The sequence below is a fragment of the Chiloscyllium plagiosum genome, unplaced genomic scaffold, assembly GCF_037043375.1.
Source record: "Chiloscyllium plagiosum isolate Xiang-an unplaced genomic scaffold, Cpla_swu_hap1 HiC_scaffold_156, whole genome shotgun sequence".
Classification (NCBI taxonomy): Eukaryota; Metazoa; Chordata; class Chondrichthyes; order Orectolobiformes; family Hemiscylliidae; genus Chiloscyllium; species Chiloscyllium plagiosum.
The window spans coordinates 86,163-230,341 of NW_028270295.1; the positions used below are offsets into that span (position 1 = coordinate 86,163).

The 144,179-nt window shown below is 44.9% G+C and overlaps 2 long non-coding RNA genes across 7 annotated transcripts in view; one reads left to right on the plus strand and one right to left on the minus strand.

Annotated features, from left to right (window-relative positions):
* Positions 1-38,038: 38,038 nt before the first annotated feature.
* LOC148133964 (uncharacterized) lies at positions 38,039-90,390 on the minus strand. 4 transcript variants are annotated; one of them, XR_015755988.1, is made up of 4 exons: positions 90,290-90,390; positions 68,050-68,184; positions 50,510-50,613; positions 38,039-39,412 (listed from the first exon to the last, which is right to left on the minus strand). It is a non-coding gene; the product is annotated as an uncharacterized LOC148133964 (long non-coding RNA). The 4 variants fall into 4 exon arrangements; XR_015755986.1 differs by lacking the exon at positions 90,290-90,390 and adding an exon at positions 89,217-89,331; XR_015755989.1 differs by lacking the exon at positions 90,290-90,390 and adding an exon at positions 81,672-82,065.
* A 9,388-nt stretch (positions 90,391-99,778) lies between these two features.
* Positions 99,779-144,179, plus strand: part of LOC148133965 (uncharacterized) — a 72,231-nt gene continuing 27,830 nt past the window's right edge. For 2 of the 3 annotated variants that reach the window (XR_015755991.1, XR_015755992.1), the window contains exons 1-9: positions 108,515-108,581; positions 109,203-109,309; positions 112,018-112,100; positions 114,188-114,287; positions 115,264-115,350; positions 119,063-119,185; positions 132,861-132,969; positions 137,967-138,073; positions 143,863-144,179. The exon at positions 143,863-144,179 is cut by the window's right edge and continues 252 nt beyond it. This is a non-coding gene — a long non-coding RNA (uncharacterized LOC148133965). Of the gene's footprint in view, positions 99,907-101,026; positions 101,125-101,239; positions 101,340-108,514; positions 108,582-109,202; positions 109,310-112,017; positions 112,101-114,187; positions 114,288-115,263; positions 115,351-119,062; positions 119,186-132,860; positions 132,970-137,966; positions 138,074-143,862 lie in introns of those variants that run through there. The other variant, XR_015755990.1, reaches the window with a different exon arrangement.

Here is a 144,179-nt window from a genome sequence, read left to right on the forward strand (position 1 = left end):
CAGACAGGAAAGGGATGCTTAGTTACAATCACATCAACAGCGCCCATTCTTAATTGTGCAGCAAGCTCGAGGGGCTGAATGGCCACCTGCTGCTTTTGCTTCATGTGTTGTTCACTCACTCAACCCCACAATGCTGTTACAGAAGGTGAGGAAGATCGCATTCAGCCATTCAGGATCGATTTAATGAGACATGAGGAGACCTTTCTGCCCCTCTAAGGATTTACAAAGGAATAGGATGAAGCTCTTCAGCCATTTTAGTACATTACCCAGCACAAGAGGAGGTCACACCTACTTTCTAGGTTGCTAAACAGGAACAGGGGAGTTCTGGGTAACTACCAGAAAATAGATAGTCGGGAGAAATGTTTATTTTCGGTTTGGAAATCTTTAACTTGGTGAAGTACCTCAGAGATCAGAGCAATATCAAAAGCTATGCAGAATCTGTCAATAATTTGCGTGTGGGAACTGATTGGATGGAGCTCAATTGGCTCAACCACAAAGATAGTCATTCGATAAGATGTCAAATGGAGGCAGAGCGTCTGTAATGTGATATAGACAGGGAAGGTTAATGTGCAAATCTTCAGCAGAAATAGGATAACAAGGGTTACTGACGTTTGTGCTGTGGCAGAAGGGTAAAACAACAGTAAACTAATTAAAAGAAGAGAGATCACAAAACTGAGTTGTACAAAGGCATTTGTTCACCCTGGTACATACATCACACGGGGTTAGTATGCAGATGCAGCAAGTAGTTAGGAAGGTATATTGAATGATTGCTTCATGCAAAGGCTATCAGGAAGCTTTACTGCATCTGTACAGGGGATCTTTGAGTCAACATCTGATGTATTGTGGGCTGTGATTTCATAAACTCAAAAATAAATATACTCAATCGCTTTAGAAGATTTGCAAAGATGTTTCACTGTACTTGGAAAGAAGGCATACTGCACGGAAACAGACCCTTCGGTGCACCATGTCCATGCTGACCAGGTGCCCTAAATTAATCAAGTTCCATTTGGCAACACTTCGCCCATATCCCATAAAACCTTCGTGTTCACTCAAATGGCTTCATTCAAATGGCTTTAAATACTGTAGCTGTCCCAGCCTCCAACGTTTCCTCTGGAAGTTCATTCCATACACTCTGTGAAAAGTTACAATTTTGTCCCTTGTAAATCTTTCTCCACACACCTTCAATCTATGTGCTCTAGTTTTTGGACTGCCCTAAACAAAAGAAAATACACACAATGTGGTGAAGATTATTTGAAATCAAAGGATTACAAAGTCTACAAATTCCAGCACGGATAACTAATAACAGCAAGTGGGAGGAGAGGGTGAAATATAATATTACGCTTCTTAATCATGTAAAAAAATATGGAAAGCGATTTTTAGATATATAACAAGGTCGACAGGGAGTAAAAAACAGACAAAGGACTGCTGGAAAATGAGGCTTGAGTAGTTATGGGAAGCAATGGAATGGCAGAGGAATTGAATAGATACCTTACATCAGTCTTCACGTTGGAAGACACCAGCAAAATGCCAGAACGTCAAGACAGTCAGGGTATAGAGGTGAGCATACTGACCTCAATAAGGAGAAGGTGCTAGGGAAGGTGAAGTTGAATCAATCAGTGAGAGCAGTTGGACAACAGCTCGTAATGCTAAAGTGATATCGAAGGTAATTGTGGAGGCATTGCTGGTGATCTTTCAGGAAATCTTGGAGTGAGGGAGGACTGGTAAATGTAACCTCCCTGTTTAAGGAGAGAGGGACACAGAAGACAGGAAATTATAGAAGGACTTATTGGATCTTGGGGTTTATGCATAGATGTGTGCAGTATAAGAACAAGGAAGTTGTGAAGTATATTGGATATGGTGTGATTAAGCTACAGCATAAAAACAGTTATGTTAACAATGACTTGCGAATATCAAAGGTGAAAGTATGGTTAAAACAAAGGAAATCAGTTCGAAGCAGACAGGAGCATTAGTGACAAAAAGACTATTTCCTAGATCCTGCAGTGAGAATGTTGAGATAAGCTTGTCAGTAAACAGACAACAAGGAATGCATAAAATGCACAATAAAATTTGTTGCTGGTAAGGTCTCAACGTGCTACTATGTAGTCAATACATATGAAGCTGAAAAAGCAAAGCAAGTGAGACAGCAGCCTAGGAAGAGGAAAGTCACCGTTTCAGGCTGAAATACTTCATCAGGATTGGGGTGGGAAAGGGGTGCCGGGAAGAAAATAGATGGAGGGCCGTGGGGCTGGAGGAAGGGTAGGTGGAATGGCGATAGGGGAATGCAGGCAGGGAATTATTGTGATTGGTCAGTGGGAAGAGTGCAACAGATATACGAATTGGAAGATGGACAGCTTTGGTCAGGTCAGGGAAGGGGACATGGGTAAGGCTGTGGGTAGAGAAATTTGATGCCAGTGAAATCAATATTGAGACCATTGATCTGTAAGTTCTCCAGCTGAAATATCAAGTTGTGTTCCCTAGTTTCTGTTCGGCTTCACTCTGCAAGTGGTGGAGGCCAAAGATGGACCTGTTCCTGGATGAGCAAGGGGAGGGGAGTGATCGAAATGGATGGCAACTAGAATGCTGAGTTTGTTAAAGCGTGCAGAGAGCAGATGCTCCATGAATATGTCCCTGAATCTCCCTTTTGCCTCCACAACATAGAGGAGACCACGTTGGGAGTTGGAGACGAGCTCGGTGGGTCAGGATCAGGTTCTGTGTGAAATATTAGTGCTCTGCACGAAACAAACATCTCGACCATTCGGGTTATAATTCATTTTAATTTCGACTCCCACTCCCGGCGACATGCCCATCCTTAGCCTGTCCACTATCAGAGGAACACCACCTGAGAGTTTGCCTTTGAAGCTGATAGCCCAATGCCTCAATATTGACTGAAGCCGCCTCAATAGCCCTCCACCAACAGCCTTATTTCATGTCCCTTTTCCCTGACCAGTCACACCTGTATCTGCTCCATTCTTCCCACTGACCAATCACAGTAACCTCATACCTGCAAATGCCTACCAACGCCATACCTACCCGCCACCCTTCCATATCCCATCACTCCATTTCTGGGCTCCCCTCCCCCTCATCAGTCTTGACGAAAGGTCCTGGATCAAAATAGTGCCTTTGCTGTTCCTCTGATTCTGTCTGGTCTGCTGTGTTTACCCAGCTCCATGTTTATTAACTCTGGCCTCCCGCCCCTCTAGATTCACCTCTCTCCAAGCTGTGGAACTAGGAGGTCCACATATAAGAATAAATACAGTTGGACATTTGAAAAGATCGCGGACACATTCGTTATTTCATTACAAACAAATACACACATTCCAGATGAAGCAGCATTTCACTTGTACACTTTCAACCCAGTCTCCTGTCACTGCTGCTCACAATGCAGTCTCCTTTACATTGGGGAGACCAAACAGAAACTCTTTTGAAGACCACTCCCACACTGTCTGTGGGAATAACCCTAACCTTCTGATTGCTTCCCATTTCAATTATCTACCTTACTGTCGTGCTAATATTTCAGTCCTGGGCTGCTGTAATGCTCTAACTCAACCTCGAGTAACACCTCACTTTAGACCTTGGTACGTTCTATACTTAAGGAGTTTTTATTCAATTCCATATTGCACAGCCTGACCGCATTATGGCTGTTCTCCATTCTTCACACTTTCTTTCTCCTGATCTCCCAATGAACTTGTCCTGTTTGTGAATCGTTTGTCTTGCACTTAGTTAAGGAACCCATTCCCAAAGCCTTCACAATATAATTAATACTTATTTTACATTTGATTCCCTTTTACCAGAAATAAAAGTCAATTTGTCAGTGGCATTGTTTCTCCACACCATCTTGTTTCCCGTCACCCCTCCTCTACCTCGGCCAAGGGAGTTAAAAGCCCATTTTCCAATCCTTTAATGTTCTGAAGAGGAGTCACACTGGACTTGAAATGCTAACTGTGTTTCTCTCTCTCCGCAGATTTTCACCACGTTTCAAAGACATGTGTCAACGTGGCTCAAACGCCCTGTTCAACCTGGAGCACATATACCGGGAAGTGAAAGATAACACAAGGTGCACAATTTCCATGTCTCTGAAATGACGTAAATGTGGCATCACTGAAACTACAGAGTTCTTACTGTTAGTCAGGGAGAGAAACGAGGGACACGCTTTCACTCTAAACACAGAAGGTAGCACATACTGGAAAGGTAAGGATTCAGATGATTATTTTAAAGAGTGAAGGGCTATGAGACAAATTGTAAGTGTGACACCATGGAGAGACCCTCAGTAGAATGAAAATATAAAACTGGAAGTGTGCCACGTCAGAAACCAGAGTAGGCCATGGAGTACATGGCTGATCGGTGAGTGGGACTTGGTGTGAACTGGGGGCAGAACTAATTTGGAGATATTGCAGCTCAAACTGCGTGTTACATGTGATGCTGTAGACCACAACAGCAACAGAAGTAAAATTATATTCAACCATAATCTGTAACGTTTTGCCTGGGATTATCCCTCAGTCTACCATTACCAATAAGCGAAGCTATGCTTCAGCGACGAGTGTGGTGAACATGCCAGGGCAGAACTATATGTACCTAAAACTGATGGCAAACCATAAATCAAATACACTTGACTGTTTATATTCCAAACAGCAGAACTACCATCTGATAGGGAGAGCGGAATGATAGCAAGACCAACCGATCAGTTCGAAGCTCGACAGTCCTGCCAGATCCAGGCGTAAATGGATTAAACAACTCACTGCAGGACAGGACCCAACACATGTCCCCGTCCTTAATAATGGAACAGCCCTGCTCATCAGTGCAAAAGACAAACATGTAGTTATCAGCGACATACTCAGCCAGAAGTAATGAGTCAATGATCCAACTCACCTCGTCAGGATGCCCACAGAATTACAGATGGCAGTTTTCAAACAATCGATTCGCTCTATGTGACATGAAGAAACATCTGAAAACAGTCGATATGACAAAGGCAATGTACAACACGCCGTGTCCCTGGGAAAGCTGTTTCATTCCAGTTCCAACTCTGAAATCTATATGGCAATATGGAAAATTACTCAACTATAACAAGTCCCTTAAGAGGAGAATAATTACAGTATGACCAACATCACCCCCTCAATTCCATATTGACAGTCAAGTTGTTGGGAGTTCTTTTTGACAGAGTTGTCAAGCAGCACAGAAATAAACTGCTCAGTGTGGTCTGCGACAGGTTACTATGTGGAGATGGAAATATCACTGGATTTCTAATTCAGACCAGGCTAATGCTCTGGCAGCTGGTGGAAGTTAATAACAATTAATAAAATATCTAGATCTAAAATCTTGAGTCAGTAATAATGACCTTGAAGCCAATGTCAATTATAAACATGAATTTGCTTCCCCAATGTACTTTCAGGAAGTGAATCTCCCGAGTTTTCTTGGTCTGGCCTAAAAGTGACTCCAGACACACAGACATGCAATATACTCTTCAATGGTCTCTGAGATGGCCATACAAGACACTCAATTGTATCAAACCGCTCCGAATTCTTAAAGGATAAAACCGGTCAGAACACCCAGCATCAGCTTCTGCATCAGAAAAGGGAAAGACAGGCCTGTCAACACTGCAGAGACCTCCGTCCTAACATCTGAGCGCTTGTGACAACATTGGCAATGCTTATCTACAGACTACATAGAAACCTTTGGAATAGAGTACGTCATTCAACACATTGAGCTTCCCACGTTCTAATCATTGCTGAGAATCGCCTCAATGCATTTCTCCTACAGCAGACTGAGATATATTGCAATTAATCCCGCCAACCAAATGGTTGAAGTGTTTGCGAATTCAGACGTCATATAAAATTCAATATATCATAAATACTATTCCCGAAACCTCCTTTTCATCTGGGTTTTCAATTAGCTCTTCTGATCACATAATATCATTTTCAAAACAGCCTCACCTCTACCTCAGTACTCAACATACTGTTAAAGGAAACCATCTCAAATACGCTAATGAAATCCATGGAGACATTCAGCCCGTTGAGCGTATAAACCAGGAACTGAGCGAATCCATTCAGACACTCATGCCTATTACACAGCAATTGGAGCAGATCTTTTAATGATTTGTACCAGTTTCAGAGAAACACGGGAAAGGGAACGTAGAGGGTACAGAAAAGTTAGGAATTAAGATAATCATCTTCACTTGTCAATAAAAGGTTGTGAGCAAACTGTTGGGTATTAAGGGAAATTGTGAGACTCGATCATTAATAAATTAACAACAGCGGATTTTCAAAGTAAAACCAGAATACATCGGAATCAGCATTTTTAAGCATTTGTTTGCTCGAATTCTTTAAAGATGTGACATTCAATGTTAGACAATAGGTATCCCGGAGGAGTAAAGTACCTGCACTTTGAAAAGGCATTGATTAAACGCTGCACAAAATATTAAGCTGTAAAATAAGAGGTCATGGGTTTGGGAGAAGTCCATTCGCCTGGATAGAGGGCTGGTGAGCTAACAAAATTCAAAGAGATAGAATAGTTGTTTCGTTAGTAGTTAGCAACTTTTGGGGTTCCACAGAGTTCAGACCGCAGGATCTGACAATTTAACATCCACAGCCACATTTTTAGCTGACACTAAAACAAGTGGAAAAGTAGGTTGATGTAATGAAAATGTAGAATATTTACAAATGGGCATGAACAGTTCAGATGAATGTGCCAACATCTGGAAGCACAAACTTAACGAGGATATTCCCAAGAGGAATCCAACATGTTATGGAAATGGACAGTAACTTCAGAGTGCTTACTTGCAGAGGAATCTGCGTGTCCTTGTGCAGACCACAGAAAACTCACATGCAGGTACATCAGGGAATGGGAAAAGCAAGTGCATTTTCAGCATTTACTTAGAAAAGTATAGAGTATAAATAGAGGGAAGAATTACTGCAACTCTGCACAGTATTAGTGAGACAGTAACTGACGTACTGTCTTCAGATTTGCTGTCCTGATTGCAGAAGTGATGTTGTTTCAACGAAGGCAGTTCAGAACAAGTTCATTAGATTGATTCCAGAGATGAATTTGTCTTTTGAAGCAAGTTCGAACAGTTCAGGCCGATGCACTCCAGGTTTAGAAGAATGAGAGGAGACCTCATTGAGGCCTGAAGGATGTTAAAGGTGATTGACAATGTCGGTATGGAGTGGATATTTCCTCATCTGGGGCAAACTAGAACAAGAGATCATGGTTTTATGATTAGGCAGAGCAGATTTAAAACATGGTTGAGGAGAAGTAACTTCTCTCAAAGGGTTGTGCATCTGTGTAGTTCACTGCCCCAGCGTGCAGGGGATGCTGGGACGTTGAGTAAATTAAGGGATATGGAGAGCAGGCAGGGAAATGGAACTGAGGCGGCGATGACATCAGTCATGATTGTATTCAATGGCGGAACATGCTTGAGAGGCTAGATATTTCCTCTTTCTTATTCAGCCCTTCGAATGTGCTCCACAGGAACGGGGGAGGACTGGTTATCTATCAGGAAGCAGGCACTCTGGATAAATCAGTCTTAATAAGTTTGACAGAAAGTAACCAGTGGCGTCACACAGTGACCAGTGCTGAGTCCTTAACTGTTTACAATCGATATCAGTGATCAGGATGATAGAACAGATGTACTGCTACAAAGTTTACTGATGACACTCAGATAAGCAAGACATTAAATTATCAAGAGAATGTGGAGAATCTGCAAATTGATATGGACAGGTAAAGTCAATGAATAATACTTCCCAAAGTGGAATATAATGGAATGTATAACCTGCCAGCTTTTTCAGGGAGAATAGAAGGCAGCATGCTACTGAAATGGAGAAGGATTACTCAACATAGAGATACAGTGTGTTCTGGAGGGTTTACTCTAACCCATTCAGACATGAAAAGTGTTGCTCCATCTCCCTGATGGTCTGCTCCCTGATATTTCCAATGGTCCTATTGCTCTCAGTATACACGGGATATTTTGATGTGGTGGTTGGTTGGCGGTGGGGAGTGGTGAGGGGGAGGATGTTTTGAGCCGTATATCAAGGGCCGAGAGACTATCCTTTCTTTCCGAATGGAGACCCAAAGATGATGGGAATGGCTGACTGCTCCAGAATGAAGATGCAGTGGTACCTGTCAGGACAGTGAGTATTCACCAACAGGATGCCCTGTGCATGGGCACACTGTAATATTAATGGAGTGAGAGTTTCTTCATTTCCTCTAGATCTCCCCATTATCATGAGGAGCCCACAGAGCCATGTCCCTCATCGGGAATCCTGCTATACTGAGAAAACATGGATACACCTGGCAGCTCTCTGCTCAGAGAGAAAACATTCACCTCATCCACAATATATATCCTCCGTCACCAAATGGTGGCATTGATGTTGAGATTAGATGACCTACATGTGGAAACAGGCCCTTCGGTCCAACAAGTCCACACCGAACCGCTGAAGAGCAACCCACCCAGACCCAGTCCCCTACGTTTGCCCCTTCACCTAACACTACGGGCAATTTAGAACATAGATCGAACATAGAATATAGAACAGTACAGCACAGAACAGGCCCTTCAGCCCACGATGTTGTGCCTACCACTGTTCCTCATGTATGCACCCTCAAATCTCTGTGACAATATGCATGTCCAGGAGTCTCTTAAATGTCCCCAATGACCCTGCCTCCACAACTGCTGTTGGCAACGCATCCCATGCTCTCACAACTCTCTGTGTAAATAACACGCCTATGACATCCCCTCTACACTTTCCTCCAACTAGATATGACTCCTCGTGTTAGTCATTTCTGCCCTGGGAAATAGTCTCTGGCTATCGACTCCATCTATGCCTCTCATTATCTTGTATACCTCAATTAGGTCCACTCTTATCCTTCTTTTCTCCAATGAGAAAAGTCCGAGCTCAGTCAACCTCTCTTTATAACATAAGCCCTCCAGTCCAGGCAGCATCATGGTAAACCTCCTCTGAATCCTCTCCAAAGCATCCACATTTTTCTGATAATAGGGCGACCAGGACTTGACGCAGTATTCCAAGTGCAGTCTAACCAAAGTTTTATAGAGCTGCAACAAGATCTCATGACTCTTAAACTTAATACCCCTGTTAATGAAAGCCAAAACATCAAATGCTTTCTTAACAACCCTGGCCACTTGGGTGGCCATTTTAAGGGATCTATGTACCTGCACACCAACATCCCTCTGTTCCTCCACACTGCCAAGAATCCTATCCTTAATCCTGTACTCAAATTTCAAATGCGACCTTCCAAAATGCATCACCTCGCATTTATCCAGGTTGAATTCCATCGGCCTCCAGCCCATCTTTGCATCCTGTCAATGTCCCGCTGCAGCCTAGAACAGTCCTCTATACTATCAACGACACCTCCAACCTTTGTTTCATCAGCAAACTTGCTGACCCATCCTTCAATCCCCTCATCCAAGTCATTAATAAAAATTACAAACAATGAAGGCCCATACACAGAGTCCTGTGGAACACCACTCACCACAGACTTCCAGGCAGAATTATTTTCCTTCTACTACCACTCGTTATCTTCTGTTGGCCAGCCAATTCCGTATCCAGACAGCTATGTTCCCCTGAATCCCATTCCTCCTGACCTTCTAAATGAGCCTACCATGGGGAACTTTATCAAATGCCTTGCTGAAGTCCATATACATCACATACACAACTCGATCCTCATCAATGTTTCTAGTCACATCCGCAAAGAACTCGATAAGGTTTGTGAGGCATGACCTGCCCCTTACAAAGTCGTGTTGACTGCATTTAATCAAGCCATGCTCTTCCAGATGGTCATAAATCCTATCCCTCAGAATCCTTTCTAACACCTTGCAGACGACAGACGTGAGACTTACTGGTCTGTAATTGCTGGGGATTTCCCTGTTTATTTTCTTGAAGAGAGGAATTACATTTGCCTCTCTGTAGCCCTCAGGTACGACCCAGTGGAGAGCGAGGATGAAACGATCTTCTCAAGTGGCGAAACAATTGCATTTCTCGTTTCCCAAAGCAGCCGAGGACAAATCTGGTTCGGGCCTGGCGACTTGTCAATCTTAATGTTTGACAAAGTTTTCAGCACATCAGCTTCCTCTATCTCTATCCATTTCAGGATGCACACCTGCTGTTCAAAGGTTTCATTCACTACAAAGTTCGTTACTTTCGTAAAGACAGAAGCAAAAAAATTCATTTAGGGCTTCTCCTACCTCCTCAGACTCCACACACAAATTCCCTATGCTATCCCTGATCGACCCTACTCTTTCTTTGACCATTCTCTTATTTCTCACATAAGTGTAAAATGCCTTTGTGTTCTCCCTAATCCGTTCTGCCAAGCCTTTCTCGTGCCCCCTCCTGGCTCTCCTCAGACCATTTTTAAGGTCCTTCCTCGCCTGCCTGTAATTCTGTAGAGCTGGACTTGACCCTAGCTTCCTCCACCTTATGTAAGCTACCCTTTTCCTTTTGAAGATAAACTCCACCGCTCCTGTCATCCAAGATTCCTTTATCTTACCACTCCTTGCCTGTCTCAGAGGGGCATATTTATTCATCACTTGCAACAACTGTTCCTTAAACTGTCTCCACATGTCTATAGTGCCTTTACCATGGGGCAATTGCTCCAATCCATGTTTCCTAACTCATGTCTAATAGCATCATAGTTTCCTCTTCTCCAATTCAATATCCTCCCATTTTGCCTAATCCTCTCCTTCTCCATAGCTATGCAGAATGTGAGGCATTTGCGGTCACTGTCACCAAAATGCTCTCCCACCACAAGATCTGATACCTGCCCCGTCTTGTTTCCGAGCACTAAGTCTAGAATGGCCTCTCCTCTCATCGGCCTGTCAACGTACTGATTAGGAAGCCTTCCTGAACACACCTTACAAAAACAGCTCCATTCAAATCTTCTGCTTGAAGGAGGTTCCAATCAATATTGGGAAAGTTAAAGTCACCCGTTACAACAACCATACTACGTCCACACTTTTCCAAAATCTGCCGATCTATGCTTTCTTCCATCTCCCTGCTGTTATTGGGGAGGGGCTGTACTAAACCCCTAAAGAGGTGACTGGTCCTTGCTGTTCCTAATTTCCACCCATACTGACTCGGTAGCAGATCTTCCTAGACAATGGAAGGTTCTGTAGCTGTGGTACCCTGTCTAATTAGTAGTGCAACACCCCCTCCTCTCCCCCCCCATTGTTTTTAAATGCTCTAAACCCTGGAATATCCAACAACCATTCCTGCCCCTGAGAAACCCTTGTCTCTGTTATGGCCATAACATCATAGCCCCAGGTGCTGATCCATGCTCTAACTTCATCACTTTTTTTCCCGATGCTCCTTGCGTTAAAGCAAACACACTTTAACTGGTACCTTAGTTCCTTTCCAGGAAACCCCTTCCCACGAGCTGGTCTACCTCTTGCTATTGCCTCATCTGTATTATCTCTCACCGCCAGTATACATCTCAGGTTCCCACCCACCCCCTGCCATTCTAGTTTAAACCCTCTCGAACTACGCTAGCAAACCTTCCACGCAGGACAATGATTCCCTTTCAGTTCAGATGCGACCCGTCCTTCTTGTGCAGGTCCCACCTTCCCCAGAAGGCATCCCAATTATCAACGTATCTGAAGCCCTCACTCCTACACCAGCTGCGCAGCCACGTATTAAGCTGCGCCCGCAGATGATGTCAGGTGAATTTAGCGTGGCCAATTCACCTAACATGCACAGTTTTGAACTGTGGGAGGAAACCGAAGCACACGGAGTGAACCCACGCAGACAGGGGGAGAATGTGCAAACTCCACACAGGCGGGAATTGAACCCGTGTTTCTTGCGCTGTGAGGCAGCAGTGCTAACCTCTGTGCCACCGTGGTGCCAGGAGAGATGCATTTGTAACCCACTTCGGCGTGGAAAGTTCCTGATCATAGAAGCTGAATGAAACATTGACCCTAACAGTCACTGGCAGCACAGTCCTGCCCCTGGTGTTAAGCTGCAGATCGTGTTCAAGTAGGTGATACCGCTCTGTGACGAGCTCCGTGTTCAGTCAGGGTCCCCTCATACTCTGCTCCAGTGTTAGGTGTAGCTTGGCAAGCTGTTTCTGGAAAACCCGGGGTGGATCCAGCAGTTTCGTTTCCCCAGACACACTCACTCCGTGGTTTCAGAGCACTCCTCTCTGCAGCCTCTGCTCCATTTGGTGTTCATGTTCCAGACCCAGATGCTGTAACTACAGTCCCCGTGCTCCATCCGGAGTTGGATCACCAAATCCTCAGGTTTCATTGAATGTCTGAGGTAGCTCACAGCACAACCTCCAGAAAGCCATCCCCAGCAACGCCACTAAATTTTCAATAGCAGGAGACAATCGGAAGCCCCTCAGCCACAAGTGTTATGGACCTGACCAGACCTCTTCAAAATATTTGCAGTAGGCAGCCTAGATCCCAACTTTGCCTTATTTTAAATGTAGATGTTAACTGCGTGTTGCAGATGTGTTGCAATTGGTCAACCCACTCAACGTAAAACAAAATGCAATCCATTAAAACGCTCCAATTAAGACACAATCAAAGAGAAGAACAATTTGGGATAGCTTCTCTACTGGAACACCTATGCTACCATTAGATACAGTGCCTTCTATTAATTAACTGCGCTAATATAGGAACATCCCATAAACGCACCCCTTGGCAAAAAGGTAAATTCAAACACAGAATCTTATGTGCAGTTCTCAATCCAGGAGGAAGCAACTTTAAGTGAGTTTTCAGAGAGAATAGCAGCTGGGGATCATGCACTGAAACTTCAAACCCTTCTGGGATCCCAAGCAGCTTCTGAATGCTGCAGCAAAAACAAAACGAGAAAACCTGGCCACTACCCTTCCATTGTTTCCAATGCTTTAATAAAACCTAAACGCCTTCTCAATTATTTACTTAAGCTCTTTTCAGTTGACAGTTCGGCATCTCTGCCTTAAACACCTCTCTTAAAAAAAACAAGAGAAAATAACCTTTTTAAAGTGAAAAAAAACATAAGTACACACGATGGCATCATGTAAACCCTTTATTCTTATTGTTCCAGTAGACTGCAATACATATATATGACATTGACACTAAGTGTGCTAACATTCACAACTCTATTCTATTTCAGTCAGTTTACTTCTGCGACTGAACACCTCTGTTTTTCTTCATCTAAGTTTTGACAACTTGTCAGCAAGTACGGGCTCTCTTCCGGTCACCTGTATAACTTCCAAATTGAATGGCAACAATAATAACCTCTATTTGAAAGGACTGGAAGCATTCTCCCTAAATTTGTCCCAAATCGTTCGGGCGTTATGATCAGTATATATATTTGTCTCGACACGGTATTGGCAACTTAGATGCTGCAATGTTGTAACATCCACACCAAATTCAAGACCCCCTTCCCAATTGTGAAATATTTTACAATTGATGGCGTCACCGGACACTTCAAGCAAATTTACATAATGGAGCACTTCTCATCTCTAACATAGTCCTTCTCAATGACATATCTCCTCATGTCTCAGCTTAAAGGATTTACATATTCCTGTACGACTTAATGCTGTCACCTCTTGAAATGGTAATCCTGGCCTATGCCACTAAATCTTACACACACGTATATATTTTAAGATCTTGCACATTCTCCTCAATCCCTCCCAAAAGCCAAACTTTGATTTATGGACCAACTGATGATCATCAGCCATTTCAGATTCGAATCGTGCCATTTCAACTCTCCGCTCTTCCCCACGCATTCTCACGACTGCAGGAAGTGAGCTTTTGAACATCCAAAGTATGAGTCTGTCTAAGAGTGTCACAGTTTGCTCTGTTTTTAATACCCTGACTCACCTTTCAAAATTACATTGGTTAATCCTTTCAAAGTCAATGTACGTTTAACCAGGGACACAATTTGCATTCTATTTCACTGTCAGTGGGCTTTTGGCATAAGTTTATATGCCCTTCAAATGTCTTTCTTCACCTTCTCATACTCTCCAGATACCTCTTCCAATAGGGATAAAAATACCTCACTCGTAATACCGACCAGCTTTGTTTGGATTAACTAAACCCACTTGGTCATTGGTCAGTGCATCTGTTTAGCCACTTTCTCAAATGAAATTAAAAAGACTTCTACATTCTTTTCGTCAAATTTAGACAATGTCTGTACATATTTAAACAGATCCTCCTCAGGCCTTTGGTCACCATAGAGTTGTTCATTCTCACTATCCTCCTCATCCAGCGTACTAACTCCCTTCATCTCCACCCTGCCAAGTCGACTTTCCTCTCAAATTGCTAACGTTTGAAGTTGAAACTCTCTCTTTTTCTGCTTTTCTTCATTCCTTTTTTGTCTTTCTTCCTCTTCTTTTAATTCTACTTTAAATCATATTACAAACTGTCTCAATTCCTTTCTGTGTCCAAGCTGCTCCATCTGCAAATGAATTCTAGCCATTTCCAAAGTTTCTGATGATCTTTCCGCAAAACTTTAAATGTCAAGCTGCAGCTGCAATTATCTCCTTTTCTCACAGACAAACACAAACCAACTCCAGCTTGTCTGCCAATCCTAAACGCTTTGCCTTGCTCACCTTTTGTAAATCTCGACCTTCACTTTGTCCTCACCCAGAGAACTCTTAGTGACAGAAATAGCAATTACTACACAAAACATTGTACAAACCAACCGAATTCAACACCCACAACAAAAGATACTAACAACTACAAAATGCTGCCTTTGAGCCCAACAATCTCCCTGTGCACATTCTCCCCGTCCCTATGTGGGTTTTCTCCAGGTGCTCCAGTTTGCTCCCACAGTACAAATATATGTAATTTATGCGAAATGGCCATGTTAAATTGCCCGTAACGGTCAGTGATGTGTAGGTTATTTGCACTAGTCAGGGGTAAATATGGAGTAATAGGGGAGGGGAATGCGTCTGGGTAATTTACTCTTCGGAGGGTTGGTGTGAACCTGTTTGGCCAAATGGCCTGCTTCCACTCTGTAGGGAGTCTGATGCTGAACCCAATTTGGAATTATCGATTTTGAACTGGACAAGTGTTCCCACTTTGCTGTGGAAAAGACCAGACTGCCTTAAAATGCTTTAAGATGGTAGCCTGGACGCCAAACTTGTGTTAGGTTAGATTCCCAGTAGTATGGAAACAGGCCATACAGCCCAACAAGTCCGCACTGACACACCGAAGACGTAACCTTCAGCCCCTCTCCCCTACCCCATATTTACCCCTGACTAATGCACCTAACACTCTGAGCAATTTAGCATGGCCAATTCACCTGACCTAAACATCGATGGATTGTGGGAGGAAACCACAGAACCCAGAGGAAACCCACGCAGATACAGAGAGAATGTGCAAACTCCACACAGTCATCAGTGGGAATTGAACCTGGGTCCCTGGTGCTGTCGCCCCACTACCTTTTAGTAAAGGTAGATGTGAAATGTGTGCTCCAGGTGTAATGCGACGGGTATAACCACTCAACCTTAACCAAAACACAATTTATTTAAACAGCATCATAAAAACACATACAAAAAGAAGAGAGGTTTGGAATAACTGAACTATTGGAAATCTTAACAGAATATTAGATACAGTACTTTTCACTAATCAAGAGTTCCAATGTACTAACATCCCATTAACTCGTTCCTTGGCAAAAAGACACATCCAATCCAGGAGGAAACAGCATCAAGACAGATTTCAGAGATAACATAGCTAGGGATCATTTACTGAAGCATCCAACCCTTCTCCCATCCCAAGCATCTGGTGATGGTTACAGCTCAACAAACCTGGAAAGTCCGGTCTGTGAGAGCTGGCCATTGTTATCACTATTTATTAAAAAAAAACCCTAAAAGCCTCCTAAGTTATTTACTTCAGCCGATTGAAGTAGGAAGTTCGGCCTTTAAGGTCTCTGTTTAAATAAAAGGAGAAAATAAACATTATTTTTTAAAGTGAGAGCATTGTCAGAGATGTTAGACACCTGGTCTTTTACAATAATACTCAAGGGGATTCCTCGTGTTACTGACCACACAATCAGCTCAAAGGGACAAATACAGACATCAGACGTTCAGTGGGCAGGCACAGACCATCTTTCAAAGACATGAGTCAAAGTTGCTGTCACCCCTATCCAACATGGAGCACCACCTGGGACATACTGGAAAGTGAACAACCGACCGATACACACATACACCCCTTTTCAATATGGAACACCACATGGAAGTGAATAACAGGCTGACACACACTACCTACTCTTTCCCACCTCGCACCTTCCATCCGTGGAACACTACATGGCACGCACTGGGAAGTGAACAACAGCCTGACCCACACCATTTCATTGCTTCTGAGCTTCACAATGCTAGCACTCAACACACTAGAGAGTCAAAGCCCAAGGCTAGGGAAAGATACAGGGGGATAGATAGATTCACATTAAAGCCAGAAACAGACAATTAACTAACTGAGAGCGTGTTGTGGAACTATGGAGAAAAAGACTGGGTAGTGGAACTAACTGGAGAAATGATCACTTAGAGAACAAAATTACAAGAACGAGATTATTGAATAAAGGTATTTTCGGATCAACTGAAATGGATTGTTTACTCAAATTCTGAATCGGTTTCACGGAACACTTCAAACTACATACGCTGTGACAAGATGACAGGCCAACATGCAGAGCTGTGCAGACTATGCAACTGCATTGCTCAGTATACTGGATTATCTGTCCAGCATGAGGAGTATTGAAAACTATACTTAAAGGAAACCAGGTTAAAAATGAACGACTGGCAGGGATTTGGATAATCCTCAAGGAGGGACTGAGGGAAGTTTCATGGGCAGATGAGTAAAAGTACTTGAGAATAGTAAAATAAAAGGTTTGCCAGACACAATAGCCATATAGATCATCGTTCTCAGGAATGTCAGATGGATAGAAATTTGGTCTGAGTTTGAATCAGATTTTTTTCTGCAAATTTCAAACCGAGAGTGTCAACAGCAGATTGTTGTCATCATTAAATCTGTGTTACACAGCTCAAGGTTTAAACAGCAGATGGGTTAAGCCAGTGAATTACATTCTGGAACAGTGAATAGTTAAAATTAATAATGGTCAGGGCATGATGTCAGGAATCAGCTCATGGCTAAAGGGATGACCAATGTTGTGAATCGTCTAGTTTAAACACCACCTACAGGTTCGCTTCTAAGCCACTAACTACCCTGACTTGGAAATATACCGTTGTTTCTTCACAGTCGTTGGGTCAAAATCCTGGAATTCCCTCCCTACTAGCATTATGGGTCAAGCGACCGCAAGTGGACTCCAGCGATTCAAGAAGGTAGCTCACCTTTACCTTCTCAAGGGCAAATAGAGGGAGGCTATCAATGCTGGACAGCCAGTGACACCCAAGTCACAGAAATAAATGAATAAAAATATTGGCCAGGGATGAGATGGAGTCCCAGGAAGGAAACGGAGTTTGTAAACATAATAGAGGACAATGACCTCCACGCTACCAATATTTAATTAACAAGGACAGTGAGACAATGGTTCACATCTGAAAGTTAGTAGGTCAACAGAGAGACCCATGAGTAACACTGCCAGAAGCAAGGAGGGAGAACGTATTTGAACAAGTTCACTGATGCCGTTAGATGTGATCTGCAGAGTGAATATCTGGATTCAGAGTCTCACATGAACAATAATAGTGAAAAGAAGTGAAGATTATAAGAAAGAACAGTAATGCAGTTGTGACGAGTTTAAAGGAAAACATATCTGGACAGTGAGACTTACCAGGAACACCAACGATAGACAGGAATGGATAATAAAAATATTGAATAATGCGAAGAGCATAATAAATCTGCGAATGCAATGACAACCTATCATAATATGTAGAAAGCAACCAAACATAAAAGGATAAACTCCTGTCCATTGTTGTAACGTTCCAGTCCAATGTTCTCAGATTCTGATCCATTGTTGGAACATTCCAGTCTAATGTTCTCAGATTCTGATCTATAGTTGTAACATTCAAGTCTAACGTCCTCAGATAATTATCTCTCCTCCCCTTCTCTCTGCAGTTGCTGATCCCTGTTAGTGCTGTCGGTGATGTTTCCGCTCATATTCTGGCATAACACAATGAATGGAGCCCATTGATCATTAAAAGATGGAAACTCTCCACTGGGATAATTACAAAACTTGGTGACTGACATTAATCAAAGTGACGAAACAAACACGTTCAGTTAACCCTTTCTTTACATAACATTTCGCATTACAATAAAAGGGAATATTTATTCAATCTGAATGGAATGGATTAGGGTACTGATGAATGGCCTATAAATCTTGCAATTTATAAAAACGTTTTCATTGTATGTGTGAGTATTGCCAGAGCACTGTGAGGCTGTATATGTCCCACTCTGTTTACAAAGGAGAAAGGGACAGGGGTAAATTAACAGACAAGCTAACTAAGATGTCTGGTGGGGAAATTACTGGATGCATTAACTCAAGGGACAAAATTAGGATTGCAGATGTTGGAGATCAGAGTCGAGAATATGGTGCTGGAAAAGCACAGGCTGTCAAGCAGCATCGGAGGAGCATCGACATTTCTTGTGTAAGCTTTTCATCAGGAATTACGTTTGTGGCCCAATGGTTCTGAGAAATAAATGGGAAGGCGATGGTGCTGGGGGAAGGTAGCTGAGAATGTGATAGGTCGATGACGTTGGGGTAGGAGGTAAAATGTCGGAGAGGAAGGTGGAGTGGATGGGGAGAAGGAAGATGTACAGGTAGGGCAGGTCAGGGGGCGGTGCTGAATTGTTAGGTTGGATCTGGGATAAGGAGGTGGGAGGGAAAATGAGGAAACTGGTGAAATCCACATTGACCCCATGTGGCTGCAGGGTCCCAAGGCAGAAGATCAGTATTTCTTCCTCCAGGCATTGGATGGTTAAGGTTTGGCGGTGGAGGATGCCCAGGACCTGAATGTCTATGGCGGATTGGGGGGGGAGTAGTTAAAGTGTTCAGCCACGGGGTGGTGGGGTTTGTTGGTGCCGGTGTCCCAGAGGTATTCTCTGAAGTGCTCCACACATTGGCATCCTGTCTTCCCAATGTCGAGGAGACAACAGGAGCAACTGATACTGTAGGTGACTTTTTAAGTGCAGGTAAAACTTTGAAGGATGTGGATGGATCCTTTGGGGTCTCGGACAAAGGTTAGGGTTCTGGTTTTCCAATTCATGTGGTGGCAGTGGAAGGTGCCAGGAGTGAAGGCTGGGTTGCTGGGTGGTGTGTACCTGACAAAGGAGTCACGCTGGGAATGTTCTTTATGGAATACAGATCAGGGTGGGAAGGGAAATATGTCCATGGTAGTAGGGTCTGTTTGTATGTGGCGCAAATGGGGGAGGATACTGCGTTGTATCTGGACGTTTGGTGGGATGTAAGGTAAGGGACATGGTGTTCGTTTCCTGTTGAGTCTGGAATGGTGGGATTCGAAGTCGGAGGTGTGGGAAGTGGAGGAGATGCACTGGATGGCATCGTTGACTACGCGGAAGGGTAAATTGCTGTCTTTGAAGAAGGAGGCCATCTGGGATATATACTGGGTTCAAAGTGTGATGCAGGAAAAACACAGCGGGTCAGGCAGCATTCGAGGAGCTGGAATCTTCGAAGTTTTCACACCCTCGACTCGAATCTCTCGCATCTGCAATACTCACTTTCGCTAGTTGTAGTCACTTCTGAGATACTGCCTTTAATTCTGTTCACACTGCTGCAGGAAAGATGTGGTTAAACTTGAAAGCATGCAGAAAAGATTTCCAAGTTTATTGAAAGTGTTGTGCGGGGTGGTGGTGGCGAGTGATGTTGAGCCACATGGAGAGTATGAATGGCTTGGGGCTATGTTCCCTGGAGCGTTGGTTCTGAGGAGTGACCTTACTGAGGTTTATTGCAGTGAATTCTGATGCTCCAGGATGAGCTAGGCCAAGGCCAGGAAAATAGACAGAATATTTATTCCATTGAAACTGGACAATTACTCACGGGACAACACGTTGCTGAACTATGGAGTTAGACTGAAGAATGGGACTGGCTGGCGGAGTCAGGATTTGGAGGGTCCAATCACATGATTGAGAACAAAAATAAAGGCATTGCCATATCAACTGAAAGGATCAGTTATATCACATTCTCAATCTACATCACAGAACCAGACCAGACACAATAAACCCAGAGGAGATATCAGTTCAGCATGAAACACTGCGCAGACCAGTCTAGTGTACTGCTGAACACCACCCTGCAATCAGTCCAGAGGGGAACACTGTGCACATTATAGCAGTGCATTGATCTATAAACCCAGATAAGCTATGTGACCAAGGTGTGGAATTGTGTCCATCACCCTAGTACATTGCTCAGTAAAACTGTGTGAGACCACGGCCCAGTGAGGGGAAACTTGCAGCCCATGCTGAAAGTGACAGGATGTGCAGCTCCAATCCAATTACAGCTCCATATCTCCTTTGTGCCCTGACAAGGGGGTGCTGTGGGTGTGAGCATCACTGCCAGGAGAGATGGCGGGGAAATCAGTTAAAGTATCAACAAATGGGAGAGGTTTGGGGAATAGACAAAGTGAGCGAGATTGAGAGACAGTGTCATGGAAGGATGTGTGCATGGTTCCAGAATGCTGAAATGAAGAAATTTCTACCGTATCTTGCACCATGAGCCAATGTTCCCAGGAATGATGGGTGAACAGGATATTGGTGCGAGCATGGTCTGAGCTCACCACCCAGCTCAGTGCAGTATCTGCAATCTGAAGAAATGTCCAGCAATAAAGAACAAGCATCAGTAACCTTCCCCGCTCTATCAGGAACAACACAAATTCCCAGTTCGGCAAACAGAACCACAACAATCAGGATAAGGATCACCATATTCTCTCTGCTCCCGCAAATCCACTGTATATCTATTATTTGCGCCTACCCCCGAACAAGGCTCATGCTCCACCACTCTCACTACTGCATGCAGTATCTCTCTCTCTCTTTCTCTCTCTCTCTCTCTCTCGCTCCACTTTACCTCCAACACAAATAACACTGCATGGATAAAACACTGTCGACCGTCTCCACTTTGGACACCACCCCACCTGTACCAGACCATCAGCAAGGCCACCCATTCCCTCCCTCCCTTCCTCACTCGCTCCCATTCCAGGAGAAACAGCCTCGAATAGGACAGAAAGGGCCAAGCTGGGTGGTGGAGTTCCCGATATCCGAACCTTACCCACCCCATGTGGGGAGGACCATGGTATGAGCCGAGAGAGGCCCGGGACGCCTCGTGTGGTGACTCCACACTCGTGTGAAACATCCACGTCCAACCGACTGAGTAAAGAGCAATGTTCAGTGAAGGACAATTCTCACTTTAAACCCACTGGCAGTTCCGTTTCGCCCCGGCACAACATAGAAGCCGTGGCCCTGATGCCATCTCCCTTTCGTGTCGAGCTGGTGCAAATGGAATCCCCATAGTCTCAGTGGACAGGAGGGTGAGTCAAAACACACCGCCGCCACCACCTCCCAGGAAGGGAGCACTGAGGCTCCCTCCTACACCTCCTCCTGTGAACAGCTCAGATACTGAAACCAATCTGTGATATTTCGTGCTCTCCTCACTTGTCCTGACATCGTCAGTAAGATGTGCACATATTCACCCTCTGCTCCTACACCCCTTTATAATGGTCCAGAATTTTTTATATTGACTTTCCGAGTTATTCCTACCAAGGTGCATCACCTCACACTGCTCTAAATTGATCCTGATCTGCCATAAAACTGAAAACTACACCCATGTGTCACTGTACTGTTAGAGTTCCACACTGTCCGCACACACTTTATAATTCTTCCAGGTTTGGTATTTGCGAACATTGAAATTGTCATACAGTCACACTCCATACAGAAGTACTGACTCACTCACTATTGTGAGCAAGTACAATATTAACACACTCCCGAAGTACAGACTTAAATATTGACACACACCAGACAGAATAATTGAAATATTGACAAGTTCACCGTGGAGCAAGAGAAATACTGACAGACAGTCCATGTCTATATTCGTTTCTGTGCATTAGTGAGTATCTCTATGTCTCGGTATTAGTGTGTGCTTATCTGTGTGTATCAGTGTGAGGCGAGTCTGCAGTCTCTGTGGTGCTTAAAGTGCTTCAAGCCCCGACATGAGATCTGAGGAAGGGACCTTTCATTTCTGTCCACAGATGCTGTCAGAACTGCTGAGCTTTCTGCTCCTGCCAGTTTCTGCTGGCCTCCCCACACCACTGTACAAGTGGGGGTGGAGGGTAAAAATCATCAGGGACTCAGTTTGGGAGGGACAGAGGGAGGGCATCAGCTCACAGCACCATCAACACACACAGACACAGACGCATGCATACACATACACAGACACTGACACACGCACATACAGACACACAGACACACACAGGCAGACCCCCCCCACACACAGACATACAAGCACACACACACAAACACATACAGACACATATACTGACACGCACACACACACTGACACACACACACACACACACTCACAGAAACAGGCAACTACAGATGCAGACATACACACACATACACAGTGTCAGACACAGACACACACTCACAGGAGTAGGCACACACAGATGTAGACACACACACGCAGTCAAACACAGATACATATACAGATGCATACACACTCACAGAAACAGACACACACGCAGACACACATACAGCAGCACACAGACACAAACACACATACTGACAGAAATCTCACTCCCACACAGACACACGCACACACATCCAGATGCAGCGAGAGACAGAGACGCACAAAAGTGACTCCAGATACACAGACATGTGATAAACTCTTCAATGATCTCGAAAACGGTCAAGCAAGGCACACAAATATATCAAAGTACTCCGAGGTGTGGAAGCATAAAATCGACAGGAAACTCGATATTGGAAAAGGGAACGGGCAACACAGTCATAGAACATAAAACAATACAGAACAGAACAGGCCCTTCGGCCACGATGTTGTGCCGAACATTTGTCCTAGCTTAAGCACCCATCCATGTACCTATTCAATTGCCGCTTAAAGGTCACCAATGATTCTGACTCTGCCACTCCCACAGGCAGCGAATTCCATGCCCCCACCACTCTCTGGGTAAAGAACCCACCCCTGACATCTCCCCATACCTTCCACCCTTCACCTTAAATTTATGTCCGCTTGTAACACTCTGTTTCACGCAGGGAGAAGGTTTCTGACTGTCTACTCTATCTATTCCCCTGATCATCTTATAAAGCTTTATCAAGTCACCCTTCATCCTTCGCCGTTCCAATGAGAAAAGGCCTAGCACTCAAACTATTCTCGTACGACCTATTCTCCATTCCAGGCAACATCCTGATAAATCTTCCCTGCACTTTCTACAAAACTTCCACATCTTTCCTAAAGAGAGGCGACCGGAACTGCACACAGCACTCCAAATGTGGCCTAACCAAGGTCCTGTACAGCTGCTACATCACTTCACGACTCTTGAATACAATCCCTCTGCTAATGAACGCTAATACACCATAGGTCTCTTACAAGCTCTATCCACCTGAGTGGCAACTTTCAAAGATCTATGAACATAGACCCCAAGATCCCTCTGGTCCTCCACCTTACTAAGAACCCTACCGTTAACCCTGTATTCCACATTCTTATTTGTCTTTCCAAAACGGACAACCTCACACTTGACAGGGTTGAACTCTATGTGCCACTCCTCATCCCAGCTCTGCATCATATCTAAGTCCCTTTGCAGCCGACAACAGCCCTCCTAACTAACCACAACTCCACCAATCTTCGTATCATCTGCAAATTTACTGACTCAGCCTTCGACTCCCTCTTCCAAGTCATTAATAAAAATTACAAACAGCAGAGGACCAGAACTGATCCCTGCTGAACTCCACTTGTAACTGGACTCCAGGCTGAATATTTTCCATCTACAACCACTCTCTGACTTCGACCGGTTAGCCAGTTTTCTATCCAACTGGCCAGGTTTCCCTCTATCCCATGCCTCCTGACTTTCCGCATAAGCCAACCATAGGGAACCTTATCAAATGCCTTACTAAAATCTATGTATACTACATCCACTGCTCTACCCTCATCCACATGCTTATTCACGTCCTCAAAGAATTCAATAAGACTTGTAAGGCAAGACCTACCCTTCACAAATCCGTGCCGGCTGTCCCTAATCAAGCAGTGTCTTTCCAGATACTCATAAATCCTATCCCTCAGTACCCTTTCCATTACTTTGCCCACCACCGAAGTAAGACTAACTGGCCTGTAATTCCCGGGGTTATCCCTATTCCCTGTTTTGAACAGGGGCACAACATTCGCCACTCTCTAGTCCCCTGGTACCACCCTTGTTGACGGTGAAGACGAAATGATTATTGCCAACGGTTCTGCAATTTCCTCTCGTGCTTCCCACATAATCCTGGGATATATCCCGTCAGGACGGGGGACTTATCGATCCTCACGTTGTTCAAAATGTCCAACACATCTTCCTTCCTAACAAGTATCTTTTCTAGCTAGTCCGTTTCACAAACTCCTCTTCAACAATACGGTCCCTCTCATTTGTAAATATGACTGTTTGTCAACAGTCCTGTTGACACTGCAGAGATCTCCTTCCTAACATCTGAATGCATGTGATAGCTGTACTCCAACTGTCTCCTGATCCATTTAGTGTCCGGAAATCCTTTTTATATTTAATGCCCTGGCATCCTCAGGACGTTTTCCCTTATGTGGGAGAGAAAGCCCCACGTTCACCAGGTTCGGAGTACAGACATTTATTCTTATCTCAATGCAGAGTGATCTGCCCATGCCGAATACTCTGGTCCATTATTTTAGACGTCCCAGCCAGGAGAATTGCCATCCCTGCTTCCAACCTGTCTCGCCCTGTCAGAGTTTTATATACGTCACAGAAATCTTCACTCATTTTCCTTAAGCCCATAGAATACAGGTCCAATCACCCAAAACTCTGCTACCAAAACAAGCCTGTCATCCTAGAGATCAGTCTGGTCATCCTTCACTGTAATTCCTCAATGTCAGGTTTGTCTTTTATTAAGTAAGGAAACCAAAACTGCACACAATGCAGCACAATGTTTGAGATGGGATCTCACCAAGGCCCTGTACAATTGCTGTGAGATACCCTTACTCCTGTACTCAAAATTCCCTGAAATAAAGGTTGACACATCATTTATCTTCCTAACTGCTTACTGCTCCTACAATATTGCTTTCAGTGACTGGTGTACAAGGAGATATAATTTTTTTTCGATGTTACAGCTACCTACTTGGTGGGTCTGTGTACAGTGGGCGCGTGCCAATGCCATTCACAGTACTGACTTCTAGGTTCAGAACTCACTGCTCTGCATTGGAGGTCTGCAGAGAAGAAACAAAGAAAGAACATTAATCCCTTTAAAGATCAACATGTTTCAACTAATCTCTTTTCAAATGATAGTTTGCTGTTCTACTATACCCACAAAAGTACCTACCGTCACACCCAACCCATTATCCTCCATGTGCCATGCATTTGCCCATTCACTCCACTTGTCTCAACCACCTTGGAATTTTTTGTACATCCTCCTCACCCACTTACTTTCCAACCTCGTTTAGTGCTGTCGGCAGGTTGTGAAATATTGAATTGGAGTACCTGAACTAAACGTTTGACAAGCATTGGGAATCGCTGGGGCCCAAGACTCAATCCCTGCGACACTCAATCATCCTTGTACTTCAAAACACAATGTTTTATTCCTGTTAATTGTTTCCTGCTAGCTCTCCTATTCTAAAACCATTTTCATATTTTAACACGAATACTGTAACATTTGCCAGCGTCTTTACCAAGATCCTTCTGAAAATCCAAATGCATTGCATCCATTGCTTCTCCGTATGTATCAACCAGTCAGTTTCTTAAATATGATTTCCATTTCATGTTGAACCATTACATAAGAACTACGAGCATCAATAAGATCATGGCTGATCATTCCATAGCCTCAGCTCCACTTACCCGCACATTCACCATATCCCTTTGTTCCTTTACTGCAAAAAAAATTATCTGACATTGAAAGGCATTCAATGATAAAGCTTCAACTATTTCAGTGGGCCGGAATTCCACAGATTCACAACCTTCTTGGTCAAGAAGTTCCTTCTTAATTCAGTCCTAAATCTGCTCTAAATAATTTTGAGATTTTGTCCTCTTGTCCTATTCTCATCTTCTACTGGAAACATCCTCTCTATTTTTTTCTTATCTATTCCTCTCATAGTTATACCTGTTTCTACCAGATTATCCCTCATTCCTTAAAATTCCAATCAACATATAATTATAGTCTACTTAGTCTCTCCTCATAAGCCAACTTCCTCAACTCTGGCACCAACCTAGCGAACTCCTCTGCATCCACTGCAGTGCCATGACATACTTTCTCAAGTAGGGAGACCAAATCTGCACACAGTGTTACAGGTGTGACCTCCCAGCACCCTGTACAGCAGAACATAACGTTCCTGTGTTTAAACTCAATCCTATTTTCAATGAAGAACACAATTCCATTTGCCTTGTTAATTACCTGCTGCACCTGCAGAACAACCTCTGCGATTCATGCACAAGGACACCCAGCTCCCTCTGCACAGACGCATGCTGCATTTTTACCATTCAATTGATGGCTTTTCTTTTACTGTTATTCCCACCAAAATGGATGAAATCACATTTAGTATAATTGCACTCCTTCTGCCGGACCTTTGCCCACTCACAATTAACTATTTTTGTCGCTTTGTAAAGTTTATCAGTCCTCTGCACATTTGCTCTGCCACTCATTTCCGGATCATCTACAATCTTTGAGATATTACACATGGTCACCAACTCCAAATCGTCCGTCTCAGCTGTAAATAATTGCGGTTCCAGAGACACAGAATTAGTCACTGATCAGCAACCAGAAACTCACTCATTTATTCCCAATCTCTGCTTCCTGTTAGTTAACCAATCCTCTACCCATGTGAATATAGTACCCGTAATGCCACACATCTTTACCTTATGCAGCAGCTTTTATGGCGGCTCTGTATCGAGTGACTTTTTAAAATCTCCTTACACCAATTCTACTGGGTCCCCTTGGTCATAATGTCTTCATAGCTTTCCAGTAAATTGGTTAATTATGACCTTCCTTTCATGAACTGATGCTGTGCCTGTCAAATGGGACAATTTCTATCTAGATGCATTTCTATTTTTTCCTTGATTACAGCTTTAAGTATTTTCCCCAATATACTTGTTAGGCTAACTGGTCTGTAATTACCACTTTTTTCTACCCTTTCTAAATAGTGGCGTCTGATTTCCTGTTTTCTACCTTGCTGGAACTGTACCAGAGTCCAGTGAATTTAGAAAACAAATGTATTTGCTATTTCTTCGACCACCTCTGTTAGCACTCTGGGATGCATTCCATCAGGGCCACGCGACTTATCTAACTTTAGATCCATGAACTTGCCCAACACTACCTCTGTCATGGGAATGGCTGTTTCCAGATACTCACCGGTCTTCCTCTCTTTGACAATTCTGGCATCTTATTAGTGTCCTTCACTGTGAGACCAATTAAATATCGATTCAATTCCTCGGCCACTTCCTCACTAAATAACCCTTCTCGCCCTCTAAAGGACCAATTTTTACCTTAGCCATTCTTTTCACTTTATTTATTTTTAGAATCTTTTCATATCTGTCTCTACATTATGAGGTAGTTTGCTCTCGTAATCTATCTATCTTATAGAGGCATAGAGTCATAGAGATGTACAGCATTGAAACAGATCCTTCGATCCAACCAGTTCATGCCGACCAGATATCCCAACCCAATCTAGTCCCAACTGCCAGCACCCGGGCCCATATCCCTCCAAACCCTTCCTATTCATATACCCATCCAAATGCCTCTTCAATGTTTCAATTGTACCAGCCTCCACGACATCCTCTGGCAACTCACAGATACACGTACTTTTATGTTTCTTGACAGGTTTTTTTTTGTTGCTTTCTTTTAACCTTTATAACTTTCCCAAACGTCTAGTTTCCCACTGGTCTTTGCCATTATTTATTACATTTATTTATTTTGATAGCCTCCTGCATTTCATGAGACATCCATGGCAGATCGCTTTTCCTACAGTCCTTCCATTTCACTGTTATATGCTGTTTCTGCCCATTTGCAAAACAAAACTGCTTTGAAAGCCAACTACTGTTCATCAATGGTTCCACGTTAAAGTCTTTGCTTCCAGCCAACCTTAGCCTCTCCTCCCTCATCCTATTGGTGTCTAATCTGTTTCAGCTCAGGACCCTGGTCTTGTACTTTATCTTCTCACCTTCCATCTGTATTCTAAATTCAAACATACTTTCAGTCCCAATAATTTCTCCCAAAGCATTCATTTCTAATTTCATTCTTTTTCTCTCGAGACTTACGCTTTCCAGTCTTCCTGGCAAGATTTGATTTATTTGGTTTGTTTCCTTCTGTGAAGACAGAAATGAAGTATTTGCTTCATAGTTCCACTATTGCCCTGTTCTGTATTCTCTTTCCTCTGGGTTCAGGCTGTACCGAAGCTGTACTTGTTTTCTCTAAACTTTTCCATTGACAGTTCACCCTTAAAATTCTTGTTAATATTCTCTTCAGAACCCATCAATTCAAGTCCACACCATACAATCAGAGGAGCATAGTCTTTATACCGTCAGACATATAACATGGTCTACACTCATCCCACGCTCTCTACATGAGGCCTGTAGCTGGGAATGTTATGTAACTTCAAGAGCTCGTCCAAGTACTATTTAGCTGTTATGTGGTTATCATAACAGCTCCCCTCTCAGGAAGTATATTCCAGAACCCAACACCCTCTGGATGAAAAACGATCCTCAAATCCTGAGACCCTTCACTTGAAAAGTGTGTTTCCCTGGTTTTGCCCTTTTGATTAAAAGGAACAGCTGCTGTCTATCCACTCTGTCCATGTCCCTCGTAATCTTATCCTTCTGAATCACACACCCCTCAGTCTTCTCTGCTCCAAAGTAAACAAACCAAGCTTTTCCAGCTTCTCTCCAGAGGTGACATGCTCCAACCTAGGAAACATACTTGTGACTCTCCTCTGCACCCCGTCCAGTGGAACCACATCCTCCCTGTAATGTGGCTCCCAGAACTCCAAACAGTATTCTACCTTGGCCGAACTAAAGTCCTGTATAGCTCTCATAATTGATGTTCCGATGAGTAAAGTCTATTTACTATTCCCAATGCCTTCTTAACTCAACTATTACCCTGTCCAGTCACATTCAGGGATGTGTGGAGAAGCACACTCTGAGCTTCCTCGTGGGCTGACATTCATTGAGTACTCCCCTGTCTGATTCCTTCTCCCAAAACGCATCACCTCATATTTATCAGGGTTGCATTCCATCTGCTATTGATCTGCTCACCTGACCATTCCATCGCTATCTTCCTGTAACATAAGGCCTTCCACCTCACTGCCAACTACCCGGCCAATCATTGTGTGAAAGATACACTGATTTATCACACACACCCCACTGTCTCCACATTCACATCTGCATCATTTATGAATAACATAAATAATAAGGATTACAGCATTGATTCCTGGGCTACATCAGTGGTCACTGGTCTCCAGTCACACAAACATCCTTCTCCCACCACCCTCTTTCTCCTGCCTCTAAGACAATTTGAATATCATTTGTCTACTTACCCTTGATACCATGATATTGTACTTTCTTTATCAGTTTTGCACGTTAGGCTTTGTCAAAGGTGTTGCTCAAAAAGAAATCAGAAAAATGACCTCCTGGAAAAAAAATTAAAAATTTGTTCGGCATAACCACCCTCTCATAACTTCATGCTGCCGATCTCTGATCAAACATTACCTCTCTCAGTGAAGATCAATTGTCTCCTTCCCTGTTTGCCCAATAGTTTCCCTGACACTGATCTGATACTCACTGATCTATAGTTTCCTGGTCTACCTGCACCAACCTTTCCTGTAAAGGGTGCTCTCTATTACTCTGCCAATTCCCCTGTTACTAGGTTCTACTTAAACATTTGAGTCAGGGCATTTCCTCCCTTGTCTCCCATTGCAGCTATGATACAACTCTTCCAGACCTGGCGACTCGTCAAATTTTATACCAGCCAAAACAATCATTTCCTGCTCATATCTTATATCAATCTGCTCTAGAGCTTCCCAGTCCAGTCTTCTTGAAATATGTACCTGTCTCCTTCTTTTCCCAATTAAAAGATGTGAAGCTATCATGTCACAATCTAGCAATCTTCTCCAGCTTCAAACACAGATTGCTCCCTCGGTGTATAATGGGCCCTAACTATTCCCTGGTTATTCTACACTGCTGATGTCCTTGTGGAATATCTTGGGATTCTCGCTAATATTGCTCTCCCTTGTCAATGCCCATGTTCGTCACTCCACTTTGTGCGAGTTTTTTTAAGTTTAATTTCGATCACCTCTCATTCTCTGAACCTCTCTGGGACACAGACAGTGTTCCCTGATCAGACAATCTTGCCATCTGAAGCATTAATCTCGAGAATGTCCTTACAGACCTTACAGTGTTTGTATAAATAAAATACATTGCCTGTCTTTCATTAAATCATTTTAATGTACTTTTCAAATTCACTGAAGCCAACTTTATCCTCGCAACTTAATGGCTTGCATGACTCAGGCATGTACCATTAATATAAGAAAAAAAACTGTTTTTTATTAAGATGTCACTTAAATTCAAAATATTAAGGTCACTATTCCAAAAATCTCTTTTACAACAAAGTCTTCAATTAGCTGTTCTGATCACGCATCATCAATTCCAGAACAACCTGATCTCTAGCTCAGTGTACAATATATCGTTAAAGCAACCCATCTCATAGACTCTTTTGAAATCCATTTTCCCAGCATTAACATTCCCTTGGGTTAACACTCTTTAGATGCAATTTGAAGCTGCCCATTATTACTGCCGTACCCACAAAGTTATATATCTAATTTCCGGTTTTGGACCCTACACAACATTTTCACCACAATTTTGACTTTGATATATAACTATAATAAATGTTTGCTTCTCTTTGCTGTTTCTGAGCTCCCCGCACCAGATTCTGTGGAATCTGCGTGACATGGGCTCTGGCGAGGTTCTTGGAAGATTCAGGTGAGATGTTTGATGAGGCATATCTTAACATTGATATCATCTTGCCACACCTTACCTGTTCTTCTCAAGTGTCATTGTGACGTTATCACCAGATCTGCCGTTATGCTGGTGGAGTAGAGAGGACAACGACCTTTCAACAATGCTGTGTAATTCTCAGAGAGCTGAGACTGCTCTAACCTTTGTGGGAATCTTACAGCAGGCTGGTAAAGTGTTGCTGCTGCTGTACAGTGTCTTAGTGAGATCACATCTGGAGTAGTGCACACAGATGTAATCTCCTCACTGAGGAAAGGATAATTGAATTAAAATCAAAGATTGTTCCCACAACTGATTTCTGCAACAAAGGTGTTAATCATAAAATTCCTGCAGTGTGGAAGCAGGCCATTTGGCCCATCGACTCCACACTGAATCTCCGAAGACTATCCCATCCTATCCCCACCCAGTCTTTATAATCTGGCGTTTTCCAAGACTGATGCCCCTAGCCTCCACATCCCCGGACATTATGGGTAATTTAGCTTGGCCAATCCACCTAACTTGCGCATCTTGGGAGCAGTGGGAGGAAACTGGAGACTGAAATTGAACTGAGATCTCTGGTACAGTGAGGCAGCAGTGCTAACCACTGAGCCAACCAGTGTGGGCAACACAACTTTCCTAAATATTTCAGCCCTTGAAAAGTGACATTTGACCAGGAAGATTCCATAAGACCCTAAACCTGTCATTGATCAACAGGAGGTGGACATTGAGAACTTGAGCGGCTTGATCAGAAACAGGAGCAGGGCATGCAAGTCCATTTAGACAATAATGTCGAAACAACAGGAGGACATTCATCAAAGCGGGTGTGTAAAGCAGAAACAGAATGAGTCCAATCAGCCACTCATGCCTCTTACACAGCAATTCGAGCAGATCTTTTACAGCCTTATGCCTGTTACACAGGAATTGTGAAAGTGAACATAGAGGTTATCGAAAGGGAAGGACTGCGAATAATCCGCTTCACTGGGGAATGAAACGTAGTGAGAAAACTATTGGGATTGAAGACAAATTTTTAGAAACTGTTATGAAGGAATTAATAACAGGAGATTTCCAAAATCAAAACACAATCCAGCAGAGTCGACATAGTTATACACAGGAGAAATCATGCTTGAATGATTTGAGTAACTTTCATTAAATAAAACATAAAAAGCTAGTTGGATAATGGGGATCCTATAGATGTATTATATCTGGACTTCCAGACATTAGAGCATAACGAGCCTGGCAAAATATTAATATGGAAGACAAGGCCACATGGGGTTAGGAACAATTTACTTGCCAGGGGAGAGGATTAGCTGACCAGTAAAAACCATGATATGGAGTCGCTGCTTTTGGACTGGTTTGGACAAGGTCAAAAATCAAACGACACCAGGTTAGAGTCCAATGGGTTTATTTGGAAACACAAGGTTTCCTTGCGCTGCTCCTTTATCAGGTGTAAGAGAGAGGAAGTCCTTAAACACATAAGTTATAAGAGAAGATCAAAGGGTTGTACAACTTATGTACATGAATTGTACACACCTAAGATGGCTCTTAAATACTTAATCAGTTAGAATAGAGATTCAAATTTGATTAATTAATATGCAAATAGCAGAATTTATTTCAAGTCACTCCTGAAAATACCTTCAAGTAAATGAAGTAACACTTGCGGTCAGAGAATGTATTCTAAGCGTGAGACCTTGTTTGGACGCTGTCTGTGACTTGATCTGGAGTCAGACTGGTTTTATTTACAAAGTAGGAGTTTGTAAAATATCACATTGACTGACTATCTACAAATTCTATGTTTTTGGAATAAAATAAAATGCATCTGCAAATACAAATGACAAATGCAAATTCACCCCGCAGATTAATATGTGCATACATGTGTGTGTGCGTATGTAGGAGAGAGGGGTGTGTTTGTGTGAAGCGGGGAGAGAGGCACTCTATGTACGTGAGAGAGAGTGAGGAAGAGTGTGTGTGTGTGGGTGGGGGAGGGAGAGAGTGCTTGCATGTGACAGAATGGAGTGCACGTGTGTGCATGTGAGAGAGGGAGAGGGAGAGTGTGTGTGGAGCAGATAGGGAGAGTGTGCATCAGTGTATGTAACGGGGAGAGTGAGAGTATGTGCTTGTCCAGGCGAAAACACAGACAGATACAGCAAATCCCTTTCTCCCCTCACACTCACTGCGTGGTTCCAGACCTTCACTTCTGTTCAGCCTCTGCTCCATTTGTTGTTCATGTTGCACACCCAGATGCAGTAACTACAGTCCCCATGCTCCACCCAGAGTTGGGTCAGCAAATCCTAAGGTTTCCCTGAATGTCTGACGCAGCTCATAGCACAACCTCCAGCAAACCATCCCCAGCCACCCCACTAGCTTTTCAATAACAGGAGTCAATCAGAAGCCCCTCCGCTCCAAGTTAGATACCTGTTTCTTTATTCTCCAGAATTTTCCTCGTGTTACTGACTGCACGATCAACTGAGAGATACAAACAGGTGTTCCGTGACCAGGCTCATATCAAGTTTCAAACACGCGAGTCAAAGCTGCTGGAACACCCGTCCATGGAGAACCACATGGGACACATCGGGAAGAGAACAACAGCCTGAAACACACCTTTTCACTGTTTCTGAGCTTCACAATGCCAGAAATCGATACAGGACGGAGTCAAAAACTAAGGCCAGGGAAAGGTACAGAAAAAAATAACAAATCATTAATTAACTGATAACTTGCTGAAAATATGAATAAGGAGATGGAGGGATTGGAATAATTGGATAAATGAGACAACAGTTGGTCAATTCACAAGAATGCAACAAAGAATAAAGACATTTCCAGATATGCTGGAATGGTCCATTGCCTCAAATCCTGAATCTGCTTCGGAGAACCAGCCCAGACACTATAAACTGTGGTAAGGTAGCGGCTGGGAAGGAGAGCTGTGGAGGCTGTGCTAGAGGTATATTCCATAAACAGGCCTATCTGCACAACATGGGAGCAATGCAAACCTTTTCCAGGATATTGCAATTCTCTACCACCACCCTCTGCCTCCTACCTTTGAACTAGTTTTGCATCCAAATGAACCAACCTTGTTAAACAGATGACCACGCACAATGTAATTCAGCGCCTTACTGAAGTCCATATCGACAATGTACACCACTCTATCTTAATTAATCTTTTTAATCGCTTCTTGAAAAAAATCTGTCATAACAGTGATACACAACATTCCTTGAACAAAGTTATGTTGGCTGTCCCTAATCAGTCGTTACCTTTCAAAATGCGTGAAAATCCGATGACTCATAAGCCCTTCCAACAACTTACCCACCACTGACGTCAGGCTCACTAGCTTTTCCGTATTGCCCTTCTAAATCCTTTAAGTAGTGGCACCACGTTACCCAACCTCCAGTCTTCCGGCACTTTACCTGTGGCTATTGATGATAGCAAGGGGCCCAGCAATCACTTCCATATCTTCCCACAGAGTTCTAGCGTACATCCAATAAAAGCCAGGACATTTTCCACCCTTTGCATGTTTTAAGACCTCAAGCAGTTCCGCTGAAATGCAGACACTTTCCTAGATGTCACTACTTATTTCCCAAGTTCTCTAGCTTCCATATCCTCCTGTATATTCGTCCAGTGTCTCCCCCATTTCCTGTGGTTCTGCACATGGGCAGTCTTGCTGATCTTTAAGGATGTCCTATTCGCTCCACAGTTACTCTTTTGTACTTGACGTATTTGTAGAAATTCTTTGGATTCTCCTTAACTCTATTTACCAAAGTTATCACATGTCCCCTTTTTATGCTCCCAATTTCTCTCTTAAGTATACTCTTGTTGCCTTCAGAATCTTCTAGTGATTCACTTTAAATCATGAATTAAGAGGCTAATGATGACCATTCCGATTGTTGGAAAAATCCATCTGGTTCACTGACACCTTTTAAGGAAACAAACTGCCATCCTTACCTGGTCTGGCCTACAAGTGACTCCAGACCCACAGCAATGTGGTTAACTGCTAACTGCCCTCTGGGAAATTAGGAACGGGTAATAGATGCTTGCCTGGCCAGGGACGCCCTCATCGTGTGAATGAATTAAGAAAAAACCCTCAATTCCTGTTGTCTATACCTGACACATGCTTCCCTTTTATCTGTGACCAGAACCTCAACTTCTCTAACCCTCCAGCATTCCTTACACGTACCAGCCTTACCCTTCACCCTAACCGGGACATAATGTCTCTGTACTCCTGACATCTTATTTTTGAAGGCTTCTCACTTCTCAACTGAACCCCTTTCTCTGCGAATATCTGTCCCAGTCGTATTTGGAAAATTCTTAGTTAATATCATCAAAATTGGTTTTCAACAATGTAGAACTTGAAATTTTAGACCTGCTTCATCTCTTCCCATCTCTATTTTAAAACTGATAGTCTTATGATGACTTGCCATAAAGTGTTCCCCCACTGATACCTCAACCACCGCCTCCCCACTGCCTTATGTCCCAAGGGTAAGGTGACATTTAGCTCCTTCTCTGTGATGGAGAGCATTGGTCAAGCAGCTGCAGCGTTGTAACTAGGATTGGGGTCAACAGTGTCTTCGTCTCATTGGTTTCAATCTAAAAATAATTTGTCTCAGTGCCATTTTCATTGAGTGTGACGGAGGGATTGTCTGCACAAGTTTGAGCTAGTTTCCTGGTGCTATTTTATCGGACTCACCTCATTCGCTACCCATCCAACCCCATGGTATCCCTCTCCTTCAATACCAGCCCGATTCTCCCACCCATCAAGTTTGGAGGTACTCACCATCATCCGCATGCCCCTTGGTATTCCGTGATCCTTGACACAGGTGCCATCTTTAAAAGACCAATAGCACATGGTTGAGCTTTCTCAGGTTAGAGCTGCCCCGCACAATTTACCCTAAGCATGGCAGATAAGGGGCAATTATACCATGGTTTGACGAGAGGGGCACGGGGGTCCTGCTGGATAGTCTAGTACAGAGGGGGACCACCACCCAGCACGCAGCACATTCCCCCCTCTCTCTCTCTCTCACTCTCTTTCCCCTCTACTATAGCTCCTTAACTATTAGAGCCACATGGATACAACACTGTTGACTGACTCCCTCTGGACATGTCACCACCTTCCACGCCGCCCCCACCTACACTGTCTCCTATTCCAGGAGAAACAGCTCGGAATAGGATTGAAAGAGTGAAGCCGGGTGGTGAAGTGCCCGATATCCATCTCTACACCCCACCCCCACGCCCAATTTACCTGTGTGTCTGCATTTGACTCTGTGAGTATCTATACATAGGTGCAGGTCTGACAGTGTCTGTGGAGTTTAAAATGACACAATCTCTCCCTCACCTAGCCTCCCCATCCTACTTCAGTGACAGCGGCAGAGGGTGATAACCTTCGAAGGTTCAGTCTGGGTGGGAGAGAGGGCAGCAGCTCACATCACCATCCAAACTGACAGCACCTTCAACACATACACCTCCCCCCACCACAACACACACAAACAATGCTGGTAGCTGGAGGGTTGCAAATATGCTTGGGCCTGTTAGAATGGAAATGCTCACCCCTGAGTGAACCATTTTGTCAGGAGATGAGGTGAATTTATTTCTCATTCTGTGACTTGCAATGCTTAAAATTTATGCGAGAAATTATTGAAAAGTCCCGAAAAAGGCCCAGGGGTGTTGGTAATGACGCAGATACAACATTGGTTAGTATTAGACAAAACTGTTCTGTGCTTCCAATGATATTATTTGAAAAATCAAACGGCTGTGCAATTTGGAAGATTCACAGCAAAGGAATTTTATCTTCTCAGAGAGTTAAAAACAGTGTCACTGATGCAGTGGTGTGGGCAGGCCAGCAGAGGGAGGTATTATAAGAATCTAATCATAAAACTCAGTGGTTTGCACTGGTGCCTCACGGTGCCAGGCACCCAGGCTCGATTCCACCCTCGGGCGACTGTCTGTGTGGAGTTTCACATTCTCGCCGTGTTTGCCTGGGTTTCCACCGGGTGCTCTGGTTTCCACCCACAGTCCAACGATGTGGATATTAGGTGAATTGTCCATGCTAAATTGTCCATAGTGCCCAGGGATGTGTTAGTTAAGGGCGTTAATCAGGGGTAAACGTAGGATAGTAGGGAATTGTGTCAGTGTGGATGCGCTGGGCCAAAGGGCCTGTTTCCACACTGTAGCGATTCTGTGAACTCTATGAACAACAGGACAGACAGAGACCGAGGGGGAGGGAGGCTTTGTTTCCAATTTCAATCTATTTACTTCAAAAACAATGCATAACGATGCAGACAGACATACACACAAACTGAGATACTGACGCTAACGCACATAACACATGCACACAGAGATACGCACGTAGATATGGACATTTACATACATACAGATGGACATAACCCTACATACAGGCACACACTGTCTTTAATACAGAAACATGTTTTTTTTAATTAATTAGTTGTCAATGGTCAGTCGGAGAAGGCAGGGGAATGGGATTCAGAAATAATTTAGCAGCGATCAAATGCCGTGGCTGACAAGATGGGCTGAATGGTCTAATTCTGCTGCAGGGTTCATTGCTCATTTGATCTTGTGGTGCCTGGGATTGTCTTTCCACGAGGCCAGTGGAGGCTGAATTGGCTACGGATTTGATTTTGGAGAGTTAATAGGAATGTGGACAGGTTTGAGGGGCTGTGTGGTTGATATCTGTTCCTAATTGTCGACTCCTCATGTATCAAAAGGGTGGTGATTGGTTTGAGGAGAACACATGTTTAGAATAAGGGCATTCCCATTTCTGACTGAGACAGGGATGTTTGTTTCTCTTTCGGGTTGTGTGATCTGTAGTGTTCTCGTGCCCAAGGAGCAGTGAAGACTGGGTTACTGAAAACACTCAAGGTCGAGTTCCATAGATCTTTGATGAACAAGATAATCCATATTTATTAGGAACAAACAGGAAGGGGATGTTTAGTTACAATCACATCAATAATACACATTCTAAATGGTGCAGCAAGTGCGAGGGGCTGAATGGCCAGCTGTTGCTTCTAACCCATCTGTTGTTCTCTCAAGCGCTCCGTAATCTTACAGGGGTAAAGAAAGACCTCATTCAGCCAGTCAGCATAATTATAATGAGACAGGAGGAGACCATTCTGCCCTCTATGGATTTATGCAAGAATAGATTGAAGTCATTCAGCCCGCTAGGTACATTACACAGTGTAAGATGAGGCCATCCAACCTTTCCAGCCTTCTGCCCAGCAATAAGGGAAACCCAGTTAACTATGTGGGAATAAACATTCGGGATAGATGATTATTTTCAGGTTGTAAAGTTGTAACTTGGTGGAGTGTCTCAGGGATCAGAGTGAGATTATCAACTATTTAAAATCTAAACCAATGACTTGGATGAGAGGACTGATTGGCTTGGAGCTCAATTAGCTCATTCATCTAGATAGTCATTTAACTGGACATGGAGACTCTGCAATGGGGTACAGACATGAACAAATCTTTGGCAGAAAACAGTATAATGTCGGTATAGGGAAGTCAGTGTTGTGTTGAAAAGATAAAATAACAGTAACCTACTTAAATGGAGAAACATCAATGAACTCATTGGTATAGAGAGATGTGGACGTCCTGGTGCATGAGCCACATAAAGCTAGTCAGCAGATTCAGCAAGTGATTAGGAAAGTGTAGCGAATAATGCTGTTTCGTGCAAAGGCAATTGGGTATGATCATCGGTATGTTTTACTGTATGGATGGTACTATATCAGATTGAATATCTAGTCGGTGCAGATTAGCTGGACTGAAAGGTCTGTTTCCTTGCTGTATGAAGCTATGATTCCATCTGGCCTTCATTCTAGCAAAGAGTAAAGTGAAACATTTGTAAAAAGCTTCTAAACCAGTTGCATGTTTTTTCTTTCAGTTTAGGGTTTCATTACCACACACAAAATATCCGATGTAGTCTGAGCATTGCCTTATAAAGAAATTAGGCGGACACATATAAACATGCCTTCAAATTATAAATTACAAATCATTTCAAAATGGTGCAGATAACAGGGATGGAGTCGTGCAATCAGGGAAATGTTCAACCAGACCTGATATAGACCAGGTTGGTGTTCGGGTCACATTATTGCATGTTCCAGATCAGAGAGAGAGAAAAATGTAACCTGTCGAAGAAGCAAACAGCCATTGCTCCATCTCTACTTGTACTTCTCTACAGCAACATATGAGAGCTGAAAACCAATCAGCCATCTTCTACGCTCTTTGAGGGTTCCTGCTGAGGATTCATTGGGATCTCTCCACTGACTGCAGCAAAGGGAATTCAGCCAAATCCAACTGTTCCAGGAAGAAACCCCAGTGCTAGCAGCTTCTATAAGGCAGAATAACTTCAGACGCAGAATAACAATTGAAACATTTTCAGATTTGCTTTTGTCATGAAATTAAGTGTTGTTTGGACAATGCTCTTCCGATCTCAGATTCTGTACTGTTGCATTTTTTTCTCTTCTGCCTTCAGACGTGTGTGTGTGTGTGTGTGTGTGTGTGTTTGTGTGTTTCTATGTCTCAGATTTATAGAAAATAAATGTTGATGTACATATTGTCAATGTCAAAATTGTATATCATTTATGTATCCATTGCAATTCGAGTAACGATGCTTTGGTTTTAGATTAGACATTTTTAGATTAGACTGATCTGACTTGTTCCTAATGCTGAACCTGACCCAGTCTGAGATGGATATCATTTTCAATATCACACACTTACACTGATAATTTGTCGTGATCTCTAGAGGAGTGGGACTAGAAAAAGAAACAATGACTCTCTAAACTTGGTAGTTACAGGGATAAGGACGAATACTCAAAAGGCCATTTGTGTGCAAATTGTCGGTCCCACAGATTTGTGGTACCTGTGTGTTTGCATTTACTCAAAGATGTGTTAGTTAAATATTTGACAGAAAAGTGACTCAAAGATAATGATCTGCAGTTGGGAACGTGGGATTGGAACCGCAACCTGATCAGTCACAATCTTAGTTCCTGCTGGGGCAGGGACCCACACCTGTTTCTCAGTTCTAATTTGCCCCATTCTATTCAATCCCTCAACCTGCTACTCAAGAGCAGTTGGAGACCACTTGCTCCTACTACCTGGTGCACAGAAACCGAGGTGACCATTCAGCCCTTGAATACAGTCAGACATGATTTGGTGTGCATTGGAAAACGTTCTTGCGAAAAGAGTGGGTGTTACTGTGGAACAGTCCCCTCCTCTCTCTTTACAGATGTTCCCCTGGTTCCATTTATTGATCATGTTGTAGACCTAGATTCAAAGTGAATAATGCCCCCAAACCGTATCCAGATAGTGATCACAAAATCCTCTGGTCTCTTTGACTTCAACAATCCTTCGCAGCCCTTCCAGAAAAATAACAACGATGAAACTTCCAATAACAGAATACAAGAACATTAGTAGCAGGATATGTCATTTGGCTCCTACAGCCTGCCTTTCCCTTTAATAGGGTCATGGCTGATCTGCTCTCGGCCCCAAATCCCGCAGGGCCTAACGTGTCAAACGTCCATACATCCCTGTCATTCAAATATCTCAGTAATCTATATCCCCTACCTCTTTGGAAAAGGGACGTGCCGATGGTCACTCCCCTCTGTGAAGAGAAAACACATCGCACACATACAGCGTGACCTTTTGACATCAACTAAATATATGAACACTAGGAAAGAATGACTGGCCCTGATAACAAGGCAGTATTTGACTGATGATGGTATCAATGAACCTGAAGAAAATGGAACTTAATGGATATTAGGAGAAATCTCCCCACCAGTTCGAGTGATTCAGTACAAAGAAGATGGCTGTGGTTCTTGGACATCCACCACCTCAGTCCCGGGACATCTCTGCGGTTAATCCACAGCCCAAGCCTTCTCAGTTTCTCCTCAATGTCTTCCGCTCCCCCCCCATCATAAGCTCAGAAGTGGGGAAAGTCAATGGAGATCACACAATGTTCAGAATTATGTGTCGTCCCTCAGCACCTGTGTCCATATTCAGCAAGACCTGGGCATTATTCATGATTGTGCTGTTAAAAAGTCGGTAACATTCATGTAACAGTACTGCTGGACACTATGCATTACGACAGTAAAGGGAAGAGCTCATTCAGCACCTCAAGCTCGCTTCACAGAAATGTGAGGAGTTCATTCAGTCCATGAATACTACTGGATAATAATAGCCCATTTAATCCCTCCTGCCTATTACATAGGAAGAGAAGGAGCCCAGTCAAACACATTGAGCTGTTAAACAGGAACAAGGGATGGCCTAATCAGACCATTGAGCTTCTACACTGATACCAGGAGGTGGCCATTCTGCCCCTCAAGCCGCTTGTACAGAAATAGGAGGATGTTATAGATGCCCCAACATGACAAACCAATGAATAGGAGAGACTACACGGATACACTGCTCCATGTTGTTCCTCCTGGCTCCATTGCTAATAGTACACAATTGATACGTTTGGTGACGGTGACGAGAGAAGACAAATGTTTCATGTGAAGTCTCAAGGAAGCATCTTTCATCTCTGAGAAGGTAGACTGGTGTTCTCTATGGAGGGCAGAAGCTATTGGGAATGGCTAACTCTTTCAGAAGTAAGGCTTTGTAGCTTCTAACAGAGTTGTGAACAATGTGACGCTCAGTGCAGGGTCATACACCATTTGCACATTGAGGTGGTGATACTTCAGTGGTGTTACTTCAGTGGTGTTGGATGAGACTCAGCAATTGGGAAGTCTATTGAATCAGGAACTTCCTGAGTACCTACAGGACACAGAGAAATAGACAGAATGGAACATTAGACTGATGCAGTGAGGGTTACACATGGAGAATGGAAATGAGCCCCATAGATATCTGGAAAATCCCACTCCATCCCTGGCCTGTGCTGTTGCGTCTCTCTGGGGTTGAGAATTCTGTTGGCTCAGGATCTGGAGTAACTGCAAGAGTGGGAGGCACTGACAGAGGAAGCAATTATACCCACGCAGTGGGGGATACCACGTGGAGAGACACTGAGTGATATCAGCAGCATGCAGGGAGATGTCAGGATCATAGAGTCATGTTGGAAGAATGGGTTTAGCTTCATGATGCCCTGGTATCAGTGTTCAGGGATGAGCAACTACTGAGCAGGCGAAGTGATGGCCGAGTGGTATTACTGCTAGAGCATGTGTTCAAAAACTCAGCTAATATTCAGGGGAAGTGGGTTTGAATCCCATCATCAGAAATGGTGGAATTTGAAATCAATAATTTAAAAAATAGTAAATAACAATCCATAAATAAATATGAAACCATTGTTGATGTATAAAAAACCCAAACACTTGTCCTTTAGATAACGACATCTGCTCATCCTCGTGTGGTCTGCACGACATACCCCCAAGCAAAGTTTTTGCCTCTCAATTACCCTCTGAAATGGTCGAGCAAGTTACTCAGCTCGAAGGCAGCTAAGGCTGGGCATAAAATGCTGGTCAGCCAGAAACACCCACATCTCATACCTGGTTTAAAAATTAATCCATTAGGATGGTCCCACTGGAACCGTGCTGGGAGCAGTGTCCTGGCAATCATGTCGGTAGGTTTATGGACAGGGTTGTAAACTGACAGAGAGGATGCAGGGATAGGGTTCAGGTGAAAGGGGCTTTCCAAATGCAAAGAGAAAAGGTGAAGTATGGGAGTACCATGGGAATGTGACTGAAGACAAGCAGAAAGGAACAGGATGGGACAGAGTTTAATTAAAACTATACATCAGGAAATCGGCTTGTGACAGGAAATTGTGGGAAAGAGTAAATTATGGTTTTTTTAAGGAATGGATAATGTCTCTTCAATAAGATAGATGGATTTGTGACAACGAGATAAAAGATTTAGACACCAGAGAGACGTGGCTACAGGGCGATAAAAAGGTGGACAGAAATATTCAATGGATCACAACCTTGCAGAAACTCAGGTAAAATGGGTAACACTAACAATAATGGATAACAAAGGCATTACAGAGAAAGCATTTGACCTCAGATCATGAAGTAGAGTCAGTCTGAATGTAAATTATGGCTACTATTTACCAAGGACACAAGCAGCAGAACAGTTTTAGCCACCGAACAACATTCCATTGCTCATCACTGCATTAAACAGGAACTCATTGAAATTTTTTACCAAATACTGTGATAATTTTGGGAAACATCAATATTCACAAAGTGTGGGACAATCATACTGGAAGAGCGAAATTGGAAGAGGAGTTCAGAGAATTTTTTCGTTTTTTTTAATGACAGATTGTGCAACTGGCTAGGGACATAACTATCTCTTAGCGACCGTTGTGTGATGAAACTTAATGAATGAGTAATGTCACCTGGAGAGATCCTCCGGGAAATTGTGATAAAGTGCAGTTTAAAGAAATATAAAGTTTTAAAGTGAATTATAGGGAGGACAAGCTACAACTAGAAAGAAAAACAGCGAATTACATGGGTTTGAGAGGAGAACTGACCATGGTAAACAGGCTAAACAGACTGCAATATGTGCCTGTAAATGAACAGTGGAAAACATTTGAAGGAACAGTGTAAATCACTCAACAAAAGGACATTCCATTGAAACAGACCAAAACTCAGCAAGAAATTCCCACTGGCCCCTCATTCAGGACAAAATGTATCATACTAGATTATGAGGCTTAGAAGATCACCAAAAAGTACTTAAAATCCTGAAGTGAGAGTGTTTTAGGAGTAAGTGTTAAAGGGATTGCAAAGGGTCTGCTAGCAGGGGTTGGGCAGTGGGAAAGGGAATCAGTGTCAAGGTTTAATGTCACAATAGGAACAGGGAGAGGTGAAGGTGCCGGAGGTGGTAAGAGTGTTACAGAGAGTGGCCAGGGCCTGAACGGTGTTACAAAGCCTGTATGGATTGCTGCAGCTGGAGGGGTTTGCTGAGGTAGGGAGGGACATATGTACTTTTATTTATTCAGTCATGGGATGTGGGTGTCACTGCTAATTACCCAGAGGACTGCTCAGAGTTAGCCAGATTGCAATGGGTCTGGAGTCACATGTTAGTCAGACAAGGTTAGAATGTCATATGTTCTACACAAGAGGAGGTCAGTGAACCAGATGAGTTCTTCCCACTGATCAACAATGCTTTTATGGTGGTCTCACCAATGTCCACCACGACATGACATCCCAACTCCTACTCTCAGTGTTCTAACCAATGAAGGTAACCATGGCAAATGCCTGCCTCACCAGCCTGGCTACCTGTGACACCACTTTCAAAGAACTGTGGACCTGTATCCCTGGGTCACTGACTGATAACACTATCCAGGGCATGAATATTAACTGTACAAATCCCACCCTGGTTTGTATCACCAAAATGGCACACTTCACATTTATCTAATTAAACTCCATCTGCTATTCTTCAGCCCACTATCCCAGCAGTACTGTTCATCCTGTTGTATCTTATATAACGCTTTTCACTGTCCACATTACCAACAATTTCAGTGTCACCCAAAAAACTTACTTATCAGGAAACCAATATTCCCCTCCAAACCATTTTTCCAAATGACAAACAACAGTGGGCCCACTGCACTGGTGGTCACATGCCTCCAGTCAGAAAAACAACATGTCTTCCATCACCCTCTGTTTCCTCCCATCAAGCCCAATTTTCTGTCCAGTTGATTTGCTCCTCCATATCCTTTTACACAGATCTGGGTTTGTTAGCCAGTTTACCATACAGAACGTAAAACACAGAACAGTACAGCACAAGACCCTTCGGCCGTGATAATATGCCAATCTTTTATCCGACCGTACAATAAAAAAGTGGCAAATAGAGTTTAATTCAGATAAATCCGGGAGTCCTGCTGAACCAAGAGACCTTGGCATGCAGGTTCATAGCACCTTGAAAGTGGAGTCGCAGGTAGATAGGATAGTGAAGGTGGCGTTTGGTATGTTTTCCTTTATTGGCCTGAGTATTGAGTACAGGAGTTGGGAGGTCATGTTGCGACTGTACAGCATATTGGGTAGGCCAATGTTGTAATTCTGCATGCAATTTTGGTCTCCTTACTATCGGAAAGATGTTGGGAAACCTGAAAGGGTTCAGAAAAAAATTAAAAGGATGTTGCCAGGGTTGGAGAATTTGAGCTACAGGGAGAGGCTGAACAGCCTGGGGCTGTTTTCCCTGGAACATCAGAGACTGAAGGGTGACCTTATAGAAGTTTGCAAAATTATGAGGGGCATGGATAGGGTAAATAGACAAAGTCTTTTCCCTGGGGTTTGGAAGTCCAGAACTAGAGGGCATAGGTTTAGGATGAGAGGGAAAACATATGAAAGAGACCTAAGGGGCAACTTTTTCACGCAGAGGATGGAACGTGTATGGAATGAGCTGCCAGAGGAGGTGTCGGAAGCTGGTACAATTGCAACATTTAAGAGGTATTTGGATGGATATATTGAATAGGAGGGGTTTGAAGGGATATGGGCTGGGTGCTGGCAGGTGAGACTAAATTGGGTTGGGATATCTGGTCAGCATGGACAGGTTGAACCGAAGGGTCTGTTTCCATGTTGTACATCTCAATGACTCTAACTTCCATTCCCTTCATTTTATTATCATCCATGTGCCTAATGCATCTAATTTTACTGCCCCCACTGGCGGTGCATTCCACTCAGCCACCACTCTGTATGTTACGAATCTACCTCTGAAATCTCCCCTTAACTATCCTCTAATCACCCGAAAATTATAACCCCTTGTAATAGCTATTTGTGTCAGGGTAAAAAAAAATCTCTCTATTCACTCTATCTATGACTGTCACCACCTTGTTCACCTCTGCCAAGTCGCCCCTCACCCTTCTTCATGCCAATGAGAAAAGCCTTAGCTCCCTCAACCTTTCTTCATAAGACATGCTATCCAGTACAGTAGCATCCTGGTAAATCTCCTCTATAACCTCTCTAAAGCTTCCATATCCTTCCTGTAATGAAGGGACCAGAACTGAACACGATATTCCAAGTGGGGTCTAACCAGGACTCTATAGAGCTGCAGCATAACCTCACGGCTTTAAAATTCAATCCCCAAACTAATGACATCCCACACAATATATTCATTCTTAACAAGCCTATCAGCTTGGGTGGCAACTTTGAGGATCTAGGGACTTGGAACCCAAAATCCTTCTGTTCCTCCACACTGCCAAGAATTCTACCTTTAACCCTGCATTCTGTATTCACATTCAATCTTCAAAATGAATGACTTCACACTTTTCCCAGATTGAACTCCATCTGCCATTTCTCAGCCCAGCTCTGCATCCTCACAATGTCCTGTTGCAGCCTACAACAGCCCTCCACACTATCAGCCACTCTACCAACCGTTGTATCATTGGGAAACTTACTAACCGACTCTTGAACTCACACATCCAAGTCATTCATAAACTCACAAAGAGCAGAGGTCCTGGAACCTCTCCCTGCAGAAAACCACTGGTCACTAAGTGCCAAGATGAATTATTTCCATCTATCATCACCCACTATCTTCTGTGGGCCAGTAATCGTGTATCCAGACAGACAGGTTTCCCTGTACCCCATGCCTCCGTACTTTCTGAATGAGCCATAGATTTGTGAGGCATGACCTGCCCCTTACAAAGCCATGCTGACTATCTCTAATCAAACTACGGTTTCCCAATGAATAATAAATCCTGTCTCCCAGAGTCCTCTCCAATAATCTGCACACCACAGACATAAGACTGACAGGTGTGCAATTCCCAGGATTATCCCTATTCCCTTTCCTGAACAAGAGAATAATATTTTCCTGCCTCCAATCATCTGATCCGACTCTAGTGGACAGTGAGGATGCAAAGGTCGTCACCAGGGGCTCAGCAATCCATTCCCTCGGTTCCTGTAGTAATTTTGGACACATCCAGTCTGGTTCAGCGACTTGTCTATCCTTATCTTTTACAAAATTTGCAGCACATCCTCCTTCGTAACATCCGCCTGTTCACGTACATCAGCCTGTTTCACGCTGTCCTCACAAACGACAAGACCCTTCTCATCCTGGAATCCTGAGGCATAGTATTCATTAAGGGTCTCCCCTACCTCCTGTGACTCCAGGCACAAGTTCCTTCCACTATCCCAGATTGGCCTTATCCTCACTCTGAACATCCTCTTGTTCCTCCTTTGGAGCCCTGTGTGATCCTTGCTTCCTCAACCTTAAGCAAGCTTCCTTCTTCCTCTTGACTAGATGGTAAAGTCCATGTGGACAACATTTACTGCTCTGCCTTCATCTATCTCTTGGCCACCTCCTCGAAGAGTCAATCCGGTTTGAGAAACAGGGTTTCCCACTCACAAAGCCCTGCTGACCATCTCGAATCAGCCCTTGTCTTTGTAAATGTAAGGAGCTCCTTTCTCTCAGAATCTTCTCCAACAACTTCCCCATCACTGGGCTCACGGGGCTGTAATTTCCTGCCTTTTTCCCTGCAGCCCTTAAGTGATGGAACAGCATTAGCTGCCCTTCAGTCTTCCAACATCCAACTGTGTGTGTTGATAATATCAATATCTCTGTAAGGGAACTGCAATCTCTTCCCTAGCTTCCCACAATATTCTAGGATTGACGTAATGAGCTACTGAGGATTGATCTACCTTTATTTGTTTTCAGATTCCAGCACTTGCTCTTCTTTGTTGAGGATACTTTCCAAGACATCGCTATTTATTTCCCAAAGTTCCCGAGCTTCCATGTCTTTCGCCACAGTAAATACTGAATAGATTATTTTGTCTAATACCTCAACCATCTCCTCTGGTGCCACATATGGGTGATCTTATTGATCTTTAAGGGGCCCTATTACTCTTTAGACCTTATTGAAACTTGCATAAAGGCTTCTGATAATTCAAATACACCATATCCCCTCTACCACTCCACCCCTCCTACACCCTTACAATTCGGCCATTTATATTCACAACAACAAATTAAACCCAACAGGCTCAAAAACAAATTTGCTTTTATCACGTGTTTCTAAGTGGCCAGTTATTGTATATTGACATAGCCTTTCTAACAATTTCAGAATGTTCCCGACTTACTGTCAGGCTAACACTATTTGGTTTCAGACTGACAGCAGAAAGGGTTGTGGGAGTTCTTCTTTATCAATCTGAAAAAGGTAGCTCACAGGGTCAGCAGGTAATAGAGAAGGCAAATAAAATGCTGGCATTTATTACAGAGGGAATTGAGTCTAAAAAATAGGCAGGTCTAGCTAAAACTATGCAAGGTACAAGTCAGCCCACATCTAGAATACTATGCACAGTGTGAATGCCCAAAAGAAAGATGTTGTCGCATTGGAGGCAGTCCAGAGAAGGGTCATTCGGCTGATCCTAGGAATGCAGGGATTTTCTAATGAGAAGATTTGGAGTAAGTTGAGGTTTAAGCCAATGAAGTTTAGAAAATGAGAGAGAAATGGAATGAAACAAGCAAGTTTCTGAGGGGGTCTGATCAGGCAGATGCTGGGAAGTTAGAAAATAGAACAGAAGAGCACAGCCACAGGCCCTTCGGCCCACCACGTCTATGCTGTCCAAGATACTATTCTAACTCATACCATCTGCTTGCACATAGTCCATATCCCTCTATTCTCTGCCTGTTCATGTTTCTGTCTAAATCCCACTTCAAAACTTTACTCACATTTCTGCTTCTACGACCTCCCTCGGTAACATCCACTCTACGTAAAAAAAACTTCTCTCACACATCTCATTTAAACTTCCTCTTTCTCACCTTAAACCTATGCGCTCCAGTATTTGAAACTTACACATTGGAAAAGAGATTCTGACTATCTACATTATTTATCCTTGTTCTAAATGTTATATTCCTGTGCCTGATCACCTGTCAGTCTCTGATACTCTCACAAAATAATCCAACTTTGTTTAATTTCCTCTTACACCTAACACACCCTTAAAAACCCTAACACAGGCAACGTGCTGATAAATCCCTGTTGCACCCTCTCCAAAGCCTCCTGGCATGGAGACCACTGTCACACACAGTTACTGGACTGCCCTTGCCATAAATATATTCAGTGTCCTGACTGTAACCATATTGACATTACCATCACTGTCTGGTGCTCGCAAAATAATTCCTGCTAACGGTTGCTGCTGCTTGCTTATTCTCAGCTCCACTTTTGATATTCAGATCCACATGACTGCCACATTAATGCCTTAACCTCATCCTTCCTTCACAACTTGTTGGCTTTTTGCCTAGTCTGCCTATTGGGACTAGATTGAGTTGGGATATCTTCTCAGCATGGATGGGTTGGACCGAAGGGTCGGTTTCCATGCTGTACATCTCTCTGACTCTATGACTCTGTCCCAACAAGCCTTCCGTATTCACCTCCCAGTGATGGTCATTCAGAACTACATCTCCGGAATGACAGTTCCATCATATCTGTTCGTGGTCATTCCATCTGCCTTTTGGCGAATGCAGGGAGTCACTCCTCAGTAGTGGGGGGTTGAACAGATGTGTACAGGTGACAGAGATAGGGAGGCTACAGGGGCTCGAGGATGTTAGAGATAAACAGAGTTACATCTGGTCAAGAATGTCAATGGGACAAAGAGGTTTGAGGATTGGAGGAATTTACAGAGATAGAGGGAGCTAGATTAGATTCTAGAGATAGGGATAAGGATAGGGATAGGGATGGAGAAAGGAAGAGGCACAAAGAGGGGGCTGTTTCATCTAGGAGAGTATTGTGTATACTAACAAAGATATGGAAGGTTGTCGTGACTGAAGACATTTACAGATATAAGAAGGCTTCTAGGCTCTGGAGGCTACATAGATAGGAAGGCAATGGAGAATGCCAGGTTGCTGGATTGGAGACAGTTACACAAATGGGGAGGGTTGCACAAACTGAAGGAGGTTCCTGTGGTCGGGAGGGGTATGGTGTTGCGAATGAGGGTGTAAGTTAACAAGACAAAGATCAAAGAATTGGAAAAGGATAAGGAGATTACAAATTTTGCACAGCTAAGGAAGGGTTGTAGGAGCTGGAGAAGATTACATAGGTAGGGACGGATGGAAGGTTAAAGACAAATACATTGACATGGAGGTGGGTATTGGTGGGAGGAGCATACAAGGATAGACAGGACTGTCAGGGTTTACAGGGATGAAGGAATTTAGTATCTACTGGAGAAGCTTAGGAATTAAGTGTGTTAGGGACTGGAGAATCTGACAGAGACAGAGACAGGGAGAATGGTGTGGACTAGAGGAGATTCCAGACACAGGTAGGATTATCGGGACTGGAGGATATTACAGAGATCATTAACACAGCATGGGCCAGGATTGATGCCTGCGATCCCCTGTGCTGTCGCATCGAGGACCAGTACAGCAGAGGTGAAGGCAGGACCCTCACAAGATGGTGGGAATGAAACCTAGAATGTTGCTTTTCCTTGGCCAGCTCTGTATCTATGTCCGGTCCTCCAGGTCTGAAAATAGAAGTCTACTACCTCCACCCTGTGCTGTTTACTGTGAGTGATCTTACCGGCTGCAGGATTTACTGAAGGCTCCAGATCTCCCTTTCTCTGGCTGACCAACCAGCTTCAATGAGGTCATGGATGAGACAGGAGTTAGGAACATCCTGATTACCTGTATGAGACAGAATGGGAAATTAGACTGATGCAATGAGGATAACACATGCAGAGTCCAGCAGAGATCTCGACAATCCCAGTCTCCATCCCTTGCCTGTGCAGCTGCATCTCTATGGAGTGGAGAATTATGTTGACTCAGGATCTCAAACCATCTGTAAGAGGGAGAAATGCTGACAGAGGCAGCAAATAGACTGACACAACGAGGGATACCACATGGAGAGATACTGAGTAATAACACATTATTACACACTACATTAACAGGGAATTGTTTGAATTTGTAAGAAAGGCACTGGGATAATTGTGAGGGGATTCAACCTTCCTATCTCATCATCTCTTTGGCGGTGGGTCACAGACGAGGCTGACTCTCTCCCACTCTTGGGCGGTGCGGGTCCTGAGTTGGCTGTACACACTGATGTTGCCTTTCACAGATTCTGTTAAATTTGGGGCAGAAGGTGGCCATGGGAAGCGGGTTGGTGGGGCGTTAGTGTGGCAGCACGCTCCTTTGCTGTTTTCTCCTGGATTCCTAATTTTCCCCACAGCAAGTCGAGGTGCTCAACACCTTCCCAATGTTCCTTCCCCACTTCAGACAGCCTTGGCCCAGGACTTAACGGATTTGATTAAAAGATGAAAAAAACACTATCAATTCTGAAGAAGCCAACATTTAGAAATGTGGACACATTTGTTAAAGAAATCGCGAGGTAGTCTCCGAGCAGGAGGAGTGCAGTAGGAAGAGGAAACGTCAGCGATTAATCAGATGATCAGAACAGGGAGAATTGAATGCGCTGGAGGTGGTGAGGGCAAAGGCCTGAACAATGTTACAAAGACAGTACGAATTATTGCAACTAGAGCTGTTTGCTGAGGTCGAGATGGGCATCTGTATTTTCATGATCCATTCATGGCCTGAGGATGTCAGCGGATGGACCAGCATACATTAGCCCAGTGCTAATTGCCCAGAGTCAGCCATATTGCTGTGGATCTGGAGTCACATATAAGCCAGACCAGGCAAGAATGCCAGATGTCCCTCTATAAAGGACATACGTGAGCAAGTTGGTTTTTACAAGATAATCAACAATGCTTATACGGTGGTCTCACTAATATCCTGTACAGATACACCATGACATCCCAACTCCTACTCTCAATGCTCTGCCCAATGAAGGGTAATCATCTCAAACGCCTGCTTCACCAGCCTGTCTAGCTGGGATGCTACTTTCAAAAAACTGTGTACCTGCATCCCTGGGTCATTGATTGACAACACTACCCAGGGCCTAAACATTAATTGTACAAGTCCAGCCTGGTCGGCTTTACCACAATACAACATCTTGTAACCTCACTGGCCCAGCAGTACTGTTGATTCCTTTATACTCTTCGATAACCCTCTTCACTATCCACATTATCACCAATTTCAGTCTCACTCACAAACTTGCTAACCATGGCTCCTATATTATCATCCCAACTGTTTATATAAATGCTGCACAAAAGTGACCCAGTACCGAACCCCATGGCACACCGTTGGTCACAGGCCTGCAGTTTGAGCAGCAACCCTCTATGAACATGCTATGTCACCTACCGTCAATCTGTTTTGTATCTAGTTAGTGAGCGCTCCCTGGTTATGAGTGATCTAAACTTACTATCCAGTCTGCCATGCAGACCGTTGTCAAAGGCCTTGATAAAGTTCACGTCGACCTCATGTCCTGCTCTGCTTTGACCTCTCACTTGTCTATCTCCACACTCACATTTGAGACATGATTTCCCATGCACAAAGGCATGCTGACGATCGTTAATCTGTCCTTACCTTTCCAAAGGCATGATGATCGTTTCCCTCAGAATCTCCTCCAACAACGTACCACCCCTGCATCAGTCTTACTGGGCTTAGTGGCTGTTGATAATGCAAATATCTCTGGGAGGAGCCCTGCAATTTTCTCCCTCGCTTCTCACAAGGCGCTGGGATACATCTGATCATGTCCCAAGGTTTTATCTAACTTCTTGCATTTTAAGATATCCAGCATCTCCTGTTCTCCAATGTGAATTATTTTCAAGACATCCCTATGTTTTTTCCGAAGTTCCAGAGCTTCCATGTCTTTCTCCGTAGTAAATCCGAACCCAAAATATTTGTTCAGTGTCTCCCCCATCTACAGTGATTCCACACAGACAGCCTCATTGACTTTTTAGGGGCCCTATTCTCTCCCGAGCTAATTTTTAGCCCTTGTTGAAACTTGTCAAAATGCTTCTGAAATGTCAAATATCCCTCTACCGCAACTAGCCTCCCCCACCCTCATCTATTCTGCCATTGAAGGACACACCAAAATATAGAATCCAACAATTGTTAAAATATTCCCCTTTTATAAAATCATGCGCCTCCCATTGTTTCTAAGCATCCAGTTATCATTTATTGTCATATCCTTTATAATACATTCCAGCACCTTCCCGACTTACTGTCAGGCTAACACCATTTGGTTTCAGACTGATTGCACAAAGGATTTTGGGAATCCTTGTGGATCAATCTGAAACAGGTAGCTTACAGGATCAGCAGGTCATAGAGAAGGAAAATCAAATGCTTGCATTGATGACAGAGGGAATGGTGTCTAAATATAGAGAGGTCTTGCTAAAACGATGCAAGATACAAGTCAGACCACACCTAGATTACAATGAATAGTATGCGTGCCCTAAGGAAAGACATTCTTGTGTTGGAGGCAGGCCAGGGAAGGTTCACTCGGCTGATCCTGGAGATGGCGGGATTTTCCAATGAGAAGAGGTGGAGTAGTTTGCCCTTGAACATATTGGGGTTTTGAAGAATGGGAGAGAAATTGAATGAAACATCCAGGATTCAGAGGGGCTTTGACAGGTTAAATGTCGTTAAGTTAGAAAATTGAACAGTACAGCAGAGTAATAGGCCCTTTGGCCCACCATCGCTGTGCTGACCCTGATGCTATTCTAAACTAATCCCATCTGCCTGCACATGGGCGATATCCCTCTATTCTCTGCCTGTTGATTTCACTGTTGAAATGCCCTTCAAATCTTTGCTCTCGTTGCCATCTCTCCCACCTCCTGAGCAGCTTCTACCCTCTTGGTAAAGACAACTGGCCTCATTCATCTCACTTAAAACTTCTCACTCTCACCTTAAACCGATGCGCCCTACTATTCGATATGTCTACATTGGAAGGAGGATTCCAATTATCCACATTATCCATGACTCTCCTAATGCTATATACCTTTACCAGGTCACCCCTCAGTCTCCGATGCTCACGCAAAACAACCCAACTGCGTTCAACCTTCTTACAGTAAACATATTCTCAGCCAGGCAATATTCTGCCAACCCTCTGTTGCAACCTCCCCACATCCTTCCTGTGGTGTGTTGATGAGAACGACACGCAACCTTCCAAACGTGGCCGACGGAAGTTTCATTCAGTCACAACATGACACGCAAACGTCTGTACTCAATACTGTGCCCATTAAAGGTAAGCAAAGCATACTGCCCCTCTACCACCACATCCTGATGTGTTGCTATTTTTAGGGAGCTATGAATTTGCTTCTCTCTGTTTATCAATGTTTCCAACTCGTCAATTAGTGTACCTCTCTCTTCCATTTGACTTCATAAATGCATCACTTCACACCTGTCCCGATGAAATTCAATTTGCCACATCTCTGCCCAACGTTCCAGCTGATCTACATAGTGCTGCAACTTTTAACACTCTTCCTCACTGTCCACAATTCCCCTAACTATCCCTGATCATTACATGCCTTTACAAATGTCGTCTGCAAAATACTAACCAAACTGCTGACCTTTCCATCTGAATCTTAGATATAAATTACACACAGGCATCGCAGCACTGATCCTTGTGAAACACCATTGGCCACAGACGTCCAATCAGAAACTGACCACTGCACATGCCTCTGTCTACTATCACCAAGAAAATATTGTATCCAACTTACCAACGAGCATGGACTGTGATTTGATCTTCCAGATCCCCCTTGCTATTTGGAAGCTGTCCTTTCAAAACGAACTCTATGTTTTGATTCCCAGATTAAATTGGCTGTCTCACTAATGCACTGACTGCATCCTTTCTTCACAACAAAACAGAACCTTGTTTGGGTGTTTGCTGATCCTGCCTAAATCCCTACAACCCCTCAATAATCACATTGCTGTCATGGGCATGCTGCAGCCACACCTCCACAATAACATTTCGATCATATCTGTTCCCTTCAGTTAATGCTGTCATTCCATCTGCCTTGTTGCAAATGCATGGCGCATGCCACCGAGAGAGGGCCTTTGAGGGATGGATAGAGGTCACAGAGTGGGAGAACTGTTTGGGGGCGCGACAATGTTGCAGGGTTAAACATAGTTACAGTTGCTACAGAATGTCCACAGGAGAAAACATATTATTGTTTGGAGGAAGTTAGAGAGATAAAGCATCTTTGATTAGATTCCAGAGATAGGGTTGTGGCTCGTTACATGGACTATGTTGAGTAGGGCGTAGAAACATTCACAAGCTTCCAGGATATCGTACATTTAACAACAGTTATGGGATCTGGAGAATATCACAGTGATAGGGAGGATGGTATGGACTGGAGAATATTACAGGGAAAGGGAGGGTGGTATGGACTGGAGAATGTTGCAAGCACATGGAAGATGATATAAGCTGGAGAATGCTGCAGCAATAGAGAGGAGTATATGGACTGGAGGATGTTGCACGGACAGGGATGAAGTTGTAGACTGGCTGCAGTTAGAAGGAGAGATAAATCTATGCACTGGAAGGTATGTCAGAGAGAGTGAGTGGTGTGCATGCTGCAAGATATAACAGGGGTAGGGAAGCTTGCAGAGACTAGAGGAGAGAGCGATAGAGAGTCTTGTGAGAGACCAGATTCGCTTATGAGCATAGGATGTGCTACAGTGAGCAGAGCCTTTTGCAGATATAAATAAGGATGCAATGGCCACAAAGCAGTTATACCTATAGATAGGTAAATAGGACCTGAAGGAAATGAAGAGGTTACACAGGCTAGGAGTGTTGTATGCAATGGAGGAGATTAACCTGAAAGGAAAGTTTTAGACACTCAACAATGTTAGGAAATAATGGGAGTTCCAATGGTGATAGCAGGTTTCAACAATTCGGAGGATATAGACCTGAAGGAGCTTTCACAGATAGCGATGGTACTGTAAAAAGAATTAAAGTGGCTTCTGTTACATAAGCACTTACAATAGCCTATTTGAAATGTGCATTATCTCTCGACCATTTATCAGACAGCGCTACAAATATTTCACTGGCTCTGCCTACCAGCTTAGACTGAACTGGCATGACCCAGAAGACCTCGGGCCACTCTACCTGTCTATGCAATTTTTCAAATGAAATACAGAGTTCCTTGACAGTAGAGTCACAGGTAGTTAGGACAGCGAAGAAGGCGCTTGGTATGCATTCCTTTATTGGTTAGAATATTGAGTACAGAAGTTGGGAGGTCATGTTGCAGCTGTACAAGACTGTGGTTAGGCCACTTTTGGAATGCTGCATGCAACTCTGCTCTACTTCCGATCGGATGGATTTTGTGAAACTTGAAAGGGATCAGAAAAAATTTACATTAATGTTGCCAGGGATGAGCTATAGGGAGAGTTTGAACAGGTGATGTTTGTTTTTCCTGGAGAGTCGGAGGCTGAGGGTGACCTCATAGAGGTTTATAAAATCAAGAGGGGCATGGAAAGGGTAAATAGACAAAGTCTTTCTCCTGGGGTGTGCGAGTCCAGAATTATAGGGTGACGTTTAGGGTGAGAGTAGAAAATATAAAAGATAAAACGGGGCAACTTTTTCACACAGAGGATAGTACATGTGTGGAATGAGCTGCCAGAGGAAGTAATGGAGGCGAGTACAACTGCAACCGTTAAAAGGCATCTGCATAGGTATATGAATAGGAAGGGTTGCGAGGGAGATGGGCTGGGTGCTAGCAGGTGGGACTGATCAGCAGAATGTGACCATGAATGTGTTGTGGAACCTGGAGGATGTTATGATTTGAACCACAGGTAATGTTTGATTGGATCTTTCAGCCAATTTTACAGATGGACCAATTGCAACACTTAAGAAGCATTTGGATGGATATATGAATAGAAAGGATTTGGAGGGATAGAGACTAGGTACTGGCAAGTTGGACTAGATTGGGTTGGAATATCCTGTCGTCATGGCTGGGTTGGAATGAACGGTCTGTTTCCATGCTGTACATCTCTATGACTGTAAGATCGGCTGAATTGTCCAATCAAAAATTACCTGTGGTTCAAATCATAATATCCTCCAGGTTCCACAAGCCATCCGCTGTCCCATCCTGCAGGTTCAATGAATCCCGGAATCTCTAACCTTCTGCAAGTCCCACGTCTCTTCCGAACTTTGTACCATCCTCCAGGTTCTGCAGCCCTTCATATCTTGTAACATGGCCCAAACTCTCTAACTTCTCCTTGCTCTGCAATGTTCCCCAGAAGGGCACTGGAGGGTGGTGGAGGTTACAGAGATATGGAGGGACATCAGGACGGGAGGATTTTGCAGACATTAGGAATATATGGAATTGAGGAGGTTTCACAGTTTCTGAGTGTTGTAGGGACTGGAGGAACTTGCAAAGATAGGGATAGTTTTAGTTTGGAGGATTCTGCAGAAAACATTTACGTGATTAAAGGCAGAATTCCTAGAAGCGTGCAGGAACAAAGGGATCCTGTATCCCTCAGATTACCACCCAAGGTGACAGGCTGTTAAGAAGGCGGATGGTGTGTTCGCTTTCATTAACAGGGGGATTGAGTTTAAGAAATGTGAGATTTTGCTGCAGCTGTACAGAACCCCAGTTAGACCATACTTCGAATATTGTGAACAGTTCTGTTCGCTTCATTATAAGGAGGACGTGGAAGCTTTAAAGACAGTGCAGAGGAGATTTAGCAGGATGCTGCCTGGACTGGATGGCATGCCCATAGAAGGTAGTTTGTGGAAGCTAGGGCTTTTCTGATCACAGCGAAGGAGGAAGAATGGTGACATGATAGAGATGTACAAGGGAATGAGAGGCATAAATAGAGTGGATAACCCATGGCGAAATGGCTATCACAAGGGGACATAAGTTTAAGGTAATTGGCGGAAGGTTTAGCTTAGATATCAGAGGGCTATGGGCCAGGTGCTGGCAGGTAGGACTAGATTGGGTTGGGATATCCTGTCGGCATGGAAGGGACTGGTACGTTATTTACACATAGTGTGGTGGGTGCTTGGAATGGACTGCCAGCCATCGTAGTAGATTCGGACACATTACAGACATCTAAGCAACTCTTGGATAGGCACTTCAATGATAGTAAAATGTAAGGTATGTAAGTTCGTTTCATCTTCAGAGTAGGATAAACGGTCAGCACAATATTGAGGGCGTAAGGGCTTGTACTGAAATGTGCTATTCCACGTTCTAAATAGCAAGGGTTATGGTGGCAGCAAGAGGTTTCGGGAAGCGGGAGAGGATGCGATCTGAATGAAGTGACACAAATAGGAGGCATTGGTAAAGCAGTATGAGGTAACAGAGACAGCAATGGTCTGGTCTGGAGCAGATGACCAGACCGCGAGAATTGTGGGGACTGGAGGTGCCTTCACAGGGAGGGAGGAGCATAGAGCCACAGGAGGTTACAGAAATGTGGAGAGCTGTCAGGCCTGCAGGAGTTCATGGAGATGGGGAGGTTGGGAGGAATGGAGCAGTTTACAGGGATAAGGATGTTGGTAGGATGGGGTGTTTTACACAGACAGGAATGTTTCAGGTGAATGGAGCTGAGTACAGAGATAAAGTTGTACGGATTGGAAAAACAAATAGACATATGGAGGGTAGTCATGACTGAAGATGTTTATAGACACAAGAAGGCCTAGGTTTTGCAGGTTGTTTAGATAAAGAGGGTGTGGAATCGGACGGATTCTCCAAGTGATAAAGACAGCAAATTTGGTTGGAGACAGTTTCACAGATTAGGGAGCTTTAGTAACCTCCTCCAGTTTGGTCAGAGTGGGAAGGGTTGTAGGGGAGGGTGATGTTTACACATATAAGAGCTGAAGAAGATTATGGAAATGAGTAGATGGATGGAGACACTGGAGGAGCTTACATTGACAGGGTGGGTGCTGGCAATGAAAAGATATCACACAGATAGTGAGTCTTGTAGGAAATGTATTGAAAGAGTCACAGGTATTGGAATGACTTCTGCAGATTGGGAGTATTACAGGGATTGAAAGGATCGTAGGGTCTCCACAGATTGATCATGTCTTTAAGAATATGTAGATACGGAAATCTTAAACCCAATGCATGCAGTCTACATTTCAAGACCAGAGCCTTATTATCCCTCATCAGCCATACTGGCCCTGGATTCTTGATACCACACTTTGAAAAGCCTCCCATTTGCCAGTTGTTCCTTTTCCTTCAATCAGACTCACCCAATCAATTGAAATCATAATATGGAGGTGCCGGTGTCGGACTGGGCGTGGATAAAGTCAAAAATCACCCAACACTCGGTTCCAGTTCAACCGGTTTATTTGAAAGCACTAGCTGTCAGAGCACTGCTTCTTCATCAGGTGGTTGTGGGGCACAATCCTAAGGTAAAGGATGGCAGTGTCATGGAATATAATATCAAACAAATTTAGTTTAAGCCTTTCATCGGTTACAGTGATGACCAGCGCTTCCAAAGCGAGTTGGATTATAACTGGGCGTTGTGCAATTTTAAATTCACGGCATTGACGCTGCCCAGATCCTTCAGAATGGTCCCAAACGTGGCCCTGTTCCAGGTTTCCTCTTCAATCTGTGGACCTGCTGATCTTTTTCCATAACTATGTTAAAATGAAGACAGTTGTGGGCACGGGACCCAAAGTGCTCTCCGAATGACACTTAGTCACTTGCCCGACCACGTTTTCTGAGGGGAGGTCCAGTGTTGCACCTGCCTGAGTAGAGTAGGGCCCTCTGCATATTGATTTAGGAACCTTCCTTGGACACATTTGAAAAATTGCCCTCCGTCCAGGCCTTTTTATACTCTCGCTGGCCCAGTCAGTACAGGGAATATTAAAATCTCCAGCCTGCACTCATCTATTATTCCTATAGTTATCTGTAATCTCCCTACACAGCTGCTCCTCTGGTATCTGTTGGGTCTACAACAGTCTACAGTACAGTCCCAACAAAGTGATCACCCCTCTCTTTTTTCTAACTTCTAACCATGTAGAATTTTAAATGAATATATGTTTTAAACATTGGTATTAACAATCCATAAATAAGTATTGATAAAATCCAAACACTTGACCTTCAGAGAAAGACAACACTTCACTCTGACGTGGTCTGTAGGACATCCCCACAGCAAAGTGTTTGCCTCTCAATTACCCTGTGAAATGGGCGAGCCAGCTGCTTAGCTCAAGGACAGCAAGGGATGGGCAATAAAGGCTGGTCAGTCAGAGACACCCACATCCCATACCGGATTTTTAAAAAAATTCATGCATGATTGGTCCCAGCACAGTTCCAGTGGAACAATGTCCTGGCCAGTTACATTGGTAGATTTATGGACATGGTTTTAAACTGACAGAGAGGATGCAGGGACAGGCTTCAGGTGAAAGGAGCTCTCCAAATCCAAAGAGAAAACGTGAAGCATCAGAGCAGCACGGAGAATGTGACCGAGGACAACAGAAAGGAACAGGATGGGACAAAGTTTAACTAAAACGTTTCATCAGCAAATCCATTTGTGACAGGAAATTGTGGGAACGAGTAAATTGTGTTTTTTTATTAATGGACAAAGTCTCTGCAACAAGGTAGATGGATTTGTGACACAGAGATAAAAGAGATTTAGACACCAGAGAGATGTGGTTACTGGGCGAACAAAAGGTGGAACATAAATATTCAATGTTTCACAGCCTTGTGCAAACCCAGGCAAAATGGGCAACGCTAACAATAATGGGTAAGAAAGACATTATAGAGAAAGTATTTGATCTCAGATCATGAAGTAGAGTCAGTCTGAATGTAAATTCTGGCTACTACTTGCCAAGGACACAAGCAGCCGAACAGTTTTAGCCACCGAACAGCATTTCTTGGCTCGTCACTGCAATAAATAGGATTTCATTGGAATTTTTAATAAAGGCATGGTGAACATTTAGTGAAATGTCAATATTTGCCAAGTCTGGGACAATCACACTGACAATAGTGATATTGGAAGAGGAGTTCAGAGAATTTTTTTCAGTGTTTCTTAGAATAACACATTGCGCAACTGGCGAGGGACGTAACTGTCTCAGAGCGACTGTTGTGTGATAAACCATAGTAAATGAGTAATGTCACCTGGAGAGATCCTCTGGGAAATTGTAATAAAGTGCAGTTTAAAGAAATATAAAGTTTTAAAGTGAATCACAGAAAGGACAACAAGAAACAAAAATAGACAATTACATGGGTTTGAGAGGAGAACTGACCAAGCTAAACAGGCTAAACAGACTGAAATATGTGTCTGGAAATGTACAGTGGAAAACATTTGAAGGAAGAGTGTAAAACACTCAACAAAAGGACATTCCACAGAAAGAGATTAAAACTCAGCAAGAAATCCCCACCCGTCCTTCACTCAGGACAAAATGGATCATATTAGATTATGAGGCTGAGAAGATCAGCACAAAGTACTTAAAATCCTGAAGTGAGAGAGAGTTTTAGGAGTAAGTTTTAAAAGGATTGCAGTGGGTCTGCGAGCAGGAGGAGGGCTGTGAGAAGGGGAATCGTTGTCAGGGTTTATTGACACGATAGGAACAGGGAAAGATGAAGGTGCTGGAGGTTGTGAGAGAGTTACAGAGAGTGGTAAGGGCCTGAACGGTGTAAAAAGCCAGTACGGATTGCTGCATCTAGAGGTGTTTGCAGAGGTAGGGAGGGACATATGTATTTTTATTTATTCATTCATGGGATGTGAGTGTCACTGCCTGGACCAGCATTCTTTGACCCCATGCTAATTACCCAGAGATTGCTGGGGCCCTGGTGGATATATTTAATACTTTGCTGGCCACAGGTGAACTTCTGAATGACAGGAGGATCACTCATAGTTCCTTTGTTCAAGAAGGGCAGCAGGGATAGGCCAGGTAATTACAGAGCAGATAGTCTGACAGCAGGGGGAGGGATTTATTGGAAACAATTGTGAGGATGAATCAACACTTGCAAAGGTAAGGATCAACTCAGTTGAGCCATCATGGATTTGGCAGAGGAAGATACTGTCTGACGAATTCAGCTCAGTTTTTTTGAAATGGTACTTAAGTATATTGATGAGGACTGTGCAGATGATGTGGTTTACATGGACTTGAATAAGTCCTTAGACAAGATGCAAAATGGAAGGCTGGTCCAAAAGGATTGGGTTTCAAGACAAGTTGGCAAATTGGATGCAAAATTGGTGAATAGAATACTTTCACCAGCGGGTGTACCACAGAGATCTGTGCAGGAACCATTGAACATTAATAACTCGGATGTGAAAGCAGACGATATCATTAGTCGGTTTGCAGGTGACATGAAAGGTGAGGGTGTTGTTCACAGTGAGGGGGATGGTCTCCGTCTGCAATCCGATGTCGATCGGATGATAATCTAAGCAGAGTTTCGTTCTGATCGAAGTGAGGTAATACTCTGTGGGAGGTACGATAAACGAAAGACAGACATAATGAATGGTAGGACCTTGTGGACTACTTAGGAATACAGGGACCTTGGTGGACAAGTCCATAGATCCCTGAAGGTGTCAGCACAGGGAGACAGGGTGGGCAAGGCACCTCAACTGGGAGCGGGAGAGGGACCCATATCCTGGTGGGGTGAATTGAGAGGATATAACCTCGTCTGGCAGGGTGTTAGACCTTAAATAAACGTAGGCTGGTACATGAGTTAAAGACAGCAATTTCAGCAGACAAGGCAAGCAAGAGCATAGCAGGGAATGGGGGAAAACTGATGATTAAACTGCATTTATTTCAATCCAAGGGCCAGACAGCTAAGGCAGACGAACTCAAGGCATGGATTAGAACATGGGACTGGGATATTATAGTTATTACAGAAACGCAGCTGAGGGAGGGGCAGGACTGGCAGTTCATTGTTTCAAGGTAGAGATGCTACAGGAAGGGGAGGCAAGAGAGGACGTGTGGTGGTGGGATTTGATTGCGTGAATCATCACAGCAGTACTTAGAGAGAATATTACTGTGGGATCGCCCACTTAAGCTATGTTAGTGGAACAGAGAAATAAGAATGGGTCATCATTTTGATACGATCGGACAGCTGACCCCGAATAATCTGTGGCGGACTGAGTTTCAAATATGTCGGGACATCTTAAATATCAACCATAGTAATAAGGCTGTTATAGTAGGGTTTGTGAACTTTCCAAACCTAGACAGGGATTGCCAGTGTTCAGTGTTTGCAAGGGAGGAATTCGGTAATTGTGTTCCAGAAAACTCCCAATCAATATGTAAATGGCCTGAAAAGAGAAAGGGGCAAAACCTGACCTCCCCTTGGGAAACAAGGTCGGGAAAGGGACTGAGGTGTGAGTGGGAAAGCATTTTCCCAAAGTGACCACAGTTCTAGTAGTTTGAAAACAGCTTTGGAAAAGGACAGGCCTGGTCCACAAGTACAAGTTATAAAATGGGGCCAGATCAATCTTGACCGTATTAGCCAGGAACTTTCAAAATGGGATTGGGGAAGGGAACTATTTACAGGAAAAAGGGTACTTTGGCAAGTGAGAATATTTTAAATGTGAGATAAACTGATCGATCAGCGCCAGCATGTTCCTATTTGTGCGCAGCTCAATGCTGACAGCATTCGGAAACACTGGCTGTCTATTGAGGGTCTGGTCAAGGAAAAGGGGGCACATGTCAGGTATAGCCAGCTGGATCAAGGGAATCCCTGAGGATATACAGGGGCTGGAGGAATACACTTTGAGTAGAAAACAGGAAAGGAGAAGGAAAGGGGAATCCAAAAGTGATTGTATCAGTATATTAAGAGTGCATAAGTAACTCAGGACAAAATAGTGTCCATTAAAGATCAATGAGGCCATCGATGTGTGGAACTGCAGGATATTTGCTAAGATCGTAAACTATTTTTTCACTCCAGAACTTACTGTGGAGAAAGACTGGGGAAATCAGGGAACATGAGTAATACATTAAACCACAATTGGAGTTCTCTGCAATTCCATTCTCTCTGCTACAGGAAGGATGTTGTGAAACTTGAAAGGGCTCAGAAAAGATTAACAAGATATTGCCCGGGTTGTTGCTGAATAAGCTGGGGTTACTGTCGCTGGAGAATTGGAGACGCAGGGATGACCTGACAGAGGTTTATATGAACATGAGCGGTATGGATAGGGTAAGCATTCAAGGCCTTTTCCCAGAAGTTATGGAGTCCAAAACTAGAGGGCATAAGTTTAAGATTAGAGGTGAATGGTTTACAGCGGGACTGAGGGGACAGCTTCTTCACACACATGGTGATGTGTGTATGGAATGAGCTGAGACAGAAAGTAATGGAGACTGATACAATTACAACATTTACAAGTTATCTGGATGGGCATCTGAATAGTAATGGTGGGCGGCACGGTGGCACAGTGGTTAGCACTGCTGCCTCAGCACCAGAAATCCGGGTTCATTTCCCACTTCAGGCGACTGACGGTGTGTTGTTTGCACATTCTCCCCGTGTCTGCGTGGGTTTCCTCCAGGTGCTCCAGTTTCCTCCCACAGTCCAAAGATGTGCAAGTCAGGTGAATTGGCCATGCTAAATTGGGCCAATGCTGGAAAAGGGAATGGATTTAATTAGATCTTCTGGTGAGCCTGGACGAGTGTTGACCGAAGGGTCTGTTTCTATGCTGTATATCTCTATAACTTGAAAACAGCGCATGTTTTAAAAGAGGTGGTGCTGGAGGTTTTAAAACTCAAAGCTTTGGCAAGTCCCAGAACTTGATTAAGTGTATCACATGACACTGTGGGATGCTCGGGAAGAAATTGTGGAGCCCCTAGCAAAGGTATGTGTACTATTGACAGCCATGTGTGATGGGCTGGCAGGCTGGAGGGTGGCATCATGGACAGTGAAGGATGTTTTCTGAGATTACAAAGGGATCTTGATGAAGGGAGTGAATGGGCTGAAAAGCTAGAGATGGAATTCAATCGGAGTAAATAGGAGGTAATGCACTTGGTAAAACAAACAAGGGTAGAGCTTATACAATTAATGTTAAGGATTCGGTTAGTGTTTTAGAGCAGAGGGACCTCTGGGTTCAGGTACTTAATTCTTGAAGTTTGCATTACAGGATGGATAAGACAGTGTTGTGCATGCCTGACTATTGCTCAGTCCATTGAGTGGAGGATTTGGGACGTCATGATGAGATTGCACAGTCATTTGTGAGGCCTGTTCTGCAATACTCTGTCCAGTTCTGGTTGCCCAGTTAACAGGGAAGATATTATTAAACTGCAGGATGTTCAGAAGAGATTTACCACGATATTGCTGGGTATGGAAGGCTTGCATTCTGAAAAATGGCTGGATAGGCTGAGTCTTTTTTTCACTGGAGCCTGGAGGTTGAGACATGATGCTATAAAGGTTTATGGGGAAAAATGAGGTATATAGATCGATTTAATGGTAGTTGCCTTTTCCTCAGGATTGGGGAGTCTCAAGAGGAGGGGCCACATTTATAAGTTGAGAGGAGAGAAATGTTCAAAAAAAAAGATACGGGGCAATTTGTTACACAGAGGGTGGTTTGAGTGTGGAATGAACGTCCTGAGAAAAGGGTTGATGTGGGTACAATTACAACAGTTAAAAGATATTTGGATAAACAGGTGAAGAGGGAAGGCTTGGAGTGATATGGGCCAACAACAGGCAGCTGGGAAGAGTTTAGTTTTAGATTATGGTGGGTATCAACTGAAGGGTCAGTTTCCATGTTGTATGGCTCTATGACAAGAATATGGTTTTATTCCATTATTGAAGAATGGATCAGGGCTGGGCCCACTGATGTGCATCATCTACATAAACAATTTGGTTGAAAATATAGGAGTGATTGTGTGAAAGTTTGTTGATGATCAAATTAATGGTGTCGTGGGCATTAAATATGGTTATCAAAGGGGATCGTGACCAACTGGGCCACTGGGCCAAGGAATGAAAGATGGAGTTTAATTCAGGTGTTGGATTTTGTTAAAACAAACCATGGAGGACTAACACAGTTAATGGAAGGGCTCTGGGCAGGGTTGTCGACCATAGAGAGAGCGAGAGAGAGCAAGAGCGAGAGCGAGAGCGAGAGAGACACACAGAAGTCCAGAAATTGACTATAAGCAAAAATAATAAGTAATCATAGCTGCTTCCCATTCTTAAAGATAACAGTGATGGATCGCCACCATGCAAATTAAGTTGAGCAGGTTCTAAAAACATCTGTCATTTGCTGGATGAAGACCATGCTATATGGAGTAAAGTTGCAGTTGACGACCTCCCAGAAATAAATGAGTTCAAATTCCTTGTGGGAAAGACAGTTTAAAGATGTGTGGCACACTGTAATAAACAGCCAATTTGCAAAGCTTTTTTTAAAAAATCATATTCATCCATAATTTGCTTGTTACTTCCTGTTTAATTCAAGGTAATCCTAAATAGAGTCATAAAGTCATACAGCACGGAAATAGACCCTTCGGTCCAACCATTCGATGCCGAACAGAATCCTGAACTAAATTAGTCGCACTGCCTGATCCTGGTCTAAGTCCCTCCAAACATTTCCTATTCATGTATTTATCCAAATGTCTTTTAAACGTCACAGTTATGCCCTCATCCACAACTTTCTCAGGACGTTCATTCGTTCATGTCTTTTCAAACGTTCCCTCTTCTTACCTTAAAAATACGCCCCTGTGTCTTAAAATTCCCCATTTTATGGAAAGACAACCACCATCAACTCTATCTGTACCTCTGATTATTTTACAAACTTCCATCAGGTCACTTCTCAACCTCCTCTATTCCAGCGTAATAAGTGCCAGCCTATCCAGCTTTTCTTTATAGTCCACACCTTCCTGATAAATCACTTCTGAACCCTCTCCAGCTCAATAACCCTTCCTATAAATGGGTGACCAGAACTGAATACAGTTTTCCAGGAAAAGCCTCACCAATGTCCTGTACAACCTCCACCTAACATCCTAACTCCGATACGTAACTGGAGTTTAGGACTGACACTATTTTGACTTTGCCTGGTTGACTCTTACGTTCTAAACCGTGAAAAGCTGTGGCTTTTTATTTCAGCAAATAACTGGGATTATCAATTTTCTTTACTTTAAAACAAAAAAATTACTGGTTTCTAATAAGTTTGCAATAGGAGAATCAGAGATCCAGACAGCATACATATATATGTTCTAACAAGTCTTGAGTAAAATTTAAGATAAAAAAATTCTACTTTTCCAGTAGTCATATGATGTGGAGAAGCAATTCCAATGAAAGCAATTAACAGTTTGAAACAACAAAATGATTAAGAAATAAATTGAAGGGTTTTGACCAGGGGGTGCAAGTTATATTGTTCCTTGGAAGTGGCATACCAGGTGGACAGGGTGGGGAAAGTGACATTTGGCACATTTGCCGACATTGGCCAGCACTTTGTTACATACGTTGGAGACATTTGCAACATTATCCTAAATATTTCCCTTGGGCAGAGGAGGCCACGGGGTGACCCTAAGAATGGTGAATAACCAAGGGTAGGTGAGTCCAAAACGAGAGGGTATAAACAGGAGGTGAGAGAGCAAGGATTTAAAGAGGGAGCTGAGGGGGAAACAATATCTACAGAGGACAGTGCATAGACAGAACAGACTGCCTCAGGCACATGGGAGAAACAAGAACAATTACAGCACGGAAAAGACATTTGGGGAGGTACATGGAGAAGAGATAAGGGCCAAACGCAGGCAAATGAGACTCGTTCAGTTTAGGTCACATGGGCAGGTTCTGTTTCCGTTCTGTATCACTCTGTATCCAGTTAAAGAGGATTACAGTACCGAAATAAGGCATGTTGTAGACACTGAAGCAAGTCACAGCAATAGGGCTGGTAGTCGGGAATACAGTACATTCCGATTACGTGGAGGGACTATCGGGAATGGAGCAGGTTACAGAGACAATTACTGTCATAGGAGTTAAAAATGACTGAAGACACTGGTGCATAAGCCATGCCACAGATACAGTGTTGCAGAGTAATGCATCTTAGTACAGTGTTGGAGGGAGAACACAGAACAGAAAGATTCCAGGCAGCATTCCCAACCTCTCGTCAGAGGCCTACTCTCCCCTCTGTTGTACTGATGCTCAATAAGACAGCACAGGCCTGGATTAATAACTATGACACTCCCGATGCTGTTTCAGTGCAACATAAGTTAAAGTAGACGTGGTGATTGGGCCTGGGGTGTGTCTATACTGTGCTCCCTATCCAGCACTGTGTCTATGTCATATCTTGATGGCCAATGTTTGGAGACCTCTCATTGCTCCCTGCTCTGTGCACTATGAGTGATCTTACCTCACTGCAGGATTTATTGAAGGCTCGAGAACCCCCTGCCCTTTGTCTCTCTGGCTGACCAACCATCTTCAATCAGGTGATGGATGAGACACACAGCAGTTGGGAAGTCTATTGAATCAGCAACTTCCTGAGTACCTACAGGAGACAGAGAGATAGACAGAATGGGAAATTAGACTGATGCAGTGAGGGTTACACAAAGAGAATGGAAATGAGCCCAACAGATATCTGGAAAATCCCAAACTCCATCCCTGGCCTGTGCTGTTGCGCCTCTGTGGAGTGGAGAATTCTGTTAGCTCAGGATCTGGAGTAACTTGCAGAGTGAGAGACGCTGGCAGAGGCAGCAATTAAACCCACACAGGGAGGGATACCATATGGAGAGAGACTGAGTGATATCACTGGAGTGCTGGAAGACTTCAGGATCACACAATCATGTTGGAAGAATGGGTTTAGCTTCATGTGTTAGTGCTCAGGGATGAGCAACCAGTGAGCAGGTGAAGTGATGGCCCAGTAATATTATTGTTAGGGCATTTGTCCAAAACCTCAGCTAATGTTCAGGGGAGGCAGGTTTGATTCCCATCATAAGATATGGTGTAATTTAAAATCAATAATTTAAAAAATAGCAATTAACAATCCATAAACAAATATGAAACCATTGCTGATGTACAAAAATCCCAATCCCTTAGATTAGATTCCATACAGTGTGGAAACAGGACTTTCGACCCAACCAGTCCACGCCATCCCTCCAAAGAGTAACCCACTCAGACCCATCTCCCTCGACCTAGCACACCTAACATTATGGGCAATTTAGCCAGGCCAATTCGGCTGACCTGCACGTCTTTGGACTGTGGGAGGAAAGCGTAGCATCCAGAGGCAATTCACGCAGACACGGGGACAATGTGCAAACTCCACACAGTCGCCCGCGGCTGGAATCGAACCTGGGACCCTGGTGCTGTGAGGCAGGAGTGCTAATCACTGAGCCCTCCGTGCTGCCTACTTGTCTGATCACCACGTGGTCCGCATGATATACCCACAGGAAAGTGTTTGTCTCTCAATTGCCCTCTGAAATGGCCAAGCAAGCTACTCAGTTCATGGGCAGCTAGGGCTGGGCAATAAAGGCTGGTCAGCCAGAGACACCCACATCCCCGACCTGATGGTCCCACTGCAACCGTGCTGGGACCAGTGTCCTGGCCAATCATGTCAGGAGGTTTAAGGACAGGGCTTTGAACTGACAAAGAGGATGCAGGGGCAGGGTCCAGGTGAAAGGAGCTTTCCAAATCCAAACGGAAAAGGTGAAGCATCGGAACAGCACGGGGATGTGTCTGAAGGCAATCAGAAAGGAACAGGATGGGACAGCGATTTACTAAAACTACATCAGTGTACAGGTTTGTGACAGGAAATTGTGGGAAAGAGTAAATTATGTTTTATTTTGAATGGACGAAGTCTTATCAATAAGGCAGATGGATTTGCGACACTGAGATAAAAGAGGTTTAGACACCAGACAGATATGGTTACAGGGTGAACAAAATGTGGACATAAATATTCAATGGATCGCAACCTTGCGGAAACTCAGGCAAAATGAGTAACACTAAGAAAGGCATCACAGAGAAAGCATTTGGTCTCAGATCATGACGTAGAGTCAGTCTGAATGTAAATTCTGGCTACTACTTGCCAAGGACACAAGCAGTAGAACACGGGCGGCACGGCGGCACAGTGGTTAGCACTGCTGCCTCGCAGCGCCAGAGACCCGGGTTCAATTCCCGCCTCAGGCGAGTTTGCACGTTCTCCCCGTGTCTGCGTGGGTTTCCTCCGGGTGCTCCGGTTTCCTCCCACAGTCACAAAGATGTGCAGGGTCAGGTGAATTGGCCATGCTAAATTGTCCGTAGTGTTAGGTTAGGGGTACGGGGGGGTCACGCTTCGGCGGGTCGGTGTGGACTTGTTGGGCCGAAGGGCCTGTTTCCACACTGTAAAGTAATCTAATCTAATCAAACAGTTTTAGCTACAGAACAGCACTTCATTGCTCATCACTGCAATAAACAGGAACTCAGTGGAATTTTTTAACAAAGGCATTGTGATAATTATGGAAAACTTCAATATTTGTATAATCTGGGACAATCACACGGGCAGCATTGATATTGGAAGAGGAGTTTGGTTATTTTTTTCTTTGAAAAACACATTGTGCAACTGGCTCGGGATATAACTATTGCAGAGCGACCGTGTAATGAAACTTAGTGAATGAGTGATGTCACCGGGAGCGATCCTTCGGGAAATTGTGATAAAGTGCAGTTTAAATAAATATAAAATTTTAAAGTAAATCACAGAAAGGACAAGCTACAACTAGAAACAAAAATAGCTTATTGCATGAGTTTGAGAGAACTGACCAAGGTAAATAGGCTAAACAAACTGAAACATGTGCCTATAAATGGACAGTGGAAAACATTTGAAGGGACGATGCAAAATACTCAACAAACGGACATTCGATTGAAACAGTAAAAACCTCAGTAAGAAATTCACACTGATCCCTTACTCAGGACAAAAGGAATCATACTAGATTATGAGGCTGAGAAGATCACCAAAGAATACTTAAAATCCTGAAGTGAGAGTGTTTTTTAGGAATAAATGTTAATGGATTGGAATGGGTCTGCTCGCAGGAGGAGGGCTGTGGGAAGGGGAGCCACGGTCAGGGTTCATTGACATGATAGGAACAGGGAGAGGTGAAGGTGCTGGAGGTGGGGAGAGTGGTACAAAGAGTGGTCAGAGTGTTACAAAGCCAGGACGGATTGCTGCAGCTGGAGGGGTTTGCAGAGGTAGGGAGGGACAATTGTATTTTTATTTATTCATTCATGGGATGTGGGTGTCACTGCCTGAACCAGCATTCTTGACCCCATGCTAATTACCCAGAGGGCAGCTCAGAGTCAGCCATATTGCTGTGGGTCTGGAGTCACATGTCGGCCAGACCAGGTTAGAATATTTGATGTCCTTCCCTAAAGGAGGTTAGTGAACTAGATGAGTTCTTCCTACTGCTCAACAATGTTATAATGGTGGCCCACCAATGTCTTTTACAGCCACAACATGACATCCAACTCTTACTCTCAATGCTCTCCCCAATGAAGGTAACCATCCCAAACACCTGCTTCACCAACCTGTCTACCTGTGTCACCACATTCAAAGAACTGTGTACCTGGGTCACTGGGTCTCTGACTGACAACACTACCCAGGGCCCGAACATTAACAGTACAAGTCCCACCCTGGTTTGTTTCACCAAAATGGAACACTTCACATTTCTCTAATTAAGCTCCATCTGCTAGTCTTCAGCCCACTATCCCAGCAGGACTGTTCATCCTGTGGTATCATAGATAACCTTCTTCACTGTCCACTTTACCACCAATTTCAGTGTCACCCAAAAACCTTACTTACCAGGAAACCAATATACCCATCCAAACCATTTATCCAAATGAAAAACAACAGAGGACCCCCTACATCGCTGGTCACATGCCTGCAGTCAGAAAAACAACATGTCTCCCATCACCCTCCGTCTACAACCATCAAGCCCAATTTTGTATCCAGTTCCCTCGTTCCTCCTTAATGCCATATCCTTTTACACTGATCTGAGCTTATTACTCAGTTTATCAGACAGAACAAAGAAGGCAGAACAGTTCAGCCCAAGACCCTTCGGCCATTATTTCATGCCAACATTTTATCCAACTGTAAGATCAAAGTATACAACATACCCTTCATTTTACTATTATACATGTGTCTGTCCAAGAGTCTATTAAATATCCCAGATGTGTCTAATTTTACTACCACCATTGGCAGTCCATCCAACCACCTATCATTCTCTATCCTCTTATCCATCCTCCAATCACCTTAAAATTATGCCGCCTTGTAACAGCCATTTATGCGATAGGAGGAAAAGTCTCTGACTATTCACTCACTCTGTGCCTCTCCTCATCTTGTTCACCTCCACAAAGTCGCCCCACCTTAGCTCCCTCAACCTTTCTTTGTAAGAACCGCCATCCATTCCAGGCAGCATCCTGGTAAATCTCCTGTGTGCACTCTCTAAAACTTGCACATCCTTCCTGTAAACAGGGGACCAGAACTGAACACAATATTCCAAGTATGGTCTCACCAGGACGCTATAAAGATGCACTAAAACCTCACAGCTCTTACAGTCAATCCCCTTGCTTAAGGAAAGCCAACACAACATATGCCTTTTTAACAACCCTATCAACGTGCGTGGCGATTTTGAGGGAATAATGGACATGGACCCCATGATCTCTCTGTTCCTCCACACTGTCAAGTAGTCTGCCTTTCACCCTGTATTCTGTATTCAAATTCGACCTTCCAGAATGAATCACTTCACACTTTTCCAGATTGAACTCCATCTGTCACTTCCAGCCCAGCTCTGCGTCCTGTCAATATCCTAGCGCAACCTACAACAGCTCTCCACATTCCCCACGACTCCACCAACCCTCAGGTAATTGGCAAACTTACGAATCCACTCTCCAACATCCACATGCACATCATTTTTAAAAAAAAAATCACAAAGAGCAGAGTCCCAGGGCCAATGGTTACAGAAAACCACAGGCCACTGAGCTCCAGGCTCAATACTGTCCATCTGCTGCCATACCCTGTCTATTCTGGGGTATCCAATCCTGTATCCAGACAGAGATTTCCATGTATCCAAAATCATCCTTCTTTTTTGAATGAGCCATCAACGTATTCTGCCATCTCCTCAAAGAATTCAATAAGGTTTGTGAGGCATGACCTGACCCCTCACAAACCCATTCTGACTGTGGCTAATTTAACTATTGTTTTCCTAGTAGTCATAAATCCTGTCTTTCGAGTTCTCGCCAATAATCTGCACACCACAGACATTCGACCAAATCTGTAATTCCCAGAATTCTACCTCTATAACATGGCTCGGACTTTACAAATCTTCCCTCCTCTGCCATGTTCCCCAGAAGGGCACTGGAGGGTGGTGAGGATTACAGAGATAGAGAGGAATATCAGGACAGGAGGATCTTGCAGAAATTAGGAGAGTTGCAGTGCCAAAAGGAGGCTTCAGTGAGGTTTCAAGGTGAAGAAGGCATTTGAGGAGGAAGGGAGGGAGGGAGGATTGTAGGGAAATGAGAGGTTTCACAGTTTAGGTGTTTTGTTAGGGCTGCAAGGGGTTACTGAGTCGGGGAGGTTTAAGCACTGGAGGTTGTTACACAAACATGGTTTTGGTTGCAATGGGAGGAAGAGGGTGCAGGGAGCTGGAGAGTATGGGATCTGAACGAGGTTACACAAATGGGAAGAGTTGTCAGGAGTGGAGGTGTTTACAGAGACAGCAATGGTCTGATCTGGAGCAGAGGACACAGATTGGGAGGGATGTGGGGACTGGAGGTGGTTTCACAGGGAGGGAGGACCATAGACCCACTGGAGGTTACAGAAATGTGGAGTGCTGTAGGGCTGAAGCTTTCATGGAGTTGGGAATGTTGGGAGGGAAGGAGATGTTTACAGGGATAAGGATGTTTGTAGGCCAGGGCTGGATCACAGACAGGGACTGTTTTAGGGAGCTGAGCAGATTACAGAGATAAAGATGTTTGTATCGACTGGAAGAACAAACAGAGATATGCAGGGTAGTCGTGACTGAAGATGTTTATAGACATAGGAAGGCTTAGGTTCTGGGGTTTATGGAGGCTGTGGAATCTGGGTTTCTTTTCAGAGACTGGGATAACAATTTTGGTCAGAAACAGTTTCATAGATAAGGAAGCATAGCACAATCAGGAGGAAGTTGTAGGGGAGGGTGATGTTTAAACAGATAGTGGTGTAAGAGCTGTATAATGGAGATGGGTAGATGATGGAGACACAGGAGGAGCTCACATTGACATGTGGGTGATAGTGACAGGAGGGTGTTAAATAGATAGTGGGTTTTGTAGGGACTGGATTGGGAGAGGCACAGGCATGGAGTGAGTTCGACAGATCAGAATTAATTGTTAGCCCTGAGAGGATTACACTGATAGGGATGGTGGCCGGGTCTCCACAGACTGTTGGTGTTTAGGGACTGGAAGAGATTTGGTAGATAGGGAGGGATGTAAGAGCTTATGGAGAGTTGAAGATTGGAGCAATTTGCAGAGGGAGGTTTCTCAGACAGAAGTAGGTTATAGACAGTGAGGGTTATGTGGTCTGAGTAAGTCAAAAAGAGGAGAGTTTTCGCATGTGGAAGAGGTTACACTGACAGGGACAGTTGAAGAGACTGAAGCAAAAATGCATGGAGAAGGTTACACAGATAGGGAGGTGAGTAGGGACTGAAGGTGAATACACAGACATGGAGGGTTGTATTGTTAGATGGAGCTGAGAGGGACAGGGACTGGTGTAGGGAATTACATGGATAGGGAAGGTTGTGTTTTTGGAGAAGGTTACACTGATACAGACATTGTTAGAGAGTGTTTAGTGGACGACAGGGGAGCTCAGAGAGAATGTATTATGGGGAGTGGAGGAGATTACAGACACAGAGATGGCTGTTGGGTTGAAAAGAGCTTCTACAGACCCTCAGTGCTGTAAGGCTGGAGGGAGATTATAACAGTGAGTGTTGCCAAGAGTTAATTACGTCACTGATATAGAGCAGGTCTCAGCACGTAACTGTCAAAGGGAAATTGAGACAGTCCAGATGAGTTTACAGAGATACAAATGTTAATGGAAGTTTCAAGAGGGAACAATGATTGGAAGTGCTGTACCAAATGGTAATAGTTATAGGGAGGGGTATAAAAGCAGGAAGAGGTGACAGACATATCGATCTTTGCAAGGACTGGAGAAGGTTACACAGGCAAGCGGTGTTTTAGAGTCTGGAGGCGATTACAGTGTTAAGGAGAATATTGGGGATCAGGCCAGGTGTAAGAGACGAGGATGGTTGACAGGGTTGGATAATAACCTGAATAGAATCGCCATCGTGTGCAACAGGCAATTCGGCCCAACCAGTCCATTCCAAACCTCTGAAGATTATCCTACCCAGACCCACCCCTCTACCTGTACATTTAACCGTGCATTTCTCATGGTGTAATTGCTTAACCCACACATTCCTGAATACCACAGTCAATTTATGATGGCCAATCCACTGATGGTGCAAATAATCGACACACACACACACAGCAAGGGAGCAACATGCAAACAAACACAGTGATGGAGATACCGATAGACACACGCAGCGAGGGAAGGACCTGAACACACACGCAGGGAGGGAGGGACCTGAACACACACGCAGGGAGGGAGGGACCTGAACACACACGCAGGGAGGGAGGGACCTGAACACACACGCAGCGAGGGAAGGACCTGAACACACACGCAGGGAGGGAGGGACCTGAACACACACGCAGGGAGGGAAGGACCTGAACACACACGCAGCGAGGGAAGGACCTGAACACACACGCAGGGAGGGAGGGACCTGAGCACACACGCAGGGAGGGAGGGACCTGAACACACACGCAGCGAGGGAGGGACCTGAACACACTCGCAGCGAGGGAGGGACCTGAGCACACACGCAGCGAGGGAGGGACCTGAGCACACACGCAGCGAGGGAGGGACCTGAACACACACGCAGGGAGGGAGGGACCTGAACACACACGCAGGGAGGTAAGGACCTGAGCACACACGCAGCGAGGGAGGGACCTGAACACACTCGCAGCGAGGGAGGGACCTGAGCACACACGCAGCGAGGGAGGGACCTGAGCACACACGCAGCGAGGGAGGGACCTGAGCACACACGCAGGGAGGGACCTGAGCACACACGCAGCGAGGGAAGGACCTGAGCACACACGCAGGGAGGGACCTGAGCACACACGCAGCGAGGGAGGGACCTGAGCACACACGCAGGGAGGGACCTGAGCACACACGCAGGGAGGGACCTGAGCACACACGCAGCGAGGGAGGGACCTGAGCACACACGCAGCGAGGGAGGGACCTGAGCACACACGCAGCGAGGGAGGGACCTGAGCACACACGCAGCGAGGGAGGGACCTGAGCACACACGCAGCGAGGGAAGGACCTGAGCACACACGCAGGGAGGGACCTGAGCACACACGCAGGGAGGGACCTGAGCACACACGCAGCGAGGGAGGGACCTGAGCACACACGCAGCGAGGGAGGGATCTGAGCACCCACGCAGCGAGGGAGGGCCCTGAGCACCCACGCAGCGAGGGAGGGACCTGAGCACCCACGCAGCGAGGGAGGGACCTGAGCACCCACGCAGCGAGGGAGGGACCTGAGCACCCACGCAGCGAGGGTGGGACACGCACCCACGCAGCGAGGGTGGGACACGCACCCACGCAGCGAGGGTGGGACACGCACCCACGCAGCGAGGGTGGGACACGCACCCACGCAGCGAGGGTGGGACACGCACCCACGCAGCGAGGGTGGGACACGCACCCACGCAGCGAGGGTGGGACACGCACCCACGCAGCGAGGGTGGGACACGCACACACGAGGAAGAGACACGCATGTACACAGTGAGGGAGGGACACGCGCACACACAGCGAAGGAGAGGCACACACACACACAGCGAGGGAGACACACCCACACAACGAGGGAGATACACCCACACAGAGCAAGGGACACACACAGACACACACACACACACACAGCGAGGGAGGGACATGCACAGACATGCAGCGAAGACACACACACACACAAACACAGTGCACGGGAGAGACGCACACACACAGCGAGGAAGGGGACAAACACACACACTTACGATGAGGGGAATACATGCAGACACACAGTGAGGGAGGGGCATGCACATATACTGCATGGGAGGGACACGCACACCCCTCGAAGTAGAGACAAGCACACACATGCAGCGAAGGAACACACACGCACAGACACAGTGAGGGGCGTGCACACACACAAAACATGGAAGAGACACTTATGTCGAGGGGGAGGGCATGTGCACAGAAATTGAGAGGGGGCGCACACACACAGCGAGAGGGGAGTTGCAGATATGGCAAGGGTGCGACGCACACACAGCAAGGTGGTCACACACTCACACACGAAGGGACGGACACACGCACACATACATACACACACAGAGAGCAAGGGAGGCACATGCACACACACTCACACAAACACAAGGGACGGACACACACACACACACACACACAGAGCAAAGGAGGGACATGTGCACACACAGCGAGGAAGGGACGCAACACACAGTTGTGAGCGACATACAAACAAACACAGTGAAGGGGGTTACCCACAGACACACAAGGGAGAAACACGTGCACACACACACACACACGTACACACACACACACAGAGTGAGGGTGGAACCACACACACACACACACACACACACACACACAGAGCGAGGGAGGGACACACACACACAGATACAGTGAGGGGGGACATGTGCACACACACAGCGAGGGAAGGTCATGCACACACACACACACAGCGAGGGAGGAATGGACACACACACACACACACAGATACAGCAAAGGGGTATACGCACACACACACAATGAGGGGGACCTGCATACTCACAGCGTGGGAGGGAGACACACTTACACACAGAGGGAGAGACACGCACGTAAACACACACACAGAGCGAGGGAGTGATACGCACACACACAGCGAGAGAGAGAAACATACACACAACGCGATGGATTGACACACATTCAAACAGTGAGTGAGGGACATGCAGTGAAGGGGGAAATATAAACACATGCAGTGAGGATGTGACACGTACACACAAACAGTGAGGAAGGGACACTCACATACATACACACACACAGCAAGCGAGGGACATGCTGAGACACACAGCGAGGGAGTGAAGCGCGCACACACAGCGAGGGAGGGACGCGCATATACAAAGCGAGGGAGGGACAAGCACACACAGCAAGGGAGGGACACGCGCGCGCGCACACACACACAGCGAGGGAGGGATACGCACATACACACAAGGGAGGGACATGCACACACACAGGGAAGGAGGGACAAGCAGACACACAGCGTGGGGGAGGGCATGTGCACAGAAATTGAGGGGGACACACGCACACACAGCGAGGGAGGGACACGCGCACACAGCAAGGGAGGACATGCCCTCACACACCGAGGGGAGATGCACACATACAGTGAGGGGAATATAGAGCAAGGGAGGATCACACACGTACACAGCAAGGGAAGGACACGTGCACATATACAGAGAGAGAAAGAGAGAGGGATGGAGACACACACACACACAGCGAGGGGGGACACGCAAACTCACAGCGAGGGAGGGAGACGCACACACAGAGCAAGAGAGAGACACATACACACAACACGAGGGAGTGACAAACACGCAACCAGTGAGTGAGGGACATGCAGCGAAGTGGGACACACACAAACACATACTGTGAAGGTGTGGCACATACACACACACACAACGAGGAAGGGACACATACACACACAGAGCCAGCGAGACACACAGAAAGGGCGGAACACGCACACGCACAGCGAGGGTGGGACATGCACACAGCGAGGGTGGGACACGCACACGCACACAGCGAGCGAGAAACACACAGCAAGCGAGAGACACACAAACAGCGAGGGTGTGAAACGTACACACACACACACAAACACACACACAGGGAAGAAGGGACAAGCACACACACGGCGAGGGGGAGGAAATGTGCACAGAAAGTGAGAGGGGGCATCCATAAACACGAGGGAGGGACACACACACACACACACACACACACAGCAAGGGGGGACATGCACTCACACAGCGAGTGGAATTGTGCACATGCAGTTTGGGGGATATACACAAAGAGCAAGGGAAGGGATGCACACACAACGAGGGAGTGACGTGAACACACAGCAAGCAGGCACATACACACCCACACATAGAGCGAGAGAGGGACACGCACGCACACACAGACAGTGAGGGAGCGACACATGCATGAGAAAGCACACAAACACAGACACACACAGCGAGAGAGGGACACGCACACGCCGAGGGACGGACACACATACGCCGAGGGACGGACACACACACGCCGAGGGACGGACACACACACGCCGAGGGACGGACACACACACGCCGAGGGACGGACACACACACGCCGAAGGACGGACACACACACACGCCGAGGGACGGACACACACACGCCGAGGGACGGACACACACACACGCCGGGGGACGGACACACACACGCCGAGGGACGGACACACACACACGCCGAGGGACGGACACACACACGCCGAAGGACGGACACACACACACGCCGAGGGACGGACACACACACGCCGAGGGACGGACACACACACGCCGAGGGACGGACACACACACGCCGGGGGACGGACACACACACGCCGGGGGACGGACACACACGTGCCGAGGGACGGACACACGCAAACACAAACACACATGTAGCGAGGGAGGGACACTACATACAGCGGGGGAGCGACACGTGCTTGTGGAAGCACACAAAAACAGACATATACAGCAAGAGGGGGACACGCACACACACAGTCAGGGAGGGACATGCATACACAGTGAGGGATGGACACACGCAAACACAGACACAGAGCAAGAGAGGGGTACATGCACACACAGCGAGGGAGGGCCACGCACGCACACCAAGAAGGACACAGACAGAGCAAGGGGGAGAAACTCACACATACACAGCGATGGAGGGACACGCACATACACACATACACACACACACACACACACACAGTGAGGGGGCATACGCACACTCACAGCGAAGGAGGGAGACACACTCTCACACACAGAGCGAGGGAGGGACATGCACACACATAGCAAGTGAAGAACATGCAGCGAAGAGAGGACACACAAACATGTGAGAGTGCGACACGTACACACTAGAGGAAGGGAAACACACAGCAAGCGAAAGAGGCGCGCGCACACACACAGCGAGCAACTGACTTGCTGAGAGACGCAGCAAGGCAGGGACATGCAAACGTACAGCAAGGGAAGGGTACGCACACACAGCGACAGTGGGATGCACACACACAGCGAGGGAGCGAAACGCACACACAGCGAGGGAGGGACACACACACAGCAAGCGAGCGACACACACAGAGTGAGGGAGACACACACACACACAGCGAGGGATTGAAGGACATGCACACACGTAACATGGGAGGGACTCAGAGTGAAGGAGGGACAAGCACACACACGTCAAGGGGCAGGGCATGTGGACAGACATTGACAGGAAGCACGCACACACAGGGAGAGGGGACATGCACAGACACGGCGAGGGAGGGACACACGCACACACAGTAAATGGGAATATGCACTCACACAGTGAGGGAAGGACACAAACACAGAGCAAGGAGTGACACACGCACACACAAGAGAGACACACATATGCATAAAGCGAGGGAAGGGGACACACATACACACACACACAGTTAAGGGGATACACGCAGACACACAGCGAAGGGGACACACACAGACACACAGTGAGGGAGTGACACTCACATACACATCAAGAGGGACACATACTCACAGCACAAGGGGGACACACACACACACACTGCGAGGGAGGGACACACACACACACACACTGCGAGGGAGGGACACACACACACACACACACTGCGAGGGAGGGACACACACACACACTGCGAGGGAGGGAAACACACACACGCACACACTGCGAGGGAGGGACACACACAAACACAGCGAGGAAGGGACACACACAAACACAGCGAGGGAGGGACACACACAAACACAGCGAGGGAGGGACACACACAAACACAACGAGGGAGGGACACACACAAACACAACGAGGGAGGGACACACACAAACACAGCGAGGGAGGGACACACACAAACACAGCGAGGGAGGGAAACACACAAACACAGCGAGGGAGGGACACACACAAACACAGCGAGGGAGGGACACACACAAACACAGCGAGGGAGGGACACACACAAACACAGCGAGGGAGGGACACACACAAACACAGCGAGGGAGGGACACACACAAACACAGCGAGGGAGGGACACACACAAACACAGCGAGGGAGGGACACACACAAACAAAGCGAGGGAGGGACACACAGAAACAAAGCGAGGGAGGGACACACACAAACAAAGCGAGGGAGGGACACACACACAGCAAGGGTGGGATTTGTGCTGAGAAAGCGAGAGGGGACACGCACAAAGTGAGGGAGGGAGACACGCAGACATACGCACACACAAACACACATACAGTGAGGGAGGGACACGCTCACACACAGCGAGGGAGGGACACGCACACACACAGCGAGGAAGGGACACGCACACACACAGCGAGGGAGGGACACGCACACACACAGCGAGGGAGGGACACGCACACACACAGCGAGGGAGGGACACGCACACACACAGCGAGGGAGGGACACGCACACACACAGCGAGGGAGGGACACGCACACACACAGCGAGGGAGGGACACGCACACACACAGCGAGGGAGGGACACGCACACACACAGCGAGGGAGGGACACGCACACACAGCGAGGGAGGGACACGCACACACACAGCGAGGGAGGGACACGCACACACAGTGAGGAGTGATACACACACAGCGAGGGAAGGGGACACACACGCATACACACACACACAAACACAGAACAAGGGAGGGACACGTGCACACACAGTGATGTGTCTCCTCGGACGTGTAATCGTCCAGCTCTCACTCCAGTCTGCAACCTCACAGGGTCACCGTCTCTGTGACTCCCAGGTACAACTAGGCCTCGATCCTCAGTGCTGATTTATATTCTCCCAGGTGTGAGTCAGCCTCAAGCTCCTGCTCCAAGTTGCTCCCTCACACGGTCACTCCCTCTGTGACTCGGTGCTGATTTCGAGCCTCCTGCTCTGCTTTTTATCCAACACCAGGTCCCAGTCGGCCTTGATCCTCGCTGCTGATGTATATTCTCCCGCTCTATGCTGCTCTCTCTCAGGGTCTCTCCCCTTGTGACTCCCAGGGAATGGTCGGCATCAAGCCTCAGCTGAGATTTATAACATCCCATTCCGCACTGCTCTCTTACAGGATCGCCGTGTGCCTGGAAGACAGTGGGAAAGAGGAGGGTTAGACAGAGCAGAGGGTGTTACCGTGATTGAGGGAGTTGTATGGGATGGAACAGGTTATCTGGGGAGCTAGGCAGACCTGCAGTAACTAAAGAACGTTACTGGAAGATACAGAGAGAGATGCAGACACTGAAGAAGGCTGAGGAAATAGAGAGATGGTGGCTTGTTCATGACGGAGCTTCGGAGAGTCTAAAGGGCTTTAAAGTTTGTGAGAAGATTGTAGCTCGTGTGCTCGTTGTTGCGGTTCTGTTCGCCGAGTTGGGCATTTGTGTTGCAGACATTTCGTCCCCTGTCTAGGTGACATCCTCAGGGCTTGGGAGCCTCCTGTGAAGCGCTTCTGTGATCTTTCGGCATTTATAGTGATTTGTATCTGACGCTTCCAGTTGTTAGTTCCAGCTGTCCACTGCAGTGGCTGGTATATTGGGTCCAGGTCGATGTAATTATTGATTGAAACTGTGGATGAGTGCAATGTCTCCTGGAATTCCCTGGCTGTTCTCTGTTTAGCTTGTCCTATAATAGTCGTGCTGTCCCAGTCGAACTTATGTTGCTTGTCATCTGCGTGTGTGGCTATGAAGGATAGCTAGTCGTAGGTAGTTGGTGTTCAGGATGCGGATCCTTAGCTGCCTTCTTGTTTGACCTAGGTAGTGTTTTGTGCAGTCCTTGCATGGGATTTTGTACACTATATTGGTTTTGCTCATGCTGGGTGTCAAGTCCTTCGTCCTGGTGAGTTGTTGTCTGAGAGTGGCTGTTGGTTTGTGTGCCGTTATGTGTCCTAGTGGTCGCAGTAGTCTGGCTGTCAGTTCCGAAATGTTCTTGATGTATGGTAGTGTGGCTAGTCTTTTGAGTCGTGGCATGTCTTCGTTCCGTTGTCTTTCCCTGAGGCATCTGTGGATGTAATTGCGTGGAGTTTGCCACACCCCACAGCTCACCAATAGGATAAACAACACACTGAGAAACCAACAAAAAAATGGACAGATAACCAGGTCTGACCTACAGAGATTGAAAACTGAAAGCAACAACATCCTCAGATTCTATGGACTACCTAAAGTGTACATACCAGACATCCCACTCAGACCCATAGTATCACTACCTGGGACACCATCACACAAACTGGCTAAAGAACTGCAGCAGAAACTGAAACACCTGATCAGCAGATGCAGACACACTGTACAATCAACGCAGGATTTCTTGGACATCATCAGAAATATATACATAGACAAGGAAGAAACCATGGTCTCATTCGATGTAACGTCACTGTTCACCCCTATCGACAAAGCCCTAGCCAGAGAAACAATAGCCAACCTGCTGGACATACAGAACAGACAACAGGACGGTGAACCTATCAACAAAGACGGCATACTCAAACTACTGGACCTGTGCCTCACAACACACTTCACATTCAACAACCAAATATATGAACAAATCAACGGCACAACCATGGCCTCACCCATCTCTGGACTCATAGCAGAAGCGGTAATGCAAAGGTTAGAACAAACAGTCTTACCGCAAATTCAACCCAAACTCTGGGTCAGATATGTGGTTGACACCTTTGTAATTATTAAAAACACAGAAATAGAGAACACAGACCAGATCATCAACTCCACACTCACAGGAATCCGATTCACGAGAGAGGAAGAAAAGGACAACCAACTCCCATTCCTAGACGTGAGGTTACAGAGAACACCGAACGGAGAATTTACCACAAACTTATACAGGAAAGCTACACACACAGACCAGGTCCTAAACTATGAAAGCAACCACCCCAACACACACAAAAGAAGTTGCATCAAAACACTGTTCAAAAGGGCCACAACTCACTGCAGTACACCAGAACTGCAAAAAGAGGAAGAAGAACACCTATACAATGTATTCGCCAAAAACGGATACCCCCGCAATTTCATTAGGGATTGTCCGTATGGATCTGCTAGATGACTGTCCTCGGATATTGATGAGGACAGTGCAGATGATGTGGTTTATATGGAGTTCATTAAGGTCTTTGACAAGGTTCCACAGGGAAGGCTGGTCCAAAAGGGAAGATCCCATGAGATCCAAGGTAAGTTAGTAAATTGGCTGCACAATTGTTGGAGGGTTGGTTTTGTGATTGAAAGCCTTTGCCCAGCGGGTGTACCACAGGGATCTGTGCAGGAACCATCGCTGTTCCTTATGGACATTAATCATTCGGATGTGAAAGCAGAAGGTAACATTAGTAGGTTTGCAGATAACACGGAATGTGAGGATGTTGTCCATAGTGAGGGGGATGGTCTCAGGCTACAGTCTGATATCGATCAGATGATAAACTGAGCAGAGTAATGTCAGACAGAATTTACTTCTGATCACTGAGGTAATGCACTGCAGGAAGTCTAATAAACGAATGATATACATCATGAATGAAAGGTTCACCTGGAGTACTGAGGAACACAGGGACCTTGGTGGGCAATTCCCTGGATGTCTGCAGGTGTTAGCACAGATAGACAGGGTGGGGAATACACCTGAACTGGGAGCAGGAGAGGGACCCACATCTGGTGGGGAACGTTGCTGGAGCTGCTCGAGAGGATTTAAACCTGTCTGACAGGGCTGTGTCACCCCAAGAGCCATAAGGCCAGAAAGAAAGTTGAGGCTGGTACAAATGTTCAAGAGAGCAATATAAGTAGAGAAGGCAGGCAAGAACATAGCAGACAATTAGGGAAAACTGGTAGATTAAACTGCAGTTATTTCAATGCAAAGAGCCAGACAGATAAGGCAGATGAACCCAGACATGGATGGGAACATGGGATTGGGATACCATAGCTATTATGGAAACACTGCTAAGGGAGCAACAGGACCAGCAGCTCAATATTCCGGAGACAGATGCTACAGGAAGGATAGAACAGGAGGCAAAACAGGAGGAGAGCTGGTGGTTTTGATTGGGGGAAACATCCCAGCAGTACCTAGAGGGAGTATTCATGCAGGATCGCCCAGTTAAGCGATATTAGTGGAACTGAGAAATAAAAATAGGCCATTAGTTTTCTACGGTCGGACTACAGCGATAAGCAATGGGAGATGAAGGAGCAAATATGTCAGGAGATTTCAGATATCTCTTCGAATAATCAGGTTGTAATGATAGGGGATCTTAACCGTTCCAAACCTGGACTGGGATTGCTACTAAGTTAAGCATTTGGAGGGAAGGAATTTGATAAGTGTGTTCCAAAAACTCCCAGTCATTATGTAAGTGGCCCAACTGGAGAATGGGGCTAAACCTGACCTCCCCTTGGGAAACAAGGTCGGGAACGGGACTGAGGTGTTAGCGGGGGAGCACTTTGGAAAGTTACCACAATTGTATTAGTTTGAAAATAGCGATGGAAAAGGACAGGCCTGGTCCACAAGTTAAAGTTATTCAATGGAGCAAGATAGTATTAGACATGAATTTTAAAAGTAGGTCTGGGGAGGCTATTTGCAGATAAAGGAAATTCTGGGAAGTCGGAATATTTTAAAACCGAGATAAAAGGAGCATTCAGCACCAGTGTGTCCCTGTTAGTGTGCAGCTCAATGCTGACTGAATTAGGAAACACTGGCTGAGTTTCGAGGCTGTGGTCAAGAAAAAAGGGATCACATGTCAGATATAACTGGATGACTCAAGGGAATCCCTTCAAGAGCATCGGGGCTGTAGAAATACATTTAGGATGGAAATCAGGAATGTAAAAAGGGAACACAAGATAGTTAAGTAGAATCCAAAGAGACTCAACAAGTATATTAAGAGCAAAAGAAGAGCTCGGGACAAACCCGGTATCCTTAATGATCATTGAAGCCAACGATGTGTGAAACTACAAGATCCGAAACAAATATTTCACTTTGGAACTTACTGTGATTAAAGACTGGGCACTCAGGGAACTAAACAGTGTCTGGCCTGACCACTATTGGAATACTGTGTGCAAATCGGGTCTTAATGCCATCGGAAGGATGTCGTGGAACATGAAAGGGTTCAGAAGAAATGACCAAAGATATTGCCAGGGTTGGAGGGTTTGTCCTTCAGGGAGAAGCCTGAATAGGCTGGGGCTGTTTTACGTTGAACATGGGAAGCTGAGGAGTTAACCGATAAAAGGTGTTTAAAATCATGATGGTCATCGACAGGGTCAACACAGACAAGGTCATTTCCCCAAATGAGGGAAACTTTTCAAAGGGATCTAAAGGACAACTGGCTCCCGCAAAGTGGATGGAATAAGCTGCCAGAGCAAATAGTGGAGGCTGATAGAAATACATTTAAAAGGCATGTGGATGGGTGTATGAATAGCAAGGGTTCAGAGGGATATTGGCAAAATTATGGCAAATGTGAATAGAAACGCCATGCAGGAGTTGGTCCGAAGGACCTGTTTCCGTGCTGTACATCTCTATGACTCAATGTCTTGAAATGAGTCCACATTACAGAAAAGGAGGTGCTGGAGGTTTTAAAACACAAAGGTAGATAAATCCCCAGGACCTGATCAAATGGATCTCAGGACATTGTGGGAAACTGGTGAAGATATTGTAGGGACCCTAGCAGAGATATTTGTACCATAGAGTGCTTTGTGTGATCGGCTGTTAGACTGGAGGGTGGCATTGTGGACAGTGAAGAAGGTTTTCTGAGATTACAAAGGGATCCTGATGAAATGTGTGAATGGCTGAAAAACTGTCGATGGAGTTCAATCTGAATAAATGCAAGGTAATGCATTTGGTACAACAAAAATGGGCAGAGCTTATACAATTAATACAAGACCTTCGGTAGTGTTGGAGAACAGAAGAACCTCAGGGTTCAGCTACATAATTCTTTGAAGTTTGCAACATGGAGAGACAGGATAGTTTAAAAAAAGGTGCTTGCCTCACTTGCTTTCATCGCTCAGTCCTTTGGATATAGGAGTTGGGAAGTCAGATTGAGATTATCCAGGCCATTGGTGAGTCCTCTTCTGGAATACTGTGACCAGTTACAGGAAGGATATGATTAAGCTGGAAAGGCTTGGGAGGAGATTTACTGGGATGTGGCTGGGTACGAAAGGCTTCAGTATAAAGAAAGGCTGAATAGGTTGGTATTTTTCACTGAAACCTGAGTGTTGACAGATGACCTCATAGAAGTTTATAAAATCATGAGCGGGATAAATAGAGTTGCCTTTTCCCATTGACATGGGAGTTCAAGACAAGGCACTACATTTTTATGTTTAAAAGGAGAGATATTTTTAAAAAAAGACATGAGAGGCACATTGTTACACAGAGGGCGGGTTGTGTGTGAAATGAACTTCCCAAGGAACGGGTGAAAATGGGGACAATTACAAAGTTTAAAAGACATTTGGATTAGTACAGGAATAGGAGAGGTTTGAAGGGATATGATCCAGGAACAGGCAGGTGGGATGAGATCCGTTTTAAAGTATGTTAGCGCTAAGCGAACAGTGTGGGATGACTCCCTGACTATGATTATAATGTTGCATCATTAATTAAGAAAGGCTGCAAGAGAAAGCCAGGGAACTACAGACTGATGAGCGAGACATCAGGGTGGGTCAGTTGTTGGAGGTCATTCTGAGAGATAGGCCTTACATGCATTTGGAACGATAAGGCCTGTTTACGAAGAGCCAGCATGGCTTTGTGCATGGGAAAACATGTCTCACAAACTTGACTGGAGTTTGCTCAAGATGTGACCAAGAAGATAGATGAAGGCAGAGCAACAGACATTGTTTCTGGCTTCTGCAAACCCTTGTTCAGGGTGTAGCATGATACATTGGTTAGTAACAATAGATAACAAAGGATCAGGAAGAGCTTGCCAACTGGATACAAAATGGGATGACAGTGAGAGGCAGTGGATGGTGGGAGAAGGTTGTTGTTCAGACTGGGGCCTCTGACCAGCAGTGTGCTGTAAGGATTGGTGCTGGGACCACTGTTGTGCACTATTTACATAAACAATCTGAGTGAAAAGATAGCAGTCCCTGTTAGTATGTTTGTGGATACCAAGATTAGTGGAAGAGTGGGCAGGGAATATAGTTATCGAAGGGGATGTTAATCAACTGGGCCAGTGGGCCAAGGAATGAAAGATGGAGTTTAATTCAGATGTTGGATTTAGTTCAGACAAACCAGGGAGGACTAACACGGGTAATGGTTGGGCCCTGGACAGTTTTATAGAAAAGGGAGAGACCAAGGGGTGCAGTTACATTGTTCCTTGGACTGGCATCACAGGGCGACAGGGTGTTGAAAACGACAATTGGCACACTTATCTTCATTGGTCAGAGCATTGAGTGCATGAGTTGGAGATATTGGTAACATTGTTGTCTATATTTCCCCTGGGCAGAGGAGACCACGAGGTGACATTTTAAAGATTTATGAAACTATGTAGGGCCTAAGTAAGGTGAATAGCCAAGGGTAGGTGAGTCCATAGCAGGAGGCATAAACGTGTGGTGAGAGAGCAAGGATTTTAAGAGGGAGCTGAGGGGCAACATTTCCCACAGAGGATGGTGCATGGACGGAATGGACTGCCAGAGGAAATGGGAGAAACAAGTACAATTAAAACATGGAAAAGAAACTTTGGCAGGTACATGGAGAGGAGAAGATTTCAAGGGTTATGTGCCAAACACGTACAAATGCGACTCATTCCATTTTGGAAACCATGGACGAAACTGACCCTATATCCCCAGTTGATGGAGGAGGCGACTATCGAGACAAGGCATGTTGTAGAAACTGAAGCAAATTACATCGATATTGATGGTCGTTTGGACTGGAGATTTCAAATATGTGAAATAATTGGTGAGAGGGGAGGAGATGACAGTGACAGGAACTGTAATAGGATTTAGAATGATTGAAGACACTGGTCCACAAGACAAGACATAGATGCTGTGTTGGTGAGGGAACAGGGAACAGAAAGATCCCAGAACACCCTCTCGTGGGAGGCCTGTTTTCCGCTCTGGTTTCCTGATGCTCACCAAGACAGCACATGTCTGGATTGAAAACTGGGAACTCCCGATGCCGTCTCAGTACAATAAAACTTAAAGTAAGGGCGGTGATTGACCCTGGGGTGTGCCTGTACTGTGCTCCCCCTCCAGCACTGTATCTATATCATGTCTTGTTAGCCGATGTTTGGTGCCCACTTATTGCTCTCTGCTCTGTGCACTGTGAGTATCTTACCTCACTGCAGGATTTATTGAAGGCTCCTGACCTCCCTGACATTTGTCTTTCTGGCTGACCAACCATCTTCCCAACCAGCTGTTGGCAAGTCTATTGAGTCAGGAACTCCCTGAGTACCTGTAGAAGACACAAAAATAGGCAAAATGGGAAACTAGACTGAGGCTGTGAGGGTTACACATGTAGAATGGCACTGAGCCCCACAGAGATCTGGAAATCCCCAGTCTGCATTCCTGGCCTGCGCTGCTGCGTCTCTCTGGAGTGGAGAATTCTGTTGGCTTAGGATCTGGAGTATCTACAAGAGTGAGAGACACTGACAGAGGCAGCAAGTAGATCCACACAGTGAGGGATCCCACATGGAGAGGCATTGAGTGATATCACCAGAATGCAGGACCAAACAATTGTGCAGGAATAAAGGGTTTTGATTCTTGTTGCACTGGGATGCGCAACCTGCGAGCAGGCGAAGTGATGGCCAAGTGGCATTAATGTGATTCAATTTATCCAGAAACTCAGCAAATGTTCTCTAAACACAGGTTCAAATCCCACCATTGCAAATGATTAAACCTGAATTAAATGCTTCAAAAACGATGTAATTAAAAACCTGCAAGTGAGTATTAAACAATTGCTGATGTTAAGAAAAACCCTTCGGGTGCATTCCTGTCTTTAGTGAAGTAATTTAAGGTGGGACTAGGATATCACAGGTATTACAGAAACACAGCTGAGGGACGGACGGGACAGGACAGGCAGCTCAATGTCCCAGGGGACAGATGCTGCAGGAAGGACAGAAGGGGAGCTGAGAGAGGAGAGCTGCTGGTTCTGACTGGGTGAACCATCCCAGCAGGACTGAGAGAGGATATTCCTGCGGGACCGCCCAGTGACGCTGTGTCCGTGGGATTAATCAGTAACAATGGGTCTTCCCTTTCCTCTGATTGTTCTACAGACCCCGAGAGCCCCGCCCTCCTGCACCTTGACCTTCTCAAGATGGCGGCCCTGAGGCCCGCGCTCCCTCTTCCCTCAAACAAATGGCGGCCGTGACCCTGGGCCCCTTCTCTGATCAGAGACCGCCGCCTCCTTACCCGGGCCTGGAAGGTCTTTATCGAGTTATTTTTAACCTTTATCCGGGATTTGTGAAATCTCTCCGCTCCTTTCTCCCACACACCGGCTCTGAGCACCGCTCTCTGAAGCCGATCGCAGCCGCTGCCGGAGAAAGCAGCTCCATGTCTCTCTCTGTGTGTCCAAATCAATGTGATACTGCGCATGCTCCACATGGAAACTAAACTGCGCGTGCGTCTGAGATTGTCAGTGAATTTATAGAGAATATTTATATCTGCATAGGATCCTGGGTGAAATATAAGTCATCAACAATTGCTCTGTCGAGTTACAGTCATTGAGATGATTACTATGCAAATAGATTATTCGGTCCAACTTAACCATATTAGCCAGGTAAGTAAATTACCAATTGTTCTGGGAGTTTCAAAGTAAGTTTCTTACTCGAGTTGTGTAAAACGACCTGTGAATTATTCACGCCGACCTATGAATTATTCTCAGCTCGTCCCCTGCAAAATCACCCATGTGTTTATCGAAGGATTGTTTAAATCTCCCTAATGTACGTTATCAGATTTACATCACAACTATTTCTTAAAAATCTCACATTGATTCATGGGAGAGGTTTAATGCTCCACTATGTAGTTAGAATGATCAATCCTGCAAAATAGTTGGCTTTCTGACCAATCCTGAAGCGTTCACTCCCCGAGAATGCGTTGGCCCCGCTCCTCACTCACTCTATTTGACGACCGGCCGCTGCTCAGTCCTCCTGTTCCGCCCCTTCCTCCCAATTGCGGATTCAGGCGCGACTCAGCAGGCTAAGGGACAAGGGAAGTTAGAGTCGATGCCTTGTGATGTGGTGAAAATATCCCGAGTCTTGGATCGAGATGCCTGAGTTCATTTCACAGCTTTATTAAGAAAAAACAAGGGAAGGCAAGAACAGAGTAAAAACAAAAGAATATGCAAACAATGTGGTGGGGCTCTCAATGCTCTGGTCATTTTAGTCTTTACCATGTGTTTCAGGGCCCCAGGGCATCCCAGTACAGACTGTAGCCACTCCTCCTTGTGCACAGCCAGATACCGCGATTGTGGGGCAAAGTGATGTGGTGGGGTACAGATTCTGGATTAGTGGTTCTGGAAGAGCACAGCAGTTCAGGCAGCATCCGAGGAGCAGTAAAATCGACGTTTCGAGCAAAAGCCCTTCATCAGAAATAAAGGCAGAGAGCCTGAAGCGTGGAGAGATAAGCTAGAGGAAGGTGGAGGTGGGGAGAAAGTAGCATAGAGTACAATAGGATGAGTGGGGGAGGGGATGAAGGTGATAGGTCGGGGGCGGTCGGAGGATGGAGTGGATAGTTGGAAAAGAAGATAGGCAGGTAGGACAAGTCAGGACAAATCATGGGGACAGTGCTGAGCTGGAAGTTTGGAACTGAGATGAGGTCGGGGAAGGGGAAATGAGGAAACTGTTGAAGTCCACATTAATGCCCTGGGGTTGAGGTGTTGGGAGGCAGAAGATGAGGCGTTCTTCCTCCAGGCATCTGGTGGTGAGGGGAGCGGTGGTGAAGGAGGCCCAGGACCTCCATGTCCTCAGCAGAGTGGGAGGGAGAGTTGAAATGTTGGTCCACAGGGCGGTGGGGTTGATTGGTGCGGGTGTCCAGGAGATGTTCCGTAAAGCCCTCTGCTAGGAGGTGTTCAGTCTCCCCAACGTAGAGGGGACCTCATCGGGAGCAACGGATACAATAAATGATATTAGTGGATGTGCAGGTAAAACTTTGATGGATGTGGAAGGCTCCTTTAGAGCCTTGGATAGAGGTGAGGGAGGAGGTGTGGGTGCAGGTTTTTCAATTCCTGCGGTGGCAGGGGAAGATGCCAGGTTGGGTTGTGGGGGGCATAGTCACGGAGGGAACGGTCTTTGCGGAAGGCAGAAAGGGGTGGGGAGGGAAATATATCCCTGGTGGTGGGGTCTGTTTGGAGATGGCGGAAAAGTCGGCGGATGATTTGGTTTATGCGAATGTTGGTAGGGTGGACGATGAGCACCGGGGTGTTTTAAATTGGATTAGATTAGATTAGATTAGATTATCTTACTTACAGTGTGGAAACAGGCCCTTCAGGCCAACAAGTCCACACCGCCCGCCGAAGCGCAACCCACCCATACCCCTACATCTACGCCTTACCTAACACTACGGGCAATTTAGCATGGCCAATTCACCTGACCTGCACATCTTTGGACCGTGGGAGGAAACCGGAGCACCCACGCAGACACAGGAAGAATGTGCAAACTCCACACAGTCAGTCGCGGGAATTGAACCCGGGTCTCTGGCGCTGTGAGGCAGCAGGGCTAACCACTGTGCCGCCGTGTTCTGTCCTTGTTACGGTTGGAGGGATTGGGTCTGAGGGCGGAGGTGCAGAATATGGATGAGATGCATTGCAGGGCATCTTTAACCACGTTGGAAGGGAAATTGTGGTCTCGAAAGAAGGAGGCCACCTGGTGTATTCTGTGGTGGAACTGATCCCCCTGGGAGCAGATACAGCAGAGGCGGAGGAATTGGGAATACGGGATGGCATTTTTGCAAGACGTAGGGTGGGAAGAGTGTAATCCAGGTAGCTGTGGGAGTCGGTGGGTTTGTAAAAAATGTCAGTGTCAGGTCGGTCGTCATTAATGGAGATGGAGAGGTCAAGAAAGGGGAGGGCGGTGTCAGAGATGGTCCAGGTAAATTTAAGGTCAGGGTGGAATGTGTTGGTGAAGGTGATGAATTGCTCAACCTCCCCGCGGGAGCACAAGGTGGCACCAATGCAGTCATCAATGTAGTGGAGGAAGAGGTGGGGTGTGGTGCCAATGTAATTATGGAAGATCAACTGTTCTATGTATCCAACAAAGTGACAAGCATAGCTGGGGCCCTTACGTGTTCCCATGGCTACCATTTTGGTCTGGAGGAAGTGGGAGGATTCAAAGGAGAAATTGTTAAGGGTGAGGACCAGTTTGGCCAAATGAATGAGAGTGTCGGTGGAGGGGTACTGTTGAGGACATCGGGAGAGGAAAAAACAAAGGGCTTGGAAGCCCTGGTCATGGCGGATGGAGGTATAGAGGGATTGGATATCCATGGTGAAGATGAGGCATTGGGGGCTGGAGAAACGGAAGTCTTGGAGGAGATGGAGGGCTTGGGTGGTTTCTCGAACGTATATGGGGAGTTCCTGGACTGGGGGGATAAGACAATGTTATAGTAGGTAGAGATGAGTTCAGTGGGGCAGGAGCATGCTGAGAAAATGGGTCAGTCAGGGTGGTTAGGCATGTGGATCTTGGGAAGGGGGTAGAACTGGGCAGTGTGGGGTTCCCAGACTGTGAGGTTGGAAGCTGTGGGTGGGAGATCTCCTGAGGTGATGAGGTTCTGTATGCCTGTGAGATGATGGTTTGGTGATAGGGGGTGGGGTCATGGTCGAGGGGGCAGTAGGAAGAGGTGTCTTTCAGTTGGCGTTTGGCTTCAGCGGTGTAGAGGTCAGTGCACCAGATTACCACTGCGCCCCCTTTATCTGCTGGCAAAATGGTGAGTTTGGGATTGGAGCAAGCGATTGGAGGGCTGCGCGCTGTGAGGGTGAAAGGTTGAAGTGGGGTAGACAGGTTGAGGCGGTTAATGTCCCAGCGGCAGTATGAAATGAAGAGGTCAAGGTCTGGTAATAGGCCAGCGTGGGGTGTCCAGGTGGATGCAGTGTGTTGGAGGTGGGCTAAGGGGTCCTCGGAAGGTGGGCAGGGGTCCTGCTTTTGAAAGTAAGTTTGGAGACGGAGGCGACAGAAGAATTGTTCTACGTCACGGCGTGTATTAAATTCATTGATATGTGGACGGAGGGGGATGAAGGTGAGGCCTTTGTTGAGAACTGACCCTTTGTCCTCAGTGAGGGGAATGTCTGGAGGGATGGTGAAAACTCGGCAGGGCTGGGAGCTGAGATCTGGTGTGAGTGTGGAGCTGGGAGTGGGAGTGGAGCCTGTAACTGGATTGGGGGGAATAGAGGTGGAGTCATGAACAGGGTTCCACCCCCATTCCCCCCACGCTGACGTCATCATCCTATGAAAAATACTTCCATTGTCTACCTTTCTAATCCTCTGATCATCTCGTATGTCTCTATCAAATCCCCTCTAGCCTTATTCTTGCCAATGAGAAGAGTTTCAAGTCTCTCAGCCTTTTCTCACAAGACCTTCTCTCCAGACCAGGCAACATTCTGGTAAATCTCCTCTGCACCTTTTCCAATGTTTCCAGATCCTTCCGGAAATATGGGCACCAGAACTGAACACAATATTCCAAGTGTGACTGCACCAGTGTTTTGTATAGTTGCAGTATGGTATTTCAATTTTGGAACTCAATCCCTCCACGAATGAAACCTAACACACTGTTTGCCTTCTGAATAGCACTATCAACCTGGGTGGCAACTTTCAGGGATCTATGTACATGGACTCAAAGATTCCTCTGCACACAACACTGCCAAGAATTTTTCCGTTGAGCCAGTATTCAGCCTTCCTGTTATTCTTCTCAAAGTGCATCACCTCACATTTAGTTGCATTGAACTCTATTTGCCACCTCTCAGCCCAATTCTGCAGTTTATCCAAGTCCCCTTGCAACCTGTAACATTCTTCCACACTGTCCACTACTACACTGACTTTAGTGTCGTCTGAAAATTTCCTAATCCATTCACCTTTACCTGCAGTGGTTCCAAAACAGATCCTGGTGGCACGTGACTAGTAACTGGACTCCAGGCTGAATATTTTCCATTAACCACCACTTGCTGCCTTCTTTCAGAAAGCTAGTTTCTAATCCAAACTGTTAAATCGCCCTCAATTCTATGCCTCTGCATTTTCTCCAACAGCCTACCATGTGGAATCTTGTCAAAGGCTTTACTTTTGTCCATGTGTACCACGTCAAATGTCCTACCCTCATCTACAAGCTTGCTGACCTTCTCAAAAAACTCAATGAGGTTTTTTTTTTAGATTAGATTACTTACAGTGTGGAAACATTTACTTACAGTTTGTGAGACATGACCTGCCCTTGACAAAACCAAGTTGACTATCTGAAATCAAATTGATGTTTGCCAGATGATTATAAATCTTATCTCTTAATCCTTTTCTAAACCTTTCCTCCAACAGAAGTAATGTTTACTGGTGTATAATTACCTGGGTCATTGCCCTTCTTGAACAAATGCACAACATTTGCAATCTTCCAGTGCTCTGGTATCAAATCTGCAGACAATGACAACTCAAATATCCAAGCTAAAGGCTATGCTACCTTCTCCCTAGCTTCCCAGAAAATCCTCGGATAAATCCCATCCAGCCCAGGGGACTTGTCTATTTTCACTCCTTCCAGCATTGATAACACCTGTTCGTAACTAACCTTGATAATTTCTAGTCTAATATCTCATACCCCATTCTCCTCCTCTACAATATTCTCCTTTTCTTGAGTGAAAACCGATGAGAAATGTTCATTTAGCATCTCTCCGATCTCCACAGGGTCAACACTCATCTTCCCATTCTGTCTGTGATTGGCCCTATTCCTACCCTAATCATCTTTTTATTCCTCACATACCTATAGAAAGCTTTCGGGTTCTCTTTTATTCTATTTGTTAAAGACTACTCGTGTCCTCTCTTTGCTCTTTTCATCTCACTCTTTAAATACTTCTTAGCTGATCTGTAATTCTCCATCTGAACCATCTTCGCTCATCAACATCTAAGCCTCCTTCTTCTTCGTAACAAGAGATGCAGTTTCCGCAGTAAACCACGGTTCCCTTACCTTATCATTTCCTCCTGCCTGACAGGGACATACCTATCAAGGACATGCAATATCTGTTCCTTAAACCAGCTCCACACTTCCATTGTCTGCATCCCTGCATTTTGCTACCCCATTCTGTGCATCTAATTCTTGCCTAATAGCATTATAATTGCCCTTACCCCATCAATAACTCTTGACCTGTGGCATGTCCTTATTCCTTTTCATCGCTAAACTCAACTTAACTGAATTATGGTTACTCTCTCCAAAGAGCTCACCTACAACTAAATCAAACACCTAGTCTGGTTCATTTCCAAGGAGCTGATCCAATGTGGCCTCCCCTCTTGTCGGCCCTTCAATAAACTGTGTCAGGAAACCCTCCTGTACACATTGGATAAAAACCGATTCATCCAACATATTAGAGTTATAGTATTTCCAGTCAATGGGGAAGTTAAAGACTCCATAATGACAACTCTGTTACTTTCACTCTATCCAGAATAATTTTGCCAATCCTCTATTCCCCCTCCCTGGAATTCTGTGGAGGCCTAAAAAAGAAACCCCAAGCAGTGTGACCTCTCCTCTCCTGTTTCTAACCTCAGCCCACACTACCTCAGGAGACTAGTCCTCATCAAAAGTTCTCTCAGCGACCGTTATACTCTCCTCGACTAACGTGACATGCATGGACCCATTGCAGAGCTTCAAACTCCATGAGGCAGCCATACTCTCTGACAGACAGACTCAGTCTGGAGCCCCTTCTGTCCTTAAGACCTTATGCACTGCCTGTGCTCCTTCATTTCCCCTTTGCACGTTCCCTTTCCAACCCACCCCACTTACATCACTCCATGAATGGTGCTGGCAAGGGCAGAAGTCTGTGGAACACCCCCCCTAACCTTCTCTATCCTCTTTTAAGATGTATTTGAAAATCATTCTCTTTAATCAATTCTCTTTGATCATTCATGAAACACCTTAGGCGGTTTCCATACAATGCAAGTAGTTGTTGTTATTGCTGTACATTAGGAGAAACAGGAATGATGCATTCAAAATTCTAACAAGAAAGTCACTGACAGGTGTAGTGTTCAGGCCACCAAATAATAACTTCACATTGGGATGGGCAATAAACAAAGAAATAACTATTGCTTGGAAAAATGATACGGCTATTACCATGGGTGATTTTAATCTACATGTAGATTGGTCAAACCAGCTCAGTCAAGGTAGCCTTGATTTCATTAAGTGTATCCATAATAGTTTTCTTGAACAGTATGAAATGTAACCGACAAGGAGCAATCTATCCAGCATCTGGCCCTGTGCAATGAGACAGGAATAATTAATGACCTCCGAGTTAGTGATCCTCTTGAAAGAAGTGATCACTGTATGGTTGAATTTAGAATACATATGGAGACTGTGAAGATAAAATCTAATACCTGGGTCCTGTGCTTCAACACAGGGAACTACAATAGAATGAGGGAGAACCTGGATAAAATAGACTGGAAACAAAGATTTTATGAGCAGTGGAAGATTTTCAAAGGCACTTTACGAAGTGCTCAGCAATGGTATATTTCAGTGAAAAGGAAGGCATACTCTGCGATGGGTTTCTAAGGAAAGCGATCAAATTGAAAGAGAAGACATGCAAAGTGGCCAAAAACAGCCTGAAACTAGAACTGGGAAAACATCTCAAACGTTAAAAGTCAACAGAAATCCACAGAAGAGCTATAAAGAAAACTAAGATAGAACATGAGAAAAATAAACTAGCACAGACTATAAAGACAGATAGCAAAATTTTATATTGAATGAGAAAAGTGACTAAAGTAAACGTTGGTCTTTTGGAAAATGAGAAGGACATTTAATTATGGGATATCACAGTGGAGGAAACTAATATCTTGCCAATAATTAGCAAAGAGACAAACATAGGTGAGGATTTGGAAACTAGCATTATTACGGAACAGCTAGTGTTGGATTGTTGGAGTTAATTGAGCTAATGACAGGAAAGTCTTCTGATCATGATGGAATGCATCCCAGGGTACTAAAGGAGATACCAGGAGAAATAGCAAATGCACTGGCAATAATTTTCCAAAATTCACTGAACTGTGGCAGTCCCAGCAGATTGGAAAGCAGCAAAAGTGATGCCCCTTTTTTAAAAGGAGGTGGACAAAAGGTGGGGAATTATACACAAGTTAGCTTATTCTCTGTAGTGGGAAAGATGCTTGGGTCTATTATCAAGGAAGAAATAGCAGGGAATCTTGATAGAAATTGTCCCATTGGACAGACAAAGCATGGGTTCAAGAAGGGCAGGTCATGCTTCACAAATCTTTTGGAATTCTATGAAGACATTTTGAGCAAATTGGACAACGGGGACCCAGTGGATGCTGTGTACCTGGATTTCCAAAAGGCCCTCAACAAAGTGCTGTGCATGAGGCTGTTGCATAATATAAAGGTGCATGGCGTTAGGAGTAGAATATTAGCATGGAAAAGAATGTTCATAAATGTAAAGTCATACTGTTTGTTTGGAGTAACATTAAAAAAGAGATTATTACTTGAATTTTTAAAAGTTGCATCATTTGCTATGCGGGGGCACCTGAGTAACTTTCTGCATGAAGGTTGGTCACCAGGTACAACAATCAATTCAGAAAGCAAATGGAATTTTGGCCGTCATTGCTGAAGGGATTGTGTTTAAAAGCAGAGGTTATGTTCCAGCTGTATTGGGTGCTGGTGAGGCCACACCTGGAGTACTGCATGCAGTTTCTCTCTCCTCACTTGCTCAAGGATGTACCAGCACCGGGGGGAGGGGGGGGGTGCAGAGGAGGTTAACTAGGTCGATTCCGGAGTTGAGGGAGTTGTTTTAACAGAGACTGAGAAGATTGGGATTATATTCATTGGAAATCGGAAGAATGGGAAACATATAAAATAATGAATGGAATGGATAAAACAGAAGTAGCGAGAATGTTTCCACTGGCAGATGAAGCCAGAACAAAAGGGCATCACCTCAAGATTAGAGGCAGCAAATTTAGGACTGAATTGACAAGAAACCTCTTGACCTCTATGGAATTCATTGCCCAGGGAAGTAGCTGATGCTAGTTCAGTAAACGTTTTTAAAGCTAAGGTAGCTTTTTTTAAAAGAAATAACTAATTAATTAAGGGATTAAGGTGAGAACGTTGGTAAATGGTTCTCCGTCCACAAAATGATCAGCCATGGTCTTAATGAATGGCAGAGCAAGCTCAAAGGGCAGGACGGCCTTCTCCTGTTCCTAGGGCTTTTGTTGTTATATTTTGCATTTCTCCCGCACTCTTGACTTTCAGGTGCTGCTGTTGGATTAGGATGGACAAAATTAAAATTCACAGAACACCAGGTTATAGTCCATCAGGTTTACTTGGAAACACTCGCTTTGCAGCTTCTGCAATAGGTGGTTGTGTGATTTTTAACTCTGTCTCTCACTCTTGTAACTGATAAACAGCAACTAAAGCCACGAAGCAGTGCGCATGCTCCAGGCAACAATGGGCCCCTGGTGGTTGATGTCAGCGGAAGACCAATGGAAAGGCAGGGGCAGCGCTGGAGGACCTGGCGGGGCATTTGGTCCTCCGACCAATCAGAGTAAATGAGGGACGGGACTAGACTATACCACGTGATACTCCTCACGGTGGGCGCAGATGTGTGGGATGTGTGGATGGAGAGCTGTTGGTAAGGAAAGAAATAAACAGCAGGAAGTGGGAGGGAAATGGTGTTGGTATGGGCTGAGAGATTTTACAAACATTTGGTGCATGTCGGAAAATACAAATTTGAAACTTACAGTCCCGTTTTTGCAGTAAACGGGAAAATAACCTCATCGTGTGATCGTCGCCATCTTTATTCGGGGCAAAGATTCAGTGGACACGTGCGTGGCCGCCAGCTTTGTCGGGGGCAAAGTTCAGAGGTGTGTATGTGCAGCCCTCCCTGGTAGAGAGTCATAGGACAGGATTTACCCAGAGCACATTTAAACCCAGAGAAATGGATTGTTTTTTCTGGATTTGTATCTTCATCCATTTAAAGATCTGGATGTGAATAGAGCCGGTACAGTTCGTAAGTTTGCAGATGACACCAAAATTGGAGGTGTTGTGGACAGTGATAAAGTTTGTCTCAGAATACAATGGGATATTGATCAGATGGGCCAATGGGCTGCGGAGTGGCAGATAGGGTTTAATTTAGATAAATGTGAGGTGCTGCATTTTAGAAAAGCAAATCAGAGCAGGACTCACACTAAATTGTAAGGTCTTGGAGAGTCTTGCTAAACAAACAGACCTTGGAGTGCATGTTCATCGTTCCTTGAAAGTAGAGTCACAGGTAGCTAGGATAGTGAAGAAATTGTTTGGGATTCTTCCCTTCGTTGGTCAGAGTATTGAGTAAAGGAGCTGTACAGGATATTCGTTAGGCCACTTTTGGAATATTGTGTGAAATTCTGGTCTCCCTCTCATGAGAAAGAGGCACTGAAACATGGAAGGTTTGAGAATTGATTTTTTAAGGATGTTGCCAGGGTTGAAGGATTTGAGTTGCAGGGAGAGGCGTAATAGACTGGGGCCATTTTCCCTGGAGTGTCATAGGCTGAGGTGTGATGTTGAAGAGGTTGATAAAATCGTGAGGGGCATGGATAGCATAAATAGACAAGGTGTTTACCCTGGAGTGGTGGAGCCCAGAACTAGAGGGTATAGGTTTAGGGTGAGAGGGTAAAATTCAAAAGGAGCCTGAAGGACAATCAAAATGGTAACCTTTAAAAGGCATTTGAATAGGAAGGGTTCAGAGGGATGCCGGTCAAGTGCTGGTAAATGGGAATAGTTTAGGTTAGAATATCTGGTTTGCATAGATGGGCTGGACTGAAGAGTCTGTTTTTGTGCTAGACATCTCTGACTGTGGAATCATAAAACTGAACACTGCTCTGATTCACCTCTGGGCTTCTTGATGTCCACTTGTTTGTTATCTAGCTTCCTCAGTCTCACATGAATGTATTTTTGCCATGTTTTGTATTTTACTACTACGTTCACAGACCTTTTTGTAAATAGATTGTCCACTGCTGCCCGACACCTGACCGTATGCTGCTCCATTATCAAGTTATTTTTTCCACAATATCGTTGACAGTCAAGAATTCTTTTTTCCAAAAGTGAGTGAATTTTTCTTCCACTTCTGACAGTCAAATTCTGCACCATTTTCATTCCCTATAATTCATATTGCACTCCCTGAAATATCATATGTATTTCTCCTTCCACACATACCAGTGATCATTGCCAAAGCCGTATTGCCTGTGGAGAGTGTGAAGTTTGACTTCCTTGTACAGTTGCAGTTTGAATGGTGAAGGTTCTCCCACAACGTGGTTGGGTAAGAGATGTTACAGATTATTCACTCAGTGATAGTGAAAAGTAGAAGATATCTGTACAAATCAACATGTTTTTAATTTCACAAAAAATGTTGAGAACTTTTGACATAAGGACACAGCTGGAAAATATTATGCCCGGTGACCAAAACCATTGCCAAATAAGCAATTTTTCAGGAATGCCTTAAAGGAAGAAAGCAGATCTTAGAGGGTGGGAATTCCAGACTGTGTTGCCTTGGAATCTATAGACACAGTCACACACCTGAACACAAAAATAAACACATCATTGGGAGTCTAAACTAAGATGAGTTGTTGAGATGTGAAAGGGTGTATGGTGCAGGAAGATAGGAATGATTACAACCAGGAATTTAGTCAAGGGTGTGAAAGTAAATTGTTGCTTATAAATGGGAGCCTTTTGATGGATCAGCAAGTTCTGGTACAAGTGAGCACTTGGGCAGTAGACTTTTCAATATTCTGGATATTATAGGGAGGGTGATTGTGGGATGTTGGCCAAGAGTGGGTTTACATAATGAAATCTAGAGTTAACAAAAGGAATGAAGTAGAGTTTCAGTAAATGAGCTGAGGCTGTGGTGAGGTCAGGTGATTTCACTGAAGTCGAAATAGTGGTCTTGGAGTGGGACTGGGATGTCACCCTCAGCTCCTGGGATTCAGCTGTTTGTCAGTTTGTGAATCAAGTCTGTGACAAGCTCAGAAGCTGATTGGCCCTGGAAGAAGCCAAACTGGGTGTCACTGAGCAGGTTATTGTGAGCATGTGCTTGATAGCACTGTTGATGACAACTTCTATCACTTCACTGCTGAGCGAGTGTGGTCTAATGGAGGGAAATTGGCTGGGTTGGATGTGTCCTGCGTTTTTGTGTTGAACAACAATGGGAAACATTTCCCAGGGTCGGTAGGTGCCAGTGCTGGAGCAGTACTTGTTTTGGTGGACAGCAAGTTCTGGAGCACGGCCATCAGTATTATTGCCACAATGCTGGCAGGGCCGACAGCCTTTACACTACTTCTCCATTTCTTGATCTAATTTGAAATGAGTTTTCAACCAATTCGATTCACATCTGTGATGTCATGGACAAATAGAGAAGGCTCATCCACTTGGCACTGCTGGCTGAAGATTGCTGCAAATACTGTTGTCTTGTCTGTTGCATGGATGTGTGAGACCCCTCCATTAGTAAGGGTGGGGATATCTGTGATGCTTCCTGTAGTGAGTGTTTAATTGTCCATCACCATTCCTGACAAGGCGTGGCAGAACAGCAGAGCTCAGATCTGATCCATTGGTTGTTGGATCATATTGTTCTATTTGGTGTTGCTTGCACTGCAGCTTCACCAGGTTGGCACCACATTTTTAAGTGTGCCTGGTATTGCTCCTGGCATGCCCTGCGGAACTCTCCATTGAACTAGGGTTGATCCCCTGGCTTGATGTTAATGGTTGAATGGGGGATATACCAGGCCATGAGATCTCAGATTGGGCTGGAGTACAGTTCTGCTACTGCTGTTGGCCCACAGTGAGACAGAGGTTGCAGGGACAAGAGGGCTGATTGTGTTGTTGTACTTTCCAGTGCATTGGTAGATGTAATGTGGTCCATTCAGTTTCATTCCTTTGTTGAGACTGTGCAGTGATTAATACAATGAGTGATTTGGTGGGACACTGTCAGGAATGCAACTTTTAAAATAAGGCTTGGTGATTGACACATGAAAGAAATGAAACTAGCATGGTATTCGAGCAGATGAAAGACTCAACAGACAATCAAGGTATTTGTCAATGAATAATTTCAGTTACATCACACTATAAATGTTTGCTATAAATTCTCTGCCATAGAATTTTGCCCTTCACAAACACCTGATGAAGCAGCGTCGCTCCGATAGCTAGTGTGCTTCCAGTTAAACCTGATGGATTATAACCTGACGGTGTGTGATTCTTAACATAGAATATTACAGCACTACTAACAGGGCTGCATGTAAACAGGAGAAAGTGAGGTCTGCAGACGCTGGCGATCAAAGCTGAAACTTTATTGCTGGAACAGCACAGCAGGTCAGGCAGCATCTAGGGAACAGGAGATTCGACGTTTCGGGCACATGCCCTTCTTCAGGCCCAATCTGAGATCTCATGGCCTGGTATATCCCTGCTGTGCTGCTCCAGCAATAAAGTTTCAGCTGCATGTAAACAGGTTCAGTCCAGTTAATCAATACATTCGGAAGGATTTCCTCCAGTTTGATGATGCAATATTCGTCAAAACCGTCAACTTCAACCTGCAATGTTGTTATTGACAAAAACGTCAGGCTGACACAAAGCTCTCCACCCCACTGCAATGTGGTAATGGGCCCAGCCCAGGGATTGGAACTGAGACATTTGTGGACTGTGATCTCAAAGGAAGCGAGCAAACACAATTCTGACAGATTAGTTCTCAAAGATGAGTAGCAGGTTTGAGACAAGGCAGGTGGTATGCCTTCTCGCACTTAGCTTAATTTCATTTCTTATTTAGTCGTGTTTTGCAAAGTATAAAGAACCGGTTTGTTTTCCATGGTTGGGGAGTTTTATCCTCGTTGATCACAGTTGCTGCCTCTCACTCCCCAAGTCAAATCATAGGATCGATAACAAAACAATAAACTGCAGGTGCTGGAAATCTGAACCCCAGAAACAAAGTGCTGGAGAAACTCAGCAGTTCTGAGGGCATCGGTGAGGAGAAAAAAGAATGTTACATTTCAAGTTTTTGTCTGAATGGACAAAAGGTCACTGGACTTGGAACTTACAATGTTTTTCCCCCTCAGAGATGTTGCGGGACCTGCGGTTCTCCAGCACTGTGCTTTCTATAGTGAACTTTATTTACAAAATAGATCGGAAATATACTAATCTCCAAAAGTGAAAGGTTCATTGCAAACATGAGCATAGTTTCCACACTTGAGTTACACAAGCCCGCCTCAGATTAAAAACAAGATTTAACTCGAAGTCGTATTCCGTCTCAAAATTAGCCGAGTTACGCCAGTAATAAAGCTCACCACCTAATTAGGCGCTTCAGCACAACATACTGCAGTGTTGCACACAGCCACCTTTACCAAAGAATGATCACATGTCACAAAATTGAAGGCCAAGAGCATGACTCTTTAAAGGAGCTGAAGTCAAACTCTCAATTTTTGGGAAGATTTTTATTAAACCTGATTGAACATTTACATCGCGGAGCATAATCTTTGCTTTTTTACATCTTGGTAAAGGTTCAGTTCGGCCCGATACATAGAGCCCAATGTCAAGCAAACATTACACTTTCCATTCACTTCTACAAAGGGATGACATCACATTTCTTCAGGATTTAAAGTAGTTTATAAATTGTTTATAAAATCATTTGTCACATTAAAGAACTGGACAATAAATGTCATTGTATGCAATAAGAGTGAAGCCTGTGACAGCAGATTTAGCTTTGGAGGGCAGTGAATGCGCTTTCTAAATTCTGGGAGCACTTTGGGAGACTGCTCCCAGATGGTGATAGTGAGCATATCTGGAATGCACTGTTTAGATTTGGGAATCCATGGGAAACAATCTGTGGTTTCACTAATACTTGGCTTGTGTTGTTGGTGTACGGTAAGCAATTCATAAAGTTACTTATGTATTGTTGTTGACTACCTGAATGGTATTCAAATCTGCCAGGTTACCTTCAATAGTGTGAATGCATCTATTGTAAATATTTGGAATATTCCAGAACTGCCCAGTGCTTGGCAAATTCAGGGGGGGCAAAAAATCACATTGATTAATTTGAAATTAAGAATGCAAGAGGACTTAACCACTGAAGTATTCAATTCAAATAGTTAAATGGAGTGCTCACATTTAAAATACCTGTGATCCATAGGAATGGATGGACTGACAGAATTGGGACCAAATTCCTGGCTGGGGAGTGTGAAATGTGCTTTGATAAAGTCACCTGCATTTACCAACAATATTTCGGCAAGCTCGGAAATTTAAAAAAACAATACGAGCTTCATTGCTGCTCCAGTCGTGTCCCAAGCTCTGTGAAAAAATAACAATGTTCAGGTTTATTGCATACACTCTGAAACACGTGTTTCTTCAATAGATCGTGCAAGTTTACCAATGAGCTTGGCAACATCATTTGGATGGACTAACTTTAGTCAACTCATTTCTTTCCTAGCCTCTATAACCTGAAGAGTGACCAGAAACAATTACTCCACATATGTGGGAACATTACCGACGAGGATTTTTTCCTTCAGAATTGATTTCCATATATTCAGTGCCCAGAAAAGATAAAAAGCTTGTCACCTTTTATAGAGCAATGATTCAGTGGGAGTAAAACGCGAACATTTTCTTGCTTAACAATCAAGCTGCCTAAATTTTAAAAATGAACACTTCTTAATAGTTCACGAGATCCTAACGAAATATTTTGTGCAAAACAAATCACATGATACATAGTTATTCAGAGAACAAAACAAGTTTGTTCATTGATGAACCCAGAGGAAAAGGTCATGAAATAATGTGAGTTTGATATACCTCAATCATCATTGCAAGTGCATTCTCTGCATAAATTATCCTTTTCCTCCTCGAAGTATTCAACTTCTTGAATAACTGAGAGAATGAAGTCACAGTTGTACAACACACAATCAGACCCTTCAGTCCAACTTGCCCATGCTGACCAGATGTCCAAAAATATCTAATCCCAACATTTGTTCCATATCCCTCTTAAACTCTTTCTACTGATTATCAGTTTATTTTACTTTATCAGCACTTGAAATACTGACATTGTTTTCTCTAACATTAGTTAAAGAAATCATAAGTTCATTTATCTAAGTTAATTTTGTAATCTTTCACAAAGAAACAATTGAGAACAACATATAGCTGAGTGCAAAACAAAATACTGCAGCAGTGCGATATCTGGGAACATTCTCTAAAGGTGAGGCACTGATACTGTACAAGTTTGTCAGCACGGTTTCAATTACTGACAATAATTTAGTAATGTCTTAGCCTTCACATAGTTAAGGTAAATGTGAGATATCTGAATTTCATGAATTGGTTCATATTGCACTTTAAACCAAGAATATGTTTTGTTGATCAATCTACTCAAAGGAGAAAGTGACGACCAAAGAAGCTGGACATCAGAGTCGAAAAGTGTCATGCTGGAAAAGCACAGCAAGTCAGGCAGCATCTGAGAAGCAGGAGAGTTGATGGTTCGGGCATAAGCCCTTCATCAGCAATCACAGGCTTCAGAAAAATAACTGACATCGACTTATGCCAATACATATGTAGAAGGGTCGAAGCACGTTACTATCAGATTAGAGACTAATTTCAGATTTGGTACCATTCAGTGCAACATTTCAGTATGATATTTAAATATGTACCTAAAAGATAAGTTGTCTAAAGTACAAGCTCTAGAATGATTATAGGATTAAACCTGGAAATAAAGCTGTTGAACAGGAATGGCAAAGTGAAGTGCCATCAGTATGACCTTGTGCAGTGTCAAGTAAGAATTTGAGAGCAGAGTTGCCACTTTGGTGTAATCTTCAGTCTGAACCAAATTGCAGCAAACATCTGTTCAATTTTATCTGCAAACTATTGAATGCAAAATCCTCCTTGCACAATAATGAGGCAGCATTTTGGGATGTCATTTTAAAAATATATTATTTTCAAAGTTACTCACAATTAAGAGTGATCGCTTGGCGCTGTCTGCATAATACAGTACGTAAAGGAATTAACACAAAAAAAAACATTATAACCCAAATTCAGAGTCACTAATATATTGATATTGCATGGGTCCAGCATTGATAAGTAATCGATTTTTTAAAATAAATATGGATATATTTACTAACTACATTGGAGTACAGTCAAGTTTCTGACTGAACAGTGACAGGATTGGACAGAGTCCACATGGATTTAAGAGAGGGGAATCATACTTGCAAATCTACTGAAAGAATCTACAGAGTCAAATATTAAAGTAAGAAATTGCAGGACATTTAGGAAAGCTTATCATTAAACATGGTAGACTGGGTTTTGTGAAAGAGAAACTATATTTGATAAATTTGCGACAGTTCATTGAGGAGATAACAAGCAGGTCTGATAAAGGGCAATCCAATGATGTTCTGTATTTGGATTTGAAAAATGCAAATGATAAGGTGCTACATAAAAGTTAATTGCACAATTTAGGGGCTCATGGTATCGGCGTAATGTATTAGCATGGATTGAGGATTGGTTTACCACACTGGCTGTTGCTGAGTCCTCACTTGCAGTGCTGTATACAATGTTAGCTCCCATATTTAATAAAGGATAAACCAACATCGGAGACCATTCAAAAAAGATTCAATTAGGTGCTTCGAGGACGTTGACCTATCAAGAATAGATAAGCAGGAGTGATCTTATGGAAACAAGATTCTGAGGAGCTGGACAGAGTAGATGTTGACTAGATCTTCTAGCACCAGTGAAGTCTCAAACAAGGGACATTACATAAGGGAACATTAAGTTTAGAAAAATTAAAGAACTTTTTCTCTCAGTGAATGGCTAGAATTTCCGCACCCAAACAATTGTGAAAGTTGTGGGAGGGGAATGGTTGGATTACTCTTCGGAGGGTTGTTCTGGCTTGTTGGGCTGAAGGGCCTGTTTCCACACTGTAGGGAATCTATGATTCTATCTCAAATTATTTTAAAAGAGGACAGATGCGGATCAAGCATAAAAGAGGTGTTGAGGTCTGGGTTGGCCAAGCCATGATCTGATAGAATGGGGGAACAAGCTGAAGGGAATGAATGCCCTACTCCTGCTCCGATTCCTGTTTTTTTTTCCAAAGAAGAGCGTGATACAATGTGGTAAAGATCTCAGATGTTGTGAAAAGGAATGAAAATGAGGTGTTTATGTACTGATTCAGGTGGCATTGATTCATCAATCACAGCTGTACAGTCATGAGTAGGAAGGCAATTCCCTCCATGAATAAAGGAAATCTACTGCAGATCTCACACAAAGGGAATTCTTACACTCAGTAAACTCTCCCATCACATGACCCAACATATCAGCTGAAGGATGATCAACTGCGCATGGTCGAGCCACCAAAGGGACGCCGGGTGATTGATGTCAGCACCGGACCAATGAAAGGACGGTGGGCGGAGCTGGATGACCTAGCGGGATGTTGGTCCTCCAACCAATCAAAGTGAATGAAGGGCGGAGCTAAACTAAGCCATGTGATCACCCTCGCGCGCGGCGCACAGTCGCTGTAATGAATGCTCGGCAAGTTATGGAGAGAAAGGATACGGTAAGGAAAGAAATAAACAGGGAAACGGGAGAAAATCTGTGTTGCTACGAGCGGAGACGTTTTACAAACAAATTGTGCACGTCGGAAAACACAAATTTGAACGCCCCAGTCCCGTGTTTGCAGCAAATGAGGAATGACCTCAGCGCGGCTGCAGGCCTGAGTGAGCGCCGCCATCTTTATTCGGGACAACGATTCACTGGACACGTGCAGCGCCGCCATCGTTGTAGGGGGCAAGGTGCAGCCAGGCGCATGTGCAGCCTTTGGTATAGAGTCATTGTGATGTCAGCAGCCCACACTGCTCTGATTCACCTCTGGGCTCCCTCATCACCACTTTGTCAATATCTAGCTTCCTCAGTCTCGAACCATGGGTGTATTTTTGGTCTGTTTAGTCCTGTATTATTACGTTTATAGACCCTTTGTAAACGGGTCAGCCCCTGACCATGTGCAAATCTGTTATCAGATTACCTTTTTCTTAAATATTTTTGACAGTCAAGAATTCTTATTTTCCAACAAGAAAGTGTATTTTCCTTCCATTTCTGACTATCAAATGTTGCACTATTTTCATTCCCTGTAATCCATTTTGCACTCCCTGAAACATCAACTATGTTTCTCCTTCCACAGATACCAGTGATTAATGCCAAAACCCTGTTGCTTGTGGAGAGGGTGATGTTTGACTTTCTTGTACAGCTGCAGTTTGAGGGGTGAAGGTGCTCCCACAATGTGGTTGGGTAAGTGACATTATAGATTATTCATTCAGCCACAGTGATGATTTGAAAATAATGTCCAAATCAACAACAGTTTGTATTTTTATTATCATGCTTATAATTTCACAAAAATACAATTGAGAACTTTAGATATAAGGCCAGAAATGGAGATATTAGGTCAGATGACCAAATTGCCAAAAAGCAGGTTTTGAGGGATGTCTTAAAGGTGGAAAGCAGACCTGAGAGTTTTTGGCTGCGAATTTCAGACCATGCTGCTTCAGCAACTGTAGAAACAGCCACACAGGTGAAGTAATGAATTCACAAATAGTTGGGAGTCTCGAAGAAAATGGGTTGTCGAGGTCTCAAGTGTGTGTGTGGTGCAGGGAGCCAGGGATTATCACAGCCAGGAATTAAATCAAGTGTGAGAATTTTAAATTGAGGGATATTGGCCAGGTGCTGGCAGGTGAGACTAGATTGGGTTGGGCTATCTGGTCAGCATGGACGGGTTGGACCGAAGGCCCTGTTTCCTTGCTGTACATCCCTATGGTTGTATACTGTTGATTACAATTAGGAGCCTTTTGATGAATCAACAAGCAGAGATTTAGACTTTCTTGAGATTACAGGGAGGTTGAATGTGGGAAGCTGGGCCTGAGTGTGTTTGGAAAATGAAGTCTGGAGATAACACAAAGTGGATGAAAGTGTATGAGCTGAGACAAGGGTGTAATCAGCTAGAAATAGTGGTGTTTACTTGGGACTGAGTTATCACACTCTCCTCACCTCTGGGATTCAGCTGGTTGCCAGGTTGTGAATCAGGGCGGTAACACAATCGGGAGCTGAGTGGTCCTGGTGGAGCCTAAAGTGAGTGTCACTCAGCTGGCTGTTGCTGAGCAGCTGCTGCTTGGTAGCCCTGTTGATAACATCTTCCATCACTTTACTGCTGATCGGGTGTGGACTGATGGATTGAAATTGCCTAGGCTGGATTGCCCTGTATTTTTGTGTTGAACATCTCTGGGCAATGTTCCACATTGTCGGTAGATGCCGGTGCTGGAGCGGTACTTGGCTTGGTGGGTGGCAAGTTCTGGATCACAAACCATCAGTATTATTGCAAGAATATTGGCAGGGCCAGTAGCCTTTGCACTACTTAACAATTTCTTGATGCTATTCAAACTCAACTGAACTGGCTTAAAACTCACATCTGTGATGTTAGAAACCACTGGAGAAGGCTGAGATGGATCATCCCACTTTGCACTTCTGGCTGCAGATTGCTGCAAATGCTGTCATCTTACCTGGTGCATGGGTGTGTGAGGCCCCTCCATCAGTAAGGGTGGGGATATCTGTGATGCTTCCTCCAGTGAGTTCTTTAATTGTCCATCACCGTTCACAACTAGGAGTGGCGGAACTGCGGAGCTCCAATCTGATCTATTGGATATAGGATCACTTAGCTCTATCACTTGCTTCTGATGCTGTTTGAAATGCAGATGGTCCTGCTTGTGAGCTTCACCAGGTTGGCACTTCATTTTTAGGTCTCACTGTCCATTGTGACGGGTGAGAGCAGGATTTACAAACCCATGAGATTACAGATTGTGCTGGAGTACAGTTCTGCTGCTGTTGAAGTCCCACAGTGCCTCATAGATACCCGGTTTGAGATTTATGAAAGTCTGTCCCATTTAGAATGGTGATAGTGCCACTCAACATAATGGAGGTTTTTCTCAATTTTAAGGCAAGACTTTGTCTCCAAAAGGAATGTGTGATGGTCACTGTTAATGATCCTGTCATGGACAGATGTATCTGCAGCTGGTCAATTCATAACAATGAGATCAAGTATGTTTTACACTCTTGTTGGTTCCCTCACCACCCGCTGCAAACTCAGTTGAGCAGCTATATCCTTTAGGACCTGACCAGCTCAGTCAGCAATTCTGTTGCAGAACTAGTCTCGATTGTGGACATTGAAATCCTGTACACAGAGTACGTTTGACACCATTTTACTTCCTCAGTGCTTCCTCCAAATGTTGTTCAGCATGAAGGAGAACTGATCCATCAGCCAAGGGAGGACAGTACGTGGTAATCAGCAGGAGCCATTAGACTTCCTGGTCTCCCGAGCCAATGCTGTGTACTCCCAGGGCAAATCCTCCCTGTCTGTACGCCACTGTGCCACCACCTCTGCCTGGTCTGTCCAGTCGGTGGGACAGGACATATTCAGAGATTTCAGGAGAAAGTGAAGATTGCAGATGCTGGAGATCAGATTCAAGAGTCAGGTGCTGGAAAAGCACAGCAGGTCAGGCTGATGAAGGGCTTAGGCTCGAAACGTCGATTCTCCTGCTCCTCGGATGCTGCCTGACTGTTGTGCTTTTCCAGCACCACACTCTCGATAACTAGGGATGGTGATGGTGGTGTCTGGTCATTGTCTGTAACGGATGATCCTGTGAGTATGACTCTGTCAGGCTGTTCCTTGACTAGTCTGTGAGACAGCTCTCCACATTTTGGCATCAAACACCATATGTTAGTGAGGAGGACGTTGCACCATTGAGAGGGCTGATTCTGTGGTTGTATTTTCTGGTGCCTTGTTAGTTGCCAACTGGTCCATCCAGTTTCATTCCTGTTTTGAGACTTTGCAGTGATTAGTACACTGAGTAGCTGGCTGGGCCGCTGTCAGATTGACAGGATTTTTTTCGCCATTGACAATGGTTTCATGGAGATCAGGAGATTCCTGACATTTTTTTTCTTGAATTCAGATTCCACCATCTGCCAAGACGGGATTCGAACCAGGACTTCAGTCGTTTGTTTTAATATTCTGGATAAAAGCTAAATACATCAGGTTTGTTCACTCATTTTAAATATCACTAACCCTGGCTTTGTTTCTTTGTAAAACACTGTCCATCATCCTGTCTCCTCCATCCTCCCCTCCAACACCAAGTGAGGAGCACATGGAATTTCTCTGAGACTAAGACTGAGATAATCCGATCTGCTGCTTCCCTCCCTCCCACTAGCCCACCGAGCCAAACTGCCTCACGTGGTGTTCCTGGTTTTTGTCCTAAACCTACATCTTTCTCCAGTCTCTTGTCAAGCCTTATCAGAGCTCACCTTGACCCTTTACCCAAACCTCACGAAACTCACTTTCCAACTCTTTTGCTCCGCTGCTGCCTCATCACCCTCCTCGCCAATTCATACATATTGTTCCTTGTTCTGTCTATTGGTCTTTTTTTGGTTATGCCCTTCTCTCCCATTCTGTGAAAAAACTAATATTTGACCTCACCGCTGTTGGAAAATCCTGCTCCATCTCCACTCTCCCTTTCCTTTCTGAATTCCTTGTATTTGGTGTCCCTCAACGATCTATCCTTGGTCTCTCCTCTATCTCACGGTGACATTGTGCAAAAGTACCATGTTGGGTTTCACATGTACACTGACGATGCCCAGGTCTCCCTCCCCATCATCCCTCTCCATTACTCCACTGTTACTCAGTTATCAAACTGCTTACCACATTCCAACTACTCGATTAGCTGCAATTTCCTCCAATGAAACATTGTCTCGGTTAAACCCATTGCCTTACCTTTAACTTTCTTTTGAGCCCCTCCCTCCCACTGGGAACTCTCTGAGGCCGAACAACACTCTTCACAATATTGCTGTTATATCTGACCCCAAGGTGACCTTCTGATCAGACATCCACACAATCACAACACCAGGAATTCCAATCTCTTAAACGTTGCTTTTCTCCACCTCACCCCAGCTCCATTGCCACTGAAACCCCTTACCCGCATCTGTGTCGCCTTATCTTGATGAATCCAAAACGGAACCCCTGATTCCGTGACTCAGAATCTGGTTTTAGACTCCCCTCTCAGTATTTACCCTCAGACACATCCTCTCAGTATTTATCCTGTCAAACCCCTTAAGAATCCCATCTGTCTCAATGAGATCACCTCTCTTTCTCCAAAATCCAGTGAGTAGAGTCCCAAACTTTTCAGCCTTTATTTAAAAGATAATCCCTCCAAACCAGGGATCGTCTCATTGAATCTTCCCTGAAATGCCTCCAATAAAGTGACACATTTCCTTATCTCAAGGGACCAAAACTGCTCTCATTACTGCAGATATGGTGGTCACATCAGCACTTCCACACGTTACTCTCAGGTATATACTCCAAACTCTAGTACTGAGAACGTTTGAAACAAAATATTCCATTCCCCTCCCTGGTTCCCTGTTGTAACTGTGTGGTAGCTTTCTGTGTTTTCTGAACAATTACCCCTGGTCCCTTTGTGGTGCAGCTTTCTACAGTTTCCACCATTTAAATAGTACTTTGTTCTTTTATTATCTCCTCCAAAATGAGCAACTTCCCATTTTCCCAAGTTACACCCCATCTGGCAACTTGTTGCCCCCTTCTCCTGTACATCTCTCTCTTTTCATAATCCTCTTAGACCTTTACAGTTATGCCTTTTCTAGGAGATATCCCCCCCCCTTCCCATTCTTCCAAACATTTACTGGGAGCACTGGGCAGTGGGAAGCAGACAGAGTTGCTATCTTTTTAGGGATACGCTTTGGAGTGATTGGGAGGGTCTTTCTACCCATTGGTCAGGATGGAGACAACTTGCCCATCGTTAGGCATTAGCCTTTCACACCCATGTCTTATTGATGAGGCAGAGCGGCAGCACGGAATGAAAGAAAATAAAGCAATTATTGATCCCCATACCTCACTGGAGAAAATGATCCAACCGTCAATGTGTCAAAGAACAGCTGTGTTCAGTCACATGAGATCTCAAGTTGGAATCTCCCAGAAACTCACAGATTTCCCCCTGAGTTGACTGCTGATGTCCTCAAGGGTAATATGTGCAGTCATCCTGGGCCACGAGGAGGGGATGGTGTGGGTTTCTAACTTGAACTGATAGTGATGGATTTTATAAACTTGTATTACAGGATATTACAGGTGGACTTTCAGATGGTAATCTCAGTAAATATTCTGCTAAACTCTGAATTACTCAGTATATCAGGACCTGGATATTCGCATTGTGTGTGTGTGAGTATTGTGTTCCAGGTCAATCCCATTTGCTGCTTAAAAATTCTCCTTTGAATCATTGCATTCTCTCAAAAGGTCTCCCCAAACCTTCAATGTGTCATGTAATCCTTTTATGATGACCTGATGAGTGTAAGGTTTATTATTCGAATGTGTAATTTTTGTATAAGGATGTCTCAGAGGGGGCAGAATATTCTTAAAGGGGAGAATAAACATTTTGAGGGGAGGCTGTTGTTTATTGGTATCAATGACATCGGAATAGAAGAGTTCACATTGTTGGATCATTGGAGTCTCTTGTGGGGTAGAATTGACCTCCATCAGAAGGATGGATTGTACTGGTACTGGAAGGGAACAGTTGCTAGTGCTATTCAGGAGGCATTAAACCAGTGAAGGAATGTGGGTAAACCCAGACAGAGAGTGAGGGAAGAGCGAAGTCTGACGCTGGTACAGTTCAGACGTCACACAGTCAAGGCAGACAAGGGCAAGGCACAGAATAAGCAGTTACACTGCCATTTATTTCAATGCAGGAGGCCCGATAGGTCGGGCAGAGGAGCACAGGGGATGGTTTTGAACATCGCACTGGGATATAATAGCAATTACAGAGGCATGACGTAATAATGGATAGGACCAGCCGCTTAATGTTCCAGTGTATAGATGCTATGGCAAAGATAGAAAGGGGGCAACAGAGCAGGGGGAAGAGGTACTTTTGATTACGGATAACATTGCAGCTGGGCTTCAAGAGGGTATTCCTGGGAGTACATCCAGGCAGGTTATACAGGTGGAACTGAGAAATAAGAAAGGGATGATCTCCTTAATGGGATGGTACTATTGACCGCCCCCCTCCCCCCCGCTCACACCATCACCACACTTCCCCAATAGTCAGCAGGGAGTTGAGAAGCAAATTTACTAAGAGATCACTTCTCTGTAAGAATAGTATGGTTGTATACAAGACTTGACCTTCTTTGTTATTCATTCACAGGATGAGGGTGTCACTGGCTGGGCACAAAGGGCAGTAAAGAGTCAACCACATTGCTGTGGGTCTGGAGTCACATGTAGACCAGACCAGGTAAGGATGGCAGATTCCTTCCCTGAAGGATATTAACGAATCTGATGAGGTTTTATTTTGCAATAATCAACAATGGATTCATGGTCTTTAATAGATTCTTACTTCCAAATTTTTATTGAATTCATATTCCACTGTCTGCCATGACGGGATCCAAACCCTGGGCCCCAGAACGTTATCTGGGTGTCTGGATTATCCATCTAGTGATAATCTCACAAGGCCATTTGGCAGGGTGAGTGACTGAGGTATCCGTAGGGCAGCATATCAGCACCAAAGATCCCATGGTCTCTGCGGAAGAGAGAAAGGGCTGGGGAGGGAGATATATCCCTGGTGGTGAGGTCTGACTGTAGGTAGCGGACATAGCAGAGATTAATGGAGATTAGTGGGTGGCAGGTGAGGACTGGGGGTTTATATTCTTATTGTGGTTGGAGGGGTGGGGGGAAGGCGGAGGTACAGGAAGTGGAGGATATGCGTTGGAGCGCATTGTTGATCACATGGAAGGGAAATATGGTCCTTGAAAGAGGAAACCTTTCTGGGATGTCCTGGAGTGGAATTGCTTCTCCTGGGAGCAGATATGGCAGAGGCGGAGGAATTGGCAGCTCAGGATCATGTTTTTACAGGAATATACTCGAGGGGAATCAGGAGAGCAAAAAGGGGACTTGAAATATCTCTAGGAAATAGTTTAAGGAGAATCCAAAGAGATTCTACAAATACATTAAGGATAAAATAATAACCAGACGGAGAATAGGACCCCTTAAAGATCAACAAGGCCATCTATGGAACAACAGGAGGTGGGAGAAATACTATGCTATTCTATTCTAGAGAGTTTGGAGAAATAAATAGTGATAACTTGAAAAGTGTCTAGATTACAGAGGGGGAAGTACTGGATGTCTTAAACAGTAGCAAGGTGGATAAATCCCTGGGACCTGATCAGGTGTATACCAGAAATTTGTGGAAAGCTAGGAAGGTGATGGCAGTGCCCCTCCCTGAAGTATTTATATCATTGTTTGTGACAGGTGAGGTGTTGGAAGTTGGGTGCCATTATTTTAAAAAAGGTAGTAAGGAAAGGCCAGGGAACAAGAGAACAGTCAACCTAACGTCAGTGGTAGGTAAGTTGTTGGAAGGGATTCTGAGGGATAGGATTTACATGTATTTGGAAAGACATGGATTGATTAGGGATAGTTAACGTGGCTTTGTGTGTGGGAAATTCTCTCTCTCTAACTTGACTGAGTTTTTTTGAAGATGTGACAAAGATGATTGATGAAGGCAGACTGGGGACGTTGTCTATATGGACACTGAACGATGTTCCACAAAGCAGACTGGTTCGCAAGGTTAGATAACGTGAAATGTTGGGAGAACTAGCCATTTGGATACAAAACTGACTTGAAGGTAGGAGGCAGAGAGTGGTGATGGAGGGTCGCTTTGCGGACTGGAGGCCTGTGAGCAGCAGTGTGCTGCAGGAATGGATATTGGGTTCTTAAATAAATGACTTGGGTGTGAATATATGAGATATGGTCAGTGGGTTTGTAGAAAACACCAAAATTGGAGGTGTAGTGGACAATGAAGAAGTGGACAAGTTCAGAATGCAACAGTATCTTGACCAGATGGGCCATTGGAGCGAGGAATGGCAGACTGGGTTCACTTTAGACAAATGTAAGCTGTTGGATTTTGGAAAGGCAAATCAGAGCAGGACTTGTACACTTAATGGGAAAGTCCTTGGGAATGTTGCTGAACATAGAGACCATGGAGTGCAGGTTCATTGTTCCTTGAAAGTAGAGTCGCAGGTAGGCAGACTAGTGAAGATGGGGTTTGGTATGCTTATATTTATTGGTCAATGCATTGAGTACAGAAGGTGGGACGTCAAATTGTGGTTGGACAGGACATTGATTAAGACATTTCAGGAATTCTGTTTTAAGTTCGAAATTCCCTGTTCTGGAAAGGATGTTGTGAATCTTGAAAGAGTTCAGACAAGATTTACAATGACTTTGCTAGGGTTGGAGGATTTGGGCTACAGGGGGAGGCTTAATTTCCTTTGAGAGTCAAAGACTGAGAGGTGACTTCATGGAGATTTATAAAATAATGAAGGGCACGGATAAGGTGAACAGCCAGGGTCTTTTCCCCCAGTTAGGTGGGATCAAAATAAGATCACATGGGCTTAAGTTGAGAGGGCAAAGATTAAAAACGGATTTAAGGGGCAATGTTTTCAAGCTGTGTGTGGTGTACGTGTGGAATGAGCTGCCAGATGAAATAGTGGAAGCTGATACAGTTACAACATTTGAAAGGCATCCGATTGGGTACATGTATAGGAAGAGTTTCGAATGATATGGACCTATAGCTGGCAAATGGGGCTCCATTTGTTGAGGATTCCTATTTGGCATGGATAAATTGGACCAAAGGTTTGTTTCTGTGCTGTACATCTATATGACACTAATAAATGAAAATAAGATGTGTTCCTCTTTTGTGGAGAGAAGCACAGATAATTGTCCTTGGAGCTGAGAAGGTTAAGCAGTGATTTTGACCAGGTGCAAATTTGTTTCTAGGATATCTAATTTGCAGAGAGAGTGGAAATGTTAACAATGTCACAATTTTAGTAACTATTTTCAGGTAATTGGCAAATAATGTGAACATTATTTTATTCAGTAAGTTCTGAGTATCTGGCACAGTCTGAATGGCAGCTGGACAGACACAGCAGTTATTCATAAACAGATTTGGAATTTTACTTGTTAAGGGAAGATATGGGGGGCTATGGGCAAATGGGAAGGGAATTGGGACAGATTTGCAGCATCTCCAGAGGGAGAGGGTACATCCCAAATGGACTGAATAGCCCCAGACCCTGTGCTCTGTGATACTGCCCCATTGACTGTGAATGTTGTAGTTCATCCCAGGGCAGGGAGAGGGAGGATCCCACCACTTGCCTCACAATGGGCCCCGATGATTGATGTCAGCGCAGGCCAATAGGGGGCAGAGGGCAGTACTGGAGGATCAGGCCGTACCAGTTTGTCTTCCAACCAATCGGGTATGTGAATGAGGGCATCCTCAAGGCTGGAACTAAAGAAAGGCACATGTCGCAGAGATTTTCGAAACTGGAGGACGTGAGATGGGGAGCGTTCTGTGGCTGGTGAGGAATTATATAAATAAGGAAGAGTTATGAGGCAGGGTGGAGTGACAGTGATCGGGAGAGTTGAGGATGGAGGAATTTAGAGTTAAAGAGGATTAGAGTCATAATGTTATACAGCAAGGAAACAGACCCTGTGGTCCAACCAGTCCATGCCATCCATAATTCCAAACTGAACTAATTGTACCTGCCTCCGCTTAGTCCACATCCATCCAAATATTTCCTATTTATGTACTAATCTGAATGTCTTTTAAATATTGTAATTATATTCACAGCTACCACTTCCTCTGGAAGATCATTTCACACATATATTTTTTTTTATAAAAACCCTAATGTCTTTTCTCAAATCTTTCTAATTTCTTCTCAAAATGAATGCACCCGAGTTTTGAATCCACCTCTCTCCCGGCTATTCACATTATTTATACTCTTTCTGATTTTATAAACCTCTAATAAGGTCACCCCTCAACCTTGTGCACGCCAGTAAAAAATATTCTCAGCCTACTCAGCCTCTCCTTAGAACACAATCCCTCCAGTCATGGCAACATGCTAGTAAATCTCTCCTGAACCTGCTCCAATTTAATAATATCCTTCCTATAACAGCACAACCAGAACTGGACAGAGTATTCCAGAAGAGGCATGCCCAACGTCCTGTACATCCTCAACGTCCTGTACATCCTCAACATAACGTCCCAACTCCTGTACTCAAAGGTCTGAACAATGACGGTAAGTGTGCTAAGCACCTTCTTAACCACCCAGTCTACATGTAACACACACTTCAAAGACGTGAAGCCCTCGGTTTCTTTGTTCCCATATCACTACTCAAGGTCCTACTTTTATTGAGTGTAAGTCCTACCCTCGTTTGTTTTGTCAGGATGTTATATTTTGCATTTATTCCAATCCAAAAAATTTTTGAGTATAAAGGCAGTAGGAGTATAATTAAGAAGGAAATCAGGAGGCCAAAAAGGGATGTGAGATAGCTTTGGCGAATACGGTTAAGGATAATTCAAAGGGCTTTTGTAAATACATGAGGAACAAAAGGCTAACTAGGGAGAAAATAAAAACCCTCAAAGATCAGCAAGGCAGCCATTGTGTGGAGCTGCAGGCGATGGGCCAAGATAGGAAACAAGTATTTTGCATCAGTGTTTACAGTGAAGAAGTACATGGGAGATATAGAATGTGGGGAAATAAATGGTGACATATTGAAAAATGTCCATATTACAAAGGAGGAGGTGGTGCAGGGGGAAAGGGATTCACGTTTTTTGGACCGTTGTGATCTCCTCTGGAGTAGAGTTGATCTGCGTAATTGTAGATTGTACCTGAATTGGAAGGTGTCTAATATCCAGGCAGGGAGACTTGCTGGTGATGCTCGGGAGGCATTAAACCAGTGAGGGAGTAGGTGTAAACCCAAGAAGATAGTGAGGAAAGAGATATGTCTGAGGCTGGTACAGTTCAGAAATCAAATAGTCAAGGCAGGCAAGGGCAAGGCACAGAATGAGGTCAGACTGAGCAGTTGAACTGCATTTACTTCAATAGAAGAGGCCTGACAGGGAAGGCAGAGGAGCTCAGGGTATGGTTCTGAACATGGCACTGGGATATTATAGCAATTACAGAGGCATCACTCAGGGATGGATAGGCCTGGCAGCTTAATGTTCCAGGGTATAGATGCTATAGGAAGCATAGAAAGGGGGACAAGAGAAGAGGGGGAGTGGCATTTTTGATTCGGGATAGCATTATGATTTTGCTTAGGGAAGATATTCCTGAGAGTACGCCCAGTGAAGTTAGTTAGATGGAACTGGGAAATAAGAAAGGGATGATCACCTTATTGGGATTTTCTGCATGAATTTCGTCCGGGTGCTCTGGTTTCCTCCCACAGTCCAAAAATGTGCAGGTTGGGTGGATTGTCCAGGTTGAATTGCCCACAGTGTTGAGGGGATATGCAGGTTGGGTGGATTATCCAGGCTGAATTGCCCACAGTATTGAGGGATGTGCAGGTTGGGTGGATTATCCAGGCTGAATTGCCCACAGTGTTGAGGGATGTGCAGGTTGGGTGGATTATCCTGGCTGAATTGCCCATAATGTTCAGGGATGTGTAGGTTGGCTGGCCCTGGGAAATGCAATGTTACAGGGGGAGGTTAGGAGGCTCTCCTGGTCAGTATCAATGTGATGGGCTGAATGACCTGCTTCCACACTGTTGGGAGTCTCTGATAATTCTACAAGTTTTAAAATAGTTACAGAAAATAATGTACCAGATCTAAAAGTTAAGGTTCTGAATTGGACAAAGGCCGATTTTGATAGCACAAGCAGGGACTTTCATCTGGCCCCTCAAGCCTGCTCTACCATTCACTAAGATCAGGGCTGATCTTCTCATGGCCTCCGCTCCACTTTCCTGCTCTCTCACCATAACCCTTAATTCTTTTCCTGTTCACAAATCTACCTTTTGCCTTAACGGCAATCAAGTTGATAACGTCAAATGCTACACTCGGCAGGGAATTCCACAGATTCACAACCCTTTAGCTGAAGAAGCATCTCCTGAACTCAGTCCTAAATCTGCTCGCCCTTATTTTGAGGTAATGCTCTGTAGATTGACCCACCCCAGTGGAAATAGCTTCCCTGCTTCTATCTTATCTATTCCCTTCATAATTTTATTTTTTCCTATCCAACCTCCCATTCTTCTAAATTACAATGACTATAGAACCAGTTTTCTCAATCTCTCCACATGCACCAATCCTCAACTCCTGACCCAAACTAGTGAACCTCCTCTGTACTCCCTCCAATGCCAGTACACCCTTCCTGAAGTAAGGAGACCAAACCTGTACACAGTACTCCAGGTGTGGCCTCCCCAGCACCCTGGACAGCTGCAGCATAACCATCCCTCTAGCAAGGAAGGACAATATACCCTTCACTGCCTTAATTACCTGCTGCACCTGCAAACCAACTTCCTGTGATTCATGCACAAGGACACCCAGCTCCCTCTGTACAGCAGCATGGTACACATTTTCACCATTTCATCATCCAGTTTGCTGTTAGTCCGACCAAAATGGATGTCCTCACATCCCAACATTGAACTCCATCTGCCAGATCCTTACCCACTCGCGTAACTGATCTGTATCCCTGTGCATACTGACAGTGGCCTCTGCACACAATGCTCTACCTCATCTTTGTATCAAATGTGAACTCTGACACCGTACACTTGGTCCTCAACTCCAAAACATTTGTGTAAGTCGTAAACAGTTGTAGTGCCAACACTAATCCAAACTCACATTTATCCCCATTCTTTACTTTTTGTTGGTTAACCGATCCTGTATCAATGATAATACATTACCCACAATGCTGTGCATCTTTACCTTATTCAGCAGCCTTTTATGTGGCAACTTATCGAATGCCTTCTGGAAATCCAAGTACACCACATCCACCGAGTCCCCCTTGTCCAACGCACGCGTCGTATCCTCAAATAATTCCAGTAAATGCATTAAAAGTGACATGTCTTTCATGAATCCATGCTGTGTCTGCTCAATGAGACAGTTTCTACCCAGATATCCCACCACAACTTCCTTGAGGTTCAAGCATTTTCTCCACAACAGAAGTTAAGCTAACGTTTTGTAAAATAGTGGCACCACATTTGAGCTTCCATTCTTTCAAAACCATCCCAGAATCCAACAAATTTTAGTGAATTATCACAAGATCTATTTGTTATTTACCCTCCCTTCCCTCCCCACTATCTCCTTCAGTCCCTGGGATGCATTCCATCAGGGCCAGGAGACCCATCTACCTTTAGGCTGGTATCTTTCCCAACATTACCTCTTTACTGAGAATGATTGCTTCTGTATCCTCATCTGCCATTGCCTCCATAGGTCTGCGACAATGAGAGTACATAGACAGTATGTTCCTGTTAAGGCCAAGGCTGGTAGGTGTAAAGAATGCTGCCTGACGAAAGAAATTGTGGACCTGGTCAAGAAAATGAAGGAGGCATATGGCAGGTACAGAGAGCTGTGTTTGTGTGAATCCCTAGAGGAGTGTAGGGGCAGTAGGAGGTAAACCATGAGGGTGAAAAGGGGACAGGTGATAGCTTTCAGAAATAGGTTTAAGGAGAATCCACAGTGATTGTACAAATACACTAAGGACAAACGAGTAACCAGGCAGAGAATAGGTACCCGCAAACATCATAAGGGCTGTCTGAGGAACCGCAGGAGATCAGAGAGATTCTGTATGAGCGGAGAGGTTTTACAAACAAAATGTGCACATCGGAAAACACAAAGTTGAACGTTTCAGTCTCGTGTTTTCAGTAAACGGGGAATTGCCTCAGTGTGGCTGCAGGTATGAGTGACCGCCACCATCTTTATTCGGGGCAAGAATTCACTGGACACGTGCGGAGCCGCCAGCTTTGTAGGGGGCAAGGTGCAGCCAGGCGCAGGTGCAGCCTTTCTCTGGTACAGAGTCATTGGGCAGGATTTACACACAGTACATTCAAACTCAGAGAAATGGATGTTTATTTCTGGATTTGTTTCGTCATTCATTTACATGATTTGGAATCATAAATGAGTTTGCAGGTCATACAAAATTGGAGGTATTGGGATAACGAAGAAGGTTACCTCAGATTACAATGAGATATTGATCAGATGGGGTTTAATTTTGATAAATGTGAGGTGAAAAAGCAAATCAGGGCAGGACTTGTACACTGAATGGCAAGGCCCTGGAGACGTTTGCAGAATAGAGACCTTGGATTGCAGATTCATTGTCCTTGCAAGTCAAGTTGCAGGCAGATAGGATGATGAAGAAGGTGTTCAGTATATTTTCCATTATTGGTTAGAGCATTGAGGAGAGGATGTGGGAGGTCATGTTGCTGTACAGGATATTCGTTAAGCCAATTTTGGAATATTGTGTGCAGTTCTGGCCTGCCTCCTATCAGAAGGGTGCTGTGAAACTTGAAAGGTTTCAAAAAAGACTTACAAGGATGTTGTTAGGGTTGGAGGATTTGAGCTTTAGTGTGAGGCGTAAAAGGCTGTGGCTGTTTTCCCTGAAGTGCCGTAGGCTGAGCGGTGATGTTATGGAGGTTTATACAATCATGAGGAGCATGAATAGAGTAAATGAACAAGGTGTTTTCCCTGGAGTAGGAGTGTCTAGAAGTAGAGGGCATTGCTTTAGGGTGAACGGATAAAGGCTCAAAGGGGCCTAAAGGACAACTCTTTCATGCAGTGGGTGGAAAGAGCTGTCAGATGAATTAGTGGAGGCTAGTACAATTAAAACATGTTAAAGGCATCTAAATAGACACATGATATGATGAGGACGCATTTACAGGGATATGGGCCAAGTGCTGGCAAATGGGAATAGATTAGGTTTGGATACCTGGTTTCCATGGATGAGTTAGACCGAAGGGTCTGTGTCGGTGCTATACATCTCTATGACTGTGGGATCATAACAGCTTACACTGTTCTGCTTCATCTCTGGGCTTCCTCATGACCACTTTGTCAATATCTCGCTTCCTCAATCTAGAACAATAGGTGTATTATTGGTCTGTTTAGTATTTTACTATTACTTTTACAGACACTTTTGTAAGTTAATTTTTCACTGCTGCCCAGCCTCAGATCATGTGCTGCTTATTAATTTTTTTCTGGAAAATCTTTGACAGTCAAGAATTCTTTTTTCCAATAAGCAAGTGCATTTTCCTTCCATTTCTAACTATCAAATTCTGCACCATTTTCATTCCCTGTAATCCGTTTTGCACTCCCTGAAACATCAACTGTGTTTCTCCTTCCACAGCCACCAGTGATTAATGCCAAAGCCCTGTTACCTGTGGAGAGGGTAATGTTTGACTTTCTTGTCCAGCTGCAGTTTGTGTGGTGAAGGTGCTCTCACAATGTGGTTGGGTTAGAGACATTACAGAGTATTCATTCAGTAACAGTGATGATTTGAAGGTAATGTCCAAATCAAGAACAGTTTGTAGTTTTATTATCCTGCTTATACTTTCACAAAAATATTATTGGGAACTTTAGACATAAGGCCAGAGACTGATGATATTAGGTCAGATGACCAAAACCATTGCCAAATAAGCAGATTTTGAGGAATGTCTTAAAGGGGGAAAGCAGACCTGTGAGATTTTAGCTGCGAATTTCAGACCTTGTTGCTTTGGCAACTGTAAAAGCAGCCACACAGGTGAAGTAATGAATTAACAGGTCATTGAGACTCTTGAACAGAATGGGTTTTCGAGGTCTCAAAGGGTGTGAGATGCAGCGATCTCGGGATGATCACAACCAGGAATTAAATCATGGGTGAGAGTTTTAAACTGAGGGATGTGTCAGGTGAGACTAGATTGGATTGGGATATCTGGTCGGCATGGACGGGTTGGACTGAAGGATCTGTTTCCATGCTGTACATCGCTGTGGCTCAATGTTGTTGATTATGAATAGGAGCCTTTGACGGATCCACACGTTTTGGTACGAGGGAGCACTTGGGCAGCAGAGATTTAGTTTTTCTTGAGATTACAGTGAGGTTGAATGTGGGAAACTGGCCAGGAGTATGTTTGGATAATGAAGTCTGGAGATAACACAAGATGATTGAAAGTGTATGAGCTGAGACAAGGGTGGAATCAGCTCGAGCTAGTGGTCTTGTAGTGGCACTGGGCAGTCACCTTCACCTCGCCTCTGGGATTCAGCTGGTTGCCAGATTGTGAATCAGGGCGGTAACACCATCGGGAGCTGAGTGGTCCTGGTGGAGACAAAAACAAGTGTCGCTCAGCTGGCTGTTGCTGAGCAGCTGCTGCTTGGTAGCCCTGTTAATGACATCTTCCATCACTTTACTGCTGATCGAGTGTGGACTGATGGATTGAAATTGCCTGGGTTGGATTGCCCTGTGTTTTTGTGTTGAACATCCCTGGGCAATGTTCCACATTGTTGGTAGATGCCAGTGCTGGAGCAGTACGTGACTTGGTGGGTGGCAAGTTCTGGAGCACAAGCCATCAGTATTATTGCCAGAATATTGGCAGGGCCTGTAGCCTTTGCACTACTTAACCATTTCTTGATTCTATTCAAATTCAGCCGAACTGGCTTAAAACTCACATCTGTGATGTAAGAAACCACTGGAGAAGGCTGAGATGGATCATCCCACTTTGCACTTCTGGCTGCAGATTGCTGCAAATGCTGTCATCTTACCTGGTGCATGGGTGTGTGAGGCCCCTCCATCAGTAAGGGTGGGGATTTCTGTGATGCTTCCTCCAGTGAGTTGTTTAATTGTCCATCACTGTTCACAACTGGGTGTGGCGGAACTGCAGAGCTCCGATCTGTTCCATTGGATGTGGGATCACTTAGCTCTGTTGCTTGCTGCTGATGCTGTTTGATATGCAGGTAGTTCCGTTTGCTAGCTTCACCAGGTTGGCACTTCATTTTTAGATCTGCCTGGTGCTGTTCATGGCATGCCCTCCTTTACTGTCCATTGTGGTGGGTGAGAGCAGGACTTACAAACCCATGAGATTACAGATTGTGCTGGAGTACAGTTCTGCTGCTGTTGATGTCCCACAGAGATACCCAGTTTGAGATCGTACATCTCTTCGAAGTCTGTCCCATTTAGAATGGTGACAGTGTCACTCAACACGATGGAGGTTTTTCTCAACTTTAAGACAAGACTTTGTCTCCAAAAGGAATGTGTGATGGTCACTGTTATGGCAAGATATATCTGCAGCTGGTCAATTCATACAATGAGATCAAGTATGTTTTACACTCTTGTTGGTTCCGTCACCACCCGCTGCAGACTCAGTTGAGCAGCTATGTCCTTTAGGACCTGGCCAGCTCAGTCAGTAATTCTGTTGCAGAGCTAGTCTCGATTGTGGAGATTGAAATCCTGTACCCAGAGTAAGTTTGACACCATTTTATTGCCTGAGTGCTTCCTGCAAATGTTGTTCAACATATAGGAGAAGTGATCCATCAGCCGTGGGAGGACGGGACGTGGTAATCAGCAGGAGCCATGAGACTTCCTGCTCTACGGAGCCAATGCTGTATACACCCAGGGCAAATCCTCCCTGTCTGTACACCACTGTGCCACCACCTCTGCCTGGTCTGTCCTGCCGGTGGGACAGGACATATCCAGAGATTTCAGGAGAAAGTGAAGACTGCAGATGCTGGAGATCAGAGTCAAGAGTCTGGCGCTGGAAAAGCACAGCGGGTCAGGGTGATGAAGGGCTGAGTATTGAAACGTCGGTTCTCCTTCTCCTCAGATGCTGCCTGACCTGTTGTGCTCTTCCATCACCACAATCTCAATATCTTGGGATGATGATGGTGGTGTCTGGTCATTGTCTGTAAACGTTGATTTCATGAGTATGAAATTCAGGCTGTTCCCTGATTGGTCTGTGAGACAGCTCTGCAGACGTTGGCACCAAAATCCAGATGTTAGTCTGGAGGACGTTGCACCATCGAGAGGGCTGATTCTGTGGTTGTATTTTCTGGTGCCTTCTTAAATGCCGAGTGATCCATCCAGTTTCATTCCTTTGATGAGACTTTGCTATGATTAATACAGTGAGTATCTGGCTGGGTCACTGTCAGGTTGGCAGGACTTTTTCTGCCATTGACAATGATTCCATGGAGATCAGGAGATTCCTATTTCCAGTTATTTTTTCTTGAATTCAGATTCCACCAACTGACAAGATGGGATTCGAATCAGGACTTCAGTCATTTGTTTTAATATTTTGGATAAAATTTAAATACATTAGGTTTGTTCACTCACTTTAACTATCACTTACCCATGTTTTGTTTCTTTGTGAAACACTGTCCATCATCCTGTCTCCTCCATCCACAAGAGTTTGGAGCGCATGGATTTTCTCTGTCACTAAGACTGAGACAATCCGATCTGCTGCTTCCCTCCCTCCCAATAGCCCACGGAGTCAAACTGCCTCACGTGGTGTTCCTGGTTTTTGTCCAAACCTACATCTATCTCCCATCTCATCTCATGTCAAGCCTTAGCAGAGCTCATCTTGACCCTTTACCCTATTCTCACTGAACCATAGACTTTCCAACTCTCTTTTCTACTCCTCCTCATCAGTCCCCCTCACCGATTCACAGACATTGTTCCTTGTTCTGTCTTTTTTGGTTATGTCCTTCTCTCCCATTTTGTGAAACTGACATTTGACCTCACGGTTGTTGGAAAATGCTGCTCCATCTCCATTCTCCCTTTCCTTTCTGCATTCCTTGCATTTGGTGTCCCTCGTGGATCTATCCTTGCCCCCTCTTTTATCTCACCTACATACTGCCAGGAGGTGACATTGTGCAAAAGTACCATGTTGGGTTTCACATGTACACTGACACTGCCCAGCTTTCCCTCCCCATCATCCCTCTCCATTACTCCACTGTTACTCAGTTATCAAACTGCTTACCACATTCCCACTCTTCGCTTTGGTGCAGTTTCCTCCAATGAAGCATTGTAATGGTTAAACCCGTTGCCTGACAAATTCCTTTCCCTTACTGCTGAGCCTCTCCCTCTCACTGGGAACTATTCGGCAGAACTAGACTCTTCACAATACTGCTGTTATATCTGACGCGAAACTGACCTTCTGATTAGACATCTACACAATCCCAAACACCAGGAATTCCAATCTCTAAACCGTTGCTTATCTCCTCTTCACCCATGCTCCATTGCTACTGAAACCCCTTACCCATGCCTGTGTTGCCTTAAACTTGACAAACCCAGAGCAGAACCCTTGATTCTGTGACTGGCTCACAATCTGGTTTCAGACTCCCCTCTCAGTATTTACCCTCAGACACATCAGTATTTATTCTGTCAAACCCCTTAAGAATCTGGTGGTGCAGTCTGATTGTAGCTGGTGGAAATGATCGAAGATGATGTGTTGTATGTGGGTGGAAGGTAAGGACTTGGTGGGGGGGTTCTATCCTTGTTGCAGTTGGATGTGTGGGTTTCAAAGGCAGAGGTGCAGGAAGTTGAGGAGATACATTGGATGGTATTGACCACATGGGAGGGGAAATTGCAGTCCTTGAAATACGGGGCCATTTGGTATGTTCTGGCTTGACTGGAACACAACAGTAAGCATGAGATAGGGAACAGGCTCGTGTGTTAAAGTGGCAGGCAGCTGGAAGCTCGGGGTCTGTTTTTGTAGCAGGACATAGATCATCAGCCGCCATTTCTGCCACCTCCACTGGGATGCTGCCAGACACAGGTTCCTGTCCCCTCCATTAACAGCTATGCACCCTCCCGGCCAGATCGTAATCAACTCATTTTTCTTTCCAAATGTTTCAGTCTCTCTTTGGGTTCTGTCCTTCCCTGTTATTTACACTTTAACTCCTATCTCCTGCAGTGCAAATATCTGTAGGTTAGTTGAATTGGCCAAGCTAAATTTCCCATAATATTCAGGGATGTGTAGGTTAGGTGCATTAAACAGGAGAAATATACAGTAGTAGGGTAGGGGAATGGGTCTGGGTGGGGTACCCTTCGGAGGGACGCTGTGGACGTTTTGGACCGATTAGCCTGTTTTCATGCTGTCAAGATTCTAATTTTCCCTGCTCCCATCGGTTCAGAGAAAGGGCCACTGGACAGATTTCTGTTCCCAGATGCTGAGCTTTCCCAGCACCTTCTGCTTGTTGTTCCTGATTGACACCATCCACACACCTTCTGGGTGTGATTCAGACAGGGGGAGGATCCCACCACTGACCTCACAATGGGGTCCAGCTGATTGATGGCAGCTTCGGACCTATAGGAAAAGGTGGTGGGGCTGGTGGACCAAGTGGAACCAGCTGGTCATCCAAACAATGGGAGTGAATGAGGGGCGTGGCCAGTGGGATGACACGTCACCAGTAACCAGCCGATGCAGTGCCACGAGACTCGGCCGTTGTTGAATGTGTGAGACACAAACAGGGAAGGGGAGAGTGGCCTCAGAGACAGGGAGATAATGAGTCACTTTAGACTGGGAAGTTTTAATTGCACTCTGTGCGGTTTGTAAATCTGAATTAGAAACTCTTAGTCTCGAGTTTGCAGCAGATGGGAAACTGGCTGCGGTCTTTAGGTGGTAATAGGCCCTGAGGTATGGCCGCCATTTTTATTGGGGGCAAGGAACAGTGAGGCGTATGTGCATGTCCCCTTCCTCGGATGGGGGGGGTACGAATTGAAGAGAGGCATTTACACATCAAGCACATATGAAGAGAAAAATATGTTTTTATATTTTTCCTATACTGACTGTGAGTTTTGTTTTGTGAATTCATTTCATAGGATATTAAATCAGAATAATGGAGGCTGGGATCTCAAAAGCAAGTTTTTACAGTCATTGGAGTCATCAGGATCTGAATATCATTGGAATTTAACTGTGGAAGGAGAAAGATTTGTCTGTTCTGTTTGTGGGATAATATCTCCAATATTTTTGTCAAGCAGAAAGATGTACAAATTCATGGTTGGATCACCCTTTGGGTATGTGCTCTCTTCTGGCCTCTGCAGCTGAGAAAGGAGATATTGGCCTGAGAGGAAGCACAGATTTATCTAACTTACACGTCATCTCTTTGTGAGAACTCTCAGATTTATACCCAATCACCCACTTCATGATGTTAACCAGTGAACTTCATATTTTCAATTACCTGTAAGCTTCCCATTAAAAGTCCTTTTGGACACAAAATCCAGCGCCTTTTCAGGTGGAATGTTCCAGCTTCTGACAACAGTCTATTCATTCAGAAACTACTGACGTCCATGTTGACTCTGGGGTTACAAAGGTCTGAATTGAAAGATGAGGTGCTGTTCCTGAGCTCCCATTGAGATACACTGGAACAGTACAGGAGGCTGAGGGCTGTGTAGGTGTGAGCAGACAATGAAAATGACAGCGCTGCACTGTGAGGGCTACTTGGCTCAATGAGAGTGTTTTGGAGTTGGGTGTAAACAGTGAGGTGGGACAGGGAGCAGGTGAAGCTGAAACTAGTTTTAGTTCAGGCTGTTCAGAAATTCACAGTCCCAATGGGAACAGCCAGTTTTTAAGTGACACCTGCGGAGTATTTGTTAACAGTTTTTAAAGTACTTTTCCTGAGGGCAGTTGAGAGTTAACCACATTGCTGTGGGTCTGGAGTCACATGTTGGCCAGACCAGGTGAGGATGACCGTTTCCTTCCCTACAGGACATTAGTGAACCTGAAGGGTTTCTAACAATTGACAAAATGGTTTCATGGTCATCATTCGCCATTTCATTATATATTGTATTGAATTCCGATACCACCATCAGCCATGTTGGGATTCTAACCCTAATCCTCGGAACATTGTACACATCACTCATCTGACAGGAATACCATTAATCCATTGCCTCCCTTCATAGCAATGTTTAAAAGAAAGTTCCATCTTTCTACGAGTACAATTTGAGATAAAATACTGCAACGTCCATGTGTCAGCCTCTCCGAAAGGTCAATCAACAGAATGTTTTGGGGGGGCTAAAAATTTCACTTTTTTTTGGGGGGGGGGGTTATTAAAAATGAATCCAAATAAAAATCTTATGCCATGGACATGTAATTTCTGAAGCCGGAGGGGGATTACAGAGACGGGGAGGGTTGTGGGGCCAGAGGGGGATTGTTGTCCAAACATCACTGTGGTGTACATGGACTGCAGCATTTCAGGGAGGCGGTTCACCACCACTTTATCCAAGACAGGTATAGATGGCCAATAAATACTGGTCTGGGCAGCAAAGGCAACCCCCAGTGAATAAAACCAAGCAGTGACCTCTCTAAGCTGACTTGCTGTGAAGTTAAAAACCTCTCTGGAAATGGAGTGGGCAGCGAAGAGAAACAGAGACATTTCACAGCTGCCCTCAGAGAGACCTCACCCTTGGAAGTACTCAGAGCCGGGAATCAGCTCGGTGAGTTTCAGTCTCTTCAAATATCAATCTTAGATTTTATAAAATAAAACCGACTACAATCGTGAATCAGGTAAGTATTTCTTTTTAAAGTCTTATGGTCTCTTGATTAAATGTTTAAGATATGAACCGTAAGCATTAAGTTATTCTCTGGCAGTATTTTTCGAGCAGTAAGCCTGTGCCTTTGTCTTGGTCTGCAGATTGTTAAGGCGGAGAGATGGCCTGTTGTAGATTGGCGTGCTGTTCCTGTCGTATGGGGGAGATTAGGGAGAGTTTCAATGATCCTGATGATTATGTCTGCAGCAAGTGTGATTGCAAATCCTATTGGATCGCATGGATTGGTGGAGGAGTGATTAAAGGCAGTGAGGAATTGACAGGAGCCGGGGGTGTGATAGGTGGCAGTCTCAGGATTGCAGGATACTGCAGATACAGTCAGGTAGATGGGTTACCGCCAGGAAAGCTGGGGGGGGGTCGGTACTGCAGGAGTCTCCTGTGGCTATCCCCATCTCAGGCAAGCATTCTGTTTTGGAAAGTGTAGGTGGTAATAGACTCTCAGGGGAATGTAGCACTGACAGCCAAGTTACTGGTACTGAGACTGACTTCTAACATAATGAGGTATGTCCAGTTCCATACGATCGATGGGGATAGGGGACTCTCCAGTCAGGGGCACAGTCTGCCATTTCTGCAGCTGACAGTGAGACATCAGAATGGGGTGGTTCTACCCTGGTGCCAGTGTCAAGGATGTCTCACAGAGAGAGCAGAATATTCTCAAAACGGAAAATAACCAGTGGGAGGACATTTTACATTGGTACCAATTGCATACGAAGGGGAAAGCATGGGGCCCTGACGAGCAGGGAGATTTTCTAGTGCCACTCGGGAGGCATTAAACCTGTGAGGGAGTCGGGGTACTCCTAAAGAGATAGTGAGAAAAGAGGTGGGCCTGAGGCTGGTAGTGTTCACCAGTCAGACTGTCAAGGCAGGCAAGAGCAAGTCCCAGAAAGAGGTGCGACGGACCAGTAGCACTGCATTTATTTCAGTGCAAGAGACCTGACAGATCAGGCAGGTGGGCTCAGGGTATGGTTTTGAACATGGCATTGGGATATTACAGCAATTACAGAGGCATCACTCAGGGATGGATCGGACTAGCAGCTTAATGTTCCAGGGTATAGATGCTACAGCAAGGATAGAAAGGGGCCAACCGAGAGGTGTTTTTGATTAGGGATAACATTATGCTTCGGCTTCGGGAGGATGTTCCTGGGAGTACATCCAGGCAATTTATTTGGTTGGTACTGAGAAATAAGAAAGGGATGACCATCTTACTGGGATTGTATTATAGACTCTGTCCCAATAGTCAGCGGGGAATTGAGACACAATTTTACCAGGAAACCTCGGTTATCTGTAAGAATAATATGGATACAATGATAAGGGGTTTTAACTTTACCAACATGGCCTCGGAGTGCTGTAGTGTTAAGGGCTTGGATGGAAAGGTATTTGTTCAGTGTGTACGAGAACGTTTCAGATTCAGTTTGTAGGATGTACCTACTAGAGAAGGAACAAAACCTGACCTGTTTTCTTTATTCATTCACAGGATGAGGCTGTCACTGGCTCGGCCAGTATTTATTGCTGCGTTTACCCAGAGGGCAGTTAAGAGTCAACCACGTTGCTATAGGTCTGGAGTCCCATGCAGACCAGACCAGGTAAGGATGGTATGTTCCTTCCCTAAAGGTCGTGAGTGAACCACATGGGTTTTTCCAACAATTGACAATGGATTCCGTGTCGTCACTAGATTATTTTTCCAGATATTTATTGAATACACGTTCCAAAATCTGCCGTGATGGGATTCAAACCCGGGTCCCCAGAACGTTATCTGGGTCTCTGGATTAACTGTTTAGCGATAATTTCACTCCGTCATCACTGCCAGTTAGGAAATGAGACAGGGTGAGTGACCGAGGTATCAGTGGGGCAGCACATCATCACCAAAGATCCCACAGTATTGTGGCTCAGTGGTTAGCGCTGCTTCCTCAGCACCAGGGACCTGGGTTTGATTTCAGCCTCGGGAAATTGCCTGTGTTCAAGTTGGCACATTTTCCCCAGTGTTTAAGGGTTTCCTTCGGGTGCTCCAGTTTGTTCCCACAGTCCAAAGATATGTAGGTTAGTTGGATAAACCATGTTAAATTTCCCATAGTGTCCAGATGCAGTATATGAGGTTTTGGGATGTGCAGGCAAATCTCTGCCTGATGTGAAAAGATCCTTTTGAGGTCTTGGACAGAGGTCAGAGGGAGGTGTGGCCGCACATTTTACATTTCCCATGGCGGCAAGGGAGGGTCAAGGGTGTGGAGCATGGGTTGGTGGGACGGTGTGGACCGAACATGGAGGTGCAGTGGGAGTGGTCTCTAGGGAACACATATAGGGTTGGGGAGGGAAATATGTCTCTGGTGGTGGGGTCTGACTTTCTTTATCAGAAATAACAGAGGTTAATGCGCTGTATCTGGAGGTTAGTGGGTGGAAGGTGAAGACCGCAGGGTTATATTCTTTGTTGTGGCTGGAGGGGTGGGGTAAAGGCACAGGTGCTGGAAGTGGAGGGTATGTGTTGGAGGGCATTGTTGATCAAGTCGGAGGAAAATTATGGTCCATGAAGTAGGCCTTTCTGGGATGTCCTGGAATAGAATCCAAAGTGATTAAACAAATATATCACAGACAAAAGATTAACTGGACCAGAGAATAGGTCCCCTTAAAGGTCAACAAGGCTGTCTATGGAACCACAGGGGGTGCGAAAGATATGCAAATATTCCACTTCATTTTTACTGGCGAAGTATATTGAAGCTCAAGAGTTTGGAGAAATAAACAGTGATAACTTGAAAATTGTCCATGTGACAGAAGAGGTGGTACTGGATGTCTTAAATCACATCAAGGTGGATAAAGCCCTGGAACCTGATCAGGTGTATCCTGGAACTTTCTGGAAAACTAGGGAAGTGATTGTTGGGCCTCTCCTGAGATATTTGTATCGTTAATAGCGACGAGTGAGGTGCCATTATTTTTAAAAAGGTGGTAAGGAGAGGCCATGGAAAAAGAGAACAGTGAGCCTGAAGTCAGTGGCAGACAAGTTGTTGGAAGGGATTCTGAGGGACTGGATATCCATCTATTTGGAAAGGTAAGGAATGATGTGGCTTTGGACATGCGCAATTATGTCTCACGAACTTGAGTGAGTGTTTTGAAGTGACAAAGAAAATTGATTAATCCAGGCGGTGAATGTTGGCTATGTGGACATTCAACAAGGTTCCACAAAGCAGACTGGTTAGCAGGGTTAGATAACATGGAATTCAGGGAGAGAAAGTCATTACAAAACTTGAAGGAAGGAGACAGAGGATGATGGAAGGTTGCTTTGCGGACTGGATTTCTGTGAGCAGCAGTGTGCTGCAAGAATGGATATTGGGCCCTTAAATAAATGACTTGGATGTGAATATATGACACATGGTCAGGACGGTTACAGGAGACACGAAAATTGGAGGTGTAGTGAACAGTGAAGAAGTTTAGTTCAGAATACAACGGGATCTTGATCAGATGGACCATTGGAGCAAGGAATGGCAGACGGAGTTCAATTTAGATAAATGTGAGCTGTTGTATTTTGGAAAGGCAAATCAGGACAGGACTTATACACTTAATGTAAATTCCTGGGGAACATTGCTGAACAAAGAGACCTTGGAGTGCAGGTTCCTAGTTCCTTGAAAGTCGAGTCACAGGTGGGCGGGGTAGTGAATGCAGCATTTGGTACGCTCCCCATTATTGGTCAATGCATTGAATGCAGCTGTTGTGACGTCATATTGTGGCTGGACAGGACACTGATTAAGGCCCTTCTAGAATTCTGTTTTCAGTTCCAATCTCCATGTTCTTGGAATAATGTTGAGAAACTTGAAAGGGTTCAGAAAACATTTGCAAGGATTTTGCCAGGGTTGGAAGGTTTGAGCTATTGGGAAAGGCTGAATAGGCTCGGACTATTTTCCCTGGAGTGTTGGAGGCTGAGAGGTGATCTTATAAAATCATGAAGGGCATGGATAAGGTGAGCAGTCAGGGACGTTTTCCCATGTTCGGTGGGTCCAGAACTAGAGGGTACAGGCTTAAGATGAGAGGGAAAAGATTTAAAAGGGATCTGAGGGGCATCTTATTCATGTTGAGGGCATTGCAACTATGGAATTAACTGCCAGAGGAAGTGGTGGAGGCTAGTACAATTGCAGCATTTAAAAGGCATTTGATTGGGTACATAAAGAGAAAGGTTTTAGAGGCTTAAGGGTGAACTGCTGGCAAATGGGACTCCATTAACGCTCTCCGTTATTGGTCAATGCATTGAATACAGAAGCTGGGATGTCATATTGTGGCTGAACAGGACGTTGATTAAGCACCTTCTGGAATTCTGTTTTCAGTTTGAATTTCCCTGTTCTGGGAAGGATGTTGTGAAACTTGGCATGATTTGGGCAACAGGGGGAGGCTGAATAGGCTGTGGTTATTTTCTCTGCAGAGTCAAAGACTGAGAGGTGACTTCTGAGAGATTTATAAAATCACGAGGGGCGTTGATAAGCTGAGCAGCTGGTGTCCTTTTTCCTCAGGCTAGGTGGATCCAAAACTAGAGCACGTGGGTTTAAGTTGAGAGGGCAAAGATTGAAAAGGGATCTAAGTGGCAATGTTTTCAAGCTGAGTGCGGTGTGTGTATGGGAGGAGCTACCAGATGAAGTAGTGGAGGCTGATAAAATCACAACATTTAAAAGGCTTCCAATTGGGTGCATGAATTGGAAGGGTTTTGATGGATGCAGGCCAATAGATGGTAAATGGGAATCCATTAGTTTAGGATTCCTCGTTGGCATGGACAAATTGGACCAAAGGTCTGTTTCTTTGATTTAATAAATTAAGATGCATTCCTCTATTTTGTGGAGAGCTGGGTGAAGCACAGGTAATTATCCTGGGAGCTGAGAAGGTGAAGCAGTGATTTTGATCTGGTACAGATTTGGTTCCAAGGTTTTGAATTTGTAGAGAGAGAGAGAGGAATTGTTAACGATGTCACAATTTTTAGTAACTACTTTCAAGTAATTGGTAAATAATACAAGGTGATAATGTGAACACTATTTTACTCAGTAAGTTCTGAGCATCTGGAACAGTCTGAACGATAGATTCAGCAGGTTTTCTGAAACAGACTTGGAATTTTACTTAAGGAAAGATTTGGGGGGCTATGGGCACATGGGAGGGAACTTGGGACAGATTTGCAGCATCTCCAGTGGGAGAGAGTACAGCCCCAATGGGCTGAATAGCCCCCGGCCCCAGTGCTCTGTGATACTGCCCCATTCACTGTGAATGATGAAGCTCATCCCAGGGCAGAGAGAGGGATGAGCCCTCCACACTCATCACAATAGGGCCCTGTTGATTGATGGCAGCTCCAGACCAATGGGAGGAGAGTCTGTGTGGTCCTGCAGCCAATGGGATTGAATGAGGGGTGTGGCCAGCAAGACAACACCAGTCCATGAGCTGTGTGGGTGCAGTGTCACTGTTTGGGGTTGGGAGAGACAGCAGACTCTGGGACAGAGGCTGTTGGAGCTGAATTACAAACGCCCAGTAAATTAGAACCAAAAGTACTGCGGAAGATAAAAATCAGAAACAACAACCACGAGGTTCTGGAAAAGCTCAGCAGGTCTGGCAGTATCTGTGAAGAGAAATCAGAGTTAAAGTTTATGATCCAGTGTCCCTTCCACAGAACAGATGTTACTCTGAAAAAAAAGTCAGTTTATGTGCAGATAGTGTGGGGGGAGGATAAAAGGAGTAAAGGATAGGTGGGGATAGAGTGAGAGGAACAGTTGGATAAAGGATAACGATCTGGCTGGGGGAGGGTGACTAGTTGTTAATGGAGACTGTTAGTGACTAACCATAGGTAGTGTGTAATGGCAGGCTGTGAGAACAAGGCCTGGTGTGTGGGGTAGGGGACTGTGACATGAGGTTGTTAACCTATGGTTAGCCACTAACTGTCTCCATTGTAAGCTGTTGCCCACCTATATCACTCCACGATTGGAACCGACGAGGACACAAACCTTTGAAATATCCTCCCGAACCCCCTCTGTCCGCCTTAAAGATGTATCTAAAAATCATTCTCTTGAATCAATGTTTCCAGCATTCGTGAAGCATTTTAGGAGATTTGTCAAAGTGAAAGGCTCCATACAAGGCAGGTAGTTGTTGTTATTGTCTGACATCAGGAGAAACAGGGATGAGCCCTGTCTCTCTCTCTCATACCTGATGAACAGCAGTAAAAGCAGGAAGCACTGAGCATGCTCCAGCACACAATGTGCCTCGGATAATTGATGTCAGCGCAGGACCAATAAGAGTGGGGGAACGGGGGCTCGAAGTGCTAGTTTGTCCTTCAACCAATCGGAGTGAATGAGGGGCGGGACAATACTCAACCATGTGATAAACTTCACTGACAGCATAGTGTTGTTGTGGCCAAGGCATTGGTAACGTGTGAAGGTGAAGGGTAGGGGAAAGGAAGGACATATTGACCAGGAAGAGGAGGAAATTTTCATGGTATGGGATGAGAGGTTTTATAGAACTTAGTGCACATGGTAAAACACAAATTTCAAAATCCAAATTCTGCACCATTTCCCCTCCCTATAATGCATTTTGCAATCCCTGAAATATCAACTGTGTGTTTCTCCCTCCACAGATACCATTGATCGGTGCTAAAGCCCCTTTGCCTGGGGGGAAGGTGATGTTTGACTTCGTTGTACAGCTGCAATTCGTGTGGTGAAGGTGCTCCCACAATTTGGTTGGGTAAGAGCTGTTATAGATTATTCACTCAGCGACAGTGAAGGGTTGACAATGTATGTGCAAATCAACAACAGTTTGTTTTTTTTATCATGTTTATAATTCCACAGAAATACTATTGAGAACTTCTGACATAAGGCCAAGATGGGGATATTAGGTCAGGTGATCAACAGTATTGCCAAACAAACTGGTTTTCAGGAATACCTTAAAGGAGGAAAGCAGGTCTGAGGACGTTCGGATGGGAATTCCAGACCGTGTTGCCTTGGCAACAGTAGAAACAGCCAGACAGGTGAAGCAATGAATAAACTCATCGTTGGGAGTCTGAAAGAAAATGAGTTGTCGGGGTCTCACAGGTTGTGTGGTGCAGGGAGACAGGGATGTTCACAGCCAGGAATTACATCATGGGTGAGAATTTTAAATTGTTGATTGTTAATAGGAGCCGTTTGATGGATCAACAAGTTTTGGTACAAGTGAACACTTGGGCAGTAGGATTTGAGATAATCTTGAGATTGCATGTAAGCTGAATGTGGGAGGCTGGCCAGGAGTGTGTTTGGATAATGAAGTCTGGAGATAACACAGGGATGGACGAGTATTTCAGTAAATGAGCTGAGGGTTGGGTGATGTCACTAATGTAGGAATAGTGCTTTTGGAGTTGGGCTGCTCCTCCTCCTCATCACTCCCCCTCACCAAATCACATATTTTTCCTTGTTATATCTGTCTGTCTTTTCTGGTTATGTCCTTCTCTCCCATTCTGCTACAAACTAATATTTGACCCCACCGTTGTTGCAAAAACCTACTCCATCCCGACTCTCCCTTTCCTTTCAGAATTCCTTGTATTTGGTGTCCCTCAAGGATCATTCCTTGGTCCCTCCTGTTTCTCACCTACATATTGCCAGGAGGTGACATTGTCCAAAAGCACCGTGTTAGGTTTCACATGTACACTGACAATGCCCAGCTCTCCCTCCCCATCATCTTTCTCCATTACTCAGTTATCAAACTGCTCATCACACTTCCACTACGTGATTGGCTGCAGTTTCCTTCAGTGGAACGTTGCAATGGTTAAACCCATTGTCTTCAGTTGCTATTACAAATTACTTTCCCTTAATGCAGAGCCCCTCCCTCTCCCTGGAAACTATCTGAGACAGAACCACACTCTTCACAACATTGCTCTCATATCTGACCCCAAGGTGACCTTCTGATCAGATATCTACACAATCACAAACACCAGGAATTTCAAACTCTTAAAATGTTGCTTATCTCCACCTCACCCCAGCTCCATTGTTACTGAAACCCCTGACCCATGTCAGTGTCACCTTAACTTGATGAATCCAAAGCAGAACCCGTGATTCCGCGACTATCCCAGAATCTGGTTCCAGACTCCCTCACGATGGGAAACATCCGCTCAGTATTTACGCTGTCAACTCCTTCAGAATCCTCCATGTTACAATGAGATTCCCTCTCATTCTTCCCAAATCCAGTGAGTAGAGTCTTCTTCAGCCTTTTCTTAAAAAGATGATCCCTGCAAACCAGGGTTCATCCCAGTCAATGTTGTGTGAAATGCCTCTGATGAAATAATGTATTTCCTTAAATAAAGGGACCAAAACCTCTGTCATTACTCCAGATGTGGTCTCACTCACACTTTGTACAGTTACTCTCAGGTATATACTCCAAACAGTCCCGTTAACCTTGCACAGATGCTGTTGGAAATGCTCAGCAGGTCATGCAACATCTGTGAAGAAAAATCAGTTAAAGTTTTGGGTCTGGTCACCCTTCCTCAGATACGTTAACTCTAATTTCTTTTCACAGATGCTGCTAGACCAGCTGAGCTTTTCCAGAAACTTTTGTTTCTCTTCCTGGTTTACAGCATCTTCAGTTGTTTCAGTTTTCATTTCCTTTAAACTTGCCATCTCTCCTCTAGAATTTGTCATTTCCACATTGGAAAAAAGATTCACATTTGTTTGGTCTCCCCTACCCTGGGAAAAAAGAAACCATGACTCGTCACCCTATCATTGCTGCTCATAATTTTATAAAGTTCGATAAAGCCACCTAACCTGTCCAGTGCTGCAGGGAAATAGCCTCAACCTATTCAGCCTCTCCCTACGGTTCAAATGTGCCAATACTGGTAAAAACCTTTCTGAACTCTTGCAAGTTTCCCAACATCTTTCCTATAGCAGGGAGACTGGAATTGAAAGCAGTATGGGGATTCCAAAAGTGGCCGAGCCAATAAACTATACAACCAAAACATGATCTCCCAACTTCTCTACTCAATGCACTGCCCAATAACAGCTAGCATACCAAACACCACCTTCACCGACCTGTCTACCTACAACCACACTTTCAAGGAACTATCCACCCACACTGCATGGTCTGTTTGTCTGTCAACACTTCACAAGAACTTGTCATTAAGAGGTTGAGTCCTATTCTGGTAACATCTTTCTGAAATCAGGGAGAACACAATTGAATGCAGTATTCTAAAACTGGCCTCATCAATGCCCTACTCAGCCACAACTTGACCTCCTAACCCCTATACTCAGTGATAGAATCCCCACAGTGTGGAAGCAGGCCTTTCAGCCCATGAGACCATACCAACCATCGGAACAGTATTCCACCCTAACTCTGTAACCTACCATTACCCAAAGCTAATCCAGCTAACCTGCATGTCTTTGGAATTGTGGTAGGAAATTAAGAGCACCCAGAGGAAGCCCACGCAGACACACGGGGAGAATGTGCAAACACCACACAGAGAGTGGAATCAAACCAGAGTCCACTTTTTGATCAGCACATTCCATTTAATGTTAGTGTCCCAAATGCCACGTTCGGTACCTGATCTCCCTGAAATTCCACTTTCCAAGAACTATACAGTTGCTCTGAACCCTTCAGAGGGAATTAAGGTGAGGAGGAGAAAACAGGAACAGGGTTGAGTTTTAGATGTATAACATAACTCTCCATCTTCCCCCTCTGTTCCCCCCGTCTCCCCCCGCACTGTATGCTCCCCGCGCCCCCCATCTCCCCCACTCTGTCCATTCCCCCTCTATGTCGGCCTGTTCCCCCCCCCCACGTCAGCCTGTCCCCACGCCCGACCCCCCACCCCCGTCGGCCTGTTCCCCCTGCCCCCTCTTCCCTCCCCGCTCCCTGGCCTGTTCCCCCTTTCTGTCAGCCGCAACACCCCGTTCCCCCTGTCTGTTCCCCTCCTCTCTAATCCCCACTTTCTGTCCACACCAATCTCTGTGCCGCCCCCTCTCTGTGCCGCCCCCTCTCTGTGCCGCCCCCTCTCTGTGCCGCCCCCTCTCTGTGCCGCCCCCCTCTCTGTGCCGCCCCCCTCTCTGTGCCGCCCCCCTCTCTGTGCCGCCCCCCTCTCTGTGCCGCCCCCCTCTCTGTGCCGCCCCCCTCTCTGTGCCGCCCCCCTCTCTGTGCCGCCCCCCTCTCTGTGCCGCCCCCCTCTCTGTGCCGCCCCCCTCTCTGTGCCGCCCCCCTCTCTGTGCCGCCCCCCTCTCTGTGCCGCCCCCCTCTCTGTGCCGCCCCCCTCTCTGTGCCGCCCCCCTCTCTGTGCCGCCCCCCTCTCTGTGCCGCCCCCCTCTCTGTGCCGCCCCCCTCTCTGTGCCGCCCCCCTCTCTGTGCCGCCCCCCTCTCTGTGCCGCCCCCCTCTCTGTGCCGCCCCCCTCTCTGTGCCGCCCCCCTCTCTGTGCCGCCGCCCCCCTCTCTCTGTCTCACCCCCCTCTGTCCCCACACATCCTGTCTGCCTACCCTCCCTCCCAGTCCCTTAGTTCTGTACTCCCCCATTACAGGCAAATATCTTCTCTATTTACCGTATCCATGCCCAGCCTGATTTTCCTACAGTCCTCCCTTTTCATTGATATTTACTTTTGCTGAGCACTTCAAAAAATTGTCCGTCAACTTTCCCAAGGTGAAGACTTTGCTTCCAGTTTACATTAGCCAACTCCTGCCTCATCCTATTGTAGTCTCCTTTGTTTAAGCACAAGATCTTGGGATTGGATGTAGTCTTCCAGCTTTCCAGCTGTGTTCTAAGTTCAACCAGATTTATCAGAAGTCTTTTATCAGATTACGAGTTGAGGCGATGTTTCTTGGGCATTTTGCGTTTCATTGTCAAAAACCTTGGCTTTGTAGTAAAGTATAGGATAGATATTCATAACAGAGTATTCTGGACGGTGTGAATGTACTGCACAGTCGAAAACTATAAACCACTGTCTCCCCTCAGTTTAAAATTGCAAAATCATTATCTCCTATGTGCTTCCTCACAACATAAGTTTGGAATGCTAATCCACCTGACTATCCTGAATTTTTCAAAATCTACTTTGGTGAAGGTGGTGAGTTTTGGATTCAGCTTTCCAGTTATTACCATAAGAAGATAAGCACTGAGCACAGGAGAAGCAATGCAGCCCTTCGAACCAGCTCCACCATTTAATACCATGATGATTGAGCTCACCTCGGTCTCAGCTGGATTTTCCCACCTGTTGTCTCTCACCCTTCATCTCATTGCAAAATAAACATCTGCATCACTTCATTAAATCTGCTCATTGTCCTGGCAACCAGTGCATTTTGAATAGGGAATTCCACAGATTCACAACACATTGAGACAAGTTCATTCTTCTTCATGCGAATATAATAGAGTCACTATAGTGCAGAAACAGGATATTCATCTAACGAGTCCACACCAACCTATGATGAGCATCCCAATCAGACCCACCCTATCCCTGTAACCCTGCATTTCCCATGGCTAATGCCTGACCGGTACATAGATGGACACTGTGAGCAATTTAGTATAGACAATCCACCTAACCTACACATCTTTGGCCTGTGGGAGGAAGCTCGAGCATCCTAGGAAACCCACGCAGACATTACGAAAACGTGTAAACTCCACACAGTTGCCTCTGGCTGAAATAAAACCCGAGTCCCTGATGCTGTGAGGCAACAGTGCTAGCCACTGAGCTACATCTGCTTAAAATCTGCTACGCCTTATTAACCTCCCAACCCCACAATTGGCTGAATCTATGTTCCTTACATCAGAAATCAGGTTGTGGAAGCCGATGTCTCCGTAAAATCCAGTAACAGCCCGTGTCTGAATGGGGATCCTATTCACAACACCCTCCAGCCTTCACTTTTCATTCACTATCCAGAAACATGATTCCAGTGGCTTCATGGGGGCTACAACTCCCACAATCCCTGAGGCAGGAACAACGCAAACGCGGGGACACCCAGCGCTACACAAGTACAGAATATGGGCAGATTTTGGAGCATGTGCTTTGGGGTAATTAGCGGAAAGCATTTGACATTGTGATTGGCTGGAGGAGGAACATATCAGCTTGTAGTATTGACGGGTTGGGGGGGGTTAAAGTGTCACCACACCCACATGGGCCCAAGTTCCATCCCCAATGTGTCATAATGCTGGGAATCGACCAATGGGAAACAAGGAAAGATCTCACTCGTTCTCCCAGACTGAAATTTCCTCTTCTGTCCAGGATCTGCCACCTCCCTTTCTATTTCATTTTGATTTATTCTCGTGTAATATTATTGACTTTCAGCAACTGAAGGGAAATGGAGTAAACCCAGAAAGGGTGCAGAGTCTAACCAGGACAGGAAGGGGTGGCATGGATCCGTTTACCAGTAACTCCATGAGAATGGGGGCGGGTAAATTAGGGACAGCAGAGGAAGAGTGGTGGGAGAGAGTAAGTGGGCTGGAGCGTTATAGCTTTGGCATAAGAAAGGGAAAAAGCTATTCCAGAGAAGCTAGAATTGTCTGCTCTGAATTTCTAATCTGTACATATTCGTTTATACAGGCTGCTAGATGGTGAAGATTTGCAGACTGAAATCTCAAACTCGTGCACATCGTGATTAAGTTAACCAGCATTTGAAGAACCGAAGATAGAGAATAACTTGGCCAAAATCCTGCAACACTCTCCCTCTCAGCATTGTCGGTCTATCTGCAACAAATTGACTGCGAATGGTTCAAGACAGCAGCTCACTACCATCTTCACAAGGGTAACTATAGACGGGGAATAATTGCTGGCTAAGTCAGTGATGCCCATATCCTGGAAACGGTTTCTATCTTTAGTTGCTGAAACCCCGTTGATGTTACTGCAGAATGATGAGGGAC